This window comes from Sparus aurata, chromosome 4 (genome assembly GCF_900880675.1).
Source record: "Sparus aurata chromosome 4, fSpaAur1.1, whole genome shotgun sequence".
Classification (NCBI taxonomy): Eukaryota; Metazoa; Chordata; class Actinopteri; order Spariformes; family Sparidae; genus Sparus; species Sparus aurata.
This window is the reverse complement of record NC_044190.1, coordinates 22,186,208-22,330,386: the sequence shown is the minus strand read 5'-3', so window position 1 is coordinate 22,330,386 and position 144,179 is coordinate 22,186,208. Positions and strand designations below refer to the sequence as shown.

The window sequence follows — 144,179 nt, the reverse complement described above, 5'->3', positions numbered from 1 at the left end:
ATAGTAGTGTGGCAAAGCAGCAACCTCCAGGAACTGAGAGATGAAGCCCACGCAGAGGCACTGAAAGCTGCAGTTCCTAGAATGGCCACTTGAGGCTTGCTCCAAGTCAATACTTGTTAACCCCATGTTAAAAAATCTTGGACCTATGACTAGTGGACACAGCCCTCAAGGCCGAACCCTGTTTATTCCTATGAAAGCTGCTCAGTGGCACATGAAGCCAAAAACGGTAAACTTCTTTCACAATGTTAGCTTATGGGAAAAAGTGATTTCGGGGGCGCTTAAGTTACACCGGTCGGCCACTGTGAAAATTGACTTCTGATGGCTTGGCTAAAATGCTCAAAAAAACACTTTCAGTTGTCAGACAGTTTTGGTTCCCTATACTACCAGACTGGAGTGGAGGGACATACAGTAGTGTTTTGGATTAATAAGCGACCCTGCTAACCTTGCAGTAACGTATTCATGCTGTTTGGGGCAATTAAACCTGAGGTCAAATTCACAGTAACGTGAGGTGACATTTGCTTCTCTTTATGCGTGAAACAGAAGCTTGAGGCTAGCTCAGTAGCTTCTAGCTAGTTGTGCTAAAGTCACATCAGCGCCACCCACACTTCACCTCTTAGCCCACTTTAGACTAGCAAAAATAGACAGAAGTCAGGGACTGCTAAGATGTCGAAGGCCAGTACCACCTGCTTTGAGCTTCATTCTGGCTCATCAGAAATCTATGAGTGATGTCACGGTGGCTTTGTCCCTTACTTTTACACTAAAGGGTGTAGACCAGTTTTAACAACCTGATAAAGTAAAACTATCCAATGTCTCAAAAAAAAAAGTAGTAGCGAGTAGGCTACAGGATGGGAGGAAAAAAAAAATCAGAAAAAAAATTCCCCCGATGTCGAAATGCAAGTGGCTGGACTATTATAACACACAAACAAATCATCCTTCTGGCGACTTTTTTTTGTCAAAAGCGACTATCGACAAATCTAGGGACTTTTACTGGTGTTATTGGAGACTTTTGTGGTGTTTGGAGACTCTGACTTGAAAGCACGTATCACTCTGCAGTTACTGTGCTCAACAGGCGGTCAGTCTCTCAGTACCTCGTGCAGCAGTCCAGCCTGCAGTCGGAGCAGAGAGGAGACACACACCACTCCGCGTCCAGGTTGCAAATGAATCGCGGATGCGCATGGCCGCCGCCGTTCCTGCCCTTGCGTACAGAGTGGGGTGTAAATGTACATTACCAAATAATAGCCGGGTTTCAATTAACTGCAGGGTCTCCTTTAAACGCCGGGTGCAGGTGTATATTTTGATAAATAAGCGCGGGTTCCAAATAAATGCCAGGTCTAATTCATTTATTTATTTTTAAATCAAGGAAGAAGACGTGGCCACTGACACTGCACGTTTTTCTTCTTTGCCTTTTTCACGTGTTGTGCTTGCTTTCTGTCAGTCAGTATCACATTGATGATCGCCATGGCTCCGGTGCAGCAAAAAATAAAAAGTACGACTTGAAATTCAAACTTTCTGTCGTAAAATATGCAGAGGAAAACCCAAGAGAGTGAGAGACTGGCGAAAAAATCAAACTGAGCTACAGCGTCTGTTCGAGGAGGACAGCAACAGGGCCAGGCTGCCTGGTGGAGGGAGGAAGAAGGCTAGCGAGGAGCTTGAGATAAACATGCGGGGATGAGTTATGAGCAAACGGGCAAGCCACGAGAGAGTGTCCTGCAAAATGATCAGGTCGAAACAAATGCACGCCACCGTGAGTGACAGCAGAGATGAGGAGTTATCTGTGAGTGCTGGTTGGCGAAATCGTTTCCTCCACCGCAACAACTTCACTTGCAGAAAGATGCCAGAGAATTCATTGAGAAGCTGGCGAAGTTTGTGACATTTTCATCCCGGATTTTTGTGAGGAAGGAATTAAACGCCTGTCCCAAATTACCGCCTGGTCTGTTAAGTAACAAATAAACGCCTCGGCTATTATTTGGTATTTTACGGTATGATAACTCCCCTGGCCGGGGAGAGAGACATACATCACAGTGCTCAGCTGCAGACACAGCAGAGAGGTGACAAGACGAGACTCATCATGACTGACAGGTATCAAGGCCACTCAGCGTTACCTTACCGACCCGCCTCCAGCTATTTCATTCACCAAAACAGGGCCTGTGGCAATTCTGGACAGCTGTTTTTTTTTTTCTTTTTTTTCTTCTTCTTCCTTCATGGGCCCTTGACGGCGTCGGGGGGCAACTGCAATGAACCAGCTTTGGGGGGGCCCAGCTTGCAAAAGGTTGAGAACCCCTGATCTAAGTCAAATAATGTCTGTACTGAATTTTGTTGCAATCCATTCAGTAAATGTAGATATATTCCAGTCTGGAATAAAATGATGGAACAATCTGCTGACCAACAGATCGACATCACCATCCATAGACCAGTGGAGCTTGCATGCATAGCTAAATTTGTATTGTCTGCCCTCTAAATGGCACAATCAGGGTTCTTTCTTGTGGTAAAATCTGTTGCAGTGTTGACACACTGCTGTGCTGCTATGACACATTTGAGCAGTAAAAGCCCTGCCTCTCAGAACCTCACCTGACCTACCGCAAGTGCATTTAATGGTGCACTTGGTGAACCACATCCTAATGTCACTCTGCAGTGACCCTGACATGCATTGCATAACACAACTCTTTCTTGTTTCTCAAATCACCCTATTTCCTTTTTTGTCCTTGCAGAGTTAACCCACTCCCTAGTGAGAAGAAAACAAACGATTTTCTATTAGTTCTCAAGATTCAAATGGTGAGTGTGACTCACCGTGGTCTTATACAACACAAACCTTCATAGTTCTCTAAGCTCTTCTCTCCTATCCTCGCTCCTTCTGTCACTCCTCTCATTCTGTCTTTCTCTTTCCATTTTATTCACCATCGTGCAAAGTCTCAAGGGTAGACTGAATGTCCTCTTCCATTTGGCTGCTATTTTGGTCTCCATGTCAACAAGATATGAGTCACCACACCCTCCAAAAACGTGGACACAATCACTAAAACATGTTACTATTAATACAGCAATCAAGTAAATCGTGTCCTGCGCACGCGTTACCGTGCGTCAGTCAGGCTCGATTTGAACATCTGGCCTAATGATGTGAAGATGAATAAAAGTACATGAACATTTGAACAAAGCATCGCACTGTAAGCACTTTCTTGTAAAGGAGCTGTTTAAAGATTCTGACTCCTCTGAGCCTATTTTTACATGCTGCTGTTAAAGCACTTTTTGCAAACAAAATATAGGATCACAGACTCCGTGTGTGTGTGTGTGTGTGTGTGTACGTGTGTGAATTCCTGCCACCATAAATATATCGATTGCGCATGCATTACGTATACAGCATTTGCCTAAAAATATCTATCTATCTATCTATCTATCTATCTGTCTGTCTGTCTGTCTGTCTGTCTGTTTAAGATGATGCTGAATTTCTACTGGCAAGGAAGAGGTAATACAGTCCAGCCAAATCCAATTTAGTATAATTAAGAGCATTAAAATTTGTTTGAAGTGGCTAATTTGATATTATTCATCTGCTAATAAGGACCCTGTCACTGTATAATAATATTTCTGGGGACTGAAATGGAGTCTGGAATCACACTTGATTTGCAAATTGTTCTGACTATGCACAATGTGTCTGCTTGGCTTGGCCACTTAATGCGATTTAACTTTTATGATAAATACGTTACGTTAATGATGGCATGGTAGCTCAGCAGTTATCCCCGTGGTCCTGCAGAAGGAAGATGGTTCTGCAGGCTGGGTAGGGCCTTTCTGTGTGACTTTGTCATGTGTGGGTAACATATAGATAATGCCACATAACAACAGTATAGAGTAGATCTACTTTGAATAAGGTCAGGTCTTTGCTGATTTTACACCATGTTTTTGTATTTCAAGGCAGCGACTACAAAGTCATTAACTCTTCAATTCAAGATTCAAATTGAAGATTCAAGATTCAAAGGGTTTATTGTCATATGCACAGTAAAGAAACATGTTCTCAGTTATGCAATGAAATTCGTCCTTTGCTGTCAAGAGAATGCCAACAGTGAAATAAAGAAATATGTCATGTCATCATCTGTAACCGCTTTATCCCTTTTTCAAGGGGTTGCTGGGTTTGTTGCTGGAGCCAACCCCAGCTGTCTCCGGGCGAAGGCAGGGTACACCCTGGACAAGTCGCCAGCTCATCGCAGGGCCCTCAGGAGCAATTTGGGGTTCAGTATCTTGCTCAAGGACACTTCGACATGCAGCTCAGCTCAGCCCGGGGGAGCCACAATTTGAACCAGCGACCTTCCGATCACTAGCCGACCTGCTCAACCCACTGAGCTACAGCCGCCCAATAAAGAAATACAATATACAAAGTAAAGCACTTTTAAAGCACTATTACACATGGCACATGAGATAAATTAGAAAAGGCAGCAACAACAATAATAATAATAAAACAGTGCAAATCAGAAATTTGTGCAATTATGCATGTGCAAAAATGTAAACAGTCGGGACAGTTCTGAGGTAGATTAAACTCTTATCTCGTGTTTAGGAGTCTGATGGCAGTGGGAAAGAAAGGCTGATGAGGTCTCCTCTTCTTCCTCATGTCCACTATCATCTCCTTCATCCTGTTCGTGTTGAGGGTGAAGTTGTTGTCCTCACACCATGACACCAGACTGGCCACCTCCCTCCTGTAGGCCGCTTCGTCCCCGCCAGTGATGCATCCTATTACTGCGGTGTCGTCTGCAAACTAACTGTGATACATTGTCCCGACCTGTTTGATGAACAAACCAGAAGTGGTTGTGGAAAGACAAATCATGATCATGGCTTTGGTGAGTTTTACTGAACTTTGTCACGTGTTTTGAGTTAACGAGGCAGTTACATCTTAGTTTGGTTAGAGAGAAACTGGAATTCAGAAGGTGTATATTTTTATTTTTCTGTTTAGGAATGAAAATATTTGTAAAAATATTTTACTTTCATGACATTTTGTAAGTTTATTTTGTTTGCTTACTAGACTAAGTAGAATTGTGGGACAGGATGGGCTAAAGCTTGCTGTTTAGCATACTAACCTCACAGGACAACTTTGTAACACTGTACAAATTCACACCAGTAATGTGAGTTGAAATTTGCTTCTCTTTATGCATGAACCAGAAGCTTGATGCTTGAAGTGTTTGACTAAACATTAACACTGTTGTGTCTTCACAGTCAGTTGATAATGTTAGTTCATTTTTTTCATGTTTTAAATTAAAATTCTATCCATGTCCTACAAATTGCCCTTTTAAAGGAACAATTGTAATCTGAGGTTTTAAGTCAAGAAAAGCTTTAAGGTCACTGGCTCAACATCTATTTGAGCCATGAGCTAATTTGCTAATGGTACCTAGCAAGAGTCAGCAATTGCTGGCAAAAAGCAGCAGTTTTTGGAGCTACCTTTGAATCTGGGCCATCTTCTACCTTCTGAAGTCTGTGATGTCATTTTGAACTCAGTATTTATAAGAATCAGGGTCAAAAAGTAAAGCATTGCATTCTGAACTTCAGCCATCAGTCCTCAGTTTGGTTCAGGGAAAGTTTTGGACAAGTTTTGGAAAGTGAAACTTTTTTTGTTAGCCAATCATATACCTCTCTTGACTGTCCTCCCTCGTCTCCTGTCTGTCTCTAAAGTTATAAATGAATAACTGCAACTGGTGACAAGATGGGAGACAAGTCAGAGGCAGGGAAGCTACTTGCATTGTAAAATACCCCAATTATTTCACAATCAGTGGCATGTTTTTCATTCTGTAAATGAAACCAAATGCAAAAAAATTAATTAATTTTTTGTGTGTGGGAGCAGGACATCCACACAAGTGCTATGGATAGACAACCCTTGTGTATAACCATTGATACATTTGAAAACAACCATTATATTTGTCTATAGGTGATCTTCAATTTGTACTGTATTCAATTTGCAACACAGAAAATTAGGTTGATTTACTTTTCTTGACGTTTTATTATTTCTCTTCTACCAAATGAATAACATTACTGGAAACCATCACAGTAATAAAACAGACAGGAATACACACTTTAAATATAAACACTGCTGTCCACTGAGATAAAAACCAACAGTCTATAGGAGCCAAAGTTTATAGCCTTGGGTATAGCTGATAGTATTTCCAACCTACCACTCTTGTGCAAAACTAATTAATAATTTCTCAGCCAATGTCCTCCATGAGAGACATCAGAGGGTTGAATCACGTCACTGGATCTCTCTTGCGCACACATTTCTGCCAACACAGTTAAGCAAGGCTTTTCCAAAGACCTCTAGGCGTTTGTGTGTTTGATGAGATGCTGTTAATAAAGGAATCATGAAGCAAAGAAATGCAGAAGGACTGACAGGGAATAAATGTGCATGGGGCTTGTAAAATAAGGCATGAGAAGGCAACATTTAGTTGTTTTTTCAACAGTGTGGCATTTATTAGACATAGATGTATGCTTAATTAACGTAATAAGAGAGAGCATTACATGTCTCAGCTGATATTTCATCACTGCAGCTTTGACCCACAAGGACTGCTCCTCTGTTTTCTCTTTTCACAAGAGTGCTGGAAGTAGCCTCTCACAATTCATGATCTGCGTCATGCAACACAAATATATACGCCCACATTTACGCAGTGCCTTACTGTAAGCACGGTTATAAAGAGCCCTTTACGCTATATGTGTGTTATTTCTCTGCAGCAGTTTTGGATTTTGACAAAGGCAATGATAAACCTTAAAAACACACACATGAGCGAAGAGTTCAATTAATATTTAATAGAATATAGAATATTCCTTAGTTGCCACTATACACATGTACAACGAAATTGTAAATGGCTTTCTCCTCAGGTCCGTAAGAAAAGGGGAAGTATACCAAATAAGATACACTATATTGCCAAAAGTATACGCTCACCTGCCTTGACTAGCATATGAACTTAGGTGACATCCCATTCTTGATCCATAGGGTTTAATATGACGTCGGTCCACCCTTTGCAGCTATAACAGCCTCAACTCTTCTGGGAAGGCTTTTTCACAAGGTTTAGGAGTGTTTTTATGGGAATTTTTGACCATTCTTCTAGAAGAGCATTTGTGAGGTCACACACTGATGTTGGACGGGAAGGCCTGGCTCTCAGTCTCCGCTCTAATTCATCCCAAAGGTGTTCTATCGGGTTGAGGTCAGGACTCTGTACAGGCCAGTCAAGTTCATCCACACCAAACTCTCTCTCATCCATGTCTTTATGGACATTGCTTTGTGCATTGGTGCACAGTCATGTTGGAACAGGAAGGGGCCATCCCCAAACTTTTCCCACAAAGTTGGGAGCGTGGAATTGTCCAACATCTCTTGGTATGCTGAAGCATACAGAGTTCCTTTGACTGGAACTAAGGGGCCAAGTGCAGCTCCTGAAAAACAACCCCACACCATAATCCCCCCTCCACCAAACACTTGACACAGTGCAGTAAGACAAGTACCGTTCTCCTGCCACCGCCAGACCCAGGCTCATCCATCAGATTGCCAGATGGAGAGGCACGATTCATCACTCCAGAGAACACGTCTCTAGAATCCAGTGGTGGCGTGCTTTACACCACTGCATCCGACGCTTTGCATTGCACTTGCTGATATATGGCTTGGATGCAGCTGCTCGGCCATGAAACCCATTCCATTAAGCTCTCTACACACTGTACTTGAGCTAATCTGAAGGCCACGTGAAGTTTGGAGGTCTGTAGCGACTGACTCTGCAGAAAGTTGGCGACCTCTGCGAACTATGAGCCTCAGTATCCGCTGACCCTGCACCGTCATTTTACGTGGCCTACCACTTCGTGGCTGAATTGCTGTCGTTCCCAATAGCTTCCACTTTGTTATAATACCACTGACAGTTGACTGTGGAATATTTAGGAGCGAGAACATTTCACGACTGGACTTGTTGCAAAGGGGGCATCCTATCACAGTACCACGCTGAGTGAGAGTGACCCATTCTTTCACAAATGTTTGTAGAAACAGTCTGCATACCTAGGTGCTTGCTTTTATACACCTGTGGTCATGGAAATGATTGGAACACCTGATTTCAATAATTTGGATGGGTGAGTGAATATTTTTGGCAATATAGTGTATATAGTAAAACTATACGCATATATACAGTAAAAAAAAAAAAAGAAAAAGAAAAACAATATAAACATATTAGAGGAAGTAGCTTTTACCCTGTAATTGTGCACAATAGAGGTGGTACGGCTCAGGGGTAGAGCCAGCGTTTTGTTATCTGAACGTCGCTGGTTCGATTCCCCTGGTCTGCATGTCAAAGTTTCATTGGACAAGATAACCCATAAATGTAATGTAAATGGTGCAAGATAGTGCAACTATGTCAACCACTGCTGCAGTTTCTGTGGGTGGGATTGTTCATTATGTGGGGTAGATGGAGGTGACAGTTCTGGGGTAGAAGCTGTTTTTTAATCTGTTGGTGGTGGATTTGATTGTCCTGACCCTTCTGCCTGAAGGCAGCAGTTCGAGTAGGGAGTATCCAGTGTGTGTACAGTCCTTACAGATGCTGCTGGATTTTTTTTCTTCAGCCTGGAAGCATAAACAGTGTCCAGTGTAGGAAGCTCTGTCCCAATGATGCGCTGGGCTGCTTCACCCACAAGGTGCAGGTCTTTGCTTTCAGCAGCCATGCAGCTGGCATGCCACATCCTTGCGCAGTTGGTCAGGATGCTCTTGATTGTACTCCTGTAAAAGTTGACAGTTCTGTGAAAGCTGACCCGTTTCAGCTTCCTGAGGAAAAACAGTCTGTTGGGCCTTTTTGACAAGCTGTGATGTGTTAGAGCTCCATGTCAGCTGCCTTGACAGGGTGACTCCAAGGAACTTGAGGTCATCGACACATTACCCCTCATTACCATGTATGTGGAGGGGTGGTAGTCTCTACCTTTAGTTCTCCTGAAGTCAATAATCAGCTCCTTTGCCTTGGAGGTGTTAAGGACCAGGTTGTTGTCCTCAAACAACCTAGCAAGACAATTCACCTCAAGCCTGTATGCTGTCTCCTCATTGTCTATAATCAGGCCCACCACAGTTGTGTTGTCAACAAGTTTTATGATGGAGTTGGAGGTGTAGTTGGGGAAGTCAAGTGTGAAGAGTGTGAAGAGCATTGGTCTCAGTACACAGCCTTGTGGGGTGCCTGTGTTTAGGATGAGGATGGAGGAGGTGTTGTTTCCAATTATCACTCGCTGTAGACGATGTGAGAGAAAGTCCATTATCCATCAGTGGAGCTGAAGTCCACAATTAGAAACCTCACATAGCAGTTTGGTTTCTCCAGATGTGTCAGGGCGTTTTTGCAGAGCTGTGTTGATGGCGTCTTCAGTAGAGCGGTTTGCTTGGTAGACAAACTGGTGTGGGTCCAGGTCCTGTGGAATGATGCTCCTGATGTGTAAGAGCACCAGCTTCTCAAAAAACTCCATGACTACAGGTGTTAGAACCACTGGGCAGTAGTCATTCAAGCACTTTGTAAGTGATTTCTTAGGCACAGAAATAAAGATCGCATCACTGGTTTTTACAGATGATGTAGTCTTGTGATGATGTGGTCCTCTTCGTTGAAAGGAGCCAGTTGAGGTGGCTCGGGCATCTGATGAGGATGCCACCAGGACGCCTTCCCAGGGAGGTGTTCCTGGCACGCCCAACTGGGAGAAGACCTAGGGGTAGACCCAGGACCAGGTGGAGGGATTTATCTCCTCTCTGGCCTCGGAGCGCCTGGGGATTCCCCAGTCAGAGTTAGCCGATGTGGCCGGGGAAAGGGAAGTCTGGGGCTCGCTGCTGAAGCTGCTGCCCACGCAACCGGATTCTGGATAAGTGGTTGACAATGGATGGATGGATGGAGGAATGATGGTGGAAGATTTTAGGCATGATGAACACTGGCATTTTGTAGGAAGAGGTTGAATATTTTCGTAAACACTTACGCATGTCATCAGTACCTGGCCTGGTACACAGTCCGGGTCTGCTGCCTTATTCCCATTCTCCTTCTGAAACATTGCACTCACCTGGTGGTGTTGGAGAACCAGGTTAGACTCTCCAGCTGGTGGGCTGATGAGTGGGGCAGTCACCTCTCTCTGCATGCCGAAGTGAGCAAAGAATTGGTTGAGGACATGAGGCAGGTTGAAGTCTTCAGTGGGCCGCAAAGTATTCCCTCTGTAGTCCGTCAGTGCCTTGATACCATCACACACGCTACGGGGATTGTTGTCATTGGACCATTCTTCGATGTGCTGTTTGTATTTGAGCTTGGCATCCATAATGCCTCTTTTTAACTTTTTAACTGTACATCACTGTAGGCCTGTCTATCATGAGACCTGAATGCTGCATCTGTCTACTTGAACAGTGCCCTCACCATGCTGTTTATCCAGGGCTTCTGGTTGGGGAACACCTTAACTGGTTACAGTCTCTGTGAAGAAGTTTATGTACCCCAGCACAGATGCAGTGTGTTCCTCAAGGTTTACTCCCTGTGCAAACATTTCCCATTCTGTGCTCTCAAAACAGTCCTGCAGCTTTGAGGTGGTTTCCTCAGACCACACCTGTACTGTCTTTATAGCTGTTTTAATTCTACAGATCAGCTGGGGTGAGAGAGAGGAAAATATGGAGCTGCTTTGAATGCTCCTTGGATATCTGTGTAAACCTGGTCTAGGACATTGTTTCCTCTGGTGGGGAAAATTCACATTTTGCGGAATTTGAGCGCGATATATTTTAAATTTGCATGATTGAAGTCCCCTGCTATCATCTTCACGTCATCTGGATGAGCCGTCAGCTGCTTATTAATGATGTCATGTTGCATTTCCAGGACTAACGTGGCCTTAGCTTGTGGGGGGATGCATACTGACATGATAGTTATGATTGTAAATTCCCATCGGGAATCTGCATCTCACCATTAGCAGCTCCAGGTCCGGGCAGCAGAGTTTGTAAACAATGTCCGCGTGTGTGCACCAGCTGTAAACAGAGCAGCTGGCTACTACGATTGCCGCTTCCGGGACATTGTGATTCAGCCATGTCTCTGTGATGATGGTCACGCACTGTTGAGCAGTTCTCATTCTTAGCTCATCCACTGTTTGTGAGAGACCTGCAGTTTGTGAGGAACTGGCTGGAGGGAGCTCGTCTATGGGGGTTAGCCTTTAGTCGAGCACGAAAGCCGGCTCGCTTCCCCCTCTTCTGTTTCGTCTCCCTCTGCCACTGGCATCGTTTCGCAGGGCCGATGCTTCCTCCAGTGGTCACTGGGGTGCATAGGATCTCCGGCAGGATAGAGAAAGTGAAAGTCAAAATAAACTCCAGCGTGGTTATTGCCGATGAGAAGTAACTGTGCTCTGTCGAAATAAATCCGGTCTGCTTCGAGACCAAAAGAAATGATGAAAAGACAAACAAAAACTACGACGTAAAGAGAGAGCTGAGCCGCTCCGTCCGCACGTGCCACCATCCAAACTTAACAAGTTAATGCACAGAATGCATGAACATATTATTATACATTAATAAACACATTGTACACATACAGACACAAAGTTCATTTAGTCGGTTTGAATGTGCAATATGTAATTTCTGCCAATAGGAGTCTCTCTATCAAAACAAAATAAAAGTTCAACTATTCAACTCGATTTACCTGCTAGTTGTTTTGCTCATTTGGTGCAAAGCATATAGAGTTTTAATTTTTTGTTGCTAAGGGCAGCTGCCTCTGAGGCATTGAGAACAGTGAGAGTGAACCAAAACAGTGAAGTTGTCGGCCAGACAGCGAATCTCTCTCAAATATTGCACTGCCATATCTTTATAGTAGCCCAGAGTGAACAAAACAAATAGGAGAGCGGATTTACCGTTTCTCATGATTCTAGCAGCAAACATAGGGGTGGGGTGAGGCTGGGGGTAAGCAGATGTTTGCAATCTATAAGGTCACCTCTAGATGTCACTAAATACTACACACTGGACCTTTAGAGTAATTTAGAAATATTGATCATTGTGTCTTCAAATTGCGTATCGACATGTTTTTGCATGGAATAGTAATCAGTCAGGCCTGTGAGCAGCTAGTAAGTGGTCAAACATGAGCCCTCTTTATCTGGATTAATGTGAGGAGAAAAATACATTTCCTCAGCTGTTAAACTGAAACAGTGAACAGTGAATCTTACAGCAGATTGCTATACCAAAGAATGATCCCCAAATGAGCCACTGAGGAAGAGCTGATAATGATTATGTCTGCCTCAGTGCCAGAAACAAACCCCTAAGACATAATCTGTGGCTCCATTGTTCCTTGTTTCTGTTATATCCCCTGCAGCTCCAATCATTTAGGATTTTACAGCTGCTAATATTCGTTTTTTTTTGTTTTTAAGACTTTATCCAAATCAACTAGATTAAATTGAAAATGAAATTAGTTTAAATCTTAAATTACCACATGGCTGACATTACAAAGAACACATAGTGTAGATGAGGAAGATAAAAGTCTCAACACCCAGACAGCAGATGTAACAAGTTCCCTCGTCCCTAGAACAGGCATCAACAATAGACAGCTGGTGAGCTCGATCTGGCCTGCTAATATTTTTTTGCTACCCAAGCTTTACAGGGTTGTTTCAGGTCTTTGAAAAGTGGAAAATTACTGTTCACACTTACAGAAGCTCCAGTAAAAACATTTCTACAAATACAATCATAGCAGTCACTTAAAGGAAATTGAAAATATAATAAATTATAATTTCTTTTTATTTTATCAGATTTGATTTCAGTAAACTACAGTGTTTTCTTACCATTTACTGATTTCATGTATTCTTGAGGACATTGATCACTTGGTCACATCTAATGTATGCATTCTCTGAGCTTCATGTGGCAAATTCAAGTGCTCGCTTTCCAATATGACAATCTTATGTAATAAGTATGTGAATGTACAGGCTGAAAGCCAACCTGCCAAGACACCGCTACACCACTGGACATGTTTCTGAAACATGGAGAAGTTGAGTTAAGTTGATTCAACTGTTTTAGTGTAAAAGTGTCATCAGTGTGCCTTAAACGGCCGGAAAAGTTAGCTGGATCATAACTCATGCACTCCTATGCATTTTCAGATATATATTGGTGACTTTTTACCAACACTTGTATTATTGATTAGCCCACTCAGGTAACACTTCCACAGCCTTGAAAGTGCTGCCAGTGCATCAGTTATATGATGACAAGATCTAACATGGTAATTAGCATACTTTTCAAGCTTGTTTTTTTTTATGGCATGGAATGCAGATTGTGCCTCAGTAATGAAGGAAAAAAGTCTTTAAAAGAATCAGGTCCTAAAATGTTTTCTTATTCTTGTATGTCCAGCAGAAGTGCTTTGGATTAACTGTTGACAAAAGATTGCCTTCTGGCTGAGCCCTGAATCAAAACAGACATAAAGGACAAGACTGACGCATCTGTGATTTCATTTATTACTAAGGACATGTATTGTACGCTGGGAGGTCAACAGTGATTTATTTATCTACAGGCCAAGAAGAAGCTCCAACTTTGATGATGTTTGGAAACATTGGTTCTCTCAAAAAGCAGGGTAACGATGATATAATAAAGATATTCGATGTGTTGGGTGGCTTATGTAAATGAACTCTAAACTAAACGTACACAAGTGAGGTAAAGATGTTGCAGTTAGGAACAGAATGTGTTATCAATACTGAATCATGCAGAAAGCTCCCATATAGAGCACAGCCTTGTCTGAACTCATGGCTGTGAGTTCATGGCTGTGACTGAATTCTCTGCCTTCAAATGGCAACCAGTGCAGTGGATTTTTAAAAACCAAGGTGATCAAGTGAAGTCAAGTGAACCTGCATAAAATATGATAACCTTTTGCGGCAACGTATTCAGTTAATTGACACCACTTACCCAGCATAATACTGATACTTCCACATGAACAGGTCAGCTTGTAATGTAGGCCCTGCACACTGTATCTACATTAGTGTTTGTTCAGGCAGCAGTTTTTTATCCAAACCAAACCGAGTTTGAGAGACTAGTAACTGAGCACTGAACTCAACAAGCGTTTTTTTTTAACCATCCAAAACAACAAACTACAAATCGATGCAATGTAAGCTGAAGCACTGAGTTTGTGTTACCCTGTCATGTAGTTGTTGCCATGGTTACAGCTTGACTGTCTTCATTGATTACAGACACGTACAGTGTAGATGACTGTGAAAAAGCATCATTCTATGTAGAACACGGTTCTATGGTTCTGTACTCATACAGACCAGAAGTTAAATCCAGGCAGCAACTTCCGATGTGAACACGACCTGGACATTATTTCTGTCTGACCCAGCCTGGCCTACAGGGAGCTAATGGGTCCCAACCATTGACCGCACAAAATAGTGGACAGAGCCAACCATAACGTCAAGTGGTATTGGCTGTCGCTGTCTTGGCAGTGCCTGACTTTGCCAAACTCCTGGCAAATCAAAAATGGGCAGAGTATGAGCATGGGTGGAGCTGAAGCAAACCGAGTTAGTTAAGCAAGCCCACAAAGATGGAAGCTACCAAGCCAGTTAACACTAACAAGCCATCTGTGCTCACACATAAGGATTAGCAAATTTCTCCTGTAGCGCTGTCTGACTGTTAATGTTAACAGAGTTGCTCGTTAGTCCGAAACCCCAGCCCCTGTCCCTCCAAACTGGTTTTAGTCCAATGAACCAAACAGAAAGACATATTATTTGCAAAACTATTATTATTAACTAAAACCATTAGAGGAACTGTAGTTACATCTCTATGGGCTTCAATTTTAAGAGATTGCCGCTTCTGTCCAGGCACTCAGTTTCCCACCTGTGGTCAAATGACATGCAGGCCCGATTAGCATTGTACAACTCAATTGGTGTGAATGAAGAACCACAGCGACCTCTGAAAGCTCCAATTTTCATTTTTTTGTTTTTTGTTCCACTAAAATCCAATACAAAGAGGTGTGTCTCATTCTCTGACTATAGGGAATATTCCTCTGATGGTATCACTCTTGCAGAGAGGGTGAGGTGCTCAGGCATCATCAAGCAGCTTTGAGTCAAGCTGCTGCTTCTTCACATTGAGAAAAGCTACTTGAGGTGATTCTGGCATCTGATCAGAAAGCCTCCTGGACATTTCCCTGCATACAATTTGGAGGAATTCCTGAAAGGATTATATGTTCATCTGGCTTGGGAATGCCTCATGATTACCCAGAAAGAACTGGAAGACCTGACAGTGGAGACGGACGTCTGGACTACCTCATTTAGCCTGCAGCCTCAACAATCTCCAACAGCTCCAGAAACTAAGTGGATGGAAGTTCACCAGTAAAAGAACTTCTTGAGGCAGACTAATATTGAAAAAAACTAGAATTGTTTAGAATTGAAATCGGTATGTTTCTTATATGAATCCCGTTTTGCACATACCGACGTTACATATGGTCACTTTGTAAGGTTAGAATAACTCACTGTTGACTTTTGCTTTTCACTGGACACGGGCAGCTGTATCCTGGATGAAAGGCCTGTGCATGTCAAACTGTCCACCTCAACCTTCTCCAAATACAAACTTTTTTGCTCTTTTGTACTACTTCAGCTAATTTCATCTTCTGCTCCCATAATAATTCATTAAAACAGGATAGCTTGGAATTATTTTTCAAATATGTCCTAGAGGTGCTACCACCAGCATTTCATCTAGCCTACTCATGTGGTGAGGTTTTCCAAATGTGAACATTTCCTTAAACATTTTTCTTTCCTCCAAAAGAAGTAGCATTTTATTTCAAAGTGGAAAAAGATGACTTTTTAACTGTGTTACTGTTGGTGCCGTTGTCACAAACCCAGCCTGGCGACTGTCCAAAGAAAAAAAAAAGTGTAAGAATCCAAATTGGACCTTGGAACCCCAATCTCAGTGCTAAACACCTGGCTGTATTGATAAGTTGGCAGGTTTTGTTATTTACTGATTGAATACAAAAGGATGCCGGATTTGAACTGTCTCAAGGCTTGATGGTAAGGGGGAACACATCAGTGTGGGAACAGACTTTGACACAACACCAGCGTTCTTCATCAGGTGAATTTCTGTTGTTTACTACCTCAGTTTCTATCAATCTCCCTCTTTGTCTTCTTCACCTTTTCCATCAGTGTAGACTTTCCATATTTATCCCAGATTTTCCACTGTTACCTTGAGATGGCGACCGGGTAAAACAATGCCCCCTACAGTTTTGATTGCACTGTAATTCTTACATAACATAATTCTTTAATTTTTCCAGGATAGTTTGAGCACAGTCCCAGACTAAATAGCCAGTAATTGTTAAAAGTTCCCAAAAGACATATGCGGGTAGAAGTTAAGGTATTGTGTTGAAATATTACTTCGGTAAAAGTGAAAGCCACCCAAATGAATAGTACTTCAGTAAAAGTCTTAAAGTGGGCGATCTGATATTAAATGTACTGAACAATAAAAAGTACGAGTACAAAATAAGTTATACATTTACAGATACATTTGTATTTAGTGTATACTAGGGGTGGACCAGTTATCAGCTTGGCCATATGTTGAAGTCAATATTTAAAAAATGTGCTACTTTGGCTCTGATACAAGATGCGGTTATGCAACATGCAAAGTTATCAGTAACTAAATGATCAAATGAATGTAGTGGTGTAAAAGGGCAATATTTACCTCCAAGATGTAGTGGAGAGGAAGCGTAAAGTAGCACTAAATGGAGAGCTCAAGTGAAGTACAAACACCTTAAAATTGGATGGTGACAGTACTCGAGTAAATGTACTTAGATTCTATCAGTGCAAAAAGTATAGTAAAAGCGAGGTTATTTTTCTACAGCCATTACACTGTGTACAAGTATTTACTTTAGAATGTTAAGATAAACAAAATTTCTCTTCTGCCAGTTTAAGTTATTTATCTAAACTACAGTTATCATGTCATAAATGCTTGGCTGTGCTTGCTCCTGGTTGTGTGTTGACACACTGTGGAGATGAACCTTGACTACACAAGGTGAGATGAGCTGCCCAAACACACCTGTTCAGCCTTGTCTGCCACTCCTCTCAAGGACACATCTTTGTGGGTCTCCTCCTTCAACATATCAAGTATTTGAAAGCTATGCACTTGTGTTAGTACACTGCGCGCAAAGTATTTTAGCAAATCTCACAGTTTTACATATGTGGATGGGTTCTGTTGCAGTGATGTGTTTGTTTAAATGAGGGTTAGAAATGAAACTAACAGAATAATCAACTTCTCTCCATCGCCACCTCCTAATTGTCGGATATTTTGGAACTTCCTCTCACTCATGCACCTACAGAACCTTTTCTCTCACCCTTATTTCTTGGTACCTTCATTCAACACCTTAGCTCATGCGTCATCCACCTATTTCTTGGAAAGTCAGCTCACAGGCAGCCCATGTCACGATGACATTTCATCCACATCTTGAGGCATAATTAAAATTCACATATTTTCACACTGTTTTCACACCTTAATGTATCAGCAACATTTTATCAATGGACAATCTTCACTTGTGTGTGTGCCATTCAGCGTCAAGTTTCTTACTGATTGCAGCCAGATCTCATATGATTCACATCAATCGACAAACAGCTGCTACATTCAGGTGCCCGTGAACACTGTGGACAGCGTGGACACTGCAGACACCATAGACACTGTGGACCCTGTGGACCCTGTGGACCTACTTCAGGGATGAAGTATAGAAAAACCCAACCTGACTGCTTTAAAATGACTGAGAACCACCTTTGAGTCTGTGCTTATAACGAGAGAAAGAAATCTAACATCACCTATGGGGGTGGTGATAAGGTGGCCACTGAGAAGCATCAGGATGAAATGTGTGGGCTGAGTATGAAACAGACCTGCACTGTGAACACCAAAAAAAAGAGTCAAAGACTTCATTAAGACAAACAACTTTATGTTGTACTTACTTCCATAAGTTGATTATTGTTAGGAATCCCATTTGCTTCAAAGGAAAGACCAGAACAGATTCAATTTAACAGACCTTGAGAGTCAATAATGTTTCAGATTCAGTGGAAAGCATCCACCTCACACTTAAAGGAATAGTTCAACCTTATGGGAAATACTGTATGCTTCTGCACTGTCTTGCTAAGAGATGGATGAGAGGATGACAATGATGTTTGCATGCTAAAGACAAAGCTAAAGCCAGCAGCTTATTAGTTTCACTTAGACAGGGAACAAAGGGAAACAGCCAACACTGGTCAAAATAAACACTTCACAGCTTGTTTGTTTAATCAATACACACCTGGACAGGAAAAGATAAGTCACTACACCCGCCAAGAAATGATTGGAAATTGTAATGTTTGTGTATAGATTAAACAGATCAGATACAACTCGTTGGTGGTGAGGGGTTGGGGTAAGGAACTGGTCACAATTGAACCAATACTGGTACCCAGTGGTACCTTTTTTTGGTACTTTACTGTATCTGTAATAATAAAAATGCATCTCAGTTGTAAGAAATAAGAAAATAGAGCCCCATTTCTGTAAAGGAGCAAGCTGTTTCAACATTTGGGATTATATAACAAAATACACAAATAAATAAAATACAATAGAGGGCAACAATTCACCGTTGCAGTTTCTAGTCTGTCTGATCCAACAAAGAAGAAACACCAGCATTTTTGTTACGTTGTTATCACTACAGCAATTGTCACTATTTTCCCATAAATATTATGCGACTATGAATGACTGGATTCATACTAAAGTTTCAGACATACTAAATTATCTCACTAAGGAATTTTGGATGCAGCCAGAGGCTTCTTTGGCTTATGCTAGTAAAAATGCTAAGATGACATCGACGGTGAAAAAAGCCCAGTTATCTCCATTAACAGCTAAGTGATGAATTACATAAAGATGTCAGTGAAAGTGATGGTTCCTTGTTGTTCATGTAAGTCACCTGTAGCTGCTGTTTCATGGGACCTAGCTTTAAGGCTATTTAAAATGACACACTAGTTGGCTTTTAGATATATTTTATGTTTTCTCAGGTTAGACGTGTTGCCCTTTTCAGTTTTTATTTTGCATTAGAAATGTTGCAGCGAGTGTTGCCCTGACTCGCTGTGACTTGTTGCAGGGGTGACATCTCGCTGTCTCTCTTTCTTTCCATAGGGATAGTCTAAAGCAGGGGTACTCAAATACAAATCTTAAAGGGCTCCAAAGATTTTTTTCAATGACTCGAAGGCCCATGTATTGAGTTCGGTCAGGCCACATGCAATTATACTGTAATATTCATAACAAAATGTCCTTTTCGTTCAAAACAACAAGAAAAATACAAAATAAAATAAAATGTCATTTCCATTTTAACATAAACTAGACCTGCAAGCAGTTATGAACGGGGGCCAAGCCCCCCCCGCGCGACTCGGACCACGCGCACCGCAGAGCCCACCGAAGTTGGCCCCAAAGGATGCCGGGCTCGGGGCAAAAGTGAAGACACAGGCCAACGTCTGAGCCGTGGTATTCGCTATAATGGGAAGTGCGCTGGAAGTGCAAAAGGCTGAATGTGTGCCTATTTGGATGTATTTAATAAGCCACGCCCACACTGACCAGTCATGACCACCTTCAAGATATGGCCTCAGGATTGGCCCTACATCATACCGACCAAATTTCGTAAAAATCTGCGTGGCCGTTCAGGAGATATAAACTTCTTATCCTTTTAGCGCCCCCTAGTGGCCAAAATTCGCCAAATTCGGCTCATCCCTTCCCAGTCTCATGGCAACCAAGGATCTCAAATTTGGTGTTAATAGCATTTAGTTTGACCAAGATATCAAACAGTTTAGATTTTTATAGCTAGCTACAGAAATTTGTTCTTTAATAATTTGCGCATTTTGACCAAGCAAAATTCTTTTGACAGCTTTAGATTAGGTCCAGCTGAAGAGTGTACGTGCCAAGTTTCATGCAGATCGGACAAAATCCCAAGGAGGAGTTTAAAAAAACTAGGTTTTGTATATGTGGCGATTCAGTGAACAAAATGTGCAGCAGAAGTGGGCTTGTCCTATGTCAGAAAACCCAGCTCTATTTAGGGAACATATGGATATGAGGTTAGGGAATGTTTTATTTAAAATGTGGAAGTTACAGGCAAAAATGCGATTGCATCCATTTATAGTGCCACCTATATTCCAATTTGCACCAAATTTGGCGCAGAGCCTCTGGATGACTTCAGGAATAATTGACTTAAGTTTGATGTTGAAAGCTTGTAGTTTGACCGAAATATGAAACAATATGTGTTTTTTAGCTAGCAAAAAAGATAGTTTGGTTTTAACTAGCAGATTTTTTGGAGTGGCAAAATTCTTTTGATAACTTTTCATCAGACACATCTGGAGATTCTATGTGCAAAGTTTCAGGCAGATGGCGCTTAAATTGTAGGAGGAGTTCGAAAAAGTAGGTTTTGCATATGTGGCGCTTTAGCAAACGAAATGTGCAGCAGAAGGGGGCGTGTCCTATGTCAGAAAACCCAGCTCTATTCAGGGAACATATGGATATAAGGTTTGCAAATGTGTTATTCAAAATGTGGAAGTTACAGGCAAAAACGCGATGGCATCCATTATAGCGCCACCTAGTGGAGTACAAGTGCAATTTTTGGTATGGAAGAACTGTGTCCTATTCTATATGTACCATATACATTTCAAAGCTCTCAGCATAATTGTTTGGCTGAAATGAATGTTTGTTGTTTATCTTGTAATACGCCACGCCCACATTGACCAGTCATGACCACCTTGAAGATATGGCCTCAGGATTGGCCCTACATCATACCGACCAAATTTCATAAAAATCGGTGTAGCCGTTCAAGAGATACAAACTTCCCATATTTTGAGCGCCCCCTAGTGGCCAAACTTCGCCAAATTCGGCTTATCCTTTCCCAGTCTCATGGCAAGCAAGGATCTCAAATTTGGTGTCAATAGCATTTAGTTTGCCCGAGATATCAAACAGTTAACATTTTTATAGCTAGCTACAGAAATTTGTTCGTTAATAATTTGCGCATTTTTGGGCCGAGCAAAATTCTTTTGATAACTTTAGATCAAGTCCAGCTAAAGAGTGTACGTGGCAAGTTTCATGCAGATCGGACAAAATCCCAAGGAGGAGTTCGAAAAAGTAGGTTTTTCAGTTTTTGCGATTTTGCGAAAAAACTTTCTAACCTGAAGTGGGCGTGACCAATCGCAAAGTGATTCAGCTCCATTCAGGGAATCTGGGGATTTTTGAACGTGCAACATACGGTTTGGGAGTTATTGGCAAAAACGTGTTTTTCTAGGTTATAGCGCCCCCTGCAGGCGGATATATTTGGTTTTTTGTGTCTGAGATATTCGCAGGAGTCTGGACCAACCCTCCAAATTGCACCGCCCTCCCTTGCACGGTTTAGCCTGCAGCAGCACTTTTAGCCGGAGAAAAATAAAAATAAAAATTTTAAAGGAGTCATCACCTGGTTTTTTACATATCCAGTCCCTCTTGGATCGCTTTGGATCAATTCTTAAAACTTATTAGAAATTAAAAAAAAAAAAAAATCAAACATAGAGCTTGTTCTGACACTTTTTCATACCGCGACTTTCTCACGCGAGATTATGCGCGAGGTTTTGACCGGTCCGGATGTGCATTGTATTAATATGTAATGAGGCGCGCGTTGATTGGCCGCAGGAAGGACAGAGCCGGAATGGGGGGCAGGCTGCATGCACACACAGACTCCAAAACATAAACAGCCCCCTGTCATGGCGCACACACTAAATGATGAACCTTACGTAATTCAGGCATTTATTTACGAGCCAGAGTCGGGAAACCGAACGGGAGAGTGAAGAGGCAGAGACGGTGGAAGAGACACGTTTACAGCAGGATGTCTCTGAATGGTAAATTCTTTTTTTTTTCCGTCTTACTTTTCACACTCGTGTTTTACATGTAAGACCTGAGTTTTAATGCTGGCGGTGACGATGTATGGCGTGAAAATGACAGAGAAATAAGCAGATTCGGCGTGCTCACTCTGGCTGAGGAACGGCTGTGAGCTGATGCATATGCAAGTAGCCTCCTGTGGTAACGTCACCACAGGAGCAGAGTCAAAATCTCGTGCTTTAGGAACGCGCACTACTGTACGCTATTCCTGTTCGGAAAAAGAGCCAAAGCGAAAAAAATAAGTCACTTTCAAACTCCAGCTTTTCAGGCAAGTTTCAACAGAGGTCCAACTCCAATATGCATGATTTAACGAGAGAAATTGCGATTTCCGGGTGATGACTCCTTTAACGATTACAATAGGGTTCCTAGCACCGCTGGTCCTAGGAAACCTCGGGCCCCTCGGGCTTGGCCCCCTAATTAAAATACATAGTTGAATATTTCCTCTTTTTGTTTGCCTTCAAACATTGTGTCCATCACTTCAGTCAAGCATTATTTTATTATTTCTGCATCTGAGAACGGCTTCTTGTGCTTACCCAAAATCCACACCACTCTAAGTGAGCACTCTGTTGCTTTTTGTTGTTGTATCATAGATGTGACAAGAATCCTGCTTGCAGCTTGATATGACGATTTCAGTGCATTTATTTGTGTTGTGCTTACCTCTGAATTTTGAGGAAATGTCTCTTCAAAATTCCTATGCTTCGTCTCATAATGCCGTTTCAAATTGGAAATCTTCATCACAGCTTCTCCTGGCATATTGTAACGCCCGTTGTGGACTGTGGCGCGATGACTCTTGGGTATTCTGTTGATGTTGATGTAACATAAGATGATATGTAATATGGTTGTGGGTTAATTCACGTTGTTTGCTCTGTGGTTAAATAGTGTTGAGTTTTAACAAGGATGATAAAAATTTGGGCACCGTGGATGAAAGGGTATTTGCCGGGAGAGAGTCCCCGTCTGTAAAGGTATCAGTGTGTGTGGAGAAACATAAGTTTTTGACTAGAATTTGTTGAACATCAATGGACGATTTCATCATTACCGCTGCCGTTAGAGATACGTGGATCTTGTCCTGGTTGGAGGGAGAATGAATGCAAATTTAAAGTCCTTACTACTTTGAGTTGCCGGTTTTCACTGTCTCCTTTTTTTTAGCAGTTTATTTGGAGCACGCCATTTTCAATCTCTTACAACCGGCAAAATGTGAATACGCGAACTGCTCCGAAAACGAAAGTGAAAGTAAAAAATTGCGCTTGCAGCAGTGAGTGACCCAGCTTTCTGTGTATCGTTGGCATGGAGACAAGTCCCTCGTATACACTGCTGACCCAACCAAAACACATGGTGAAGGAATAACAGTTCGGGGGCCACAAACCGGAGGCTGGCGGGCCGGAGGCGCCTATTGAGGACCGCTGGTCTAAAGATGCGCTCTCAAGATTTTTTTTTTTTGATTTAATGTGAATTGGTACTCAGTAGTCATTCATTCACTTACACTTTAAAGCGCTGAGCTCAGCATCCAGACCTGGTTTGCAGAGTCTTTAATCTTCATACAGAGCCTAGCTAGATGTTTCCTGCCATTTCAGATCTTAATGCTGAGATATGCTCATCGCCTCCTTGCATAAACCCCAAACTCAACTATAATCTTGCCTTTTAAATCTTAGAAGCGCAAGCAAACAAAAAGGGAATCAGAAAAATATCTAACTATTACTTTAAACCAAAGCTTAGTGTTCCCACCAGGCCCTGAAATACCAGGATTAAATGTGCAGTTACGGACAAATAACCTTGAGCAATTACTCTGATACTTAGGTTTTGACTCGTCATGGCAGGAAGTGCTCAGGTGAAACTAATTTCTTAACAAAAGCTCAGTCACATTAAGAGTCCCCTTGACCATGAGCCAGCATGAGCAATACCAGGACATAATTTATGAGAGAGCAACAAAGTGCATTTACGGAGTAAGATATTGTGACTGAGTGAGTTTAGTACAGGACTGTCGCTCAAGAGACTGAGGTTTGTATCCAATTTGGAACATTATTGTAGTGTTCAGTTATTATGTTCCATTTATTTTCAGTTTTCGGTCACTGTGTGGTTAGGTTAGGGAACAAAAATACTGTGTTGGGTTTGGGAAAACATGGTTTGGGTTCAAATAGAACGTAACATAGGACAAGTTTGCATGAGCAGGGTTTTCCATTTCTTTTTCTTTTTCTTCGAGCCGCAAATATATGACACTACAAAAACATGATGGTCCAGGAGCAACATAGATTATGTTGTTCAAGAAACAACGCCAACAAAGCGATGTCAGTCGTGCATAGTATCAATGCTTCACAAATACAGACATCACTTTTTTTAAAAATCTTCATGTACGACATCATCATCATGTTTTTAAACCAAGTTTACATATAATTGGCTGATGAATTACACGAGTATATTCAAGTGTTCCAGTCAATCAGGGTTTTTTTCATTATTTGACAGGGACAATACATGTGGGCATTGCTACATCTAAATAATATGCAGTTGGAGTTCTAGCCATTGTTATATTGTGGTCGTCTTCAGTACAGCACTTAAGAGCAATGATGAAAATAACGATTAGGAACAGACTGAAGGGACAGAATGGAATATCTTTTAGATGAGACTGAAATATAGAAATAAACCCAAACAGCTTAAGGTTGTCCTCCAACATATTTGGTTTCTTTGGCTCAATAGTAGGCACAGGAATAGCTTCAGTGTTATAAATGAAAATACCACACTGTCTAAACTGCAGTGTGTCATACCCAAACAATGTCACTAGACGCCTCTGGCAGTGAAAACACAGTCAACTATTAAATGGGTCCATAATTAACATTAGATTTACTGTAATGTTTGAAAATAAAGACCTTGGGCAGTGGACTAAACACAGGCATGGAAAGCTCTCCTGTCAGAATGGTATTTGGTGGGATATGGAAGGAATGCTACAAGCCTGGCTCATCACTCAGGTTGATAGGAGGTATATATGTGTGTTATGAAACATGTCCGACAGCATTTACGTCCACGTTTTCCTAACCTAAGTGGAGCGCCTCGATAACGCTCAGCAAACATGAGGGCAGGTCCAACCCAGACACCTGATTAAGGACAGGCGTCCTGGGACTGGGACGTGATCTATGCATGGAACAAATCTGCCCATTTCAAAGGCTAGTAGTCATCCTGATGTCAAACATTCCAAACTAGACAATTAATACGGTGTTTCGAGAAGTCCCTCTGCATTCCAACAATTCCTAAGCTCTTCGGCAACATGAGAAAAAATGATTCTCTTTCCGAATTCAGTGTTATTAACAATGGTATCCCTCATTCCTTGTCTTCCTTTCTGCTTGTGTTTTCTCTCCATCCCTGCCTTCCTCCTCCCCTCAGTGTTATTCTCACCTCCAGCTCCCAAAACTGCAGCCTGGCTGACTCATCACTGGCCTTGCCATTAGGCTCCTGCCAACACTCACTGATTAAATCATAAAGGAAGAGAAAAATGAGAGTTATTGAACATACTGGGGCCCAATGTATGTGTCAGTGATAAATAATGAGTATACAGTAAACAGGGTGATAGATCCTGCACAGGCAGCAACAGTCAACGGTATATTTAAAGCATATTTGAAAAGTTAAATTCTCCCACGTCTGGCTCGTATATAACATGAATAATAGATGTATACAGAGTGGACAGCAGAGTACAAATGGTGAGCATGCGGACGTGAGTTTCAGCAATGTTATTTTAACAGTGACCATGGAGATTATGACTTCTACACTTAAAGCTGCAATCATTGATTTTTTGCCACTAGGGGGCAGACAAATTCCAAACAAGCTGATAGACACACAGCCCTGAAATATTACCACCTTACAGAGTACTGCAGGGATGTCGTATTGGGCTAACTAAGAAGATGCACAGAACAACATTATCATCTCATTGAGGTCAAGTCCTGGCAATAAGTTCTTAGTATGATCACAATATGTTTTCTGATTTGATACCAAATATCTCCTTGCTGTTTCCAAAAAAACAACAACAAAACAGTTCATTATAATCAATATTTTAAGGGTCCTTTTTAAAAGAAAAGTCTATTTATAAGTCACATTCCTAACATCTCAAATACAGATGCTTTTGGATTGTAAGTTTGGTCGGCCGCCATCCCCAAAGTGTCAGTTTTTGACCAGTTGGGAATGTCACTCAAAAAACAACTTGTCGGGGTGTTGTTAGCTCAGTTGGTAGAGCGAGTGTCCCATGTACAGAGACTTTGTCCTCGCTGCAGCAGCCCTGGGTTAGAGTCCCGGCCTGGGGCCCTTTGCTGCGTGTCACTCCCCCACTCTCTCATTCTGTTTCCTGTCATCTCTTAAGCTCTTCTATCAATAAGGCATATAAAAGCCAAAAAAATACTTAAAAAAAAATATATCAGCTTTTCTAACAAATAGAACTGTCAATGAAAAGACAATATGAAATCCTCATATTGATGAACCCCCAGATTCCACCTGGCACGTCTGCGCTGCAACATGGCCGTTCTAGACGACAGTCATGGTTCCACCAGGCGCACCACGGTGCAGTTCAGCAGCATCTCAGAGGCAGCTCTCCACTCTGCACTGCTGAGGAAACACGGCGAGTCTCTTTTTGATGCAAGTGGACAGAAGCAACATCAAGATCAGATCAGGCCAGACAGGAAGTCAGACACAGGAACAGCATAGAGCAAAATAAAACACTGTGTGCAGTCTCAGGATGTACAGGAAGGTGGAACAACACCATCTTGCACACACTATGTCACAGGGACATGCCCGGTGGAATAAAGTTGTGAGAGAATTATCACCCAACTCTGCAGCTTCCTTCAGTTTCTTTGTTTATCTGTCTCCTCCAAAATGTTACAGTTCTGGTTCCCGTTCACTTCTCTCAAAACATTGTCTTCAGGCTACTGTTTTCTGTGACAACGCACTAAAATATTACTATACATTAATTGTTCAGCGTCAAACAAGCAAGCAGAGACAGTTAGCAACTAGCTAATGAGCATTGTGGAGCACGTAGTGGCTAATGACTAAGATTTTATTCTCCAGGGCTGGTGATAACCAAAAACAGAGGAAAAAGATTGAACTTATCAGTTGGCTAGACACTCGACTCCAACTGAAACTTTTTAATCAAACTCTGAGAAATTGTATCTCAACTTTTGCACAAAATGCATGTCTGTGTTTAGTCTCAAGTCTTTAGTTGTCATGGTTAAACAAAGGGGACCCAAAATGCAGACACACAGACAGGCAGGTGGCTTAACAAGAGGCAAGCTTTGTTAACATCCAAGTCCAAGTGCAATAAATCCCAAAAATGTGGCAACAAAAGGCAGAAAAAAACAGGAGAAAACCAAGAAAAAAAGCAAACAAAGTACAATCCTAAACAGGAAAGTACAAACCAGAAATAACGAGAGGAATCAGGAACCAAAAGCTGTAAACACATGACAGGAAGGTGAGACAGGGAGACGGAACAGATGAACTGAAAAAGACAAAGTGGAAGACGAGGATTTAAACATACAGGGGCAATCAACCAACAGCACATAGGTGAGGAGTAAAAATGGCAGAAAAAACAGACAAAGGGAGGAAATGAAAAGCAAAACAGGACACATGACGTCAGAACTTCAAAATAAAACAGAAAATAACTGAACCACAAACTCAAACCGTGACATTAGTTTGAAGTAAAATGGTAAGCAGATTCCACAGCATTCATTCAGTCTCTCCAGAACATTTCAAAATAAAACTAAATAAATCACAAGACAAGTAATAATATTTGACATAAAGTTATTGCACATTGTGATACACTGTAATGTTAATAGAGGGTGTGTCTCATGTGAGGTTGTGCTTTTATTCTTGGTATGCCTCTGGTGTTGACGTCATTGTATCTTGGTTATTATATCAAACAAACCATAGATGTTTGAGGTCATATCTGGAACTTTGATTCTACCTCCTGCTTTAGAAACATCATCATTTTTCCCATTATATGATCTACTAAGCATATAGCTGCAGGGATTTTTTTTACATTTTCGGTACATTTCAGTAAATGTACCTCATTGTGACATCTGAATCCCTCAGTCGTATAAATAGACATTCAGAAACAGTTTACAATCAATTTGTCGACCCTCTCTACGTTTTGCATCGGCCTATCCATTTCATTACGAGGTGTGTGCTGTAAACTAATCCTGTCGTCCGACGATAGAGAATGAGTGCTGCTCCCTGTAATAAGGCAGGGGAGATGAGTCATCAGCAGAAGTGAGGCTTGGAAATAAGGAATGTGGAGACTGTGGCCTCTGGCTGAGATGAAAAACCTTTGGTTCTGAGGAACAGACACACTCCTGCACAACTAAGGTGACCCACAAAGATCGCTGGATCCCTTGTTGTATCAGTGAGACTCCACTCAGTTACCATAAATCAATACTGTTATAATTCTTCCCAGCTCCAGCAGAGTGATTCACTTTACTAATAAATAAAGCTGCCGACACTTCAGTTTTGACGCAGTCCTTTGAATTTTAACACATAATTGCTGAAATTCACAGTGCACTTGATGGACACTCATTCCCATAAATCCAGTGTTATCATATATTTTTGATTGTACACCCATATGTCCAGTATGCTGTGCTAACAACGAGCTTCCAGCAGGGTGATGCCGTATGTAGAGAGACAAAATGCAATATAGACACGACCGCAGCCAAGAGCATAGACAGGATGCTGAACATGCTGAATCCATGATAAGTGTAATCACCTTTAAAAAGAACACATTGTAATAGTACTGTTTAATTCTCCATTAACCGGGTTATGATTTCATTACATTAAACTGTCCTATTATGTCTTTGTTAAACATTTTCAACCATTTACAACAGTGTATTTGGAATTTGTATAAGGTGATTTCTGAAGAGTGTCCTTCTGACTGAAATAAATCCTGTCAGAAACACTCTTAATTTTGCCTCCCCTGAAAATTGCCACATGTAAAAACACTCCAAAAATGATTGGTGTTTGCCTTTTAAAAAACTTTTTTTAAATTCTAAAATGTAATAAAATGCAAATCAGGTGGGCAGATTCCTTTGACGACAGTGCTTCTGTTTGCCACTTGCTGAGCATGTGCATGGACAGTTAAGAAGGAGATTATGCAACAGGGTTGGTTTAAAAGGTTTTGGTGAATGTTTTCATTTTTTTCTGCTGGAAAGATTTGTCATCATTGCAACATATTTTTACCTGTTCAAAGCCTCTGTTCTCCATCATTAATCAAACCACAACATTTTTACAGCTAACACAACAGGACATCTGTGTCATGGTCCTCAAAACAGTATCATTTTAGTAAAGTTACTTGATTCTGGTGGCCACTGTGGACAAAAGCCAAACAAAGTCAATTTTCTTGACTCAAAGTTTGCAAGCAAGAACCTTAGACGGTAAGCTCACCCAAAATTTAAAATACAGTAATTATCTCCTCGACTTCATGCTGATGGAAAGTCAGGTGAAGTTTCATACTCCACAAAACATTTCTGGAGCTTCACAGCAAAACAGCATTGCGACATTCTCCTAAACAACTGAAAAAGACAGGGACTTAATAGAATAAAAATATAAATCATGAAAAGATGTAATTTAGTGCCTTTTTAAAACACTAATCTTCACTGTAGTTGCTAACATGAAGTCCGAAGAATCAAACTTCCGTTTTGGAGAATGCTGCAGCGTGGTTTTGCTGTGAAGAGAAAGGGCTGAGTTGATAATGACTGAATTTTTCATTTTATCCTCTAAGAGAACTTAACTTTGCCCTCAAGTGGGATTAATAGGTACAGTATGAACAATGTCATTAAAATCTAACACGAGGGGCTTATTTTATGCTCCATTGTTCATGTAATTCTTAGACCTTATTTCATCAGCTAAACCAGCTTTAGGAGTCATACTTGATGAAACACCATGTACTCTTGAAATTGGTGCACAAATTCAACTTTTATCCCGTCATCATTCTTCTCCTCATTTTGTCTTGTTGAAATTGATAAAATATTCAAGAAACCAATACGGCCTTTCTCTGTAATAAGCACATCAGAGAAAACTCGGGTAAATGGGTCTCTAAGGAGACAGATTTTTTTTTACATTTACATACACAAATATACCCCAGAATCTCACATAGCCTAGCTATTGTAAATGTCTTTGTACAACCTGTGAATGAGCGTCCCTGTCATCAATACTATACCTGAATAATTACATGGTCCTGTCCAGTTTCAGTGTTTCACCCACAATTCTCAAAAGTCTGCCCAAGTAAAGAGATTTCTGATGTGAGTGCAAGCTGCCAATATCCCATGTGATTAATACGGAAGAGAGAACATCATTGTGATAAGCCGTAGGTGTAGTTGCAGGCGAGAAGGCGAGCCAATGATGGCTGTTCGAGACAAGGTTTAGAAATTTGTAAGCGTGACTTTACCAGATATTTGGAAACCACAGGACCATTTCTACAGTGTCTTATCTTATGGCATCCAAAACATGCATTTTAAGCCAAAACAAGTGTTTTTTGTGTCTAAACCTAAACAGATCACAAGCACAGCGATGTTACAACATGCAATTGAAAATGTAAACAAAACATTTAAATAATTAATAAAGAAATGTAAGTTTATAATATCTGTGGCTTGCAGAAATTTAAACTGCCAACATTCACTCTGGCGACTGGTTCGCCTAATTTAATAGTTTAAGCCTAAATGATGATATCATTTATATTGGTTACAGCTTCACTGACGTCAAAGGAAAAGGACCTAATTGTTCACTTCAAGGATGTGAGCGTATTTAAGTAATCTATCAGCCTTAAATTGATTATTTGTTAGCTGTTTTTTTTTGTGTCAGGGGCCTCGCTAACTGTAGGTCAAGTTGCTCACTGCAAAAGAGAACATTCACGTTTACACCACCTGAAACAATTGATGATACATGAATGAGCAGAGACATACCAGTTCCCTGACAAAGTCACTCCACTGACTATCTCAATGGAGTGACGTAAGTCCTCGAGCAGCTCTGTGCTCTGTCACACAGCCACGGCGGCAAACACCGCAACCAGACCGGTGAATCTAAATAAAAGTATTCTGTTTCTTTTTGTACGTCGTGCTGGAAGAATTCATAGTATGTGCGGCATTTTTGACGAATGGACACGATTCAAGTTGTGCGTACGTCGTTTATGAGAAGAGGGTGAAATGATAAATGATGAGGAGCCGGGGGTTTGCCCTCCAACCTTCCAACATGATGCTTGACGATTAAGGTAATGTAATAAAGGTTTACTATGAGGATAGACGGGCTGGTGAGTCATAGGTCAGCAGTGGGTGTAAGGTGAGAACATCGGAAAGCCTGAAGCGTTTAGGGAGATAATGAGGCCTTGTGCATCTCCCAAGTGCCCAACATTAAGAGTTATTACTTCCTCTCCTGCTGTAGCTACAAGCACCTTGTTTCATCCACAGCCGCAGTGCTACGGCTCTAATTGCATACACATACGAACAAACATAGGAGCAAGCAGCGTCTCAAACTGCTTTTAGTACTCATTTCCTCTAATTTGAGAACAGGATGATAATCTGTACCGTTTCATTTAATTGCTCACATCTCAGATTTACCCCTCAGAGCTTTTCTAAATCCAGCTCGAAGCAAAGCTTATCCATGTATTTCACAAATGTTAAATTTTACATATTTTTCTCAAGGTTTAGGAGGCTGTCGGTCAGCCTGATAAATTTCTCTACCGCAACGGTTCAACATTTTTTTTCTGTGATGAAAAGAGATAAGTTTAGGAAAAACTTAAACCTTTAAACAGATGAGAGTCAAAACAACCTTCTATGTATTTGAAATCATTTCAACAGTGCAGGCAGGAGTTGTACAGCTTTGTAATTACTCTTGCAGTCATTTTTTCTGTGGCACACAGCCCCCATTTCTGAATTAAAATCATGATGTGAATGGGCTGCGAAATTGACAACTGACTTTACTAAGGTCTGTCCGATAGAAGTAAGGAGAGCACCTTGTTGCGGGTGACCAGACATCCCATACAATTTGGGACGCTCCTGATTTATGAGCAGTTGTCTTGACTCACGCAGCGGAGACGTGACTTGATGACACAGTAATAGTGGAAATGCTGTAAGTATGTTGAGTGATGCCAAATTGTCATGAATCCTAAAAAGGAAGAACCCTTTTGATCATGAAATGATCAATAGGTCTAAATAAATTAGTAAATTAGAATTTTTTTTACTGTTTGAATCCATGAAAATATTGTGATCAAATCACGTGTCGGCTACAATTCCTGCTTTTAGTGAAAGTGACTTGATTGATGATGAAATGGGTAATGGCTTACATTCTGTTCCATAAAGCACAGTCATCGTGTTTCTGCCTGTGGTCTACATTCAATTTCAGTTATCTTAATCCATTTATTTTGTATGCAAACATCCATTACAACACAAGTCGAAGTAAACTCTTGCACTGTGCCCTACATGTAACAGGAAAACGTATTCCCTCTATATCAAGTAGTGCCTGCCACAAAAATCCAATCTTGCTTTGCTTTAAGTGGACGCATTTATGTGAAATACATAAATAAAGGGTTTGCACCCCCATTTGGCTGGAATTTGAGAATGGTGCTGTGACTGTTTGTTCTGTTAATGTGATGTTTTTATTTGACATGTTTGTGTTTTATATTGTCATGAGTGAGACCAATTACAATTTTCCTGCTTAGTAGTGATGTGTTGGTAAACGAGTCAGTTCTATGAGCCTGCTCTGTAATTGATTGTCTGGGAGCTGTTTTAAAAAATAAATGAATACAAATAAAAGTATAATAATGATAATAATAATACCATACACCATCATAAAAAACAGAGATCAACGTAAATAAAATGTACATAACACATAGTAGTGTCTGATTTTTTTTTTTTAACCTGATTTAAAAGTTTTATACCAAACATGAATTATGTCGATAGGTCAAAATATTGCTAACTTTGGCTGAATTGTGAAAGCCAGAGGTGGCATCATATGAAGAGCCTTTTGGGAGCCAAAGGAGACGGTGCTTCAGGCTGAGCGGAGCCAAATGATCTGGCTCACTACAAAGATCCTAAAATCCCATCGCTTTTCCAACGGCTGGAAAATAAAGTTTCAATTAAACCTTATTTTATCAATTGTTTCAGCTCTATTCTACATCACTGTTCACATTTGCCAATTTAGTTTCTGCTGCTCCTACAGCATTTCATTAACCCCACCTTCATGTATTTGTTTAATCTTATTCAGAAAACTGTGCTTGGTCATTTGTTGTTACGCAGCAGTTTATAGTGTCGTTTAAAGCTGCTTCTCCTCTTTCTAATTACTTTTTTGCTGAATCTCTCTGATAAATATTTAGCAGCGTTTTCTACTTGTTTAACTTTGAATGGCAGATTCTGACTGTTACAGCAAGAAAAGAATATGTAAACATTACATTTGCAAGGTTAGGTCAATTGTGGCATTAAAGGAAGGTCGATACTTATCACAAATGTATTAATTATACATTTGACTGCTTGCATAGTTGCAGTCAGCTTGAATGGTTCACCATGAACACAAAGGTTCCCTGAATCAGCTTCACTATTTGTCATAAAAATGCAGTAGAAAAAATTAAGAACAGCCGACAAAAACATCACAGGAAATAAGTGCAGCATTAAATATGAAGGGGGGAAATGTTCCAGGTCTTACAGGATGTTTTGAACTTGTAGGACGAGCTTACAGTACCAGGAGGGATGTGCGTAAACCTGCCATTCATCCTGGCTTTCTTGTAAAACAAGCTTGCGGGAAAAGTTAACAAGACTTACTAAAACAAGTCAGGCTCACTGCTTTATTGTAGTCAGTTGGATATTTTATTGGAGATGCATCCTTTGGCCCAGCTGACGTGCAATATTTATGCAAGACTCATTCAGAAATGTTACTCACAACTAAAATATGTAAACTGCCATTTGCTTCGACTCTCGCTCCCACAGCGGTTCCTGACAACTTTCAATATTTACATTTTTCTGTGGCATCAAAATGCAGCAGACTTAACAAAAGAAGAATGAATATGGAGAAGAGATGTTGCTTTGGTCTTCAAAAGGAAACAGTTCCTCATCCTTAAAATATCTTAAGTGCTGTCACTTGGAGTCCCTCCATGGAATCTGAAGCATTTACAGGCTCTGGCTTGTAATCGTCAAAATGCTAAGTGTTGACGTCAGTGCTGCTACACAGGTTTAGAATACCTGCCGTGCCGTCACTATTTCTTTTTATTGTGTTTTGTGGAGTTATTGTATACGTTACTGTCGGGCTGCAATTTAGGATTATTTTCAGTATTAACTTATAAACTAATTTTCAGTTGTTCAGTTCTAAAATGTCAGAAAATGAAGAACATCCCAGAGCCATCTTATAATTACCACTCTGCTATTCTGAGTTTCCCTTTTTTTACAGAAATAATTCTCTTTTTTCTCTTTCCATATCCTTCTAGTTGTTTCTTCTTTCCCATGCTCCTGATAAATTAATAGTTGCCCTCAATAAAACTCAACACCACCAGATGTTTTATAACATTAAAAGCCTACCTTTAAAGGTAAGGGAACAGGACTTTAATTGTGAAAATTCTGGAGGAAGTGCTAGTATTTACTCATGATGTATTAACATTGGGGAAAAGACCAAGTAGAATGTCTGATATGACTATCGCTGTATTGATGGAATTAGTGGTATTAAAAAGGACATTATTCTAAATTCAACAGGAAGTTAAGAGTTTGTTTTGAATAGGTAAAAGGGTAATTATGCGCTCTGCTCTGTCTCTTAAAGGCTTGCGTCAGTCATTTTTCCATAGTGAAACTGTTCCTAATTCTGCATGACAAAAGCCTTGAAGTCTTTGCAGTCCTGCCACTCCATGTTAAATTAATCTATCACAGTTGTCGAGGAAAGAAGGCAAGAAGTGTGGTAAAGCTCAACTGACAAACAAGAAAAATCTTCCAGATTTTCTTGGCCCTGATAGTCTGTTGGACAAAAAGGGGATGAGGGAGGACAGAGAGCCACAATGAATTAACTTTTTGTTCAGACCACAAAAGAATTAGCTAGCTAAAGTGCTATTTTATAACTGTAAATTACGTGGGTGTCTGGGAATGGGTTGTGTCCATGTTGGTATGTGGTTGGTTTGTTAAACACACAGCCATCAGCGGAGCTAATACAAAGTACTTTGAACTTTCCCTTGTAAACACATCAATCTCTACGACTGTCGCGGGGCTCGGTAGTGGACTTTTGGAAGGACCGCCTGGTGGCAGCATGCCCCAGCACCAGACCAGACAGGAGGGCTAAGGGGTTGGTGTGTTTACTGAGGAAACTACAACTCAATAGCCCACCTTCTATGCCTGACTCAAGCTTTTTCAATCATAGCTATGCCAAAGGCGACCAGGAGTAGGACAGGCTGTGCAAGAGAAGCAGTTTGATCCGTTATAACGCATAATAGTGATGAACACATTTTACAGGTACAGGTAAAAGAACAGAGTTGTGTCAGTGTACTCAAACTTAAAGGAGGTCCAATCTATCGTGCTGCAGGATGAGCTCTCATTGGCAAGTTCATGAGAAGGATTACTAAGTATTTCATATTTCTTTTAAGGTAAGACCTACTTTTATAAGATAATTCATGTTCTTCACTTCTTTTCATCAAACAAAGGTGTATTGATAAATGTGGACAAAATAAAAATATAGCTATTATAAATAAGGGTCATTTAGAATAAATTATTTAAGAATTGTTGATGCTTTAAAACATACCAGAAAGATCATTTTGAACCTGGACATTTAGTGATTGTTTTAAATGCACTATTAATTTGCCACTAAATGACATTTGTAAATATCAGATTGTCAGATTTTATCCTCTGTAGGAAAACAAAATTTCATGTCAAAATGATGAATGAGTTACTAAGTGGACTTAAGTCTGCACATATGTGACATGAATCAAATGTGTCATTGATCCGAGGCATCTTTCAAATCAAGTCCAGTCACTTTTCCTGTATGCATGGTTTAATATTTTACACTATGTACCATATGTATAGACACACCCTAATATTGCTTTAATTAGTCAGTTCCTAATCATTGCTCCATCGTCATTCATCCAGTCATTGAAGACATTTGTTTTCGGCTGAGTGGTAATAAAAAGTCAGTCTGTTAATGTGCCCTCCTACCATTCTAGACTATGACTCATATCTAAGCCTCACTGCAGAGAGTTATATGTGATGTGAATACTTATCAAGGCAACAATCCTAAACTTGTTTCCACACGTCAGCCTGGTAGCAACATATCTGTCCTCTATGAGTAAATCAGTGGGACAGGAGCACATAAACGTTTGCCTCTTATATGTATATTAATAGTTTGCATGATGCTGCGTCACACCACAGCAGCAGAGAGGACGCAGGTTGAGGAAACGTATGTGTTTTCTTGAATCGCTCTGTGATTTTCCATCTTACTTTTGACAGTCCTGTGATTGTACATTAAGATAACTAGTTGCACTATAGGATCATTAACACAAAACACAATCTCTCACACTCATCCTATGTGTTACTTGTTTACAAAGCAACATTTTCATACTTTTGTGTTTTTAAAACCTGAAAGTTGCTCTGTTATTGAGTGGGTTCTAAGAGGGGAGGGGTGAACGCTAGCTGACCAACTGAAATAACTGTTGTTTGACGTCATGACTTTATTTTTAGAAGGTAATATATGGGTGTGGAAGTGCCTTTTCATGTTAGAATCAAAATACAAACAGATAACATACACACACTGATGCATCCATGTGCACATGGGCAGACAATCACGTGTGCGTGCGTGTGCGAGAGAGAGCGAGTGTGTGTGTGTGTGTGTGCGCTTTTCCTCCTAATACCAGGAAAATGTATATTCACACCTACTGATGAGCTATATTTGTTTCCACGTGTGCTGCAGTGACTCAGAGGGGTTACTATGTTCGTGTGCGTGAGCCGTATAGGAGCACATATAAGAGTTAAAATCCGGGCACATTTTGAGTTGCATCAGACGCTGAAAGACTTCTGTCTCTCACCTGTAATATCCTCACAGTGGGTGAGAGTATTAACTGGGATTATCCTGTTGACTGCTGGTTTGTCACTGACATCTAGATCTTCACCAGAGCTCACATGGACATGTGCAATCCAACATGGCAAGAAAAAAAAAAAAATTTAATGTCATACACATCGAATATTGATATGTTTAGCTTCTTTTGTTAAAAAGACAGAACTGCAAGATGGAGGTTTTATAAACGTTGAAGTGAAAATTGTCATTATTCCATTCTAAATGTATTTATTTTAGTTATGCATACGAGTATCAGTGTTAAGTACCAGTTTTGTAGCGAACATTAAATTTATTATGGTAAAGTCTTGGGGCCTTTCTCTGTGGTAATCATGTTTTTATTGCTCATTTAAGCTGTAAAATTATGTTAGAATTTTAGTAAGAAAATGTGTTATCAGAACACAAGAATGCACATTTAACAGAGATAACCTAAGATGGCAGTCGACAAATATCCTAAATAATACTTTTTTAGGCTGATAAAAATGAAAAGAAGTTATTTTTCTGGTTTGTGATTTCAACAGATTCAATATTGGGAAGAAAAAAAAACGTTTGACATACGCTCTGTTAACATATGCTTCAGATTTCAAAGCACCTTTAATAATTATGAATCTTCGGTCATTCTTGTGGTCTCTAGAAGTTGAATGCAAAACTAAAAATGTATTGAAACCAAGTAATTCAATTCTTAGCCCATATGTGACCCAACATACAGATTTGATTAAATGTTATTATTGTTATTTTATTTTAGAGGAAGTATTATATTGACAAGTTTTTGTGTTCTATGGAAGTCCAGGACTACCAATATCAAGGACATTTGAAATGAAATTTGTGTTTTGAATGATGTACAAATCACAAAATTAATAACTTGACATCCTTTAACATCATATCAGTTTTAAAATTATCTATAATGTATATTTATATCTTATCTAATCTGAAGCCAGTATCGAATTCATCATGGATTTTATAATCCTTTTTGATTACTCAAATCCAACATGTCATTATGTTTTAGTTAGGTCACAAAGTAATTTAAATTCAGACAATCAGCTGAGATCTGTAATCATGCTGTAGTCAGCTCTGGATTCTGGACAGTTTTAGATTTTGCTCTAAGTGCTAAAATTCACCAAGCTGCAACGCTAACAAATCTTTTTCACTCTCTTATTTTTCATAAGGCAAACGATAAACTTGGTGAAAATTCTCTGGTAAGTATTCTCTCCACATGCCTTGTCTGTCCTTGGGCCAAGATCCTTGTTAGAGAAGCAAACCCTGCTCTCTGACACACCACATCGCAGGTTGACTGTGAAGACGACAGAAGAGCGATGAGTCCTCTCTGGTCAAACAGCCTCACAGATCTTGTCATGTCAGTATGTCCATATTCAATTAGACACCTGCATGCAGAGAAAGTGTTTTCATTACACTGCAATTGATTATCTGGATGTAATTGAATGATAAAAAATAATACATTTTCTAGATTCTCAAAGAGACTTTACAAAGGAAACAACACAACAGAAAAAGAACAATAATCCATTAGTAAACATATCAGTCACATATTCCCAGGCGTGAGAGGACGCTGGCGTTGTCTGTTCGCCACTTCTCCATCTGAGACTGAAAATAAATCTGTTTGAATTCAATCATCAATTACTTTTGACCACATTCTTAAAATTGTGTATCTGGACATCCCACACAATATCAGTCATCAGTTTAACAATTTTTCTAAATGACTTGTATAATGTAATGTCTAATGTAAAAAATGCTCATCTCTCATGTTACATTAATAGTCGACTCATTGGTGAGACTAACTATCCCATTAGGGTTGTTTATTTTTCTGTTTTGTGTTAGGTCAGTGTGAATAAAAAATAAATAAGTAGCAATGATAAACTTGCACAATACTGATCTATAATGTTTATATTGACACAGCAGGACAAAAAGTTGGACATTTTTGCTAACTTAATCATTCCTTTTGGTGTAATTTTCACATTTTTCCTTGTACATTTCTTTATTTTGCCTGTGGTGATTCTTTATCTCTCTTTACATTAAACACTGCAAAAAAATGTATTAAAGCTGCACTATGTAGATTTGGGGAACACATCTGGAAAAAAAGACTGTCTTTGTTTTCATGTCTGAATAAACGGCTATGGAAAATAATTTGTCTGAGTTCATATTCTTACCTAACAGAGTCTGATAATTTTTTCTCCAAAACTACATAGTGCCCTTTTAATATCAAATAAACGTCAAGGCTTTATACCGCCGTTAAAACCATTCCATGCTTTGGAAAGGCAAAAACACAATTCTTCCACAGACATTTAAGGGTAGATTAATCTTGAAATAAAGCTTCAATGTTAAAAAAAAAAAACAAAAAGGGAAAAGATAAATATGAATCAACAAATGAATGAATGAATGAATGAATGGTGGTCTGTGTCTACACGTGCATCTGTGTAAAATTTCCACTGAAAATACCAGACAGCGTTTCAGTCAGTAGGGGGAGAAAACACTTCATCCCACTCTCTGTGTCAGAGCTCTCGGTCTTCTCTCTCTGCCTCCTGAGTTTCCCTCCCCCACTGTAGGCAACACCATGAGTCAGAGAATGGCACATTGACATGAGTGGCATGGCCAGCCTCACACAGAGTCAAAGATACAGCCTGGACTTCATTTTCACTGTCCACATTTTTGTGAATATATGTTCTTCCTGAGGAGCCTAAATCATCGATTGAACAAACTTTCCAAACACAACGTAAACTCAGCAACAGATTTAGTAGAGATGCAGGTACAACATGGAAGCTGCCACTGTCTTCAATCAGAGCCTTGGGGAGTTGGTCAAGGGCACACAATTGAAAGATTTGAAGGACAGGTGAGTGATGTTAGTGGTGATTCTTCCAGTCAGTTCTGAGAATCAAACCAGCATCCGTCTCAGTCACAGAGCTAACACATTAATCATTCAGTCTGCTTCCTGTCCGCCGTCTCTGTGCGTCTGTCAGGAATTAGGGAAGCCGCCAAAGTGCACACATTATTGATTAACGCTAACATTGTAACAGTAGGTAAACATCTCCTTTAATGAGTGGAATCACAGTGGACTTGTCAAATACATTTTCCAGTACAGAGATATTAATCGAAGGCAAGGCAAGTTGAAAAGTGTAAGTGAATTTAAATCAGTCACAGTATATGTGCCAAATGTCAATCAAAATACAAATGCCATCTCCTATAATTATATTTCTATACTTCTAATTTGAGACAGCAAACATATTTTGAGCAACTGGCTGAAACCTCTACCATAAATATATCAGAACAAGTTGCATGAATACTATTAAGGTGCATAATACCGGTATACTGTATATACACCGACACGCTTTTGCACAGTACCATTCCTGTACCAGTCACCATTTCTTTATTTCTCCTCTCTTATTTATTTTGTGCGTTCGTCACGTTTTTGCTGTACTCATTTCTAGCTGTATGTCTGTTTCTCTGTGTGAACAACGTAAAACTGAAGCCAAATTCCTTGTGCGTGTAAACACACTTGGCTAATGAAGCTTAATCTGATTCTAATCTGTGCAGATGTAAAATGACAATACAGAACATACCAGCGATGCAACATCCTCACAAAGTCTTTTGACTTCAAATAATGAGTTGTATGAATACAGTGTGAAGAGTTCGGTCAACTCATTAAAATGCGTTTCTAGACAAACATGATCAGCACATTAGCAGACTTCCCAGCATGCATTGTTCAAAGGTTTGAAAAGTAAAGCAACATTATGTCATTTTTTTAACGTTCACAGCTTCAGAATCATGTTGATGGTACAGTGTCAGTGTGTAAAATGGTGAATGGTGTCGCTGTCACTTGTCTCTGCACTATGTAACTTGTAACAGAGAGTGTTACATACATGTTTACTGCAACATACATGCAAGTTTTAAACACATAACACTGTCATGAAGGCACTGCGCCAGGATTTCAGTTTTCAACAGAAACAGTCTATTTGTCTTCAAGGCAACGTAAAGACAATCATTTTGGCAATAGAAATGAATAGTACATAATCTTGGCAGTCTGTAGTACAGTCCTTGCGTATTTGCAATGCTTGCAAGAAGACGATGGATGTGCTGAACAACGGCCAAAAGTAGCCAAAGTTCAACAGTAGTCAGAGGACTCAGATGGTACATATTTCAAATATAAACATCGTATTAATCACCTTATAGAGCTGGCATGCTGGTTATAGTTTCTTTGATGTGTACTGTTGTCTTTAACTCTGCAAGCATTTGTTGAAGTCTTGTTTTGTCCTGTTTGTTTTGACTCAGCTCAGAGGTGACACTGATATTGTTCTATCCTAAACATAGCTTACCACCAGATTCTGACTATAATAACAACATGCTCTTAACCCCAAGAAAGCACATCCCAGAGTGTCTCGGGAGTAACAGAGGGCAAAGGCCTGGATGCAGCAACTGGCAAAGACAGAGCGTAGGTCAGGTTAGGTCAGGGGCAGGCCGGCACTCAGGCCAAAGACGGTCAGAAAGGGGAAACTGAGGACACGCTCAGCAAGTTAATTTATCCATATTTGTTTTGCACTTTTTAGAAAAGTCAAACATGTATGAAATCTTGAATCCTTTATCCACTTTAATGAAGCTGGCCGGAGTTGAGCAGGAAAAGGTTGAAGACAAAGAAAATGTTTGTAGCATTTGAAGCATCTCAACTTACTTAAAGCTGTATCAAAGGAATAGTTTGTCAATTTGCTAAATTCATATATTTGCTTTCTTACCAAGAACTTGTAAGCTTAGCTTTCATGAAGACCAGAAAAAAAGCCTGGCTAACAATCCTCCGACTAGCATCTCCAAGGCTCTCTAACGAACACGTTGTACGCATGTATGTATGTATGTATATTTGATGAATTTGTACGAGAACCATAATGTTTTTTGTCAAAGGTCACTGCACAATGGGATCTGACCTGCTGCGACAACCGTAAACATGTCCGCGGTCTGACCCATGACTACTGAGAAGTCATTATGTCATGACTACATGAGTGCTCAATAATTATGTTATCATTTTTTATCTCAACTACACACCTGTGCAGGCTTTGGACTGTATTATGCACAGTTGTGATGCTATCACAGACAGCCAAATAAACACCTGGAAAAGTATCCAAACGCTTCCATACTACTTCACATTGCAATAGGTGTTCCACAAATATGTGCCAGGGGTGTAAAGCATGGATACCACCCCCCAATTTCAATCAACCTTGCTCAGGCTACAATCTAGAAATGTTCCCTTAATTTTGATCTCAACTACACACCATTACTACTACTGTAAAGTATTGTGACTGTGTCTTGCATGATTGTGACGCTAAAAAATCTGTCAACAGAAGAGGTGAAAACAATAACAGCCATGCCAGATTTGACAGGAATGATGGAAAGTGGGTTCCAGTGATTTGGAACTTAAAATAGGGCTAAGGTTTAAAGTGGAGGGCACCAGCCCCTTTTCTCAGTCCATACCTATCCACGAACTCGGCCTTCATTTTGATCTCACCAACACAGCTGTTGGTTTTGTGACTGCATCTTGAATAGTTGTGACGCCATTGTGCTGAAGAAAATCTTTCCACAACAGATGAAAATATAAACACCTGCTGATGTTCTCAAAACTGCTTCTGAGTTGGTTCCTGCTACAATCAGTGTCACCAGGACCAAGTTCTCTGAATAAAAACCAACTGGTGTTTGAGCTCCTCAATGTTTTCCCATGTCCATAGCTAGTTGCTAACGTCGCCTGTATGCCATTTAGCAAAGAACAGGTAGTGTACGGTGGGTGCAGAGGGTCTTCACTGAAAACAGCTGCCTCCCACAGCTGAACTCGTTGATTAGAGCAGAGAAAGTGAACAAAAACAGTGAGCTAAAAGATTGTTAAGTGCTCTGTAGAGCTTCAAAGGGGATCTATCTCTACAACCAAACCCTTTCATGTAAACCATTTGGTCCATTGTTACCATTATTTATTTATTATTACTCGCTCTTTAATGTACACATTTGTAAGCATCTTTTCTAATCATATGGTTACGCTAAAATGTTTCCTCATATTGTCTGATTCTTTTTATTATATATGACAGCTCGACAATATGAGTTTCTTTAAGAGTGACTCCAGAAAGTTGTCCTTAATGATTATGTTTGACTTCTTTTTGTTTAATGATAACCTGAACAAAAAAAATGCACTTTTTCTAAAACTTATCAATATAAATAATAAGTGAGCTAAAACACATTGCTGCTGTAAACCAGGTTTCATGTCAGTGAACCACATTCGCTCCAATCTGCCAATATAATTTGGGATAGTCTCAGAGAAGGTGCATACCAGTACATGAAATCCGAATGAGGAAGTTGCCATGCTGAAGCATGATAGATGGGATGAATACAACGCCCGGATGCATCCTGAAACCAATCAGAGCGCAAGGGCAGACACGTAGGGGAAAAAAAGTGAGTCATGGTTTCCTATGCCTGCCGTTGCCATATATTAGGGAGTGCATCCTAAATAACACATGGGCTATAAATAGAAAAAATGTGTAAATAGCATCAAACACAAACAAACACAGCCAACATAGACATGTTGTGCATTTTAATTGTCTCGCCGTTTGAAGTAACTCAAAGTGAATATGTGATTTGTCAATTGATTCTTTTTCTCCCAGGCTATGAATAAAATGCTTTAATTATTGATGTTCTGACGTCAGATGTCCGCTTGAATGTTGTATGTGGTGCAGACCTCTTTCTCCGGGCAAGCTACTTCCCCCACCCCGCTCTCAACCAAACAGCACCCCTCCATCACCACCAGCAGTGCCGCCACCACCCCTTCACCCAGCAGACACCCTCATGCTCCCCCCCCACCCAGCTGAACATGCTCTACCTGGCATGAACACGTTGCAGGCTGCCAGCAGACAGGCGACAACCCACTGGAAGGCATTTAATACACAGATTAAGTCTGTTTCTCTATATTTGCCCCACCTCCCCTCCATCTGCTGCAGTCCTCCCCACCAGAGCCTCGTCTGTGTCATGCCACCGGAGCACTGCTGCGGTGTAGTGCAACTGGTTTCTCTACTAAATTGCATCTCAGCAGCGGAGAGCCTGTGTGGAAACGTTGAGTACAGGGTTTTATAGTCAGAACATATTTTAAAGTTATTGTTTCTCGCTCTGTTTTTAACAGAAAATTGTGACAGTTGTTGATTTCACAGAGATTAAAACCTCTGGCCCATTTCAGAGTTTCTCTTCTAGCAAAGCAAGCAAAAGTGCTTGAACTTGTCAGAAAAAGAAGGGTTGCAGGATTGATGTTCTTTTCTGTTCGGCTCAATACTGTTCAAAGTTGAGGAAGCCATAAAGGGAAGAATATAGGCAAAATTACTCTTGAATTGAATAACATTTTGCAGATTGAAACCCAGCATACTTTAGATTTAGTTAGCTGATGAATTTCTGTCAAATCAACCTCATGTGCTTCTAATAGGGAGACCAATATCAAGAAAAAGGGTTTATTTCTGTACATTTTGACTGTATTGAACATTTATTTAAAAAAAAATACATATACATAAAAATACATATATACCTATATACATATATAGGATTAAGGTTGCAAGATGACAAATCCAAATCTCTAGTCTGACCAACAGCCCCAAATCTAAAGATTTTTTATTTTATGCAATATTCTATATGGTAAAGGCAGCCAATTAAAATCTGCTGGTAACAGAAAATAAATCACATTTATGGTTACCAAATTTATTTTCTGTCCTAATCTGTCCAACTAATCTATTAATTGACTTAACGTTTAAACTCTACTGGAACCAGCGACCTGTCTATGTTCAATATGTCTTATATACAGTGAAATACAAGAAAAGTAACAATTTGGACATGTCATGTCTTCTCTAATACAAATACTGTCATTAATGCTGAGTTCTGACAACTTAGACATCAGGTGTCGGTTCGGGAGTGACAACAGGATTTTTGTGTGGCGAATTGATTGTCTTTAGGCTATATTACCAACGCTGCACCTGAAAGACAAAACAGCTGGCATCCGACAATTACTTTGCCTTGCAAAACAAATTCCAAATGTGTCCCAAATGTTCACTAATACACCAAATCAATATGACATGACACTGACAACAACTGTCACTTTCAGGTAGACAACTGGCTGTTGATGGCGGTTGTTGTTAGAGGGCTGTATGGTCACACTGCAACGCTAACAGGCCATTGCAATCAAGGTACCTCTTCCCAAAACATTTTTGTCCAAATGTCTTTACAATGTCTTGTCCTTTGTCATATAATAATGGGTGATGACAAACATTAACAATCAACAGGTCCATTATTGTCACAATTATTGTCATGAGTTGTGAAAAGACGTTGTCTGTGTCTGAGATGTATACACTTTGAAATCATGATTTTTTTAGATAGAAGATAGAAGATAGTAACACAAGGGTTTTCTATCTGTAGGTTATTGTAAACAAACATTGTGATTGGTTCTATACAGCACAATTGTAAATATGACAAAAAATGAATGACGTTGTGGGGTGAGGGGTAACTGTGAAACCAGCCCCTTCTCATTATTTGTTAGGTTGTTCCAAACACAACATGGCCCATTTCATGAACACCACCACTTGTATATCCTTCGAAGTGACATCAGGCATATTGTGAAAGGTGGCAAAGGATGATTCGTCGAGAAGCAACGTGTAGTTTGTTGTATCTTTCAGCAAAAACGTATAATTATAACCGTATAATCTGACAGTGACCACCGTAAAAGACAAAAATACTGTGAAGTCTGAACCATGATTAAACTAATTTGGTGCTATCTCAAAAAACAAAGTATTTTTAATTGTACTCATTGCTGTTATTGTGATCATATACATTAAAAGAATACATAAATCGGACAAAAAACATAAATCTTATACTAAAATGCCTGTTGTCAGAGGGTTAAAAGCTTGTGTAACTGGTGTCTAGAGACGCTCGTGAATGTGATGATAAAAGTCTGTAACTCTCATGTTGAAGATCCATTTATCCTAATTTTATTTAAAATTAGGACCAATCAGAGCTGGCGGACTGTCAGCAGAGGCCCTGCGGTGGGTTAAGTTATGAAGCTTTACAGGGTGCTTTGTGTCCGTGTGGTTGCTCAAAAATATTGAAAGTGTTGTTCTGCTTGTGATGGGTGAATCATCGCAGCTCAGATCTGCCAGCCCCGATCCATCACAACAGTATATCCTGCATTAATGAGCTCCTTATCAGCATAAACCTACACTGCTGAGATACAGAGGCATTTGCTCTCTTAACCTGTACATGGTTAGGTCTGCAAGACATTAGAGGATGATGGTCGGTTGCGCTGTTCTTTGTCTAACTACCAGTATCGAGCAGAGGTGTGACTCACTGCGCTTGCACCGTCAAACTGTGCTACTGTTTGTACATTATCAATACAAAACTATCCAAAGGTATCCAAAAAAAAATCCTGTTTCACACAACACGCAATCACAAACCTCCAGACTTATCTTGTACATTACCCTTTTTTTCAGCACCCTATAAAATGAAAGCTCGTTTTCATTGTCATTAGACATATAGCATTTCATGCTTGATGAGTACCCACCCTAAATCGTGGAGAGAGACAAAGACAGACAGGCATAGCAAGTACTGGCGTATGCCATGGATGTGAAGAGATCCTCTTGAGGAGGCGGAGGAATGGAGGGAGGCAGAGGCACACTGAAGCAGATGCAGCGAAATGTGAGAGGGTGTCAGTGAGACTGGTGATGACGCGCTCATGGCTGCGGAGAGCTGGCGAGGCCGCGGCCCTGCCTCTGACTCACCTCATCCCCACGGGGCCTCCTGGTTGACGTCACTCAGCGTGCACTGTGGCATTTCTCTGCTTCAACTTCTTTGTGAGCAGCAGCCACACTAGAGCCTTTCCCACATCTGAGACACTCTGTGCATTTGTCTATGTGTAGAGTGTCTATCTATCTATCTATCTATCTATCTATCTATCTATCTATCTATCTATCTATCGTTCTTTATCTCGATCTATATTTCTGTCTCTTCCTACCTATCCATCTACCTCTCCCTCTGAGCTCCCTCCCAGAGATCTATCTGTTGTGCAGTTCTTTGTCTAAGTGCCAGTGTCAAGCGATGGTATGACTCATTGCGCTTCAACCAACAAACACTTAACATTATCAACACAATGTTTCCATGTTAATGCATCTCAAATTTCTTTAATGAGATGTTTTTTCAACATTTGTTTCCCTCTAACCAAAGCTTAGTGAGGTGGGGCAGGTGAAAATATAACCACCAACAACATCTATCAAGATTATTTCTCTTTACAGACCCTGGGAAATGATTTAAAAACAAAAATCTTTATCCAGAATGGTGTGATTAATGGAGTGCTCACTTCAGTAGAGCAGTACAAAGAAATACACCAAAAAAACAATACATACTTACATTTTTGTCACAACCTGAAATTGAGAAATTGGCAGAGCAAGAAAAAAAAAACACAGGGGTTTCGACATGAAGGGTGGCTGTAGCAAATGGCATATAGCTCTGCTCACACCTCTTGGTTGGATATGAAGTCTCATTGTCATTTAAATCACTAAAGTGGTCTTTATTTGTGATGGCTGTAGCAAGGCATAAACCCTGCAGTGAGAAAACATGGTCACAGGGGCAGCTCAAGTAACGGTTAACTTTTTATTGTGGGAGGGAACTGTCTGGAACTTTGTGTTATTCATTTAATGTTGCACAAATGAAATTACAGCTTGTATGAAAATGAATCACTACCAAAACAATGAAGCAGCAGTTAAGCAGCGATTCAGATACTGAAAATCAACTCTGCAAACTGATAGTTCACTGATCACCACATTTGATCGACCACTATGTTAAGTACTGTATTATGTGTTTAACGATGTGAAGGGCAAAGTCATCTGCATATGAACAAACACGTAGGAGGAGACAAACTAGAAATGCAGACAGCAGACCCGACTTTCCATCAGTATAAGGGTTAGCAGTAATAATTGATCATTTTTGGGTGATATATCCTCTAATATGTTAGTATCATCACGTTTTTACGTCCTTAAATACATTTACACTGTAAAAATGTGTAAAAAAGAGAAGAAGAAGAAGAAGAAGAGGAAGTAGAAGAAGAAAAGAAAGAAAGAAAGAAAGAAAGAAAGAAAGAAAGAAAACAATGTTTATACGTTGTGAGTGTGTTTCATATCAAAAGTAATGAGATATTTCGAATAGAAATTTGATAAATACTCTTTGTAAGATTTTAGTTTTCTGCAGTGTAGTTTGGAAAACAAAAAAAGGATCGCTGCATGTGAACGTGACTTACTGGTCAAATTTTGGACAACACAAAGTTCTTTGTGGCGCTTACAAGGCATATAAAACCCAGCAGCACTGAGCCAAGATCTCATTGATGTGTCTGGCATGTGACTGACATGAATACTGCAATGAGCTGCTCTCATCTGTTGCTGCCCGGAAGCTATAGCCCTGAACAACACTGACCAAGAGGCGAATGCATCGCTTCCCCCAGCTTTGCTGCTGAGGAGAGAGAGAGAGGGTGGGGGTGAGGGGGTTGGAGAGATAGCCAACACAACACTGGCCTCAGTGTAAAGCAGACATACACCCACAGGTCTATTCCTAGTGCCAAGCAACCATATAGAGGAATCCAAAAGTGCGTCACCTGTCAAGAATTAACCAGTACACCCTAACTGTCACATGGTCATCTGACACATCCTCTCACATGTACTCGTTGGTTCTTGTTGCTAAGCACAGACCTGGGGCTAGATTTACAAATGAAAACAAAACCAGGCACACACCCTTTCTCCCACATCAGCTGGTATTTATGAAAGAAGAATATGCGACATGAATGTCTTCAACTAATGCATACCTCCGACCACAGTTTTCTAGAGCCAGTTGCTGATGGTATAAGAAGAATATAAGGTTAGAGATGTTGCCTCAGAGGGAAACATTGTTGAGATCTTTGCCAGTTTCAGATTGTGTTATCTCTTCAGTCTACACAGTGTTGTCCAAAAATATCACTCAAATTATTTAATGTGATGAATTTGATCTCTTTCTACTTACATTTCAGCTGTTTTATCCTGAATTGTGAGAAAGTTTGCAAAGTCTGTTTCTACATGAGTTCTTTATCTTTTGGCACAACATGTATGATGCTGTAGATTCCACGTTAGCACGGTAGAATAAAGAGCAACAAAAGTCCACGTCAGAAGGTGGTGGGAGTCATTGGATGGGTCAAACACAGTACTTCCACCCAGGAGACCTGAGTTTGAGTCTTGGGTGTAACAAAAAGTAAAAAAAAAAAAAAAAGGTGGTTAAATTTGTGTATTCTAACCATGATCTTTAGACCATGATCTTTTCCTAAACCTGTTCCATGTTTTTGTAGATTAAACCCAACCAGACTGCAACACAAAGTGAGCTTTAATTATATGAAGCTGTAGTCCACATAACAAGAGCAAGTGCAAAACTAAACAAAGTACAAACCAGGATGACACAAGGAGCACAGGCAGCAATGCTGATAGAAAACCGGAGTGAAAAAGACAAAGACAGGAAGTGGAAAGTCTCACATGACATATGAGGACAGTACCTACAAGATAAAACAGGAAATGACTAGGCTGTAACCCAAAGCCGTGACAACTGTGCAAAATGTTTGTCAGCAAGCTTTATTTATTACAGACAAAAGAATCATGCATATGCACATCTTTCGAAATCGAATGAAAAGATTGCTTATGCGTATTCCTGTCTTCTTGCATACACACATTTGTAGTTGTGAATCTAAATGGAGGCTTACACATCTGCCCCCTTTGTCACCAATAGTAAATACACTCTAACCCATCTTCTCACACAGTACCTAAGTGTTGAGAGCTGCAGGAGGATTACGATGCCACAGGTCTCAGAGGACCCAACACAAATGTTGCAGGAACAGGATGTATTTACTCTAATGCAAGCAGAGGTGGGCAGCCAGCATCATAAATGCAGGATGGAATTTCATGTAAAGCGTAAATATAAGAGCACATTGTGCAAGTGATGTAGATGGTTTAATTCTGTTAACAGTGATATTAACACTTAAGCTCTCAAGTCTGATCGCCAACATCTGGTTTAATAATCATAATAATAACACATTTTATATGTATAGCGCTTTTCAAGAGACTCAAAGACACTTCACATGTGAACATAAAAGCAATACACCGGAAAAAAATATCATCAAAGCAACACACTACAAGCACATCTAAAAACATACATCACATAACATTAATCAGACATTAAATCTGAGTTGTGATTAAAGGTCCACAAAGCAAAATCCTTGACGATGGTGCGGTTTCAAAACAGAAGGACAAACTTTGACACTGCTGTTCACATGCAAACATTGTTGAATGCTCATCGCAAATCCAGACTGCACTCAGGTCCTGGATCATGCAATCCATTCATCATGAGAAGACCCAATAAACTAAAGTTCAAACAGCGATATGAGACCTGCAGAATGTTTGATTTGAAAGATGAGCAGAAGCATTTTCTACCTATGAGGAAATCAAGCCTCAGGCTGAATCAACTAAAAAATGCAGTGATGTAGTCCAGATGCGACTACATAAAAAAACGTACAAGAACAGGGTTGAATTTTTTGCCAAAATTTGTATACAAAATTTTAAGTTAAGCCCAGCTAACTTTATCATTGTTCTGGGTGATTCTCACATTCTCTGACTGTTAAAGTAAGTAGCCCACATGATGTTCTACAGGCATCCACTTGTGATTTACTCAGTAATTTGTCAATGAGTTGATATTGTTGTATTGATACCTTTTGGTTTATTTTTACTTTTACTGAATATAAAGCTAGGCTGCTGTTCTATGTTTTATTTATTCTAAAAGTCGGCTACTTATTACTTTTCACAAACAGGAGGAAGGCCTTTATTCTGCATTGCTTCTCTAACAAAAACAACAAATTTGAGACAGTACTTTTCACTGAACGCTAATCGTATAGTATAAATGCAATAACATAATATGATTGCAATGGAAATGCAAAGTTCACCACATGTGAAACATTAATGAATGCTTTCATGCTTTTGAAAGGTTTTTGATAGGCTAATGTTGTTATAAAGCTCAAATAAATTTGATGTCTGTTTAACTACTTTACAGGGGCTGATTGTTTGTTAACATGGTTTAGTTGAAACAATTTCAGTAGGTCAACAAAAAACATTTTAATTCCGTGCGATTTCTCCGCCACTGCTGAACATTTTTGCAATTATCCTGAACCGATGCCACTGTCTGCTGTTTGCTACATTTCGAATAATCTGAACTACCTGTTTCTAAGATTAACTGTATTTATGTGTACATTAACTTTCACGCTCAAATTGATAAATCTTCTTGAATATTTGAGCAGCTGCTGATGCTCATATGGCCTGAAACATGGAACAGAGCTAAATCCAGTACCACCACACATCATTTTTATAACATTACATTCCGTTTAGCTGCTCGGCCAGAAAATGACCAAAACACAGAATGGATCACAGCTTCTGACATACAGATTGAGCTATGACAAGGTCCTGTGTTTATATTGTCACAGCAAAATCCACAAGCCAACAGGGCTCCCACTGATAACCGTAACACAAGACTAGGAGGGTATCCATTAAAGACTGGAGTGAACGTCTCCTGTTCTATAGAGTAATTGACACTTGCACAAACTCTATCATTTTAACCCCAGGGTGACTGTTCAGCGTGTGACCTCAGTTTCATTGTCATTCTGCAGAGTGGTGCTTCTGTAAGAGCCAAATGGACGACTGCTAGGAATATTGAAGGCTTGTAACCAGACAGGCAATTTTCTCCACGGTGGGATAATGGCAGTAAGTGGGGGGGTGGGAAGATTTAGTCATGTACTGTACCCTTACTTGGAGGGTGGTGATTTTATTCTGCTGCCACCATCCAATATATCGCCTCATTGGTGTTGATTACAGGCAGCTCCTGGTTTTTTCTAGGTGTCGCCGCCTCACCTCCTACAACCTGATTTGAAGGTAGTTTTTTTTATCCCTCCAGTGTAATTTTATCTCTCCCCTATTTTTGTTATTTTACCACCATAGAGGAAACATGGAGGTTACTATTCAGGTAAAGCATTTGCAGAACTGCTTTAAAATTAAACACTTTTTGATGCAATGGATTGAACTGAAAGCAACAGATCATCAGCTTCCATTTATTTCACTGGAGCAGAAAGAACATTACATTTCAAGTCTTTACCCTGGTTGAAAGCTTTTCGGAGTCATCTATTAAAGTGTGTTTACAGGTATTGGGGAGTACTACTGCATATGTGAAAAATATAGAGTATAAAGTATTTAGTGGCTCCAAAAGAAGCTGCAAATAATCTGCTAAATTACCTCCCGTTAAGTCCCCCTGTGGCTAGATTGCATTTTGGGTAATGTAGGCACCAGATTTTTGGTCTGGCATTGCACTCTTATAACACTCATTATGGACACTTTAAAAACAAATGATCAAAATTGGTGGCAAAACGATTGATATCACTCTTTTTATTGCACATATTTATTATTTTTTCCTTCCTTTTCAAAACCTGGTCCCTACATTACCCACAAAGCAAGCTGGCCACTGAGTGATGTCCCTGAAGTCAATTTATATGATAAAATGCAGTTTCCTCTGGAGTCACAAAACATTATGCTGCAGCACTCCCCCAAACCTGTAAATACACTTTAATGTGTAAAATTAGTGGTTCAAAACAACGAACAATGATCAATGGAATGTGAGGAAATAACAGTGATGACTTTGTCTACGACATCTATGGATTGTATTACAGGGTTTTCTATTGAAGTTAGCATGCTAAACAGCTAAGCCTTGGCCAGTTTGTCCCTGGAGAGGTGAAAGAGCCAACGTAATATGCTCACCCCTATTTGTTTGGAGTACCACAGATGGCCAGTTCTTACACACTTCACCTTTAACGATTGGATAAAATCTGCGACGATCACCCTTCCTGAACATTATGCGTGACATGGCAATATGTAATGTTAGCGACATTTAAAATGTCTGAAGTGTAAATGTGGACCATATTTCAACCACAATTGAATATTTTTGAAAATCATATAAAAGGCTCAGCTGAGCTGAGACTTTGGTGGTAGAAGATGGTATTTTTTGTACATTTCCAGGACTCCCTCTTGTCCTGGAGGCTGGCTGTAGTTTGTTATCCTGCCAGATAGAAATAAACAGGTGCAAAAATCCAATTGGCTGTTATAGCAGGCAGGAAAGCCAGTGTGTTGTGTCTCCTTCAGCTCGAGACTCTCGAGTAAGTGAGCTGACATCAGGTCACCCTGTTCACCACCTGACACAGCAAGCGGTGCTGTGATGTTGGGTCAGACATAACGAAGAGGCTGCCATCAGCTTAAGCTCCAGGAGACGCTGAACACCTCCGGTTTATTTCTGGCAGCTAAAAGGTGATGAATTTGGGTTGACTCTAAAGAGGTAATTAATGTTTTCAATGTCATATTTTAATCATTTGAACTAAGTTTTCAAATGAAACTTCAGTTAAGAGTAGGAGGGAGGGATTAAAGATGTGTCTGTTTTCAGTCTGTTCTCCAACACTGTGAAACTCATACATTCTTCAGTCTGTCGGAGGGGGAGCCACAGGCTGACGCATGACTGTCTCCTCACACAGAGAGTTAATGGTCACAGCGCCTGGCTTGCTTCTCTCCACCAGAGATGAAGAAAAAACAAAACACTTCAGTCGGGGTAGATAAATATCCAGAGGTAGTGCATAGTCATTCATTGTTTGTGGGGGGGGGGGGGGGGAGACGATTGAGTTATTGCTTAATGCTTTAGCCTACAGTAGATTTCTCTTCTCCTTTCAGCTGTCACATTTTTTGCCTTGTCGTTTCTTCTGCATCAGGTTTTTTGTTGTTAGTTTAACATGCCACTGCTCTTAAAGAATGCAGAATTTACCTTCACACATGAATTGTTTTTGAAAACCCAGCATTTACAAAGTGTTCTGAAACTACAGAGCATCGAATCAACAATCAAATGAAACTACACGCATTTTTAGACCAACCAACATTTTTTTCAATATCTATTCATTAGAATCAAGATGATTTATCAATGTAATTGTTCAGTCCATCAAATGTCAAGCTAGAATTACCTGCTTGTGTTACAGCCTCCATGCACCAGTCAAAGTGCTGTTCCTGACCTATGGCATTGAAAAATGGGCAGAACACACACAAATTATCATATGAATTGATGAGTAATGACGGAAAATTGTTTTTTAGAGGTCACAGTGACCTTAACCTTTGACCTACAAAATATAATTATAATATAATCAGTTAATCCTTGGGTCCAAGTGGATGTAGGTGCCAAATTTGAAGAAATTCCCACGAGACATCCTGTTCAGAAGATGTGATGGAAAGATGCACAACCCGAAACCATAATACCTCTGGCCACAGCTATCACTGGCACGGATGCAAGAAAACAAGGGGAAAAAAAGACTAATCTAAGCTGATCAGGGACCACAATGAGGTCTAGAAATTCAGGAGATATTCAGTTTACAGTGATTTACGTGTATGGACACATTCACACAAGACAATCCGTTGTTGTTATTGTATTTTTTTACTTGTTACATTAGGTTACTAGTTACCACAGATTGCATGCTGCACCAGAGCCAAAGTAGTTCATTTATTTAATCAGAAATCCCTAATTCAATCACTAAAAACACTATAAAACACTGATTCTGATCATTAAAAAAAAAGTGAATATTGGATCAGATAATCAATAACCTACCAACCAAAGAAAGTATAAGATAGTATACAGTATATACATACATTTACATGTACTTTTACTTCTGATAATGGAGGACATTTGTTGCTGGAAAATAACTTTAGATACTGAAGTACTCCTTCGACATACCACATTTGTGTTTCTGTATTTGCACAACATTTACTGCCAAGCTGTTTTCATTGTGTGCTGTACACTCTTTTAGTATCCCTGCAAGTCAAGGCCTTGCTTTATAACAGCCTACACTGCCCACATACAGCAGGAAAAAAGTAGCGATGCACAACAGACCAACATCCCTCATGTGACCTCTTACATAAAGATCGCTAATGAGGGCAAGATATTAAAACCTCATTAATTACTTCTAATGATGACTTCTGAGGAGGCTCGAGTTTAATTTTCTCCGCCAAGTTTTACGGTTTGCAAGAGCAGTGCTGATGTTTTCACATGTCTTTAATGAGATGAACAGCCTGGAAATCCTTAAATAGTTGACTATGTTTTGTTCAACCCAGGTTAAAAAGAATACATTAGATGGAGGACAAGGGAAGAGAGGTCTGAGGGGCATAGTCCTTTTTTATTTTATTTTTATTAAAGCTATTAAGAGCATCATCCTGGTTCAATCTGATCTATATTTTTTCTGGCTGTTAAAACAAAATAAGTCCCATATCCAATGACCAGAAGTGAGGTTATGAAAAGGTATTTAGTTGGACATTATTCATATTTAAGTTGTGACCAGAAAAAATGTTTGATATGCTGGCTAGATTACTTGCCTTGTTAGTTGACTATGAAATTTGTGTACTGATTATTTTTTGTTTAAGTTTTTCAGCACTACTACAACCTAATTTTATCTGTTAGTGATCTCATAATTCTTCTCATCTGGTGTTGTCTACTTTAAGTTGTTCACAACAAGATTTGCCGTTAAAATCAAAAACCGTCCAACAAGTCTTTATCTGTCTTTCTTGTTGTGTTTTGTTTTCTGTTAGCGAGCAGCCAGAAAGACTCTCATAGACTGATAAAAGAGACTACACATTCCAGATATTTATATAAATCAAAGTATTTTTGTCTTTGGGAGTTTGGGAGATATTCTGTTTCCCTGAGATAAAGATTAATCAGCTAATTTTCTTTATTTGCCATAAAATTATGAAAAATGGCTGTTAAATTCTCCTAAAGCCTGGTTAATGTCTTCACGTCGCTCGACACGAGGGAAGTCTTGGTCATCTGGCCTGAAAAATGACTCAAGTTATTAATCGACTGTCAAATGAGTTGCTGAACATTGAATTGTTTCAGCTCTGTCAACACACTGCTGACTAATTAACATCAGATGTGTCCAACCAGTCGGAGCCAGATGCAAAAGATCATCACAAAAGCACACCGACGCAAAACACACCAAAATCAGTATGATTCAACGTCAGCACCTTATTTTCATCAGTATTTTTGCTGACCTTGTATGAAATTACTCAGCTTGACCTGCATGTTGAATTTCCCTGTTATTCTCCTCACATCTGGCTCAAGGCCACACTTCTGTTGACCACTAATTTAACGTACAATATTCTTGGTTCAATCGTGTGTTGTCTCTTCCGAGACTGTCATTTAATGGAGAGAGGATGGTGTCAACACCGCTGATGCACCTTTACGGGTTTTTCATTATTGCACAGCTTTTAAATGTGTGCAGTGTTTGATGCCAGCCAATATTATGACAATTAAAATAAGACTATAATTGGTCTCTTAATGAAGGAAATTCATTCCTTACAGCAGCTCAAGAGTCATGAGCAGGCGGAAAAGTGGTTGAATGATGGATAAAAAAAAAATTAAACGTGACAAAGCACGACCAAAATAGGATGACGGAAAAATAATTCAGGTAATAATAGTAAGACTGTATACACCGTATTCAGCTTTCACACACATATATGACCAACAACGCCAATCAAGAAAAAAAATACTGTAGTTGTAACACACACATGTTGTGTATTAATATACCGGAAATGTATAAGAGTAAAATTATAAATTGTATTATAATTATATATGGATTGCCCATGATACAAACTTGAATAGTACAGGACAGTTGCACAGTGTAAATCTCATGTACAGATTATAAAGCTCAATATATATAATGTGATTGAAAATGATGTATAAATATATAATAATATACGTGCATGAGTTTTATGACACAGTGTCAATATAAATGTGTAATGTGCACGCTTAAAATAAAAGCACAAATGCACACTGTCAGAGCAATCCATTACAAGTAAAGATCTTGCATTGAAAAAGCAAACAAGTGAGTTTTAGCTAAACTTACTTTACAAAAACAATCATTGTGCACAAAGTCAGTATGATGCTATATTATGTATTTACTGTTAGATCATTATTCATTATTCTTCATCCATAACAAACCATCATATCGTGCACATATTGTATAAATCCAAGATATGTATAATCTTACTTTGTAAAGTAACTAAAGCTTGCAAATGTAGTCAAGTAAAAATTTTAAAATGTCTCCTTCTGAAATGTTGTTAATTAAACGTTGGTTAAGAGAGACTTTTAGCCCCTTTTGGAAAACTAGCTGAAATTTTGTCAGGTTAATTGTTTTTTACTTCTGGAGAATAAGTCTGTCATTTGCAAAATACCTTATAATTCATCTACATTACAAACCTATCTGTCAACGTCATGTAACTGTCAACTGTACTTAACACTGCAACTCGTTGGTATTTTCTTGACTGACATTTTACAAATATAACAGCTTTAACTGCAACAGTCACATCTGTCATAAAAAAGCAGAAAGACGTATGCAAGTCACAGGTTGGCCACCCCTCGTTATACACATTCATAAAGCAATTAGTAAAAATGTGAGTGATTGCGTTTTTAACTCCCTGCGAACTGAGCATACACCAGCGAACTGGATTCAATGACAAGACACTGTTGTTACGAATTAAAACAAGGGAAGCTGATATTGAAATGGAAGCCTGACTTCTGTATTTTTTCCCGTGTCAAGTGAAGATGTTCATCCTGTGCCTGCAGCTTCGTTAGCAGCACGTTAGATGCTGCCTGCGGTTTCAGAGACATGATTCAACTCCAGTAGCTGTTAGAAACGTACCTGGTAGTCTATGGATTGATCCAAGCCTACAATAATAGCATTGTCTAACATTATATTTACTGTTATCTGAGTTCACTGTTTCCATGGTGATTGAGAAATTGCCGTCAGATAATGTCAGATAACAATAATTTCAAATCACCGATGTTCCTGTCTTATCATCTTCTATTGCGCTGAGCAACAAACATCACTTGTGTTTTATGTATTGAGAATTTTAGACCCAAGTGAACCTCAGGGAGACAACTTTGAACACTACATTTACATGCCATCGCCCACTCTGACACTGGTTACACCGTTAAAAAAAACATCCTCGTCTGCACGGTGGCTGAGAAAAGACTGTTACCACATTCAATATGATCCTTTGACCTGATACCTGAGACACTATTTTAAGGTAAAAAAATAAAAATATCTCAGTCACATATTTCATATTTATCCATATAGCGCCAAAACATCCATCCACCAAGTTACATAATTAGAAAACACTGCAAAAGTAGAAATACTGGAATAAAAAATGTCCTGCGTTCCAAATGTATTTGTTTATTTCAGTTTTTCTACATTATGTATACATAATTTAGAAAATGTATTTAAAGGTCTGAAGTAGAAATGCTCACTTTGTACAACTTTAATCCGCAAAGTAAATAGCAAGTAGACTAATTGTAGAGGAAAAGCTACACTTTATTATAACATCATTAAAAAATGTTAGTTATTGTATTATATTTCTCCTCTATTCCTCCTCCTGCTCATGCAGTAAACAAAGGAGGACATTCTCTGGTATCCCTGCCCACTTTGTCCAATCAGGACAGAGAACTTCCTAAAGAGAGTGTCATGTGTGCTCATGAACATGCACAGAGCAGGGTCCTCCTGTTATGGGACCTAGACTGGCATTGGCGAAAACGGGAAAGATACCAATTTCAGTGCTCCTGGTGACAGCATATACTACCAAACAGGCCAAACGATGAAAAACACATGAAGAAAAGAAAGTGGCATAAAGAGCTGCCTCGAAAAAAAAAAAGAGGAGTTGTGCAAGTGTGGTGACAGAGAGGAGGGAGGGGAATGCTAACTGCAAAATGGAACAGGAACTTAACTAAAATGACGACAAAGCTTACATCAGGTGTGATCCACTGGCCCAAGTAGAAATGAGGAAGTAAGATCACTTCTTTCTAACTCCACCACCCCAACTGATGCTGCCTTAAGCGACTTCACTTGAGTAAATGTAATATAGTGAGTATTACACTTCTGTTATCAGTAGATGCTGAATAGTGGTCAAGAGATTGTAACAAAACACACACAGTATACATTAACATGATGTTACATCCTGTGTGACGGGGTAAAATGGTGCCAGTACAAAAGCCAAATTAAAAATGTCAAGAATAAAAAAAAAGGAATATCTTCACTTCAAAAAGTTAGGCATCTCTTTGTGTTTATTCTTCTCTATTTATATGAAAATTGTCACGCATCAGTGGTGAAATGAAGTCGTGAGTAACATTTTCTTACCCATGCTCACCTTCTGATGTCAACAGTGTGATTCAGTAAAGATCATGTGGCAATAAAATAGAAACGCAGTAAAATGTCATGGCATACTCCATCAACAGGGACAGTGATTTGCATCAACTCACATCCACTGATGTCAACAGGGAGAGACATTCAATCTCACGATATGGCATCATTTCATATTAGATTAAAACAGCACATAATTTTAGACACAGTTAAATGTTACTTGCGCCATTTAGTTTCCAAGGTAACAAGAAGGGTATATTTAGAGAGCACTAAACTGAGACAGAAGAAGAAAAGTGTTAATAATCTTGATGGAGCAATTACAATTAATCAAAGTCAAATAGTAAAGATGAAAACACCTCATCTGCTTACAGCTGAAGGTGAGAGGATGCTCAAGAACAACCACCCAGCTCATTCAGCACCACTCCTGACACTTGCGTCACTCAGTATTTAGCGCCATCGCTGATTCACTTGGTACAGTAGAGGTTTCACTTCAGCTAGTCATCGAGGGACCTTCAGGGGAAATACAGACGTCAATGGGAAAAGGTGTTTCATTGTTAAACATGTTCAGCCATTGAGCCGCGATAACCTCTGCATGATGTTGAACACTTAACGTTGTCGCTTAAAACAGTATTATAAGGGATCATTACAGGACAGCAAACATGAAGTGTTTGTAACATAAAGCTGGGGTGAGCTTAGATGAATGCACCAAATTGTGAGGCACTTTACAGTCATTTCAAAGACACTTTAAAAGACAAAAAGGCAGTCAACACAAAAGTCAGTTTTAAAATTTTGGTATAAAAAGCTTTCAATACAATTATTTTGTATGCTACCCCTCAAACTTAATTAGATTCATACAATTCTGTGTTTTCACAGTTGTTGCTCTTACTTAAAAGATGTAATGTAGTGCGTAATGTACGTAAATACAATCCCAGGATTGTAACAGTTTGTCAGACGTAATGTAGGTGCTAACTACAAACAAAACTTATTACGTCAAAACAGTGTTATGTGTTGCTTATGTGTTACTTTTATGTTGAAGTAAACATGTATGCAACGCTGTGATCTACCCTCTCACTGAAGTTAGTGGAGTGGCGGAGACAGAGACACCATTCAATCCATTACAAGTCACTGTACCATCAAAAAAGCTGTTATTGTTAGCTGTGAAGTTTTTTAATAATGTTGCCTTAACTTTCTTAGGTTTTAATTGTAAAAAGTTTCTGTGGTTATAAACAAAAAACCTCCTATGTTTACGAAAAAAGAGTATATAGATGTTTTCTCAACGTCTGAGCACTGCACGTAATTTAGCAGAGCGTCCTCGAGGATTCTCTTTTACATCGCCTTTTTCAGGGGTGATCACTTTTCTTCGCAGCGGGAGCCAATACCCACTTCCACCGTCTTTTTTTTCCTTCCTGGTGGCGTGATTCCTTGAGCTGAAGTGATCTAGATTAGACAAGTCGTCCCCCTGGAGGAAATGTTTGACCAGTCTGTCTTCTAGTGAATGGAAGGTGATAACGCAGAGACGTCCTCCAGGTCTCAGTGCTGCCTGGGCAGCACGCAGGCCTGCAATTAGTTCGTTCAGCTCGTCATTCACGAAGACACGCAGAGCTTGGAAAGTCTTTGTAGCGACATGTGCCGGCCGGTTGAGTCGGTCTTTCCTTGCGTAGATGACAGCAGCAGGAAACGATCCTAGAGCAAAAGAAATGGTCTGAGAGAGTGGAACTGAAGTATAATGCACAAGAACATTTTTTTTTTTTTTTTTCTTTACTGAGACAACACAAAGATGGATAGAGAATAATATAAAAAAGTTTTGTGAAAAATTGTTGGATAAGTAGAGGCTAAAAACAAGATTTACACCTTCAAAAGGGGGGAATTAATGAAGGAGTGTGGGCACCTTTAAGGTTGACTAGTCATTTGACAGGAAGTTAATCGCTATTTTGCGAACCAGTTCATTATTTAATGTTTTCAAATGTCAAAACAGTTTATAGTTACAGCTTTTAAGTAAGCAAGTAGTGGTGCTCATACTTTTTAATGTCAGGAACCCCTAAAATGACACATTTAGACCACAGCTGTATTTCTGTACATCATGAAGTGATGAACTAGTTTGTGTTAGAGATTATGTTAAATCAATGTTGTTAATGAATTAATAAACCATGACGACATACATTTCTTTTCAAAGGGCAAGGTAATATACAGTGCAACACTGGGGAGGCTTTCAATTCAGCTCAAGGAAGCACGTCACCAGGAAGGACTAAATTAAAGGGCAACTCCACCAACTTCACATATTAAAGTGTGTTTACAGTACTTAGGGAGTACTCCTTCTTATGTGAAAATTCAGTTTAAAGCCTGTTGTGGCTCCAGAGGAAGCTGCATGTCATCTAATTAACTGCCTCCAGTGACTGTGGCTAAGTTGCATTGTGGGCAATGTAGACACCAGGTTTAAAGGAAGAAGAATGCGTTGTTCTGCTGTATTGGTTTGGATCATTTGTATCTAAACTGTCATTCCCAACATTGTTAAGCCGTAATGCTAGACCAGTGGACTGCTTTTAAAACATAGCGCCTACATTACCCATAATGCAACTTAGCCAGTGAGAGACATCAATTCAGGAAATGTACCAGATTCCATGCAGCTTCCCCTGAAGCTACAAAAGGCTTTAAACTAGTTTTTCATGTATGCAGTAGTACCCTGCGAATACATTTTAATGTGTAAAATTGGCAGAGTTACCTTTTAAGTTAAAAGAAAACAAGCACAAAAAACATGCAAGTCACTGAGAACTTTAGCAGGACTGAGTGGCAGGTCCATCAGAGGATCTGTGCGGGCTGGGTGGAGATGGCTAATGTGTAAATGACTCTCAGCATCTTTCAGTTCACTTCAGCTTAAAGTAAATCTTACTGAGGTTATTTAAGTTATTGGTTATTTAAGTTTCTCTTCTCTGCCACAACATTCCTCTTAAACACTCCTGAACATTTTGTTCCTCCTTTTTTAAAGGTGGAGAATTCTACATGCAAAGAACGTTCCATGTGCCCAGAAAATCACAGTTATTGTGCACCTGCTTGATAGATAACATGCAGGGTGCAGAATGTATTTGGCCTCAGGTACAAAAAGGTCAATAAATGAAAAGTATATAAAGTATATCAAAGTGTAAATTTGTGGCACATTACAGCTAAATATTAAATGTATATATATGATGAGTTTGTAAGATCCACCTGATTACCACCACACAGAGGGCTAAAGAACAATTAGAGAGTTATATAGACCTAAAGAGAAACTGCAATAAATAGAGTGAGTGATGTGGCATTTCTCTCCTCCTGCACTAAACAGCCCAAGGTGTGACTCACACTGCAATCAATACAATGCCTGCACAGCAAGGACCAGCCCTGGTCTGGCCTCACCAAGCCATATGCTCTCTCTCTAATTCATCTTTCAAAGGTCCTGCAGACAGATCCATGGAGAGAAGAAGAGATTAAGATGTGCACATACGGAGAAAATCAGGTAGTTAAGAAGGAACCACAACATAGGGAATGTATGACACGGAACGTGTGGAGCTAACAACACAAAACACTCGCTGTGCTCTCAATCGTAGACTGCCATATTTGATGTTTGATACGTGGATCAACAAAGGCCAGAGCACAGCTACATTTCACAGCATCAGTGTTTAATGCTTTGGTGTGACCAGCCAAACGCAGAGGTTTGTTGAGAACAACAGAATACATGGAACAGGACAACATGGACACAACTTTGTTTGAGGTAACACAACAGATGTGATCATAAGAGCCAGAAATCAACAGAAACGTGTGACTGTTGAGGATGATGTGGCAGAGACACAAATCAGAAATTGTTTTGGCTCAGTGCTTTGTCAAACAAGAAAGCTGCACAGTTGGTGCTGGAGCCTTGGTGATACAGTATGCATGTGGTGAGCAAAGTGGTAGCATGCCAGTTAGCTGCCAGCGAGCAAGCTAGTTAGTTTAGTTGTTAAGCATGCAATAATTAGAGTTTATTCAAAATAAGTATTTATACCATAAATTCCTGTGTCATGACTGACTGCAGACCACGCATCTTTGTTGAAGCACTTTATACCCTTGCAGGGAAGATTTATAGAATACCGGATGTTGCGGGAAAGCTAATATGAAAGCTCCCTCCATTTTGGACTTTCTGGCTTTTAGTGCCCTTGAAGGTCAGCACTGTCACTGCCAGGATAGTTTGGAGTTGGTCAACAATGCAAGGTCCAGTGTCAAAAGTCACCAAAGCTTTTATCTGCTCCAGCTCCAACTGAGTGTATTCTGTATTCTGGTGTTTGGCTGTTTTACGCAGGTGCGATATGGCCATAAGTCCATGTACGAAAGACACACAGTTCAGAATGGAATATGTGCACTACACATCCTCTATCTGTGGATACCGATAAATTGAAGACTTATTGGTATACTGTGCACATAGTTCAACATCAAACATGTAAGCCAGGAACCTTTACAAAATAAAGTGTTGCTACACCTCAGTCAACAGGGTGGTTTTGTTAAAATCTAAAAAAAGAAAATGTCTGAATGCATTTTAAATTGGTAGTGATAGCATTTATCCTAAGGTTGAAGTAATTAAGTTCATCACCACACAGGTTTTTTTTGCCACGTGTTGCGCTGGGTGGAAATGAATGTTCAAGCTTGTTGGCATCCCTAAATCAATGCATATTCTTCCCTCTGGCTAATCAAAACACACAAATACACACACTCACACACTAACAGAGTTCAAAAAAAAAAAAAGGTGATTATGAATGGTGGTGTAATGTTACTAATGCTGACGGGTTTCCTCACTTGAATCCTGCTCCAAGTGTTCAGCAAACAAACTTGGACGTCGGGTTGATTTGGCGAAGCTGCTACTTTCATTTCAATGACGATTAACACCACAAATAGTTCTGCTGCCTTTGCATCTGTGTGATTGTGGTTGAGTTTCCGTGGCTGCCTGTGCCATGTAAATGTGTTTTTTATGTTACATCTTCATATCACTTCCGTCAGAAACATGCTCATAACTTTTCTGTCACATTTCTAAAGCATTGCCATGGCCTTTAAAAATCTCAGACCACGTTTATAAATGTGATAAACACCCATCCACCACCCTAACCTTCACACCCTTTCCTCTAACAATACAACATGAACGTCACACTGCCTCCCATGCTGGCAAGAAAGATCGGCACTGGAACATATCGCGTCAGAATCGTCGAATATCAACAGGCCTCTTGGGCTACTGCGATGATGTTTACAAGATACTGGATCATGAATAAAGCTGTGTATATGCATGGTTCTGTGTGCTTCACTGCTCACTAGAACTGTCAATGAAAAGAGGTAGTGCAATTTACATTTGCGCTGTGTCAGTTTTTCAAGTGATTTTGTTTATAGCACTCAAATCAGCTGACATAAACACAATCAGTGAAGGTGCCCAACAACATAAACAAATGATTTTTATTATTTGATTCTGACTTTACCCTCATTTCCCATCATCCATGTGTAGGGCCCTATGATTTCCACGATCACGGAATCGCGGACGGAATCGCGGAATTGGCCGATTAAAACGGAATCTATTGATAAACACGGAATATCGCAGAATTTGACATAATTTCACTGAAATGCTGTTTTCACGTGGAAGAGGAACGTATGTCTGAGGAAAACTGCACGGAGGGAAGCAAATCTGGGTGGCACAGCAAGTCCCCACCCCCCATCCCCCGTCAAAACAATGTAGGCATACGAATCGCCTGTACACGGCTCCGTCTTCGTCGGCGAAAAAACTGAGAGACTCGACAATAACCTCTCGGAACTGTTGTTTTGCAAAGAAGCAGACCTGAGAAATCAAAATTAAAGTTGTAATGCGTGAGAGTTAGCCACCTGCCCGATTCATATTATCGGCATATCACCAGAGTGACTGTTAACTGCTGCTAACAGTAGCTGCTGTTAGCTAGCTAGCCCCGTTAGCCACAGCCCTATTAGCTGACTGCCTGGGCTGGGAGCTCAGAGGACAGGGGGAGGGTTGGTGTTTTCACTGCTAGCTGGTTAGTATGTTATTGACATAACGTCACGAGTGTAATTTCTCATTTTGTTGGTCATCTTTGCTAAATGTTTTTAATATTTACAACTTAAATTTTTAGAACAATTTTGGTATGCAAACATTTACTGGATCTGCCTGAGAGCTGACCATGTTTTTATTCAATGAAACCCAAATTTAACCCATAAAAACACAAAATATACTACTGTATGAAGACATGATGAAATCAGATGTTTTTGATGCACTTTAGTGTTCTCTACGGTACAGTATTGAGGGAATGTGTGTCACCTCAATAAATTTAAGGTAATTTCTATTTATAAGAAACACTTAAACAGAGAAACATAAGAAACATTTATTAAAGAAAAACTGTTTTAGTAGTAAAATAAGAGTAAAAGGTAAAAAAAAACAAAAAAAAACAAAAACTGGATTTCCCAAATTTAAATGGAAAAAACAGAATTCCCAAAAATTAAAACAGAAAAAACGGAATTTGGGAAAAAATAAAGCAGAAATTGGGAAAAAATAAAACGGAATTCATAGGGCCCTACATGTGTATGCCTGATGTGAAGTGTGCATGAGTTTTTACCAGTGTATGTGTGTGAAAAGGTGTACCTAAAACCTAATGGTTTTCGAATTGTTTATATTTGGCCTCAGGTCTGTGTAGAACTCTAAAGCCCTGCTCATTCACACAGACTAAATGCAGTACTGTTATAAATATGCATAATTCAATTGAAATACTGACTAAAATAAAAAAGGTTACCCTGTGGATGCTGATGCACATCATTTTAAGTCATAACAAGTCACTTCATTTGCTCAATATGTCTCATTTTCATCTAGGAAATTCAACATTTTGGAAAACTACCCACTGCTGTGTAATGTGTCACATATCCCGCATAGAAGCGTGACTAAAAGACATCTCTTATATGATGCCTAAACACCACCCGGTCTCTAAACTCACACACACAAGCCCTCTTCATGTCCCTTATAACTGTAAATTTTCTTCCTGTCAGCATCACTGTCACAGTTGGTCATACAGTCCCGCTGGAACTTTCTTAAATCAAGACCTCACTGATTTTTTTCTGAATAAACATCGGCGGTGACTCGCTTTGCTCTTCAAAAAAGATTAAACAGCTGCTCTTACTCACAACTCTTCTCCCAGGGTGACACTGACGCACATACTGCTCTGTGCAATAACTACTGAAATGACACCTCACTTGTTCAGCAGCTCAAATCTGGAGGCATACGGCTAAAATAAATAAATAAATAAAAACCATCAGTGAAGACAAACAATGTAATCCTGGCTTTATGCATGAGTGTGTCTTGTGTGTGTGTGAGCATATGTGGGTGTTTGCATTTGTGTCAGGTGTGTGTGCATATTTGTGGGCAAAGAAACGGGGGAAATGAAGGCTACTGTATTGTTTTCAAGGCATTAGCCACATTCTGTTCCAGCCACCTTGAGCTGCGTCTGTGCCTCAACTAAAGGAAGATGCAGAAGAAAGGCACCCAAAACAGAGACAGCCGAGAGGATGATGACTGAGGTCACAGTCGACGTAATTTTCTGAGACAAATACGTCCCACCAGGAGACAGCCTTAATAACTCCACTCGTGTTTTATTTTCCCTTACAGCCTCCAGAATGCTGCAGGGAATTAATCAGGATAGTGTTGAGCTACCTGCCACCACGCTGGCCAGCTGCTGTGTCCGAGTGATGGGGCTGACACGGCGTGCCTCCACAATGGCTGAAGCTATTTTCCTGGCTTGTCTCTCTTCCCCATATGCAAGGAGGATGGATGCAAGAGCCTGTTGATCTAAGGTATTCACAACGTCAGCAGCGCAGGGCATGTCGGGGTACCTACGCACAAAGAGAAGCCCAATTAAGCTGCTTGACGTCACGTCCTTGCTGACAGTGGCGAATCCTGACAACTCTGAGATACAGCTGAAAACCCTTATGGCTGACAGCTATGAAGAGAATGATTGTAAGGGGTTGAGACGACATATGCAGCTTAAACAATAGCTTCTAATGGGGTTATCTTAGCAGGCTGATTTACACATTTTTTGCTTCAAATTGAAGCGGGATCATATACATTTCTGAACACATTCAAAAAGCATTTACACCACATATACATCCACATATGAAGTATATACAAATAAATATAAACATGTATATACACATATATACTGCACATTTATAAACGATATACTGTGTGTGTATGTATATATGTATATATACATAAATACATAAATACATACATACATAAATACATACATACATACATATATGTGTATGTAATATATATATATATATATATATATATATATATATATATATATATATATATACATATATACATATATATATATATATATATATACATATATATATATATATATATATAATATACATATATACATATATATATATATATATATATAGATATATATATATATATATATATATATATATATATATATATATATATATATATATATATATACATATATACTATATACATATATATATATATATATATATATATATATATATATATATATATATATATAGATATATATATATATATACATACATATATATACATATATACACATATCTACATATAGATATATATACACATATACATATAGTATATATCATATAGTGTATAAAAATATACATTGACATGTATATACACAAACACGTTTGTACTGCACATTGTTTAAGTACTATTATACGTGGTAATGGTAAATGGTCTGCATTTTTATAGCGCTTTTCCAGTCTAACGACAGCTCAAAGCGCTGTACAATACATGCCACATTCACCCATTCACACACACATTCATACACTGATGACGGAGGCGGTCATGCCATGCAAGGCGCAAACTGCTCATCAGGAGCAATTTGGGGTTTAGTATCTTGCTCAAGGACACTTCGTCATGCAACTAGGGGGAGCCGGGATTCGAACTGGTGACCTACCGATCACTAGACGACCCACTGAGCCACAGCCGCCCTTACATCTATCTATCTATCTATCTATCTATCTATCTATCTATCTATCTATCTATCTATCTTTTAGTGAGACTCTTTTTGGTTATCAATAAACAACTAACAAAGAAATCTCCTAAGCAGGACATTTTGTTGTTGTTATCAGCAACTATATCCTGAAAAAAACTTCCATCTCTTGGACACTTCAGGAATGTTCTTAAAAAACACCTATCACCAGCCGCTTCAATTGATCTGTATGGTTCATCACTATCTCTTCAAAGTTTGTTATTACATTAAATTTTCCCAAAAATTTTGAAAGCGCAGTTTATTATTGTGAATTCAACAATTTCTGATGTCTCCCTGAGAGTTTTTGTAGTGATCTAACATCACTCTTCTCCTTTTCTACTTTGCTACGTAGAAAGGAAATTTCTATTGCATTACCACAAAAACTAATTCTGTTTGTTTTATGAAGTTTGTCACTTTTAAATTTTACCAGCAAATTTAGGAAAAAAAATCATTAAAATAAAGACTATGAGGCTGACATTTTTATACAGTGAGAACTAAGGCAATTTTAAGACACCAGTGATTCTGATTATCCAGCAACTCCCAGTCTAGTCTGGTCTAGTGTTCATTTACAGTGGGTCGAGTTATTCAAACTAACATCCATCATCCGTCCTGAACAAGCTTTATGATGAAAATCTCTTACCTCTCTCCGTCCATTCTCATATCCAAGGGCCCATCCTTGCTGAGGGAGAAGCCTCTCCCCGCCTGATCCATCTGCATGGAGGAGCAGCCAGCATCCAACAGGACAGCATCAATGCTGCCTGGCTTAATATTTACGTTAGACATCAGGGCTTCAAGCTCGCTGAACCTGCTGAGCAATGGTTTCACACGGCCACTGAAGAAAAGATAGAGGGAGAGGAAATGAATAGCACACTTGGACATTTGTCTGTGAACGCATTTGGTACAAAATACTGGCCTCATATGGAAGGAATTAGAAAATAAATGCTAAATTATTTGCATCTAGTGCTTTTAAAAGTACTGTAGTTTCATTTCAGTTTCATTACCATGCAGCTAAATAACAACATTCCTTTCAGGAGTTAAGAGGATCATGGGAACTAAAAATGGTGAGAAAATAGGAGACAAATATATCGCCAAGGGGAAATCCTCATTGGATAGCTGACTGAAGTCTGTTCATTCAAGTTTATTCAGTTTATTTTTGGAGAAAACGTATATTGATCAAATAAACCATAAGATTAGACTGGAATATTGATTCGTATTATAAAACAAGAAACAGCATATACAGTTCACTCTGAACTTGCTGATTTTATTCGATCAATTTCATATCCATTAGCCCAAATCTGTCCCATCTATTGCTTTCTTCATCATTGAATTTGAGTGCATTAAACTAAGCTAGAAGTGTGTGTGTACAATTAGTCTGCTTGAGAATTCAAAGAAAGTAAATGTCTTCTGCATCTTATCATTGTATAGATTAATATTTATGTTTTTATTCATCTCACTGCTATCAGTCATTATATTGACTTTATTATAAAAATGAATCCTATATCCACTACCATTTTATTTATCTATAATTGTCCTTTATGTAACAAAAAACAGATGTCATGTCTAAATTTAACTTAGGCTTGGTGATATGGCCAAAAAATACTATTGGGATAATTTTAGGCTATATCGCATGAATAAACACAATATGTATCTTCAAAAGCACGATATAAATTCTAGCACTGGTTGTCAAAATTAAATATTATACTATTTTTGACCAAATACCTCAATATCAAGAATGCATCAGTATAGTAGGGACTTGGTACTTTCACAAAATATTAGCACAATACGATTTTTGATAAAATCACCAGTAATGTGAATATAACGACTAAGTGGTTAAAGTGAAACTCTCGGCAAAATGCAACCTAGGCTTTTTTTGTGAATGTATATGAGTCAAACCTTCGTGTAAAAGCATAATTACAACGAAAGAGGCACTTTTAAGATTTACCGTAGTTTCGTTTTCGGGTCAAGCTCATTTTCTCAGTACAAGGGGCGCTTTTACGATAGCTATTTTTAAAACACTAAGAAGGCTCGACACAACATAAAACTTTGCTCGTAGTATCACCAGGGTCTCTACACATGAACACGAGCATTGAGAACATTGTTTGTGTACACAGAGTTTATTAAAAAGAGAGTTTTTGGACAACTCACGTTAGCAGATGTTTCCGCCATCGTCCTGCCAGTGAGAAGTGTTGATCTCCGAATGTGACGTAACATGGAGGACAGTTAAGGTGGAACGCTCCGAAAGCTTAGTTCCATATAAATGCATGGATAATTCATTGTTTTGTCGAAAAACAATATTGACCTTGAAGTTGAAAAAGGAGCCTCATATAAGAAACAATACCAAAATAAAAAGCCGGAAAAGTCACGTGAGATATCGCGTGGTTAGTTGCGGAACAAGCTACTGCTAAGGTGAGTTGTTATAAAAACTTTCTTTTTAGTAAACTCTGTGTACACAAACAATGTTCTCAATGCTCGTGTTCATGTGTAGAGACCCTGGTGATACTACGAGCAAAGTTTAATGTTGTGTCGAGCCTTCTTAGTGTTTTAAAAATAGCGATTTTGATGCTATCGTAAAAGTTCCCCTTGCACTGAGAAAATGAGCTTGACCCGAAAACGAAACTACGGTAAATCTTAAAAGTGCCTCTTTCATCGTAATTATGCTTTGACACTAATGCTTGACTTATCTACATTCACAAAAAAAGCCTAGGTTGCATTTTAGCAAGAGTTTCACTTTAAAGGCAAGTATTAGTACAAGTAGAACAGTCTGAAATGACATTACTTTATGGTAACACAGCCTTTAAAAATGGAAAGAGTACATTTTTGCCACGTCTCTCTATAACAATATCAAGTTCAAGATAATATACAGTCTCACGATAACGATATGATGTCGATACATTGCCTGTGTATAATGCAGTTTTTTGTCCATATCTTCCAGTTTCTAAAAATGAAATGAATGCCTGAATTTGGTTTTCATCTCAAGAATCGGAGTTGTTAGGTTTACCCAGCTTGCTGCTTTCTGTGTGTTTCTACTGTCAGTTACACCTGGGAGCTCCCCAGTACAACCACGGTCTGACCTGCTGGCCACAGAAGGCTACACTGGAACAGTTTGAGGGTTAGCAGCTGTGCTCAAGGGCACCTCAATCCTGTGCCACGACTCAGGCATGACGGTGCAGAAAGCGTTGCTATTTACTTCATCTAACCGCAATGGAAATGGTAAGTGAAGTCCCCCCTTCAACTTGTGGAAGATATCAATATTGTTTTTCTATAGATCGTGTTATGCCATACAGACATTGTAGAAGAAAAACAACCACACTCAGCATCAGGCAAATCAAGATTATTTTAAGCAGACATGTTCATGGGGAGACTATGTGAGATATACAAATCAATGGAGACCCACAATAGCTTGGGTAACATTCCAGTCAACCTTTCAAACCAGAGTCAGGTATTTCCAGAGAAGCAGACTAACCGTCCTAGCTGGCCTACTGAGATCCTTCCTTGTCACCTAGCGGGACCATGTGTACTCAGTCACTTCCTTGTGCACAAGTGGTGAGATCCTCCAGCCACACTCATGCATTTTTCATGTGACCTTTTAACATTGTGTGAGCAAAGATGATGGCAGAAGAGAACAACAGGAGTAACCATCTATACATTAGGAGGAAAAAGGTCTACTCTAGCCTTCACCACCCATCTGGTTTACATTGAGGTTTTTAGTTAAAGCCCCTGTACGGAGTTTTTAACTGGATATAGAAAAGTCTCTGGTTTCTGCTGATGTGTCTCTGTTACCTACAACAGCAAATGAGCCCATCAGCGTGAAGATACGCTTTTTCTAAGTAGTCTAATTCTATACCTCTGAAAGGCATTGGTCGGGTCGGACCACTGACGAAACGATTTACGGCAGTCAGACCGGAACTGACGACATTCAGGATACGGCATAGCTGTTTTGTTGCTACGCTAGCCAGTGCTAACCGAGCTAAAACTTTTGTCATGGCTGATAATGAGACAAAGAAAAGAAAAAGAATTAGAACCGAAGACCAACGAAAGGCAGAGAGGGAATCCGATCGAGCTAGGGCTAAAACACGGATAAACATTGGCGATTCCTTCCAGAGATGGAGAGAGTTGCGGGGCTTGAAGGGAGGGTCGGATCCATAATTCGCCCGATTCCTCCTAGACAGGTTTGTAAATTTTATTTCATTTATGAAATGTAATGCGGGACGTAGTTTACAGCAATACATGAATTCATGTTGTTACAACAAAGCTGGCTAACATTACCACTAGATTAGCTCTAGATACTACACTCGTGAAAACGACAACAAACGTCTTAGATCACGCATCCATTTCAGCTGTGTGTATCAGCCCAGCCGACCTGCAACGATGCATCGGTAATATCCTCTGTCATTATAAATGATTCAGTTTCTTACTTAGAACAAAACATCCATCACAATCACTGTGACTTTGCTGTAACGCTAGCTCTGTAGCACCGTGGGTAATATATATAGCTGGGAAATTGCAGTGCAACAGCAGCATTACTTTGTTTCACCGGCGGCATATTATATTAAGTAGAAATACAAATAGACACATTACCTCGTCCATATGCACGCTGCAGATAGCTGCTAAAAAAAAAAAAAAGTTTTCAAAGCAAGTCCCGTCGTCTTTCCGACGTTTCCAAAACAAATCTACACGCGCCGGCCAGACAAACGTCTTCACGACAGTGGGCGCTAGAGCTCATGGGAAATGCAGTCTTCATTCCGGCAAAACACTACCGCTTTCGTCCAGCGGGGCCGCCAAAATCAACACTAAATGAAAAGTCTGTACAGGGGCTTTAAGTTAGTGATTTTTACACAAAAGAGATCACAAACATCGGATTGTCTTTTCTTACAACTCACTTTGTACATCACAGACCGACTGCAAAAGCTAAGCTGCTGAAGTTCAACAATCCCTATCCAGCACTCAATGTGTAGTCAGTATGAGGGTGAACATGCATTTTAAATCGGTTCTAAAAGTTATGTGGAACCCATCAGAGAGGGAAGTCCTACTCTGGTTGTCGTGACCCCTGGTGAAGGATATGTGACTGCCCACATGACTCTGGGACATCTTAAACATTTTCTGGTTCCACATGTATTATTAGCCGTTTTTAGATAGGGCAGCAAGCCGCCAATTTGCCCGTCCTTTTGGCGGCCAGGTCCGTGGTTTTAGACAGAGGCCAGCAAATTGGGGGTCTGTTTTGGTCCGCCGATTTGCCGCCTCGGAGGGTACACTTATTTCAGCCTCGCCTGCTATCTAAATCCGAGGTGTCAATGTGCCGGCCTCTGTGTGAGGTGGGCGGAGGTATCGATGACCTGCACTGTTGTGCGACCCACAGCCGGGGAGTTTTAAAACCAAGAAACAGCTGATCACAGCAGTCAGTCCATCACTTCATCCGCAGACATGAAGATGTGCAACTGGACAGCTGCTGAGATCCAGGAGATGCTATCGTCTCCTGGGTCTCTGTAGCTGTCTTGGTTATGTCCGCTTGTTGTTGTAGCGGTAAGCTAGGAACGGTCACTACTTTCAAATTAAAAGCCCACGCTAAGAACCCAGTTCTAAACTCCAATGGGGTGCAACGTAAAGCTCTTATTTTGAAGACAAATTCGTTGTCACTGTTCAGAGCCCGTGCTTCACGTCACGTCACATGTTTACACCTACCCCAGTGGCGCTTTTGGAAAAGGAGGAATATTACGCCTCCATTTTAGAAAGACAGGGTGGCACGTTTTTAAGCCTCACACAACTAATGTCGCTTTTCCAATCACATGTGCTGGCTCTGCTTGACTCGGCATGTCAGCCAAGCAATGGATGTGCTTTTTCCAGTGCGACATTGAAGATGGTCAAATGAGCGGCTGTAAACACTCATCCACCCCATCAAAGAAAAGCCGCTAAAAAAGCTCAACTAATTCAGGAAAAACAAACAAATAGCACTATAAGCATGACAATCAAAAGTTGTGGCCATACTGTCTTTTTGCTAAGGGAAGGTTCCTTACTGAGTGAATGACCCAGAAGTATCTAAGTGGCAGCCATGAATCATCTTAATGCTATGGAAAGGTGCTTCAATGTTTCCTTTGTATCTCCTTTAGCATATAGGGTACGCTTGACAATCGTTCAAGAATGGAAAGACGACAATGCTGTCCCATAATTCCTTGCAGCTTCAGGGTAAGTGATTCTCTCAGCACTGCAGTTGTCTTTTCCTAAGTCCTTATGAATTACTTTTTACATCTTTCCTTGCATTATTCCCCAGCAGCCAACGACTATTGTGCTCTCTTGGCTCTAACAACTACCTGACAACAGACAACTCGTTAAACATTTTAACCAACCAGAAGCCGAAGTAGACTGCCATTATTCTTACGTTGCCTACACAGAAAACATTGTATTGTTCGGTATTGTACCAATGGCTCTAACAGCTTTGGTAAACAACGGCACCTGGATCTGTTTTAACCCCTGTGTTAACGATAGCTAGCACTGGCTAGCTGTGATCAAATTATCTCCTTCCTGTGAAAAATAAAGCGAGTCTCTGCACTTACATGTTCACAGTGCACTTTCAAATGCTTCAGTTAATCGGATTTTTCTTCCATCTAGGAATGGAACTAGGAATCTGTGCACATAGATTGAGTCACTGCTGTCAACACATGTACCTCCATCTGGCAAAGGCTTGCTGTTTTTAGTGTATGCCGTCCATGTGTAAGCTAGACCACAACAGCCACATTGACTCCCATTGACTCTCTCTTTCTACTTATCACAAAGGGTTGTTTTTTAGGCGCACTGGTGCACCTCCATACACATTTAAGATAGAGTATCTGTAATACTACAGTAGTTGCAAAATGCAAGTGAAATTACTGCATACAGAAGTTATGCAAATGTGTGAATTATCATTAGTGTCCAAGTGGCTACTGCTGTTTTGTTCCTGTATAGCTTTATTATGCTAGTTTATTTATTGTAAAGCACCAAAAATGTACTTTAAATACTTCTTGAAGGGAAAAAAGCTTGATACAAGATAATGAGGGCATGGCAATAGGAGTGCTTGGTATCAATCGATTTAAAAATAACAGAGAAGGTATCCAGACCCTTCTCTTCGATACATAATATTTTACTACATTTCAAACATTTCCTCTTTATGTACACAACAATGACTCCACGTTTCTCAAGATTAACTAGGGGCATTCAGGGAAAGAACACAAATTGGCAGGTCCTCTATTTCAAAACCCACTGAAGACAAAATGGCAAGGGAGCATCTCACCCACGCTGCCAGGGGCCTCCTTTGCTTTGCTGTTGTTATTCACTATCCTGCACAGCAATTGATTTGTTAAAAAATCTATAGTAAAGGCTTTGTTGTTCTCTCTCATCACCTGCGCAATCCCTTCCTGCCACTGCCTCCTCGGTAGCACTCAACCCACCATCTCCAATTTCTATTTTTTATTTATTTTTTTTCGTTATGCAAAGTAGCAGCACAGACCGACTTGTTAGTGAGATTCTAAAACTTTTCTAGTTAATTGGTTTAAGAACATTTTAGCCGTTCAGGATTCGAGTGGAGGTTGCCGGGTGTGAAAAGTGAAGCAAATGCGGAAGTGCCTCAAACCGGCATTTTTTTATGATGGCCAGCAGGAGGCAACTCCACTGGTTTAAAAAGTAAGTTCAATTGTATAGAAATCTATGAGAAATGACCCTAGTTCTGAAACGGTCAAATCAAGTGAATCTGACCGTTGCTGATGATGATTTTGTTGTTCCCTCAGAGCTAGTTGCTAATTAGTCTGCAGTTTGAGTTTGCAAAGGTACTATTATTAGAGCTTTCAACAGCTCCGTCCTACTGCTGGAACAAACTGCAAACATGCCGCTTATTAAACAAAAACAAGTCGCTAAAGAGGCTCTACAATGCTTCAGAGTTGACGCTGAAATATGCTTCTCCGGGCTACACATGGGCAAAAGTGGACATAGATGATTCAGAGACATTTGTTGCTGTTTCGTTTATACTTGCACATGATAAGATTTCATTTTTTCCCCTTTTGAACCCATCACCTACAGGCATCACTAATTAGGGAGCTTGATACACAGATTCAAATTTCCTTTTCGAGTCTATCCATAACCTTTACAGATTTATCTAACCGTAAATTACACTTTCATTTCTTACATTTCGAAGACTGTAACATGCTAGGTCAGTTAGCATAACTACAGGACTACAGGGTATGTTTTATATTTCAATTTAGTATAGGAAGAGCCTGAACATAGCAGCCCAATTTTCATTTTATCAACTACGAATCATTTTTGGATCAAGAATGATTGGGGTATTTTTTTTTGTTTGTTTGACATGACATAACAGAAAAACATTTATAATTAGAAATATTACACAATAGTAAGTATATAACATATTGACATCAGATTTTCAGTGATGCCAAAAAGATGCCAATGCATCCCCAATTAAATGCTTGGGGCAAGTAAGTCGGGATATTTAAATGAATAATCAACATTCTCATAATTCTATTCAATACTTTTTACAATACAAAGTGCAGTTAGCTAACAGCTAACAATCGTTTGTGAATGTTTGGCTCATTTGTCAGTGGCTGAAAGTGTCATAAGACATAGAGATGGAGTGATGGAACAGACCTCCACTGACTGGTGGGCCATGCCTGCTGGAGAAACCACAAGCTTTCCACAAGATAGGACTGCAAAAAAACTAAATTCCTTGGGTTCTTATTCTTTGGGCATAGAGGGAATGTGAGGTCTATGCAGAGTACATTATCTGCATAACTGAAGGCATGAAACATTTTTGTGGTGCTGTAAACGCCAGTCAGCATAGTAACAGGCAAATAGGGTTCAGAGCAGTGAGGAGGGAAGAGTTTATCTTTGGAGAGAGTGAGAACCCATGGCTTTATTTGGGGGAGTTCATATTTTGCTTCATTACGTCGCACTCTACATAATGAAGCAGTGTTCCCAACCCTGTCGAGTCAATGTGTATAAATGAAAAAAAAAGTGATACATCTGATATCTACTAATCTGACACATAAGAGATATCTGTCTGTTTAGTGTACATATATCTAATATCTTTGTATAATTAACTGTATACACAAATAAAGTATTTTTAAGTCTTGTAATAGCTAGCTATTATACAATATTGACATTTCTATCATGCTAATAAAAGACCTGTAATGACCTGCATTTATGCTTTACCAAATTACTTTTTAATTACTTAATTAAAATTCTGAAGTCTGTGCGTCCGCCCACACGCAGGTGATTCCACTACACACTGCGACTTCTTCTACATGTTTTTGTAAGCCACTGAAGGATTTAAAAATATGCAAAACAGTTGCATAACATTTCTAAATTATTAACTTCTTTATGTGGCTTAGACACAGAGTTGGAGATATAAATGCCTTACGTAAGGTCTTATATTATTAAAGAGGACAAGTTTCAGTGGTGTATGTGCTGAGGTCCAAGTGTGGGCTCATAATTGCTTAAGAGATCTGAGCTATTTATAGTCCTAGCACCCCACAACATTGACATCATGCAATTTTTTTTTATCCTGGCATCTCAATGGATCAAACTTACACTGAATATGATTTTATCTGAGATACTACAAAGCTTTGCAGACTGAATCATAGGATATGTGACGAGCCAGTGACATTTACCATTAAAATCGAGTGCTGATAATACTAGTGTGAGTGAACAGTAAAGCAGAGCACTAGCCTTCATTTCCCATTGGGCTGTACCATCTTTTTAAGTGATGACACCAAGTACCAGATAAAATGGTATGTCATGAGTCTAAAGGTCCCATATTATAAAAAACACGTTTACTCTGGTCTCTAGATATATAAGCTGGTCCTCCCTGAGCGTACCAACTCCCAGAATGAGGAAAGCAAATGATTCCTGCATCGTCTCTATAGTCCACCCACTGGTTAAACGGCGCTCCAACAGGCTGTTCAGATACAGCTCCTTTCGTTACGTAACGAACAGAGTCATTTTCATAGGCCGGCCTCCTCTGCACGATGATAGGAGATATCCGAGAGGGGGGCGTTCATCCCCGAGGTGAAGTTCAGTGTGTCCAGCGGTAAGACAGAAGTGTTTCGCAATGTCGTCACTCAGAGTTAGACAAGCAAATTGCTCTGTTGTTTGTTGTAAAAATCAACATCAGTGCCTATATTTTGTACCAGCTACAGAAGAACAGAAGAGACAGTGGTTGCGTTTCATTTTAAATGACAACGTGCCGGCTGCAGTTCGTGTTAGCTTGTATGTGTGTGCTAATCACTTCACGTCGGACGGCTTCAGTAAAGAGGGTCAGTACAAAGCTGGCCACTAACCATTCTGAAATGTCCTGCTGCAGCCGCAGAGTCTGTACTTCTCCTTCTGGGTCCGATTCTGGGTCAAACTGGTATGGTTGAACGATAGCATCTCGGCGAGCCATAGCGATACATCCACCGTAAACATTAGCGCATGCTACCGCTAGCGTAAGCGGCATCGTCTCCCTGAGAGGGGTCGGTAGCAGGCAAGGCAGGTGTTGACAGACGGAGCTCATTAGCATTTAAAGTTGCAGGCACAGAAACAGCCTGCTCTCAGTAAAGCTCACTTGAGCCACTTTTAGACAGCTGAAATTCAGGACCACGGATGGGTTAGGGGCAATACATTTCGAATACAGGGTTGTTGGACCTCTAACAGCTGTGTGAAATTGATGACCTTTAAATAAAATTCAACTGATATTACTTAGCCACATTAGCAAGGGTGACAGTTTGTCGGTTGTTGGCTCACCATTGTCCAGACCCTTTAACTATTTAACATTAAACAATTTTGATTATTACTATTCAAAATGACCATGAAATGTAGTCGAGATTTTTAAGTTCCCACCAGGATCAACTGCAATAACTTTGGCGAGCCCTTAGCTCATAGGACACCATCACCAGGTGAAATCTTTATTTTATCACCCAATATTAGCAAAACTACTGACACTCGCATCAGCATCATCCTCACTACGCATAATTCATACAAGTTTGACAGTTGTGCAGTCCATGTTGATTTGTCCTAAACACTGAAGGGTTATTTCTTTTCAGTCTCTCACTTTGTTTCTCTCCTATCTGGACATTTATGGGGAGGATTCATAAAACCTTTCACTACTGCTTTTTTTTTCATCTCAAGTTGAAACATTTTCACCTTGTGGAGACAGTTCTTTGTGTCAAGTTATACTGCCTTGTGGAAATTTTCTGTCTATTCGTGTCTTCCAATTCCATTTTCTCTGCAATCATGCCAGCTCTAAAATTTATCTTGCACTTAACTGTCTTGTCTTATTTGAAACATGTTCTGTTTTTTGAATGTGCACATTTGAGCGATTCATGAAGCATACTTTCCACATTTTTTTTTTATCAAACAACTTCTCTTATGTGCTCTAGTTTAACATCTATATCACAGGCAAAAAATGATGTTATCTGTTTTCATCGCTACAAGGAGACTCCAGAAATGTATCAACAATTGTTAAATATCCTGCAAAAAGTTTTTCAGCTGGGCAGAACAAGGGTGCACACAATTTCCCACAACTCATTTGAACCCGCTAAAGCACTCAACAGATACTACAAGGTCTGAAATATGCAAAATTTGCTGCTTTGAGGCTTTGTTTAATTCCTATCACTCACGTTATGTGGCCTGCTTAGCTCAGGGATAATTTTTCCACACCGACTGTCATTGCGGACACACACCGCTATGTTCAGAATTTAGTTGGCGCGATGGCAGAGAATGTCCAAAGTTTGGGATCATTTCACACTTGAGAAAGAAGGTAACAAAGTGCAATGTGTCTACTGCAAAGCAGAACTGGCGCACCACAACAGCACGTCAACCAAGTGTCGCCGTCACAGGCTAACGTAAACATTGATGCTAGCTAATTTAACATAGCCTACCACCGCTAGTGAGAAGGTATGATATATGATGCTGTAGTCTGATGTCGGTATGACTAGATATCATATTAAGATGTGGACACTAATTCATGTTACATTGCAAGAGAGTAATAGCCTACACCAAATAACTCCTTTCCACACACACACTCATCTCGTCTCTCTCACTCTCCCTCACGCACGTGTGCACACATAAACAAACACACACCCTTACTCCCGGTGTTAGGAATAGTTGGAAAAAGTACCTGTATTTTTTTTTCCGGAATAGAAGCCAATTGCTTGGTCTATTTAACAGGCCTGTCATTTTCGTTATGCATAATTTGGTATTGTTGTTTAATAATGCAAAAATATTTTTTATTTGATTACTCAATAAATGGGTAGAATACTCGATTCTAAAAATATTCGATAGCTGAAGCCCTACATTAATGATCCACTTGATATTAATTTTACTGGATTAAAGAAACAAAATGTATACTTCTCAAAAATACAAATCATATACATTTTATTAGAATATCTACATTATCAACAATCCTTATCTATCAAACCAGTTGTGAAATGTATATGCATTATAGGGTATAAGTAAAAAAAACATCGTCATTACATTAGACAACGAAATGTTCCTGGAGCTTTCAGATTTCTAGTTGGTGACCTTGTATTGAAATGTATTTTTGTGCCATCAAAGTCAACAATGAATCTTCAATGATAATTAAGACATTTTTCAGTTTGCATGAAACACAACATTTTGTCTACATCCAAGTATTTCCTGACAAACCTTCCCCTCACCAAAAATATTTCCTTGCACTCACTTGTTCTTGTGAGAGAAGAGAACACTCAGTAAGGACATCAGGAACCTCACAGCAGCCTCAGTCTGAGCGCATGCTCGTTCAACACGATGCTGCCTCTTCACAAATCAAGCCTGAAATATTCCCTTGTGTTGACCTGCTCAGTTCCTTTACCTGCGTCACTGAAGCCTGAGACAAGATGCTGATTGATTGCTTTCAGCAGGGGAGCAGTGATGAAAATATCTACAGTCCAGCGAAGAAAAAAAAGAAAAAGGCTACAAACACAGATCCAACAAACAGGTTTGTCTTTAGAAATGTGTTTTATTCAAAATTTCAATTTGTGCTACCCCAGGTGACCTAAGGACGGTTATAAAAAACAATTCACAATTAAAGCGACAGCAAAATTGTGAACTTGCTCAATGTCTGTTATTAACTTGTTGGTGGTTTTGCCATCGTCTCTTGGAAAAGACTGTTAAATGCTCCCCTGCTGTTATTTATTATCATCTTGTTTCCTGGTTCAAAACCTTGTTTGAAAATGCTGCTTAACAGATAAGGAAAGTTTCCAAATATGGAAATCTACACTTCCCTTGATGTTTGTGATGGGTGATTGATTGATTGACTGATTGACTGATTGAGGTTATTAATCGACTAGATAGGACTGAGTGAAGAGCAGAATTGTATGTTTTACTGCACAATGCAAAGATGTTACACTTTGCTTGCTTGTGTCTCCATTAAAAAAACAAGAAGATTACACCAACTGTGTCGCTCATCTCATTTGGCAAGACACTACATTGGCCAGTCACATACATCCAAGCGCACATTCCTGGTGGATTATTTCTTACCCTTTTTACACTGGACAAAACCCAATTACAATGTAATTTTACCATTAATATTACTATTGTCATAAATAAAGCTAACAATGTATTTTTCCACTGCAATACCTTTCTAGGGTTTTAAAATCCTGACTATGAGAATTATAACATATGGTTCAGCAGTGATTTGCCATCTGATTAGCCGTTAAATAGATAATCTGTTAGTACAAGTGGAACTGGATCATATTTAAAATCCCATCAGTACTTTAAACAACAAGCCCGCACCAACGCAGCCCCTCGCATTTTAACATAGGGCTGTTTTTGGTCTGAATCCCTGCTAAGAATGCCCTGGTCTCCTTCCTACGTAGCGGGCTCCTAGCTACATCTATAGCATCGACTAGCGCCAAAAAAACAGTGCTATTGATGAGACCATAGGAGCTGTTCAAAGTAGACTCGCAGACGCAACTTTTAAATTGGTGAATTAATGTCTGAAAATTACACTGATGGGACGGCTACTACATGACTTGCTAATGATTGGTTAGGACAAAACTAAACACCAAAAAAAACCCTCTTTCGCAGGATAATGTGGACACAATGCCAGGCTGGATGAAATGAGAGGTTATTCAGAATGCCATCTTAGATTCTCAGCCAAGGGCCCAAATCATTTACTGAACAAGGACTGCACTTAATTTCGTTGGATTGTTCGTTGTATCTTTTCGTTGTATCTGTAACAATGACAATAAAGATATTCTATAACATTTTCATTACATCCTCACTATGTGGACTGAGCATATAGAGTCTATATACACACACATGTAAATCTGACTTTGCTTCTCAAAAAAATCGTGGTTTCTTTTCAGATTTATAACATGTATAACATCAGCTTCGAAGGCGAAGGGAAGTCATAGCAACAAGAATGGTGAAAAGCAGAGAATAGTGAGGCTCCACATGTGGAAGACAAATCCAATTGAAGAGATAGATGAATGTCTTTGAGGGAACAGAGAGTAACTTTCATAAGCCTGATGCTTTTTAATAAAACGTTCGGGGGTGAAATGACTCTTTGTGTCCTGTGGAATTGGGTTCAGATTCACACCAACACTCAACAGTTTGCATCGAGGTTATACTTTCCTCAAGACATGGGAGCACAGAGGAGAAAGAAAATCCTCTCATGCACTGCGTAGGCTGCCAGGGTCTTTTACTCAGGCTTCCAATAATATTGGTTAATTGCTAGATTTCTCTAGCTTCTCTCAACTTGCATCACGAGTAGGCGTGGAAGAGTTTACAGCAGGGGTATATTGCAGCTGACAGAATACAGTGTTCTCATTCTCTCTCTCTCTTAATTGTCATTCCCTGCTCACAGGCACATTGCTCTGGCAGATTCCCTTGAGAGAGGTTTCCCCAGAATCTACGTAAAAGGATTCCTTCCCACGCCATGGTCTTAGGAACATCTCATTTTCATCCACCCGCGCCTTGCTGATGCACACACACCCTCCCTCTCACCCTGGCATTGTGTCCTCGTGTCTCCCTGTTCTCTCACTCTCATGTTTTCTTTTCCTTTTTTTTCTCTCCCGCTCGACGTCTTAACTTCTCCAGGCTCCTCTTTACTCACACCCCCCCACTCATTTCTTATAGATCCTCCGTGGGAGGCAGCATCTCCCTCACACTGCAGGCGTGGGCCCTTACTCTGACAAATGACATGCCGGGCCCACCAGCTTTGCGTGGGGGGAGAAAAGCTTTAAGTTAAGAAGGAGAAATGGATTTGATTGGATGGTAGAACTCAGGGGCTGTTTGTTGGCGAGCAGTATTTGATCGGGGCTCCGGCAAGAAGTGAGAAATACAAGGAGAACTGCAATACTATATCACACCTACGGTATGTTTTAAGAAATAATGACCACAAACCAAACATTGCTCAAAATGGTCCAGCTGTCAGCTGAGACCATAAAAATGTATGGCCAAAACATGATATAGTATAAACATTTGTCTAGACAGCTTATAACATAAGCTTTAACTTGTTGATATCTTTCAATAAATCACTTACAAGTGTTCCTTGGCTAGCTGCTCGGCAAGAGAAATGGCTGTAGGATCTCGGTCTAGGGCCAGCACTGTGACTTCAGGAACCATATTCAGTATGGCTTTGGTATGACCACCACCTCCAAATGTCATGTCCAGGACCACCTACATGTGAGAAAGCAAGAAGACAACACATTCTTCTCACACCACAAGTCCTTATACACTGTTAATCATCATTGTCATCATCATCTTTTACTTACAATGTTAATTTTTCAGTGTTTTAAGTGTTTTAAAGGGGCTCTGTGGAACGTCTGTGTTGTGCTGGAGGCCGGTCGTTAGTTTATATTAGCAAACTCCATTTCTCAACTAACGATAGCTACTGTTGCTCTCTGTTAGCAGAGCGTCAGTAGCTCTGATCCACAGTCCAGCAGCATTGCACAACCTAAACAAATCGTCCACAGGCTTGTATAGGCAATTGAGAGAAACGCTGAAGGTCTAATTTTTCACATCAATTTACGATTGCACACATATGGCAAATTTAAAAAAAGGAGTTAATACATGAAAATTACTGCAAATTGTTAAGTAGAGCCCCTTTGAGAGACAATGGTGCACTTAAAGGTGTCATATAAACCTGATGTTTCTCAGTCTGTCCTATCTCTTAATTACAAGTACTGTATTAAAGCTGAAATTAATTCAGAATTTACTTCCTCAATATAAGTAGACTGAACTGATTAAAGGGTGTTCTTTGCACTTCAATAATGGAAGATTGATGCTTAGAATCCAATTACCGTATAAATCTTGCATGATTGCACCTTCCCCCCCCCCCCATCGTAAATATTTTTTGCCTTGCATTTTGCTTTCAGACTACTACTGTGAAGTTCATGCCTGGACTGATGAGGAAATGAATTATCAGCTCACACTGCAGTCTTTACTTTTAAATAAGCTTACATTAGGTGCCACCTTGTAATATCCATAATTAATTTCATAGTTAACAAAGGTTATAAACATCAGTAGCAGCTGTATCACAGTCATATAAGTAATGTTTATAGATCAACTACGCAGTATTTAATTATATAAGTAAATATTGATTGCGCAATGTACACAATGGCTATAGAATAATATAACCATGAGCACTTAGATTGGTTCCTTGTAAACCTTTCTATCACTGTATTATGTTGGTATGCAAACAAACACCGTTCCGTTCCGTTCCGTTTTCTTTTCCGCTTATCCGTGAGGGTTGCGGGATGTTGCCGCTTTTCCCCCCTAAGGGGTTGCGGGGCTTACTGGGGCCAAATCCAGTTTCATTCTATGGGCGTAGGCCAGGGTTCACCCTGAATGAGTCGCCAGCTCATCGCAGGACCCTTACTGATGGCAGTGGCTGCCTTCACACAAGGTGCCAACTGCACATCAGGAGCAACTTTGGGGTCCAGTATCTTGCTCAAGGATACTTCGACATGTAGCTCAGTCCCGCCCTGGGGAGCCGGGATTCGAACCAGTAATCTTCTGATCACCAGTCAATCAGCTCTCCCCACTGAGCTACAGCCGCCCCTGCAAACAAACACCATTTTGTTAAAATGTATTAATATTCATTAAAGTTGAATTAACTATAAATTGACAATTTATTAATGATGTTTCCCATGTGTTACCAGATCCTGCATGAGAAGCAAAGAGGAAGGTTGAAAATCCTCCTTTCGTGATATTTTGTTCCTCCCATTGCATTTACTACAATGTGACACATAAAAAATATATTGTAGGAAGAGTTCAAGTGAAAAAAAAGGGACACAAGAAAGACATGGTAGCACCAGCATCAGTTAAATTATTCAGAAAAGGATCTATAATGTCTTGCATGTGCTAGCCACTGTTCTCTGTTTCTGTTTTATGTTCAAGTCCCACAGCAGTGTGTCTGTTGACCAACTAAACCATTATATAGCCGCCTGTCACCATAACCCCATAATGAAGAAATCTTTGGTCTTAAGTTTGACGCCTCGACGTATTATCACCTGACTCCCTTTCCTCTACAGAACATTTTGGTTCCTTCTGCTCATTCTTTTGATTTCACGGCCCAAACAGAATTTTGATTCACTCCGATGGCTCTCAGTTTAATTTCCATCAGCAAGAGGACAAAGCTCTGATAAACTGCAGCATTTGAGCAAGGATATTTTTAAGTGGAGGTGCACATGCTGTACTCATGTCATACTGGAAGTAATCACAATTATGATATTCCAATGTTTATATAGCATTCGTTTCGACTCCCAGATCAGAAATATGACTGAGAACCTCCGATATATTTGACGTGGAACTTGCTTTTACGGAATCGCCTGAAAATTAAACATATATATCGGCCTCCCATCAGCCAAAGACATTCTTTCAATGTGACCGAAAAGTTAATGGATATGAGGTTATTGCTGTTATGCACTGTTTTTTAATTATCATATGACAAACTGCAGTGTTTCCTCTACATTCATTTAGGAGTGGCGGCCCACCACTCCTAAATCCTAGCCGCCGCTCCTTCAAATTTCTTTCCTTTTTTTTTCTTTTAATTGTCGCAAATACACCACCGCCGAAAATAGGGCAATGACTCACCGGAGAAAAGGTAGACTTATTAGCTTAAGAAAACTTATAATAGATTTTATAAGTTCAATAGACATTCTCAAAATATTGATGGTCAGCTAAGGTTACGTAACATATCGGTAGCTTAATTAATTGGGCCCGGTGCCAACTCAACTCAGTGTCGCTAACGTGAGTAAACTAATTGATAGCATTAAGCGAATATATACACGCCATGATGTAACTGCTGAATGCATTTTCAGATAAGCTTGTTCAAATATTTCTTAAAGAAGAGAAAGACACCTGATGAAGATGACGCTAGTCAGGTATCATTAGCCTTTTACTGACTCAAATGATGATAGTTAGGTAAAAAATTGTGTTCACACTTGTAATCAGATGTGATGTGAGTGTTAATTCTCTAACGTTAATGTTTTATGTAATCGTATTAGACAAGTAACATTAGACAGGGAGGAGCAGTGGAACAAAGTGAAGGAGAGCAGAGTACAGCAGGGGGAGAGCCGAGTGAAGGAGCAGGAGAGAGAGATGAGAGTAGAGGAGAAAAACCTAGAGGGAAGCACAGGCTATCAGGCTGGGACCCTAAATTAAATAAAATTTAAATTAAATATATATTTTTTTATTTTATTGTTGTATTTTTTGTTATTATTGTTATTGTTGTTATTTAATTTTTACGTTCAGCCTTTAAAAAGTCATTTTCCATGCCAGCCATTCAATAAAAAGGGGGATTATGCTGGGCATAAAATTAAAATCTGCAGTCAAGTGTCATTTGTTTATACCGCCATATATATATATATATATATATATATATATATATATATATATATATATATATATATATATATATATATATATATATATATATATATATATATATATATATATATATATATATATATATGTATGTATCTCACATATGACAAGAATGTGGCATGAACGCTGGCAACCCCATCACTAGGAGAAACCACTTGGCCCACAGTCACCCGTTAACGAGAACTCTTGTTGATCCTAAACACTGCAGGGATGAGTTTTTCTGTCTCATCCAGTCCTGGCTCAGACCAACTGACCAAAAAATGTGCTGCTCTGATTAATCGATGGTGGAGATTTATCTTTCTTAAAACGGAGAATATGCAGTATCATTGGCCAATGCAATTACAACGCACTGAACCTGTCACAGATGTCACAACCAGTCATGATTTTCTGTGAAGGGAGGTTCAGCCTGTTTACATTATCGTACTATATATGGAACAAAGATGAAGAATTTGTTTTTTTTCATGTCGGTTTTGGTGGCACATGATGCTATGTTTGGTAACAGTGATGAAGAGACTGCCTGGCGCACGCCACCAAAACATTGCTGTAGTTTTTTGGTGCTATGAAAAAGCCAACGAGGCTGCCAAATGGCCAACCACAGTTCGAGTCACATTACTGGATATTTTTAAGGACATCTGAGTACATTTAAGGACATTTTTTTGGTGTCCAAAACCACTATTTTTTCACGGGAAGTCGGACCATCTCCCTCTGTGATCGTGGGGACCAAAGCAGGTATTTTCAGCTAAAAAACAATTTTCCTAACCCTGACCAATTTGTTTTTCTTCGGAAACCTAACCACAGCGTAAGCACAGTGCTTTCACAAGCGAGAAATACAAAAGGTTGTTACATAAAGAAGTTCAGTTTGGTTTTTAGGTCTGTGGTTTTGAAGAAACGTACCTATCTAACATGTATTCTGGCGTTTGGGTTGTTAATCTTGTTCAAGGTAACGGTGCGTTTCATTTGGTTGCCTGTTGCTTTAACCTCAGAGCTGGAGAGCTAGAGAGTAAAGAAGGAAGTCTGATAATAAGACTCAACATAAGCAGAATTAAACTTTGTCTGACACCAAAAGACAGCGACTCTGATGATCCCACACTTCTTACATTTGTTTTGTTTTGTTTGAGAAACCTGAGTGTCAGAAAATTACATTCTGTGTGTTTAAAATGATTATTTCTCTTGAGAGAAATGCAAACTATGAATATTTTTCAAAAATATTTTGAAACTGTTTGATGTTAACTCTACTTACTGTGTGTATTTCAAATAAAACACAAAAACTGATATAACAACCCTTTGGATACCACAGAAATAATTTGGTTAATCTATTTTTAAAACATTTGTATAAATAAAACTAGATGCTCTTGTAACTGAATGAATGAATGAATTAATTAATTAATCAAAATATTAATAAATGCTACTTCAGAATATAGTTTTCCTTTGTATGTCACTGTTATAGCAACTTACAAGCATTTTTAGCTGTTTAACCCTGTTTATTAACAATATCCTGAGGGGGAGTAAGTGGGAAAATATTTTATCAAGGAAACGTCCAATACCTGCCAACCATCCTGCATCTCGGCTGTTAGTCAGTAAGCTGTTCTCATGGATTAACACTTGGAAAGCAGAAAACATCTCCTGCCCAGTCATATTTCCTTCTATACTTCCTGACTGAAAATCACAGCCCTGCACTGACTGTACAGGCTGAGATTGTTGGAATAACTGGCTTTACTTTTTCTTTTTTTTTATTCTTGCTCTGTGATTTATTCTAATGTCAGCAAATGGTGGCGAACAGATGTAAAATGACACAAAAGGAAATGCCAGCTATTCCCCGCAAAAACATTAAACATGTCGATCGATAGTGACGTTGAAGGTGGGGTGTGTGCGTGCATGTGTGAGGGAAGAAGTGATCAATGGCGGTTCCCTCTCCTTTCCAGCGCACAGCAGCAGATGGGGAGGGGGTGTGGGCTAGTGGGATGAGTCACACGCATAATGAACTTGCCTGTTGTGCTATTCAATACAAAAAAGGAAAACGAAAACAGAAACACAAAAAGCAAAGTAGGCTGGCTTATACAAAACTGTCGACACAAGCGACCAGGAGATGAACTAGTCCTCTGCTGGAGTGTGCAGCACTTGTCACAACAATCTTTTGTCACATCTTCAGGAGGCTGTAGCCAAAAGAAAAAAAAGGCAAAGCCTATTTATGTGACTGGTGCAAATGATAGAAAAGACTGCCAACTGATGCTCAATATTCTTGGAGGTGGCTGTTTGGAAATATAAATACTGTATGTTTATTCACGTTTGTATCACTGCTGCACTGAGCACAGGCACGATCTATCTTTATGAGGTTGAATACAAGTTCTCACCCTCACTCACACAGGAAATAAACTGAAAATTAAGTGTGTGCAACCAAAAATTGAGAAATGAATGTTTGCAAGGTCATTTATAAGGTAAATTGAAAATCTTGTCCCCCTCACCCTGAGGGAAAACAAGCTTCTTCAAAAGCCCTGAATGCTGCTGTGAAAATCTTTGTCCAAAAAGCCTGCTGCTCCTGCCACCAGATGGACAAAACAACTTCTTGAAAAGATTTGGTGATAATGGGTTTGGCATTTGCAATGATGACTGACACCGAACTTGGGGAGTGAGTCATTCGCATTGATATTTCATACGGAGGGGTGTCAGCGAGGCTCTCACCTAGACGGGGCCTTCCCCGAGAAAGCAGCAGACTGGAAGGAAGCCAGAACACAACGCAGGTCATCTCGGGCTCTAATCGCAGAGATGATACTTAAAAATAAAAGTAATTACTGGAGTTGACGCTTTGTGCTCTGTTCAGGGTGTGTAATATCTGCCTTTCCCAGCAGAGGGAATAGGAGAGTTAGGAGTAGTCCGAGTGGTGCAGTCCAACAGTGAAGCTGCAAGGTGCTATAATGCAGGACACTTCAGCAGTCACCCCACAGCATTTTCAATGAGAGCTTTTCAACCCAAAAGGAAAGAGTAAACACAACATAGGACCTAATTTGGCGTGTCAAATCAAAAACACGAGTAAGAGCATCTGTTTTGAGAGATTTTATGAGCACGTCTGATGTGGGGAAAAAGTATGATTTTTGCATTAATGACAATTTGTGCACACAGCCCCGACAAGAGTAAATAATCTCCTGGCCATATGGAAAAAAGGGGCCTCATCTCAAGTCTTCTTATGGTTGAATTCATTAGGAAAAGGGGAACAGGAACCTGAGAGAAGGCTGAGTACTCACCTAAATCCTACTTGTGACTCCCCAGCCCAGGTCAGTTACAGTGGGGGATCTAAAATGTCATTGAGGGGAGTTTTTACAGATCTTGTTACACTAACACACAGACCATTAGGGAGACAGATACACAGGTACAGGATCGCTTTTCTTGTCGCGTCCGTTGCCATGGCAAGAGTGGAGGTAACCGGTTTGCATTTCTTTCTCTGTCACACAAAGTTCACGGCGAGATACAAGTGTGCACATATTTTAGCCGTGTCTGCAGCATGAGAGCAGGGTATGAATGGATGAAGGTTGTGATTATGGGTATTACAATGGTCTTCTTGACAGCAGGGAAGAGTGAAGAGACTATATAATGTGCTGTGGACGTAAATCTCACACTTAAAACTGCTGCTATGCTCCATCACCGAGATTATCTTTTAGTCAAATTACTTTTTAACAGCACGGTTACGCATAAAACACCTTCTTAGAGGGTTGTCCAATTTTCCACAGCTTCCCTCCACATGTTGAACTCTACTTTAAAAAGGGTGCAAATAAGTTTTCCCTCTCTCTGCTTTATTTAAACTGATGTAATAGGCATGTACATTCATCTTGCAGGTAGGAAGCAGAGGTGGGGGTGGGGTGCACAAAGCAGATGGCCAGTGAGAGCAGACAAACTCTAAAGGCATGAAAAGCTTCCCGCAATTACTCTGTCAAGAGATTGTCAGAGACGTCTGAGATGCATGCGGCCTTTTGCCTGAGCTTCCTAAACCCAACATAGTACCTGTGTGTCTAAGAGTAAGTAAGAGAGAGTGAGGGAGCGAGTGAACAAGTGATACAGGAGCACAAAAATGTTGACAAAACTCTTTGCCAGAGGGCTCCTTGCAAATGCCTCCCTGTATGTTGAGATAATCTCTCTTTTGTCGAAGGAATGCTGCAGAGTTACAAATACTTTCATTCCTCATCCATTCAGCGCTGTTTGCACTCCTTTGGCACATGTTTAAATAAAAGGCACTTGAGGAGGTATTCGAGCTAGTTAGGACAAGACACATCTACAAGCAACATTCGCCTCAAACACACCCATCAGAGGTTTGTAGGTCATTTCTAAACCAATAAGTGAGAATCAACAAACTCCAGAGAAAGTGACCCAGCTGTTACGGAGGTTTATTTTTTTCATCTGGGAGACAGAACTGCACATTTAGAAGACAAGGTTCTCTAATGGCTACATGCTTTACTCCCGTGAGGTCACTTGGTACAAAGAGATCACACAACAGCTGTGTTTATGTTTCATTTTTGAATATTTTAGATAAATATCCCAGTGATAAGATGTAAGGAAGGATTTACTGTCAACAGGCACCTCAGTCCTAATGTTGCAACAACACTTTGGTCCACTATCATAAAAATTAATTAACAGATTATCGCCATGAAATTCAGTGCCGATATTCACAGTACCCCCAAAGTAAACTATAATTTGGTAAATGTTATCACACTAATTGGCGGTGACATATGACTAAATGTGTGCTGGTGCTGAGAAAATATTAAAGGAGTTACAAAAATGAAAAAAAGGGTAAATATGATAGTAAAATACAAGTAGGATTTAAAGATAACTTCATCCAAGACAGAAAATTCAGTTACTTATACGTTAGGTATAGGGGAGTGCGTAAGGCTAGGCGCCGTTCCGATACCACGTCATTTAGAAACAGGACCCTACTACTTGCCAGTTAGCTCCGTTAGGTGTGCTGAACTTGAGACACCCAAAATCAATTCAAGCACAAAATTTATCAAAATTGGTATCGTTCAAGGAAAAACTTTTAATATTGGGTGAAGTTTTGTCATCCACAAAACAATTTGGGAGCGTCACAGCAAAGCAGCATTACAGCATTCTCCTAAACAGCTGAAATAGATTGGCATGTGTTTTAAAACCAAAACAATTTGAACCCCTGAGGTCCCAAATTGCTTTGAAAAGATTCTATTTACACCCTTTTTAAGGCCTATCTTCACTGTAGCCGCTAAGCTAGAAGCGGGTGCACAAGCTGGACCATACATCAAAACCGTGAATAGCGTCTTTTTTAGATAAATCTGAGATCTTGGTGCCTACAGAGATTTGGATTGCAGTCCTGTCTACTTCAGTTGTTGAGGAAAATGCTGCAACCCTGTTCTGCTGTGAAGCTCCAGAAAATGTTTTGTGCACTTCAAAACTTCACCTGACTTTTCCATGGCTGAATTTTATTTTTGGGTGAACACATCCTGCAACGTTAGTATCTATGTATTTGAATATACATTTCAAATATGTATTTGAATATACATTGAGTATTTAGGTCATAGCTTAATATTTAAGATTTTGTCACACATGTTTCACCTGACACTCTACAGACATGGATTGTCCTTAAGGCCCTTAAGAAAATATCTGCTGCTGATTGAATTTTTTTATTTATTCTACTTTTCTCTTCTTTGTTATTGTCTCACTGTAGCTGTTTATCAGTGCCTGTCACTTCACTGTTTATGTTCACTTTCCTTTTAAACAAGCAGACTTGGTCACACACTGTTTGTTTTGCTGGAAATGCTCCCCCATCTGCTGACATGTACACACAGACATAAAAAGGCTGACAAAGGTTAACACTCGCGGATATCAAACCAAATCTAATAAAGGCACGATGCTACATACAGGGCCTCTATATGAATCCTACTCTCATGTTCACACACATTTCTGAGGGATTCACACTTAACTACACTTGCAGCTAATGATTCATTCAACGATTCACGCTCCCTAGAAGATACCAGACCCAAAGGGATGTCTTTTGTCCTGCCAATTAAAAAAAATTATTCAGCTTTGGAATTAAATGCCACAGTTGAAAGCAACAAAAACCAAATCCCATTTGAGACCACCGTGATTATTCAATTATCAAAGCTCTCATGATTTGATTTTTTGGATTAGTCAGCAAGAATCTTGGCCCGATCAATCACAAAACACTGCTGACATGATTATGTAAAGGAAGCAACGGCAAGCTACTAGTCAAGCATCTTCCCCCGAAGAAGATGTGACTGGGAATAGAGAGCGGCAGAAAAGCCAAAGACTAACAGACTGATAGTAAATGTGTATTGTATACTGTGCAGCCATATCCACGGAGACACATTGTACACGCTGACATAAAAAAAGGGACTGCTGAGCTTTCAGCATCAGCCATGGAAAGTAAGGACCACTGGATGATTACCAATGTTAAAGTTTTTATGTATTTAACCTCTGAGAAACATATCCAAGCAGGCATTCGTGGGTCTACCATTTAGCCAGTGTGTTGCCTTTTTTTCAGAGACATCCCTTTTTTGGATTGGCTGCAACAGGACATAGGCTACTAGTCCACCGATGTGTGTGTTCCCAGTGTAGCACAAGGCTGAGGACATACTGGAAAACTATTCAAACAATTTCAGGAAGCTGGATAGTCTGTTTGTCACAGAGTCTCCCAACACCATATATAGCAAATCTCAGGCCCAATCTGGGCTGTTATGAAACACGTAGACATGGTTAAGTGTCTTTAAGTTCTTCATGAGGTCACCTTGCTTTAGGCTCAGGAGAGATTTATATATGGGTTCATAAAGCCACGTTTATCAGGCAGCTTTTTAACTGTATTTGAGGATAAAAAAAAAAAATCAAATAGGTGACATTCCCTCAAGTAAAATATTGTTTAGGTCAACATAAGCTGCGCAAAGTACCTCTGTGACATTAAATGCATCAAAAATCACTTAAAACTGCTTTATTAGAGTTGGGCTACATGGAGATTGTTTAATAGAACTAGATAGTAAACCCAAAGATGGTGCCTATTCAGCCCAATAAGAGCTCTCCTCACGAATATGCCAAAATGGTGGATTTTAAAATTGCCTGTCTCTGCTCAAGGAAAGTTTCATGAATACAAAACTAAAATTCATTATAGTTAGAGTAATAATTGACCTTTTTTGCATTTAAAGGCGTCCTGTCAACAGTTCTTACAGATGTCTCTTTTATGATGGTGGTCTATGGGGAAAAAGGCTTTTTAGGCCACAGTGGATTTTCTGGAACTTCTGCCATATTCAAGTGACCACTGGGCAAAATTAGAAGCAAGGCTGAGCGGCATCCTTGTATCCTTGTAAATAATACAGTTGTGTCATATTTACTAGAAAAAGCACAAATAAACAGTACAATTGTAAACATTTGCATCATACACATATGAATGTCCTGATATGCTGTAAGAAATATGGAGGTAACTAATGGAGACATCTCCACCACAGAGTCTGTTATTTTCTACCTCAAGACAAGTGTATTATATATGAACCAAAACATTTGTATTTCTAAACTTTAGAAAACAGCTTAAGTAGCTGTTGTTTAAAGGCAAACCCACAGCTCTCCAAGCTAATCCTCAGCCTGGAATAGCCCATCAATACGATAGCATATAGCCTCCAAAAATGAAAAGTCTATATGTAAAGATACTTCAACGAGACACTTGACTAGGTCAATGCCCGTCAGACAGTCCTGTAATGTACATTCATGGGCCAGTCCCTCCGGCTTGACTTTAACAAACACAAACAAACCATCTCTCTATAATATGTCCTCGATCATGAATGTTCCACCTGAGCATAAATGCATTCTGATTGTTGTTGTTGTTGTGGATATCATTTGACAAAATAGCATGAAAGATATATTTCAACAGTATTAAAGCAAAGCTAACTCTCACAAGGAGAAGGCTGCACAACGTGAGCAGTTTAGAAATTATGAGACCTGCCCACTCCTGCACATAGCTACTTTTGAATAAACCTTTATAAAAAAAAAAAAAAGAGCTACTTTATGTGTATATGTGTCATTCAGATACTTTGCTCTCTTGTCCTTTTATTTTTCTCTAGTTAACTTGACTATTTGTGTCCTGCTCCTGGAAGACAAACAGACCGTGGTCAACGGAGAATTTCACTAATCTAAAAAAAAATATTTCAATCAGCTGTGGTAAAGGTTTAAGACTGTCAATACATGTCCCTGTTTGCAGGTTGATAATTTTTTGCATTTTGTACATAAGTTTGCCATGGTCGCTGTCCATGGTGCTGATCCTGGGACAGCCAGGGACGTTGGTGCTGTCAGAGGACTTTTCCTTGAGTTAAGATAAACTGATGACACATTTTTTGTGGATTTCACTAGAGGAAATACAGTACATCCTACATCCTATCATGTTGTGGGTGGACTGAACCATAAATGCATACACAAAATGACAACTCAAATGATTCTGCAATGCTGCTCATACTACTGCTAATTCTTTTTTCTGCTATGAATACAGTCAGTCAGTGGCCACTTTATTAGGTTCACCTAAACATATTTAGGTGGGCAGTATATACAACACTTTAACACCACAATTATCATGGATTTGGTTATATATCTCATTGTAAGGGTTGCATTAAAACTATTGCTTTAACTCGATGGTCTCATATTATGTGTCTTGAGTGTCAGTATAACCCTGTTGCATCGAGGAGGACATGAAAATATACCGTGCCAAGTTATCCGGGCACAATCTCAGAGGTTACCAGTGGCACTCAAAACACTAGTCCCTGCCTACTAGCACCTTCCTTTTAATGATCTGCCGCTAAATTTTAAGCTGATCTTGCATCAAAGATTGAGCTGCAGTAGCAGAGCTAACGATAGCAGAAGAAAATCAATGCTATTCAGTGACAACGATGTCGCTCACACTGGATTACTTTGTGCAGTCATCTTTTTGGGAACTAAACTTAAAGGAGAACTTCGGTCGATTTAAACATGCAGCTTCATTGCTCAAGCTATCATTGACTTGCCAGTACCGAAGACGCGAACAAATTTGGTCCAGCCATTACAGAGCTCCGTGAACGGAGATGTAGCATTGAACGCTAACAGCATGGGGTCAGAACTTTACACTGTGTTTTAAGCGTCTTAACATGCTCCACATCTCACACCAAAAGTTATGCAACATCAGCAGACCCTTACAACACAGCACTGTAGCGTGTATGACTCAAAATGAATAAAAAAGTAGTTAAAACAGTGTGTTTGTGCAAGCAGCTACTTACCTGTTTGTTGACATCCGTGTGTTCCGGTAGCTAGACCAAACTAGTCAATCCGTCGAGCGTGCACTTACTCCCTCACTGGCGGCGACGGAAACGTAATCCAGCATTTTCGTGTTTATGTTCATAATGTACATATCCATGTTACAGCCTGTCATGAGCCATGAGCCTTACAATAGCCTGTTAAGCCTGTTAAGTGCACACTCGATGGATATGCTAGTTTGGTCTAGCTACCGGAAGACGCGGATGTCAACAAACAGGTAAGTAGCTCCTTGCACAAACACACTGTTTTAACTACTTTTTTATTCATTTTGAGTCATACACGCTACAGTGCTGTGTTGTAAGGGTCTGCTGATGTTGCATAACTTTTGGTGTGAGATGTGGAGCATGTTAAGACGCTTAAAACACAGTGTAAAGTTCTGACCCCATGCTGTTAGCGTTCAATGCTACATCTCCGTTCACGGAGCTCTGTAATGGCTGGACCAACTTTGTTCGCGTCTTCGGTACTGGCAAGTCAATGATAGCTTGAGCAATGAAGCTGCATGTTTAAATCGACCGAAGTTCTCCTTTAATGGATTGCTGGTTTTAAAGTAAATCATTTTTGAAAGCTTCACTGTATGGCTGTAGATACATTGTGACGCTTCTGGTTATATTGTGCAGTAATCTCCCCTCACTCTAGTCACCTCAAGTCAAACATCCTCAACCCACTCACATTTTCTCTTTTTTCTCACCACCACGTTCAGATAATTCATACCAGCTCTGCCTTTGTTCTATGGTTACATTTGTTATACTTTTCAATAAAAAACTGAGTGGAAAGAGGAAAACCCCAGTCCCTGTCCTCCTCTACATAAAGCTCATAAAGCCCATGTCAAGCATCCGCCCACTTCGAGGAGTCCTGAGACTGGCTCTTACACCACAGTGGTGCTGAGGAGATCCCTGGAGAAACAGGGGTAGCAGGCACTTGTATCTTCTCTGAAACTATGAGCCAATAACTCAATATTTACTGTACGTGGGCAACCCAGGGCAACGATTAGTCTTTCCGTTTTATAGCCTGCTTGCTTTCTGAAAAAGTAATCTGTAAGTAATTACGTTTTAAAAATGATGAATTAATCCAGCTTTCATCTCAGAGAACTATTTATGCATTAGACTTATTTTCTTTCAAAATTAAAACAATCCTCATAAAGGAACTACATTAAAATCTAGTCTGGGGGATTGGAAAATGTGCCACTTTGTGTTTCAGTTGATATTGGGGCCACTGAATGGCCAAAACATCCGGGATGCAGAGGATTATCACCTGCACTACAAGGTAATCACATTATCAGGCAGCAATCTGTGTGTCAAACTAATGTGAATGGAGATTGCATTTACCTGGCATGTACTAAACCTCTGCAAATGAAGTGATTTACAGAGGACAGTAAAGCATTGTGGGGATCTGATTTGGAGGCATGAATGACAGCTGCGAAAGAACTGATTGGACACTGAAAGAAATGGAAAGGGAGGGACCTCTACTTGTGTGCATGAGTCATCACTCTCCACCCCCACCCCCCCAGCCAAACTGTCTGTTTTTGTCTTGCAGGTTGGAGATTTACTGAGCTACATTTTCTCTGCTGGAAAGATTCATTGTGGCATAAAACTGAATTCAGACACAGACTTAACAAGCAAATTATTGTGAGTAGCATCATGAGTCAAATCTGAAAGTGCAGTACAATGAAGGTCCAGTGGATTGTGAAAGAGATTTCAGTAAGTTCAAGATATCCTGAATATAAATGGATGTATTTAATTGTAAGACTGTCAATGTTTAGGGGGGCGCGGGGGCTGCTGTGTCTGCTATAACGTAGTTCCACTTTCAACATGTTCCTATACCAGCCTGTCTGTCTTGAATGATAATGCTTTCATACCTAAACCTAAACATTTTACTTAAAAAATAATTACTTCTACCTAATCCTCCAAACAGATTCTTCGATATACTCAGCCTGGTGGCTCCAGGATTCACAGCCTTTCATCAGCACAGACAACAGCGTCACTTCTGCGTTGCTGTGGGAGACAGTCATTCATGATAATCAAGTTAATGTTTCACAGTCTAGCAGGTTAGTATGGGGTTGATAAAATATTGGCATTTAACATTATGGTAAATAAACTTGGATATTATTATTGTATTCTATTATTTATAAGCCAAAGATAAGCTTAGGCAAAGTAACTGCATATTATTCCACTTAAAATAGTTTTTTGCTTATTGTTACTTATGATGTTTGACCTTCACTATGCTGAATGATGTATGTACAGTTTGACACGATACAGCTGTTTTCCCATTCATCTGCTGCAGGCGGAAACCTTAACATGTGATTTAAGCATGATTTTATGACATCATGGCTAGTTCGGGAGCTAGACGTGGTCTAGTGGTAAACTTACAGAAGTGTGATGCAGAGTGCAGGGATAGAGCTCATTTTAAGGATTTTTGCCAAAATAATTTAATGTATTTCTTTTTTTTTCTTAAAAACATGCCTGGAGAAATCACAAATATAAACTAGTATGGCACTTATACATACATCTGCCATGGCCCAAATAAATCAAGCCAAATCCAATATCAGTATCAATATTCAAATCTGCTAGAACACAATTTTTGGTTGTGCTCAATCATAGATATCAGCCATCTTAAAATGCCATTTTTTTCAGAAAGATCCATGTATTATTCCCTTAGAAACTTGTGAAAATGTCATGTTCAGGAACAATTTTTTAAAATTGAAACAATCTGCGTCTGTATGAAATATTCAGTGTACAAGCGTTAATACATGCAAAATAATGAGATGCATGTTATATTATCGATGTGTTGGGAAGAATTCCACAAAATGAGCATGAGTGTGAGAATTCGCTGGTCTCCTGCCCTTATAATGAAGGTGTGGTCAAGTTTAAGCAACAAAACTTATTGGTTATATTTAGAGGCAGCTCACGGTCATGACAAATAAATGATGGGAAAGGTATGGTTAAGTTCAGACAAGTACAACTTCAAGAATAATGTATGGTAAGGATCACACTCATAGTTGCAAAGCCTGGTCTCAACTGTTGAAGAAAATGCTGCATATTGCCACACCTCTCTATGACTGTACGTCACACTACCTTTAGCTTCGGCACTTAATGTAAACTCTTGCCGTTTTTAGCAGTTTTAACTATCTTTGCGTTTTCTCCCATATGCTGGGAGGATTAGGTAGATGTAATTCTTTTTTTGTTTTTAATCGGGTTGTCTGACCTCATATGCAGTCATTCTGACAGGCTTACAAATGTATAGCTGTTAAAACACGAAATATAGACTATGAACTTCCAAAAGATTGGAAATGGCAAGAACTGTGACAGAAATGCCAAAAGGCTATGTCTTTGTTTTAACCGGAAACAAGAAATAAGGTCAAAAATGACGCAGTGAATCTATTCAAAATGATTACGTGCTTCATTGCTCTTCTTCACTGCTCTCAAAGATTTATCTTAAGTGTGACACTACTGTCAATACAGTGTGCCAAGGAAACAATGCAAACTATATAAAGCCTGAGAGAAAACAGAAAAGAAACTGAATAGAGGGGGTGGAATCATCTAACTATATTCACAAAATGTAAAGAAGCATCAGGAATGATGGCTTTCTCTCCTGAAGGTGAATTTCATGGTACTAAAGGAAGACAAAAGAAGAACAGGGCCAAGTCCATTAGGGAGCAGAAAGAGAAGTCAAGCTAAATGAAGGCTTCCTGGTGGAAGGCATGGTAATAGGGAAAAGACATCTAGAGGCATGTAAGAAGACGCTTCCAGTAGACTGAAGACTGGGTTGACAATACATATGAAAAGAAAGGAAGTAGGGAACCGGGTGGGGGCAGTGGAGGTGGCTTGGGGGAGGGTGGGCATGGAAAGAAGTGTCATAGTGCAGCGCTATGTACTGATGAAGTTGCCTTGGGTTGTTCCATGACTAGTATTACCATCAGTACGCCGATGTTTGTAGCTACAGGACCTGTTAAAAAGAGGTGAGGTTGCTGTAGAGGCCAAAGAGTGCATCGCATTCAGCGTAGTTAAAACTACAAAAGAGACCAGCCATAATGTAGGATTATATATAGTCTTATGTTCTTTTTCATTCTTGTCAGTGTCAGTGGGTCGCCATTCTTAGCCTGGCATTAACACACAGCACCTTGATAGAAGCATGCAGGAGGCAGGATTTGACTCAAAAGGTGCAATACTGCACCTGCTTTATAATTTGGTTGCAAATGACAAATGACTGACAATTTTGGCATTGGTCTAAACAGCCAGAAGTTCTCACATCGCTCATCCCTCCAATTCGCTGACATTTCTCTTTCTTCGTCACTGTTGTGTAGAAGAACTATTCTTCCTCAGCCCTAGATACATGTATACTCCCAGTTACGTGCCAGTTGCGTCACGCCCACTGCGTGCTCTATTCACCAATGTGGCTCACCCAGATTTTGGACTGGGGAGCTGGCAGGGTAAAATATTCCAGACATTTATGTTAACACACAGAGCTCCTCCGGGCTAAACTTTTGATACATCCAGAGTTATAGTGTGATACTGTGATGTGTGAAGGGGTTGTATTTGATCAGTTTTGCCTAGCCTGAAAGTTCAAGTTTTTCTCAAGCCTACAACCAATCATACCAGCAAAACATGTGACGTGACTTTCAAACCTTACCATTACCAGATGGTAATGCTCCTCTGTCAGTCATCCAATCAAACATGCCCCATATTAGATGAATGGTAGCGATTGGCCAGATATGGATCAGATCAGATGGAAATCTGTTTGAATTGGAGGGAGGCCCGACACAGCTCCCTGAGCAAATGAGCTCCTGTTCACAGGCTAGGCCATATGTAGTAGTTTAATAATTAGACAGTAAGTTTTCTAATCTTGATACATTTGGATATGGTGTTCATGCATTGTTTTGCCCTGAAAAAAAGTAGTCAGTGATGTATACATCCCACCAACTTCCCTTTCAGTCAACAAGGAATCTGTTGTTGCGAGGAGCAGTGAACAGTCTCAGGGAAAGCTCCAACAATTCAGAGATCTACAAGAAGGTTATCATGTATTAACACTGATGAAGACTGTCTCAGGGTTCACATGGTCATATTGTCTGTCACTAAGCTTAAGGGGCTGGCACAGATCTGTAGTTTGTTAAGGCTAGAATGACCAAAAGTCAGACTTTGAGCTGTCATATGGACTTAACACCATCAGCCACCTCCAGGCTTTCAATCTCTGACATCAGTGTTTTTAGCCTTTGGGTGAAAGTGGTCAGTCTCAGGAGCCATAGGCTAACTGGAGGGTGCATGAGTTTGTGTAATAGGTGAAGGTGAGCCGATGCACATTTGGCCTCTGAAGAAAAAGGTTAAAAAGTTCAGTTGTATGTTTTAGTAGCAGCTACCCAAAAAACATTAAAGCCCTCACTAGATCCAGTGTTTTGGTTTCATCTACAGTAGAAACATGGCGGTGGAACATGGCGGACTCTGCAGAAGAGGACCCGCTCCCTCTGTAGACATAAGGCCTCATTCTATGGTTTACAGAAACACAATGATTCCTAGTTTCAGGAGATTATATGCTAGCGAAAAAATTATTATGACAATTGTATTAATTTCTTTGCCTCCTCTAAATTCTACACACTGAACCTTTAAGAGGGGTGTGCTGACAAGAGGATCGCAAGCCTCATGGGACCTATTATGACAATTGGAGCGATGGTTTCTTAGAGGCTTTCTTCGTAAATGCTTGAAATGTGAGAAAACTGTGAACCAAGCAAGTATTTAAGGGATACATTTTAAGCAAGGTGTCTGTAATATAGTTTCTAGAAAGTCAGCAGGCGCGAGCTGGGACACTCTGGTTAGACTGTTGAGGTGGACACGGTGTAGGAACAGTGAAAAGGAAGCAAGGGAAATTCTGTTACTGCTTAGGTCAGTAGTGTCATGTAGTGTTGAGCGGACATGCTCTTTCCTGCCAAATTAGTCAGGAAACAGAGTAGGCAAGGAGTGGGAGCACTCCAGCTGAGAACAACAGCACTTCATCTGGATGCTGCTGGGAATATAGATAATGTTGGTTACACAGATAAGGTCACTGCACCTGATTTTTATCAAAAAAGGTGCAGCAGCGATTTAATAAAGATTATTTGGATGCAAGAACACCTGCTGAGGAATATCAGGAAGGGAATTTATATATATATATATATATATATATATATATATATATATATATATATATATATATATATATATATATATATATGAATATATATATATATATATATATGAATATATGAATATATATATATATATATATATATATATATATATATATATATATATGAATATATGAATATATATATATATATATATATATATGAATATATATATATATATATACACACACACATACATATATATATATATACATACATATATATATATATATATACACATACATACATATATATATATACATACATATATATATATATATATATACACATACATACACATATATATATATATATACATATATATATATACATATATCAGGGTTCTCCCCAGACGGTGGAACAGCGGCGCTGCGCCGCTCTACCGCTCGGTCAGCGCCGCTATACTCCGCGCGTGACAGTGTCGAGCGTCCGTCCGTCCGTCCGCCGTCCCCCGGTTGACGGCTAGGAGCTCCCGGCTGACGGCGATGAGCGTCCGTCCGTCCCCCGGCTGACGGAGTTGATGACCGGCTGTCCGTACGTCCGTGTCTCCCCCCCCAGAAGATGATATATATATATATATATATATATATATATATATATATATATATATATATATATATATATATATATATATATATATATATATATATATATATATATATATATCATCTTCTGCTTGTTGCTTTTCCTTAGTAGTGGTTTTCCTTATAGTATTTGAACATAGAGGCATAAAAACATGAAACACATTTAGAGTTATTTCACGCTTTTTTGTTTACTACATAATTCCATATGTGTTCATTCATAGTTTTGATGCCTTCAGTGAGAATCTACAATGTAAATAGTCATGAAAATAAAGTAAAAGCATTAAATGAGAAGGTGTGTCCAAAGTTTTGACTGTATTGGCCACAAAACTGAGGACAAGAAAGGTTTGGATTGTGCCAGGGATGTATGATAATATTGGCATCAGTTGAAAAAGGCTGTAAAATGAAATACCAGCACGAGAATTCCACAACAGTAGAGACTTGATTTTTTCTGCTTTAGGTGGGAAAAAATATGCATATAACACAGTTGACCAAACTGATTTGGAAAATACTGACATGTTGGATATTGCCACAGATTCAGAAATGACAGTTCCCTACATTTGACATCTGGAAAATCAAACTACAATAATCTTGTCCTTCATTTCGATGATGAGGTAAAGAATGACTAACTCTACACCTCCTCAGATGACATTGCATTGCATGTGCCAAAAATTAAGCCAAGGGCCCATTTTGCCACGTATCCAACATGCAAGCTGTAATTTACAGCGTGAGATCATTTCCTCTCACTAATCATGACCAGTTTCAGTCATGAAAACAAATCCCATACTTGCAGCTCATAAGTGATGGGGCCCTGCAGGAATCGCAAATGTATCTGCAATTTGAGAGCAACGATCATTTCTGAAACGAGAGGCTGCCAACGTCTGCGATCTGTGTGTAAGCAGTGCTCACAAATCGCTTTTGTGCAATGGGATGCACCTTTGATGACATTACACAGAAAGCGTGTGCTGGCTAGTGTTTGCGGATCAGGACACTTTCATCTACATCACCGCTTACATGTGCATCACCACACATCTCTAGTGTTTACAAAATCTCTGCTAGTAGAGTTCATAAGTGACTAGACTTCACAGTAGACAGCAGTGGTACAGAAAAATGAGATCACTTTTCAAAGACAATTTCATGCATGAAAGGAAGCATGTATAACATGACAAACCATTTACTGCAGCAAGGCATAAACATGCACCATCACATCTCAGTGGTACTGAGAATGCCTCAGAATCAGTTAATTCTAGGGCACTGAACTGAGTTCAAAAATAGGTGTACAATATTTAATGTATGCAGAGAAATATGATATTTTTTTTCTCCTTTCTTGGTGTTTTACAAAAAAGAAATCCAAAATATCTAAGCCTCAATAAAAAAGTCCCTCTTTCTGCTAGTTTAAATCAGCTAAAAATGAAGGTATTAGAGTGCCAAGGGACCATTTGTTAAAAACAATAATCACTGTAGACTACTTTGTGATGGGATCACACCAGACACAATGCCAGTCAACAGGTTTACATGCCGACCCATGACTACTCAGTACTCATGGGTTGGTCCACACCCATCTTCGATCTCAGGCTTCGTTTTGATCTCAGCTACATACCTGTAAAGTTTCGTGTACATATCTTGCATGGTTTTGACGCTATTGTGCTCACAAACATCTGTTCTGAGACCGACAGACAGACAGATATATATAAACACCTGTCAAAGTACGCAAAATTACTTCTGTGGTAGTTTCCTCTACAGTGTCTCCAGGAACACATTTTGCCATGAGACACAAACACAGACTCACAAGGTGATAGCAAACTAGCCGACGCTGTAGCAGCAAGTAAAAAATCCCAATCTTTCAATTTAAAACATACCCAAAACCCCTAACACTGATAAATAGTAACTGGACCTTATTATAAATGTTTTGTCATCTTATTATCTGAACATATTTATAAAGGAAGACCACTGAGATAATGCAGTTGGACCTCACACAGACACCAATTGAAGATGTGTTGCAGGAATGAGTCATCTAAATCCAGCTGTCCACAGGGCATGTAGCTGATTAGCATACCCACACTCACACACCAGGAACAAATGTAAATATTGCAATAAAACCTGCTGTAATAGTATCAATTCAGCATCGAGGATGGGCTCCAGTTTATTTTTACCAAGCTTAGCAATATTGGATCCATGTGAGTATAGAGTTATGCAATTTAAATAATTGTTATTAAAGCAATATGCAAATATAACACTGAGTAATTGATGTCGTAGCAGGACACTCTGCTCCAGTTTACCCCTGTGCCATGCACCGTTATTTGATGTTGTGAGCATTCATCAGTTGTAAAGAGATTTCTCTCTCTTTCTCTCTCTCTCACACACACACACACACACACACACACACACAGTCAATGTTGTTATAGCAAATTGAATCACACATTAATAAAGTGCAACATTTAGAGAAGTATTTACTTTTAGGGGAGCATTTAAGCTTTATTGAACAATCTGTACTGTAAGCTGTACGATATACAGCTTTGTAAGCCATGTAACAAAACAGCAAAGGTGGACAAATACAGTTTGGAGGGTAGGAGGGAGGTTTACTTGAGCTTAGCTATGATAGACACCATCTGTTCAGGTAGGTGCTGGGAAGCTTGTTTTATTTGTTTGAGTTATTGTTCAAGTGAACCAGAAGCTGAAGAATGTGTAAGACGAAAGAGCTAAAACAACTGGAACAGGACAGGGTGGTGAAGCACCCTCAAACGGGTTGTCTGCTCAGCAAGGCTGAACGCTTTGGTGCTCTGTAGACTGAGGCACCCCATTTGGCTAATGAAGTCCCAGACTGTCTTCACACCACACCCCCACCCACCACTCCACTATGAAATGTTCTACTCATGAAAGTAATGAGGCAGGGAGGGAGAAAGACTCTTCTGGCCACTGATAACCTCAGACTAAACTTGCAACCTTACGAGACAAGGGCCTAATATCTGGCCGTCAATCAGCCCCAGCATCCCTGGCTGGAGTGTTTAATTACAAGGATCAATTATTTACCAGCCTCCTCTTTCACTACTCAGTGCTCCCAAAAAAGGAGTGTAAAGAAAAAAAAAAGAGAAAAGAGAAAACATGACAGACCCAGACGCGGTTGTGGTGGCAAATTTCATACAGAGAACACTATACGCTGCTTGTTCCAATTATTCCATTTATTCTGAGTACTATAAGATAGAAGAGTTTCTCTGGGCTGTTACACTTTATAACGGATGACTACAAATTTCAAGATGTGTTGTAAAAAAATGCCATTTTAGTTGTGAATCTCACAACTTCTACAGTTCAAAATTCAACAAATACACAACTGGTTACAGTTGAGACTGATACTGAAAATAAAAGATTGCGCTAAACTGTTGAGATGTTCACAAAAGGCATAAGCTTATATACAAACTGAAACCAGGAATTGTCTGTCTTAGGAGACACTGACAGAGAAACTGTCAAATTCTTTCATAAAGAATTTTTAAAAAATAATAATAAAAAGAAATTATAAAGTGCCTGTCCTAACAGTGTTAAAAAGTCATTTACAAAAAGCAAAGACTCATAATCAACTGCTAAAACTCCCTTGGACTTCATCTTTACTTCTAAAGACATTTCTTGACTTCAGCTGCATAGCCTAAACAGCACTTGGAAGGCTTTTAACTAATTTGCAGAGACAAGATCATATTACCCCTTTGCTTGTATTCACAACAGCACTTCACCTGGCTGATGCTGGAGATATAAGTTAGGAAACACATATAAAAGTCACAGAAAGTGACATTTTACCTGAAATAATGTATATTTCAAATGCTACAGTCCATGTGCAAACAAAGATATATCACACAAATATAAATTTCCTGTATATGCTGCCTGTCAGGTTTACAACAGAGGCTTTATAGATTGTATATTAAGTTTCTAAATAGCCTTGCACAAAAGTGCAAAGTACACCCTGTACTGCAGACTGAGAGAGTCATTTCTCACCTCAGATGGCCCAAAATTCAGCTGTGGGACTTTAAACTAATTTAAAGAGACAAGATCATATCAGCCCTATCTATGCCCCTCTTTACAAGCTGGTACACTCTGTACCTGGTAAAAAAAAAAAAATTAAACATTGATGCATTTTTCCTCCCTGACAACCTCCATAAGCCATAAATTCCACAAAACCACATTAATTGTAAAAATGTGGAAATGACAGATACAACAGACAACAGACAAAGGACTTGACTACTTTTTCATGTCACACAACTGTGCACTGCTTTTTCTTCCCGCCTTCAGTCTTGCATATAAAAATGCAAGAAAAAAACCAAAACACAGAGATGCAGCAGCTGGCGGAGTGTTTTGTGGTCATCTATCCATAGAACAGAGTGCCTCTTCATGTGTCCGAATTACAGCCAGCCAAATAACCCAAATAACAGGGGAAGTGAAAAATGCAGCACTCGACAGTGTCTGCTGTGGTTCAGGGCCTTAACAAGTTATGACACCTGTGATTTGTGGTTTGCGTGTTTGGCTTTATTTTTGTGCTAGATTTCCATTGTCATCATGAGTCTAGCCTGGTTTGTGCTATTTATGGTGTGCAGGCTCCACATCAGCGACCACCTGCTCTCTACACTAGCTGCCATTAATGCGTCTGTTTCTTTCACAATGACCATAGGATTTAAAATTCAAGTGCTAAGTTTGTCTATGAACAGTTTGCTTTAATGAGTTTCTTTGTTGTTATTGTAGTTGCCTTGGGATTTGGTTAATAAAGAGGTACCAGCATTTAAGAGGTCCTGTTATATACATAGTTGACCCTAATTACAATACACATACCAATTATTTCATCTTAAACTAAGTTAACATAAAGCAACCAAATAAGAATTATTCAGCCTTCCTGCAACATCATTAAATGTATGCCAAAGAATATAATTGTTTAACTTCACTTGTTAATCCTAAAACTACATCAGTCATTCAACATCAATACTCACATGTTAGGGTGAGAAATAATTAATCTGCTGTCACATCAGCAGATAACAAGGAAATGCCTTAAGGTGTTGTCAGAGATAATAAGATTAAAAAAATTATTATTAATTATTTGCCTAATCCTGCTCAAAAAATGTGATGATTGTTGGAAGACTGATACTGATCCAAAAAAAGTAGGTTTAACACTTATGGCCTCATTAAATCCACAAGGGGGAGTGTGTTGAGACTGAAATGTAAGAGTAGGCAGCGCGGTTTCTCCTTCTACAGCAGCACAGGGTTTTTCCCCTGGACTCTCAGCTGATGGCTCATTAATCTGTTCTGGAGGAGGTCCCCTACGCAAGCAGCTTGCACCAGTGGAGGACTCCTCATGCTTCACCCATCTCAGCAAAATTCTTATACTTAACCAAGAGTACTACTGAGTTGAAGAGTTGACAAGGCGGGTGCATGACACCATTACAACAAAGAATTTTTTAAACATGCATTTCGTGTTGTTGCTTTACATGATTGATAACAATGCATAAAAACTGGGTTAAACCATATTCATCCACTTTGTCTTTCTCCACTTTTCCTGCAAGTGGAGAAAGTACTCGATTTTCTCTTTATTTCCAGTACTAGTCCCAACTACTTACACCAAGCCAATTTATAGCAGCTCTGTGAGGTTGTATATAGCAAAGCAGTGCTTTGAGCCTAAAGCTGATGTCAGCATGCTAACATCCTTAAAAATGCAATACAAACATGCTGATGTATAGCATATGTGTCATTTACCATGTACATTATCTTAGCGTGTTAGCAAAGTACACAAAGTGCAGCGGATGGGAATGTACTGTAGATTTGCAACCATTACTTTAACACACAATATGTACGGAAGTTCTGGCTCTATGGGGCTTCTCTATCAAATAAATCCAAAGATGATTGCTGATTATTGTGTGGGGAGGGCTAAGCAGAGTCAGGGGACATAGCCACTGCTCAGCTGATCATAGCTGGCCAGTTCTGGAGGAGAGGAGAGAGTGCGTTTACCAACAGGGGAAAGCTGTCAGGTTTGTATGTATTGTGCTAGAGGGGAAATTCACTTCACTTCACTTTATGAATGTAATGATACAGAGAGTGGGGTACAAGAAGAAAGAGAACCGGAATCTTGGGTGAGTGCTGAGTTTAGTGACTGTCCTGGATGCAAACACAAAAACACCCTCTGCATGTCCTTGCTTTCGCCTGATGTAAAGTAAAGTAATCTAATTGTTTGTGGCATATAAACACACCTACAACTAAAGTTAACACAAATTACCCTGTTGTCAAACTGACTTTGGTGGTGGTAAATACTCCATTAAACAACTACCAATGCAGATGGTAATATATCTGAAGCGACTCAGCGCAAATGTTCACGGACGAGGTAATGTTTTAGTTTTATTCACATTACATTTAGTCACATTTGTGGACTTCCTTCCTCACTCTTTCCTGGAAGTTACAGCAACATGTACCCTTACCTTGAGTACCTCCAGTTAACATGTATTTTTCCGTGTTGGAAACAATTCCCAACTCATCAAAACATATTCAAAAGTCTAGTTGTTCTAGAGCCGTGTAGCTAGTGTGGCTGAAAATCACTTCCCATTTTATGTTTTAAGTCCTGTTCCAGTGTGCTGCTTCATACAGACACACATCAAACCAGTGAGGAAAAGTGCTGTTAAAGTTGTTGCATGAGACCTTGAAGTCAATTATCGTTGAGCTACATGCCTCTTTGTTAAGTGAATATATGCTTTCAGCAAAGAAATATGACACACCATCCATCCAGATCCAACAAGCATGATGGCTATTTGTAAGACTGAGAAAATATAGTTTAGGCTATCAGTGCAAATTAGCTACCTGCATACGCATTTACAGCCAGACGTCCTGTGTGGGAGGCAGCAGGGCACTGAAAGGCTCCATTTACACACTTTGGTTTAACTGCAGTATTCGCTCTGACACCCATCATCGCCTAAGTACTCCATTCATACACACGCCGCTTCAGCTGACAAGAGCAATCACATATTGGTGATTATTTTACAATAGCCATTGAAATCATTAATCCCACGGCCCTCAGTGTTTTCAGTTAACATTTGTCTGATATTAGGGTAGGGTTTTTTTTTCCTCACAGCAATTGGTCTGTCAATGACACCATCACTTAACTACCACAAATGTGACTGCTTAAATGGCAGCTCTGTCAGAGAGTCATGTCAGAAATCAGATTTGTGATTGCCTGACTGAGACTGACAGGGCATGTGGCCGTGTCTACAGTGTTATAATTCAGCTATGTGGACGTGTTATATGTGTCAGCACCCTCATCAGGTTGCTGTGGTTATAGAACCAGTGAAACTGCAACATCACATATGTGTCATCACATAAATAAATCAACTAACACTCAAGCAACATTTAAATCTTGACTTCTGAATGTTACCATTCAATATTTCCAGAGAATGTCACACTAAGTGAGGTCTACAGCCTGTACTGTACAAAAAAACAAAATCTATCAAACTGTTCTTTAATAGCATCTGATTGGCAAGCTGTCTTGGGACAGTTGGCAAATGGGCGGGCAGCGGAGGAGTTTAGAGGTGCTAAAGTTCAGACAGGAGCGACGCAGCACCCTGTGTCCTGCCAACAGCCTTACAGTGGCGCAATTCTTGACTAAGTTGTTGACCCATGGCCCCCACCTGCCATGACCATGCATTATATGGGGGGGGCATCACTTCCCCTCCTATGCTTGCCTGCCACACCAGAAGGCTTTTGACTCATGCCCATCTGTCCTGGTAGTACATACATTAAGTGAAAGCCAAGCTGCTGGCACCCTGTCTAATTCATGTGTGCTTTTACAACAACAAGTCATTAAAATAGTGGGTGAACTGCTTTTTTTTTTTTAAATCAAGAAAACAAAATCTCTGTGAAGACAACAATTGTTATTAAAGAGGTCATTTCTAATAGTTGGCTTCGGTTTGCAAAGAGATATAACTGAGGTGTTGTGATTAGTGTGATGTTTATTATCTAATTCAAAACCAACCAACGTATTCTTTTACAGCCCTGCAATAAATCGTATCTGTGTGACACTTATAATATATATGGTTATTAATGCTATCAAGGAGATGTTGAATAAACTCTGTTGTAGTTTAAGAGACTGTCGTTACTGGTGGTGTCGAAGTGAAATGTAGGACACTGACAGGTGTTTCAAATGTTCTGACACACATCAGAGGAACAGTCTGAGTTTGCATGCCTATGCCATTACCACAGCAACCAAGGCAGACCGGATAACAATGCCTGAAAATACAAATACAACCTAATCACTTGCTAATATCAGTGAGGGCAGTCAGTCCTAGGGATTCAAATTAGGCTAACATCAGATTTGCCAACAGGCTGAAGACATTCAAGGAGCCCTTTAATGTGGAAATATACCAGTTGATGACTAGGCTTTTGTTGAGATACTTTCACATGGCACTTATCTGGCCTAAATTAATCTTTGACACATTAAAAAGAACATTCAAACAGACAAACATTTACTTTCTAACTAGCCTGCCAAAAAACATACAAACCTACCTGACCTGGTTGGATGTCTAAGTAATGAAGCACCTCTTTGAGCATGACAGGAGTGTGAGGAGGCTTTTCCGTTGACACAGAAGACTGTTCTTCAGATTTGTCCACGGGTCCAGGACCAGAAGATGCATGAACGGTAGAAGAGTGCTGGCTTAAATTCCATGACCTCCATGCTCTCCACACAGCCAGATTTGTTTTCCGTAATATTGGGCTGCAGCGCACAGACATGTGGAAAATCATGGTTTTTATGATGATCTACGGAGAAAATAAGAGTGTAAATAAGTTATGTGGTCTTATAAGCAGAATTAAAGTGTTTAAACCAATAAGGTGGAACAGGTTTTGTAATACTAGTGAATATGTTGAAGGTTTAAGTTATATGGTAATGGAGTTATGGACTTAAAGTGACAGGTGACTGCTGACTTTAAGCTTACTGACAGTAAGTTTTTGTAGTTACTATGCTATCATCTTAAAGTTCTCTATCTAGTTTATATATATCAAGTTGTTACCTACAGTAATGCTATGTAACTACTATGTAGAGGGCAAGTACTTAATTTAAAACAACACTATTAGACCTAAAACATAAGCACGTATGGACAAAACTTTATGACGCAGACTTATCATGTAGTTTTGATATTTCAGGAAGAGATTTTTCTTTTTCTTTTTTCAGTGACATGAGCAGCTCTCCAACTATGGGTGTCTAAGCAAAACAGCAGAAATCACCTTCCAGCAGCACACAAGTGTGGCTGATACACTGCAACACCACCAAGGAGAGTAAGGACATATCTGGCTGCTTGATTCAACATTTTGGCAGTCTACGTGAACAACAATGCCCGCAGCAGGCACCAAAGTAAGCCAGATGGTTTAAAGGTACTCAGGTGTTTCCTGGCAACAAGATGTATAGAAAATTAGAGCTCCATTAGTGATGAATGATTCCAATACAACAAAATATGTGAAGAAGATGAAAAATCTCAACAAGTGTGTGTATGGCAAGTGTTGGCAATAAAAATATTGAGTGACAAGCCACGATTGCTGTCAGATTGTGGACTATATCTGCTGTATCTTGCAGGAATCTAAGTCAACTACTCATACACACTATGATAACATTCCTATTCATAGATATAATACATTACATTCATCCAGTAAAGTAAGCTATCCTTTGGCGATAAGAGCCAAATGAATGATGGTATGTTTGGAGCAAACTGTGCATTTATTATCACTTGTGAATTATTTTGTGCCAAATTTTGATGAAAGGTGATATCTCTGGTTCTGCAATACCGGTTTTGATTATCAATATTCAAACTGTCAATAATAATTCTAACAGTGGTACGGCACTATAGGAGCACAATGCTAAACCAAGTCCCCGGGAAGAGTGCCAGGCTTTGAAGCCAGACTGTGTAATTGCGTCACAGGATGCATTGGGCCTCAAAAGGCTTTTTACCGTGAGCTAACATTGTGAGAGAAGCGTCTCTACAACACTGGATCAGTTTTTTGAACCCTTGCAAAATGACTCATTTCATTTCACTGTCAGAATTTGAGCCATTCAGTCCAATACAATTTGGAAAGACTAGAAGAGCCACACAAATAAACTATTTTATCCCCATTCAAGTTAGATGGCACTATACTGGAAGTTAGTCGGTTTGGTCTGTGGAAGTCTCTGGTTTGCACGACTTTGGGCCCCACAACACAGAAGATCTGGGTATTTTTATCACCTGGAAGTCAAGCCGTTTTGGCTTCATACACCACTGGGCCGCTTTCATATTAATGGACAGGGCTCAGTCTCCAAGGTTGTGTCCAGGTTTTAATGTAACGCTTTTGTGCTACACCAGTGGACTACTTTTCAAAATCTGATGCCAACATTACCCACAAGGCCACTTCGCCACTAAGTGACATCACTGGAGACAGTTCAATAGTTTGCATTCAGCCTTTTCCAAAGCCGCAAAAAGGTTTATACAACGTTTTTACACATATGCAGCAGTACTCCTCTGACCTGTAAACTCACTCTGTGTAAAACGTAGTGTTTGCCCTTCAAGCTTTGCGAGTGGGTGCAGGTCAGAGTACTGTTACCTTTACAGCACTGTTGTTTTAGCTGTCAGCAAGGCGATTTCATTTAACCAAGCATGGGTAACCCTAGGATTGTTGTTATTTTAAGCAGCCTACCACACAAACGCACAGTTTTGGGGTTAAGCAGGATAGCTAACTACCTTGCTAACGTGGAGAAAATGTGCTATAGTGTTTTTAACACGTGCTCATGCACATACACACTTGTAATCGATGTGTTTAGCTTAAATATAGTACATAGTGGGGACTGTAAGAGGTCTTATGAAAGGTTTAGCACACAGTCCTTGCTCTCTATCACGTGTATGTGGTAGCTGTCGGTGTTGGATCAGCTGAAGACAGGGCGATGCGACTGATATTGTTGCTATGCCACCATGTTGGGTGGCCACGCGCAGGGATAGGCAAAACAATGCATAATAATACACAAATTGTCAACAAATACAGGACCGCAACAGTACACTCACATGTATTTACAACATGTGTAAGCAAGGTAAAGCGTAAAGTACAACCTTGTCTACAGCCCAGGAAGTTAACTGTAGCTTACCGTAGTAGCAGAGAGTAGCCCCGCCTCCAGCAGCGGCATGTCCGTTACGTCACTCCGTTCCGCCCAACTACCAACGACTCGCGTCCAATCTGCTGCGACGGAGGAAGAGGGCTTGTTTTTGAAAATATTGGCGCTTGTCGTGCTAGCTATGGCCACCTGAGCGTCGCTGGGGAATTTATCTGTTCTACCACGAACTCCTTGTGTCAATTCTGAAAAACGTTACCGCGGTAATGAGGTGAAAGATAGCCGTTTCCGACAAAAGGTAAGACGTGAGCTCAAACAAGTACATTCTACGTGACGAGAAGAACAATGCTAACGTGTTTGTCGTTGGAAGTTGTGCGAGAGCTAGCTAGCTAGCCTAGCCAACTGTGCAAAGTTAACGTTGCAGTCACGCCTTTAACAAACGTCATATTACATTGCATGCGGTAAGTCAGATATCTATGCTATCGTGTAAGACGACAGTAAGATAACATTATAGACACTGTCGCGTGTTTTATATAGTGGCTTGAGACTAGTTACTATGCATTAATAGTTGGACAAGATCTGGATACATCATGCCTTTATACAGCCTCATTGTGGCAACGGACTGTAGGCCGTTAACTTAGATTTTAACAATAGGAACTACGACCTAGTTCCTATAATGTAACTGCAATGTATTCCCTTTTTAATGTGTAACAATAGAGCACTGGAATCGATGTTGTCCTCTGCAATGGTAGGCATGACAGTGTGCATGTAGATTCATAACACATACACATTCATGCACACCCAGGTATAGGAAACACCTGTATGATCTTGTGTATACTTGCCAGTTTATAATGTCCACCTGACGAAAACCAATGCTTTTTACGCCAAACTTATTCAATGAATGAGAATGGACAAAACATTTTAGATATTAAATTAGCTGGGCGGAATGGCCTTAAAATTATATTACAATATTTGTAAGCCATATGGTGATGTACGATATTTATGTTGAAATTTTGAAATCTTCTCAAAAACACTTATAAATGGTTACAGAATTCAGAATCAAATGTCACAATATGTCTGACCAAGTACATTGACAGCTATATTGCAACAATATTGTTGGGATGACTATTGGTACTTTCAAAAAATATTAACACAATGAGTTTTTTTTATTAAAATCATCATTTATGGGAATGCTGAAGGAATCAGTTGATTACTTAGGCCAGACAGGTGAATTTTATATAGTCTACTAACTAACCTGAAATTGCTTCAGATCTGTAGAGCATTTGACACAAAGTAAAATTGCATCACGTCCTATCGTCTGTCCATTTTTGTCCTGTTTCTTTCTGTTATTGGCGTGATTGAATACACATATCATCAAGAATTATACTGATGTTTGCACTTTCCAGTATGGAACATTTTGTTCACCTGTTTTTTTCCCTCTTGGTTTTGCAGCAAAACTTAAGTCACTGCAGTCGGACCACAATGGCGAATGATGTGTGCAGTCATGTAAAGGTGGTCGTTCGGGTGAGGCCAACCAGTGACAACGAGAAACGTGAAAACTGTCGTAATGTGGTCCAGGTTGTTGATAACCACATGCTTATATTCGACCCCAAGGAACAGGACATATCATGTTTTGGGTCACAAAGAGTTCGAAACAGAAACAGAGATGTCAACAAGAGGGCTAACAAAGACCTTAAGTTTGTTTTTGACCAAGTTTTCAGCGAGAGCTCTACTCAAGTGGACATCTTTGAGAACACCACTAAAGGAGTGTTGGACGGTGTGATGAATGGATTTAACTGCACAGGTAACAAATAAATACACACATGCTCTATTACAGCATTCAGTAAAACCCTATCTGACTCCTTTAATATTCGCTACCTAAATTATATTTATAGTAATTTTTTACAACCGTAGCAGCTCTGCCTGACTGTTGGTCAAAGCTAACTTTAGTATTCCGCCAGTTAAACTATGTCAGTTCACAGCATATAAGCAACCCCTGCATGTACTCAATGTTGCAGCTCTTAAAAACAGCTATATTACAATGCTTAAAACATCTCATCAGAAGCACTTATAAATGCTGGAACTAGGCAACAGAATCGTAAACCACAATGAGATTTTTGAGAAAATCCTTATTAATATCTAAGATGGTAAAGGCAAGTATTATGACAAGTAGAACAGTTGAGATAATGACATCACTGTACTGTAATGTGGCCACTACAACCAGAAAAAAAAAATGACACCCATTTTATATATAATATCTAAATTCTAAAGACCATATAAAGTCTCATATCATGATAATGATATAGTAACAGTATATTACCTTGCCCTATCATTGATGCAGTCATAACACAGCCACAATAAACAGAAGCAGCCAGTGAGAGAGCCTAGGTGAACTAGTTTCATTGTGCTGCTAGTTATCTTTCTATCAAATGTGCCAAAGCCAGCCACAGCTGATGATGCAGACTCTGGCTATGGTTAGTACCGGGTGTGGTCCAATACATAATACTGCATCATAACACAGCTCAGCCTTCCTCTACAGATCAAACGGAAACTTCTTCTAAGATAGCGCAAAACTAATCACAAGGTAACACAATTCCCACCATGCCCCCTTGCAGTCTCCACAGTAAAGTGACCTAATCTGTTGTTGCAGTAAATATGGATTTTTGATTGCCTCTCTCTAACTCCAGCATGACCAAATACTGAAGTTCAAACGCAGTGCCACAAGAGCACCACTTCAGAGCTGTGTTTTTTAATTTTTTTCCCCCCTCAGCATGGCCCGCTGACTCATGCTGCTGTATCATTAATTGAAACTGCTGGCTGCTGTTAATTTACTTTGTCTGCTCCAGGGTTCACTTGCTGGTCACAAGCTCACAACACGTTGCAGTTGCAGTGTTTTAAATCAGCACAATTGGGAAATTTTGAAAGTTAGTGCACATGCCACAGATGGGCACAAAAACAGATTTGGCTATAGAGAGTCATCAGTGGTCCACTTAAGATACTCGGATCAGCTATGAATCTCAATACACCTGAAACATTTTACTGTATGGTGATTTTGGAGAATGTAGTTTGTGGTGCTGTTGAACTGTATGGCATTATCAGAGAGCCATCATTTGTGCATATTGGGTGGACATAACATAAAAGAAACACCTTTTAGTGGCTTGCTACACAATCAACACCATGAACAGCAGTGTCCAAAATGAGCAGACAGTTTACATCACCTCTCAAAAAAAAAATGTTTTCTCTCATTAAAATGGAATTTACTGCAGGCCTTGGTAGGTGTACCAAAGTAGCTAGCTACTGAATATATACTTGACGTGGGAATACTAATGTTTACCACCAAGCTTGTCTTGGTTGAATGGTACTATGTAACTCAAAACGTTAAAATTGCATGTTGTTCAAAGGTGTGGGATTAAAGCTACTTTAGGGCCACTTTCAATTCTATGCTGATTAGAACATCTCACTTTTATTAGTTACAGGCTGGACACACTGGCTGCGTGACCAGCACATGTGCATGGTGGAACGTCTTGCATTTAATTTTGGCATCCATGTTAATAAGTTAGGGCAGCAACACTGCTGGCATGACTAGCACGTCTCACAAGCATTTCAAGCAAGGCTGCGATGTCCTCAGAGATTTTGAGTCTGGCCTATTTTTACCATGACACATGCATTTTTTGACAAAAACCACCTTGAAAACAACCTGTGAATGGTTATATTGACATACCAGCATTTTTTTCCTGTGTGCTTTCTTTTTCTTTTTCTACATCACACCCCCAATTGTCAAAGGCAAACTCCATGTAAAAAGATGAGGCTAGCATGAGCCGCGCCACAGCAGCTCAGCAGTGCAGTCGCCACACACTACTTGTGCTACCTTGCTCACTTAACAAAGGCATTTCGCTCTAAGCACGGCTTTTCTCAGCCACATTTTGAAGTACAGTATATTCGCAGTCTAAGTTTTTGACATTGCAATTTGTAGTTGTGCTCTAGCCAAATTAGTTAATGATATTGCTGTTGTGTTGTGAAGCATTGGTATATTTACATGTCTTACTCTATAGTAATTTGTCTTTAATTGCAATTCAATTTCAGTGTTTGCATACGGTGCTACTGGAGCAGGCAAGACACACACCATGTTAGGCTCACAAGATGACCCTGGGGTCATGTACCGCACCATGAAAGAACTGTTCAAACGCATGGATGATGCCAAGGAAGAGAAAGAGTTTGCTGTGGCATTCTCATATCTTGAGGTGAATATGTGAATTTTCTATTGTTTTTATTTTTGTCTTGTTCTTTTTGTTCTCTGTATTAGGGCAGAACTCGTTATTTTTGTGAAGTGATTCAGACTATGACTGAAGGGTTTCAATTGTAATATTCATTGATAATTAAACCACACTTTGTAGCAGTTACACACTGCATTAATGACCAAGTTTAAAGGGTATATTTTTTCTCATGTTTTTCTATTTCCTTTTGTAATCGCACTTTTAACATTTTAGTATGAACTCTTATACCCGTAAGAGTCTTAACCAGTTTCAGTCTCAGTTTTGAAGGATTTGCCCTTTGTGATATTTGGGGGGGGGGGGGTTTGTTTTGTTTTTGCAGGTTTACAATGAACAGATCAGAGACTTGCTGGCCAATGCAGGCCCTCTCGCAGTCAGAGAGGACAGTTCCAAAGGAGTAGTTGTTCAGGGACTCTCACTGCATCAGGTTAGTACCAACATGTGTCATACACACATAACACCATAAAGCATATGAAAGGTGAATTTGGATGTCATTTTTCTAATTGTCAGTATAATTTAGATGTCTCTCAGTAGCTTTTGCAGGACATAATGTGATGTTTTAAATTAGGAAAGCATATTTCCCAAGTCTTTAAAACTTTAGATGTTCTGCAAGAAACAGGCTGCCTGCAAGCTCTGATAATTAGAAATGCAGTTGCTGCATTAAGACATTATCAAAAAAATGGTGTGGATGAGAGCGACAGCTTGGGTAGTTGATGAAAACTGATAACAGCAGTCCCCCCTAACTTTGTGAAGTGTATACAAATGTTCAAGTAAACTGTTTTCTCTAGTGGCTTCCTCTCTCAATAAATAAAGGTCCTGAGGAAGAACAGAATTGAGACTTTTTTTACTGTGATGTCAGTTACATAGAGTAAGTGTAGTCTGTGAGACAGTATGTTGGGTGTTTCCTGCATAATTAAGAACATGTTCAAATTTACACTGTCCAAATATTGTTCTATATTACTGGGTTAGATAAAGTACTCAAATGATTTAATGTTGACCCCCCCTTACTGTTTTGTTGCTGTGCTGTGTAAATCCCACTGTGGGGGTTCCAAACCAGGCCTTTTACTAGGTCACACACCATCTCTTTTTTTTTTTCCTGTATAGCCTAAATCTGCAGAGCACATTCTAGAGGCTTTGGATTCTGGCAATCGCAACAGGACACAGCACCCCACCGATATGAATGCCACCTCTTCCCGGTCCCATGCTGTATTTCAGGTATTTCCATCTGGTCTAAAAAAACAACAGAAACTGAAATATACAAACTTAAAAGTAAACTGCTCCCACTCCTCAAACTCAAGTAGGCTGTCACAAATATCTTCAGTTTATAAGAGATTACATTTACTTCTTGATAGTCTTGAATTTACTTTTTTCTATCCTTTTCTCCAGATATATTTGAGACAACAGGACAAAACTGCCAGTCTCAATCCTAATGTCTGCATTGCCAAAATGAGCCTGATTGATCTTGCAGGCTCAGAAAGAGCCAGCGCCACCAACGCCAAAGGGGCACGTTTGCGGGAAGGTGCTAACATCAATCGTTCACTCCTTGCCCTGGGAAATGTTATCAACGCTCTTGCTGACCCAAAGGTGAGCTTCTTTTACCTTACATATTCTGTAGCATTGCAGAAGTAATGTAATGGCCACATGAACAAGAACTTTTCATTTTAATTAGCTAAATCACAGTCAAAGCAGATAAAGATGACTTTGAGAGAAACTTAGCAGTGTTCTAAACAGAGCAGATTTCTGGTCCATTGCTTAAACACGCTGGCACACTTGCCCCCTAATGCAAAATAAGGGAAATTAAATCAGCCACATAGGCCCCAGGATGAAATTAATTGGAGTAATATAAATTGATACTGGAATAAATGTGTTCATAGCCAAGTCATTTTGGCATTAGGTCCACTAAATACCCCTGTAATGTAAAATGTTAAGGGATATCACATATGTCAGGACCAACAGGTTTAAATGATGCTCACATTTCCTTTGATTGTTGTGCCACATTACCAGGGTCCCCACTTGTTCCAAGAAAACCTTGAAGTTTCTTAGACCCTGGGAAACCTTTAAACATTTGCACTGTTTTTGAATAATAAAGAAATCTTGGAAAAAGAAAAAACTTTGATATGTGGTCTCCCCTTAAATATTTAACAGCGTTTCACATTTTCTATTGCTGTGAGCAAACTGTCAGATGTCTCAGTGACAGCTGGAAGTTGAACTTAGTGATCTGCTCACCAAAAGAGTTAACATTCAAACTGTGTTGTGTGCTTGGTGTTGTGACACTCCGAATTTTGAATGCACAGAAGAAAGACACCTCCTGGTTAGTGAAGACAGCTGCTCACAGCAGCATCTGTCAGACCAGAAACTGTACAAAGAGTTTGGTTAGCTTGGTAACAGATGAAATGCTACTTTGTGATTCATAGCTTAATAAAAGTTAGAATTATGTTTTATTTATAAACTTTTGCAATGATAACACAGTGATTTTCAAATAACACAAAGTCAAGGAAGATTCAAAATTTACGATTAAAACCTGACCAATACTCGCCCCTATTTTTGGGGCCAATACTGCTATTTGGACATTAAATCATGGTGACCAGGTAATATTTTTGATATTAATACATCTTCTTGCTTCTTTTGAATTCTTTTTTTTTGTTGTTGTTGTCTCTATGGTGTAGCAAAAAAAAAAAACCTCAGAACTCAGTTCTTCTTCTTCTCCTCACTCCTGGTGTTGCAAAATGGTAGATAGATTAACCTTGAATCTTGAAGATATGTAAAGAGGGCAGGATATTTAACAGTTTAAACAATTCATTTTATTGTCTAAAATGACAAGTGCACTGACACAGTAAACATGGTGGAAATTGATAAGTATAGATTATCCTGAGCATCGTTTTTCTGCATTGTAATCTGTATATCATCAAACAATGGGCAACATACATATATGCCAATACTGATTAACTACATCATCCACTACAAATGCTTATAGACAGTCTGACAAAGAATGTTTATTTCAGTGTACAGTGTCATTGCCATTATCACAGTCCAAAAACTTTGAAAAAGAATTGCATGTTGATGTGTGCACCGATGAAGTGCATTTCAGAAAGTGTCAGAGTTTTGCACACACCAAGAGCTGCTGGCAAATTAAATGTCTTGTAGTAAGCATCGTTTTCTGCATCAGCAAGTCATCGATGCATATGGAAATTCATGTGGTTATAAGTATATGAGGTAGCACTGGCCTCCATATGGAAAAGAGAGACTGGGAAGTGGAGAGTCAACTGAGTATTTGGGTATTATTTCATTCCAGTTGCATACATTAACCTGTCAAGCAGTCTTCTCATTTTACACACCAGCCTCAAGGGACAAGGCACAAGCAAGCCACATGCATTTAGGAAGTGCTGTGCAAATGTACCACAGCCATGTTGAAATGTGATCCTTCTTCAACAGGTTACTTCATTCTTGAGTTCAAACTTCATTCTTTAATGGACACTGTCAAGTTAGTATTGTACCCATCGTTCTTTAGTGTTGCAGCCATTGACTCATAGTTTTAATGTCCTTAACGTACAACGCCCACAGCTAATCCCCACTCCTTCCCCACCCGATCCCCATGGTTATTGGTGCTCCAGTGTTACTGTTTGCCGACGTGGAATTCATGTTGTGACCATTATTTACAGGAAGAATGTCCCCACTTGTGTTTGGGCTGATGTGCCATTCGTTTGAGTGGGAAGAATGTTTGCCACTTCTGTTTGGGCTGTTCAGTATGTCATCTCCATGCTATGCAGCACAGAGGTTTTTGTGCAAGTTGTTTGCCTTAGGCGATGTAGATACATATTACGATGCATCCTTTTGGACGACCATAACGGAGTGTTTCCCACCCACAAAAAGGGCTTTTTGGAAATGTTGTCCGAAGTTGATACATTGAAAGTGCCAATTTTGCTTATTGATGCGGTTTGTGGAGAGACAAAACTGAGCTTTTTGGAAAATGTTCAAGTGTGGTTGTCAGTATTTTCTGACATGGTCATACTCCTTGCAGCAGTGCTCTCTGATAGCTTAGTTTGTGCTCCATGCTCCAGCACTGGGGTTATTGTTTACGATTCGCATTTCAGTGCTTAAATCCCTGTTTTATTCTCAAGCTGTTCTCTGATAACAGAAACAAAAAGACATGTCAATTCATTGGATATTGTATTTTGTATTGTGTGATCTGCTATATTAATAACAATAATGAAAGTAATCCACAGAACAAAGCTCCACGGTCTCAGCATAGCCAGTTATCAGCCCCTTCTGTCTCTGTAGTACCGTGAGTTTTTTCTGATTATTGTTAGATTGATGGTAATGTAAATTATTCTGGACATCTGTTCATTTTTGATGTCCAATGTGTGTTATCAAAGGGTGCAGACTAAAATGCCTCTGAATGCTATTGTATGGAACTACAACCAATCAAAGAAACAAAACCTGTGACATAGGCCTGAGCAACATAAAGAAGAGAGAGTAATTAACAGTTTTGTTTGCCATCTGACAGATTTTCAACAAGAACATATCTAACTAACTTACCGGTTGTATTGAGATGTGACAGTGGACGGCAAGCTTTTTTTTAAAAAAAAAGTCTGCTCTTATAAAAATTTGATTTTCTCTCCCCGGAGCTGACATGAATATAGCAAAGGTCTTTAAATCCAGATGTAGACTGAGATTATTAGATAGATAGATTCCAGGGTGAACTGCAAGCACAGCTGGAAAACCCCAAAAGAGATCATTTAACCGCCTTTTTTTTCTTACTTTACTTTAATGTGACTTTTTGCAATCCAAATGCCCACGAGATTGTGACTCACCTTAGCAGCTGTAGTTTATCTAATGCCATTATTACTGACTGAGCTGTGTTCACAGACCAGCTGCAGAAATACTGCAGTGTTGTGGCTGGTTGCTCCTCGTTTTAACCCTAAAATGAACGCTCCTTACTGAACCGTGTTCCCTTTGAGGATTATTGTTCCCCACCAAAATGTGATCAAAGCTTGTCCAGATGGAAAATGCATATCAGGGCAGCACCTCACATTTATTCTCTTGCATAAAACAGCAATAGCACACTTTTTATTTTTGATTTGTGTCATGTTTGACAGAAGTGGATTACATTCTTGTACCTTTCAAACTTTCATTCGATGTAATTTCTCAATAACCCCATCGGAACCCTAACAGTTTTCACATTTGTGACTTGCTTTGTGTACACTTTAAATGATACCAAACATCCTGGTTGGTCTGATTTGTTGGGATAATGTTACATTTTCTCTTTTGTTTCAGAGTAAGAAGACTCATATACCATACAGGGACAGCAAGCTGACACGGCTACTTAAAGACTCCCTGGGAGGCAATTGCAGGACAGTTATGATTGCCAATGTTAGCCCCTCATCCAAGTCATATGATGACACCCACAACACACTTAAGTATGCCAACAGGGCCAAGGAAATCAAGTCCTCGGTTAGTATTTATTCATGTTCTTCAGAACTTTTAATTCTAATACAATTCTTGGACTGTAAATGTATGGATTTCTTTTAAATTGTCAATTTTTTTTCTCTATGCTTACCTACCAGCTGAAGAGTAACGTTGTAAGCCTCGACAGTCACATTGGCCAATACGCAGTTATATGTGAGAAGCAACGGCAAGAGGTAATATGAAACAGCCAACAACACAGTACTTGATTTTAAAATGAAAGAAAAATCCACAAAACCTGATCAACCTGGTCACCATGATCAGTGGTTCATTTTGAACCGTTATATACATTTTCTGTTGGATCTTACAGATTCTACAGTTGAAGAAGAAACTAAAAGAATATGAGGAGAAGAACATGGTGCCTGGCGCTTCTAACATGATCTCTTCCGAGAAACAAGCAGAGTTCAAAAGGTAAGCATGTACATGAGTTTGATTCAGAGTGTCACGTGAGACATACTGTGTTGTTGTAAACATTGTAATTGGAATACAGGCACTGATTGCACTGCATTTGTCAACATGTTGTGCAGTTGTGTTACATTCATGGGACCTGTGGTTTGACAAATGCCTCTGATTGCTTTATATCCATCATGATTTATAATGAAGTAGATCAGGAAGTGTAGAAGCTGTAATTAGGCAAAGTGGTTGAAGAATGTGCCGAGTGGAGTCTGTGGTGTTGATTCTCAGTGGGATCAGTAGAACTACCATCACATTAAGTGAACAATTGTGTAGTTTTATGTAGTAGTTGTATAGTGACCTATTGTTGAATTACTGAGTCGGTGCTCATGACAACACCTAAGTTTTCCATTTATCAATCTCTATCCTCATCTCACTCATGAACAAGAGCCAAAGATATTTGACTTCCTTTAGTTGCAGTCTTCCAGCAATCTGTTGCTGAAGAGGTGGAGACCATCCAGTGCTAGTGAATAGGGATGTCACTTTCTGTTATTTTCGCTTTAGATGGAGCAACATACATTAACTAACCAGTTAATTATTAAGAAAATTAAGTGCATAATTACATGAACTACAAGAAGCTTCACAGTGAGGTTGTCTGACATGTACCAGACAGAGGGGCTCTGAGTGAGGAGCACACTAGTATGGCATGGGTGGACTTTCCCCACTTGGACTGCATCTTCGAGTCAGTAGTGAAGAAATTAGAAGTAGCTGTTCAGCAGTAGGTTGTCAGAGCTAAAGTAAGCTTGGCTATCCTGGCTAACTTCTCTTTTAGCTAATCCATCTTTTCAAAGTGACTTTTCATGGCCTATATGCTGTCTATATTTTTTCCCTGGGGGGATAATGTTTGAATAGCCTGTCCTCAACCTTTACTTATTTTGCTGAAATAGAGGCAAAGCAGATTTCCCCCCCCCCCCCCCCCCCCCCCCACATACACACACACACACACACACACACAAAAGCAGCTCTACTTGCTTTGATCAGCACCACACAGTGTCAGAGTGGATATCATTAGTTCAAAATGGTAGCTGCTGATTATTTGTTTGTGCTGCCACACAGACAGACTCACAACACAAAGCATTAGTGGTATTCTTGACAGCCGACCTGCCCAGAGTGTACTCGAAACAAAGTGTCAGCATTGATGATCTATTGTTGCTAAATTGCTGATGAAAGCCTTGATCCATTCCTATACCTCATGTGGATCTGCTTACATTACACCTAGTTTACCTATTTTTAAATGTATTGTTTATTTATTTTTTTACGTTTTACACAACTTGTTTGTGTCACTGCCATGAAATGGGCTCTTGCGCTGCCTGGAAAGCTGTTGCTTCCTGAAAAATCTGTGAATCCTCAGCAGTGACCTCATGCTGAACAAAACAAAAATGTCCTATCAATATTATATATGTTTTGTTTTTGTTTTTTGCAGCATCCTTTTCTTACTTTCCAATTGATAGTCAATTAGTTTTTTTATTAACCGTCTTATGCCCACTGTAAAAGAAATGCATATCACATGAAGAAACTTTAATACAGTATTAGAATTAGAATTTCAGCACTGTAGCACACTAATATTTTCATACTCTTAGACCTGTTTTGATGTTTTTACACATTCACTCCTGACCTGTACTGTTGTTAGTGAACCTGCAGGGAGCAGACAGGTACTAAAATATTGATAAACAGTGTGTCAGTAATTAATTAAACTTTCAGACAAATTCAAGGTAAAGAAATCTTGATTCTGTATAACTCCTGTTTGTGATTGTGTAAATTACTGTCATGTGTACACATACATTTGATTTGTCTTTAATTGAAACAGGATGATACATTAAATTAAACATTTCGTAGGGTTGAGTGCAGACAGTTTTTAATCTCGCTACCCAATTAGGGACTTTTTATTTCTTGGATTAAAAACCAGATGTGCTTTGAAGCCCAGGGCTCAAGACTGAAACCCGCTGGCATTGGAAATGTTGCATATTCTTTTTCCGTTGGCCACAAATGTACACTAGGTACCTTTTGTGTATAATGGTAAAGCAGTGTTTAAAAGACTTGCTATAATCAACATGAGCTTAACGATCTTATTTTATCGAAATGTGGAGTTTTCATTTTTTTAAGCACAGCTGTGTCGTGCCTTCATTTTGATTTAAATGATATACACTCATTTCTTTCCTTTACATGAATCAGATCAGCCTCATCCTATCTAATCGTCTTTAAGGCACACAGTGGCATCTGTCGGGGTATTTGGGTTGGGGGCGGGGGACACGGAAAAGCTGAATGAGTCTCACTCCCACACATTTCATTCACTGGCATCAGAATTCACAACTCGCACAGTGAGAGGCTCTGAATAGAGGCTGCACGCTTCTCACACTATTAAAAATTCAGCAGTCTAGCAAGGCCACGACGTCTCCTACGTCACTGGAGTTGCATTGAAGAGTGCAGTCACATTTCAGCGACAGCTCTCCAGTCTTATTTACCTGCATGCATCTCCTGTCTCTCCTGCTTTAACTCAACTAGACAGCCACTTGCATCCAAACTGGATATCACCTCAACTCCATGCCAGGAATACATGTATACATCATATTGCTAAGAATATCTTCCTGACTCAGTCTGAACAGCATTGGCATCTTGTGGAAGATTAAGATTATATTTCAAGGTTAACACATGACTTAATAATTGGCTCAGGCCTTAACACATCCATAATTGATAGTAGTAAATAATTTTTAATAAAATATTTGATTTATTTAATTGGTATACATTATCATTAACAGCTGTAAAATTCTGGTTGAAATGTCTTTTTAAAGCTATTAAATAACTCAAGACATTTTGGGATGTGTTAAATGCATTAACAAAAGGCTTGTCAGAGGTCTTGGCACAACAATTGATATAAACTTGCTTGTTATCGTTAATTTATGTCAAGAAAACAAACACCAACTTTCAGTATAATACAAAACTACTACAACATTAAAAATGGCCATGTTGAATGAAGGCCTCTCTGACAGTAGCAGCAAAAAAGTATTACAGCTTCAAGACCCAATATATTGCAAAGCTATTGTAATTAATCGGATTAGACGAAACGTGTAGATATTTGTCTAATTTGAGATGCAAATTAATTATACGTAAAGTTTGACGTTAATTCATGTATGCCGAGTTCAGATTCCTCATGCAGCCCTTTCAAAGCAAAGTTTACAACATGTGAACATTACTCTTCTCTCTCCCTCTAGGGTGTCAGAAGCTCTGCAGCAAATCTTCTCGGGCCGGGCCCAAATCAGGGGAGAGCAGCTGGATCTGGAGAGACAACTGAAGGAGAATGAGCTGCGCCAGCGCTACAGCGAGGAGGACAACCTGCAGGTCCAATACTTCTGTGCCAAAGAAAAGACTGAGAAGGTAGCTGGTGCTTACGCTGCTATCCACAGATTCCATCATCCCTGCAGAAAAACAGCTGCTGAGTCATCATTTCACTTCTCTGTTCTCTATAGTTGTCTTAACTCTCATTTACGCCACTACAGGACAGAGTCACTGCTCCCCAGTTCCTGGCTCTTCTCTGCCATTTGTGTCCCAGCATTAGGCCCAGCTGTAAATGCCACTTAAAGTATAACAGGTTAAATTCTCAAGAATGTATGGTACCAAACTTGGCAGAATGGTCCCCTGTCATCCAAAACAAATTAAACAGTGGGAACAGTTTTTATGACAGTGGCACTGAAGCTTCTGCCTCCATTTTAAAACTTAAATTTATAAATATCCTCTGTCTTAAAATAAATTACTTATTACAGATTTACCTCTCCCACAGTAAATTATAAACAACTAAAGCCACATACACAGTTAATATTGTACAATACTAATATTAGCACAAACAATTGATGATTCATGATGTCCCTTAACTGACATGTTGTTGTTGTTGATTTCAATAGGCCACTTGTAAGCACGAACGGAAGATTGCCAGCTTGCGCACACAGCAGCAACACATTTGCAAACGTTTGAAGGAGGCAGAAACACGGTTTCTGGACAATGATGGCTGGCTACATCGTGTTGAGAATGAGATTAAACTGCTGAAGTCAAATGATCAGACCTCTGAGGTAAATAAAGTGTATTTATTGACCCTGTGTTCACTGGTGCTGAAAAACAGCAAAATCAAATGTTTGTTGGTCGCATGGTTTCTGTACATTTTAATTTAATAATTTAAATTTTTTTCCTCTTATTTAGAAAAAAAAAGCTTAAGTTTTTTATTCTTTATACAAACTTTCTTTTTCTATTATAAGAACTGCAAGAACAAGTTGAGTTGAATTCTGTTGTACTTAATGACTGTACCCAGTAGAAACTGTCAGTATGCTTCTATAGATTTCAATAACACTTATCATTGTTGATTGAGTACATAAATGGACCGCAGGTAAGCATTGAGAAAAGCTTCATACTTGGGCATGAAGAAATTGTTTGAGTTAATGCAAGATAACAAATGAGCATGCTAAGATATATAGAAAAACTTAACAATGTGGGTTACATCCTTCAAAACTCATTGCTTGGTGTTTTTTGTTTGTTTATTTTGGAAGGTAGGCTGTGTCTCTACTGGTGTCGTGACTGTCTTTGTTTTCTTCCCATCTGTTCTCCCAGTAATTAGAACCGTGCTCATTTTATTTCTCCAGCTCACTAGTGGATCACTGAAGAGAATAAATCAATACCCTTTACTCATCCCTCACACAGCAGCCAGTTACCTAAAACCATGCCCATGTTATTTTTTTCTTCTTTATCCTTTCTTCCAGGAACTGACCCAGAACTATGACGCACCCACCGGTCAAATGTTCTCTCTGCTGTTGTTTCGTATTTTCTTTACGTCAGAGTCCTTTTTCTTTTTTTTCAGCTCCCCTCCCTTACCCTGAGCAGACAGCTTTTCTGATGAAACATGGATGAAAACAGAACTTTGCATCTTATCTCTAGTATTCTGACCCCCAACCACCTCTTGTTTCCTCACCAGAGTGCTATTTCAACATGCTGTTATTTAAGAATAGCTGTTTCCTCATCATCTCTATTCCCTGACCTCACTTCTCCCCTTGTTTAGGTGTTAGGGAGGGACCTGCGTTGCCACAGATTGGAGCTGCAGGTAAAAGATCTCGAACAACACATCAGGCAGATGGTCAAGCTCACTGCACTGCAGGATCAGGAGAACAAGCGCATGCAGAAGTAGGTCAACAATACATAGAACCAATTCTTATTCAATTAACTATTACTCAGTGCAGCCTGCACCTGCACTTCACTCGACTGATTTTCCCTGAAAAAATGTTTCAATGTTATTTTTCCATTGCATTTCAGAATGGTAAACATCTTGTTGCCAGCTTATAGTCGGAATTACTCGGCGTTGCATGGAGCTGGGCTGGTCACAGAAGCAGAAAGGATGGAGAACCATGAACTTGAGCACCTTGTGTTGAGAGAGAGAGGCGTGGTCTGGGCAGACCAGGAAGGGGCGGGACAGCAGATGAAAGGTGACGGGATGGGAGAGGAATCACAGGAGATGAATGAGGCAGGAAGCATAGGACTCCGCAGCGAGTTGGCACCTGTCCTGTCTTTCTCACATCTGTTATACCACCAGAGTAGCCCCTGCAGTAAGTCATCATACTCTCCTGTTGTTGTTTATTTAACATAGATTCAGACCGTTTGTGTGTGTTAAATTACAAAACTTGTGAACGCTGGGAAAATTTGGCAGGGCAAATTAAGTATTTACATTCTTCTTCTGTGAATATTTTTTAAAATTGAAAGGCTAAAACTATATTTATTGACTTATAATATATTTATTGTTTTTTATTTTTTATTTTTTTTAAAGAGAGATTTGTGGGAAATACTCACAATCAAGAATCTAGAACTAGCAAATGTTGGGGATTTTTAGATTAAGCTGTTGGTTTATTTTTTTTTAACCAAGGTAGCAAAGCTAGCAGCACAGCTAATCGAGCTTAGATGCTAAGAGCAGCTACATTCAGCAGTAGTTAGCTGTTACTTTAGCAGCAAAGGAGATGCTTTATGTCCATCAGGAACTCACCATGGCACTGTAACGGGCTCCCCTCATTTTTGGAGGCTGCATGTGGCCACGGTCCGTAGGTGTTCATTGAGAGGCTGCGGCTAGCAAAAGTTAGCAGTTACAGGAGCAACAAGTAAAGCTGTCTATCCTGAGCTAAAGCAGAGCTGCCAGAGGGCAGCAAACCGACACCCAGAAAATATTTGCTCCATAAAACATGATCCAGTTTCATCTTAATCAGTGAATAAAGTTCTAAAGTTATGTTCAGGGCTTAAAGTATTCCGGCACCGTCCCGGATTTCCAGCGTGCGGCGTTTGGCTGCGGGGGAAAAAAATTCCTATATTGAAAAAAAAAGTCTTGATATCATTTGAGAGTTCATAAGTGCGTCTGCCCATGATATGATGGGAACACAACTCTCCCTCTCTCAAACTAACATTATTAGCCAATCAGAAGTAAAATGGGACAGGTCTTGGAAATATGTGCTTCAACCGAGTCTCATGCTGAATTGATACCCGTGCAGAGACGTCACATAGGAGATTAGGATGGAGAGTAAATTCATGAAGCCTGGGAAAGATGCCCTCTTAATTGATATCGGATTAACAAATAAATGGCGCTGGGCGTGGATAGAAGAAATGGGGAAAGACGGTAAGCCTTTTGGTAGCTTGTGCAAGAAGTTAAGAGCAGCAGGCGCTTGCTCCTGCACTTTGTGCTCGAGAAAGCTTATCTATGCAACTAGCGGTAAAAAAGTGCTGCCACGTTACAAATCCGACCCCACTCATAGAGCAGCTGTTTGCACTCTCCAACACACAGCATGATTACCGGGAGCAACAACCAAAGCTGACGTACCGGCATCAATGGCTGACTGTGTGTGTGAAAATACGACTTGAAAATACACACGTGCGCGTTCATCACATAACAAAATTGCTCTGACAAAACGGTAAACTGTCACAAACGATAACAAAATTGTAGAAGTCGCACTTTGGTGCACCTGCTACCACCAGGATACAGAGAATGAAGTTGGTTACTTCACTGAGAAGTTGGAGGTGTGCAGCATGTTGCCTGTCGAGGCTGACAAACACATTGCATTTCCTGTGACTTGTTGAGGTAATAAGTCAACTTGTGTCTCACAAGTTTGATTTTTTTATGTGAAGCTGCAGAAGTAGGAAATGCTCACTTGGATTATCTTTAAGCATTTTTCCGCCAGTTCATAATTCTGCCAGTACAAGGGTTTACGTAATTGAGCCAGTCACCAATCAATAGAAAGTGATTTAAAAGTGAATAAAATAAAATTAAAATCTTAAAGATTGTTACTTTAAAGTGCAACTGAGATGATACAGAGGAGCTTCTAAATACATTTTGAAAGATCAGGCAGAGAGAACCCAATAAGACACATGCATTTGTCATCTTGTGTTGGTGGGGAAAAATATGGAGAAGGTGACATTTTATGGGGTGGCATATCGTCCCAATAATTGAATACAAGTGATTTTTCCCCTCAATTAGCTGTATCAAGTGCATGCGACAATCTCACCCCTCCCCCTTCCCCCTTCCAGAGTGTATGAGCAAGAGTCTTCACAGTGAATGAATCTACTATATGTCAAACTGGTTAGGGAAAAATGCCACTCAGCCATTCATCCTTCTTACATGCAGAATCTTATCTGATAGCTAGCTGAGGTTTTCATCTTGAAAAAATGTCTTTAAATTGAACAGTGCCTGCAGACGTGTAGTGCAACATGGCAGAGATTAGCAATCACTAATCTGACAGTCAAACAGCAAACACCAAGTTCACAGCGCTTGGACTTTACTGGGCAGCCCTCTAAGATAGATATACCCACAAAAAAACTATGCACCTTTTTAATCGCAGAAATACTTTGTTAGTTTGATCATCAGAATCAGCTTTATAGGCCAAGTATGTGTACACAAACAATGGTTATGTATCAATGTACAGCAAATTGATTTTTAAACATTAAATCTAAAAAGGAAGTTAAGCTGATTATTTAATGAACAGCCTGGGTCAATACATTAATTGAATGCAAGTATTTTTGTGCTTAGCAACAGACACAGCTATTAAATACCTACAACAAAATGATCAAAGGACCAGAATGAGGATGTTAAAGGGCCACATTTGGCCCACAGGCTGCCAGATGAGTAGGTCTGGTTTAGATGAAAATTATAGCTAGCATGTCCATTTCACAGCATATTGTTTTGATCAGGATGTGTTAAATCCCAGTGGGGTTGCACATAGAAGCTACATGGTGTGTTACATACATGAACAGTATCCCCTTACATACATGCTGCTTTTGTTTGAAGACTGTAATTATATAAATCTAGTGTCACGTCCCAGTAAATGTTTTGTACTAGGTTCAATCGTTCTACAGTGTAATGCTAAAATGTGAACTTAAATAACAAGTATACACATGTGAGACCTGGCTGTATGATGAATGTCACAAGTGTTAAACCTATAGGTCAGGTGTCCAGTAAGGAAGTTCAATAAGGTCTTGTGTATTTGGCGTTAGTCAAGCTCTAGTGTGTATTGTGGCACCCATGAGATTGCCTAGCTCATTTTTAGCTGTCATCTCTGCATGACCTAGCAGCACCAGGCCCTCATGACATAGAAGCCTCGGCAGACAGTGGAGCATGAACCAAAGCTGGCCAACAATACTCAATTATAATGATGGTGTCTTATCATTTGCAAGATAGTTAACAAGTGCACCTGTCCCTCTGATCCACTACTGGCTCATTTTAAATTATATTAAATTCATTGTCAGTTATATAAAGAATATGACAACCCCTGAATACAGATATTTGTGGCAGCCTCTTATGAGTTATTTTTCTAAGGTTTAAAAGGTCCTAAGAGAAGACCCAAACCACTCTAGGTTTTCTTGGTCACCAAGCAAGTCGTTATGACTAAAATGTTCCATTGCCAGTTCACATCTCTGCCATGTTGCACTGTGCATCATGCTCAAGCTTTTGCGCAAGATTTTATTCTATTTTTAATAGCAAGACTGACTTTTTCTTCAGAAAAGATAGAGCCACAGTTAGTTGGTTGAATGTCTTTAAAGTCTGCACAATGACTTTTTACTGTTTTTAAAATCCACAAAGAAAAAATGACAGAATGCGAGCTGGCAGACAACATTTACTGCTTAAGTTTTTAAATGAAAAAAAACAACACAAGGGTGACAGAAGCGTTTCAAGTGCTCTGTGTAGTTTTGAAAATGACGCTCTGTTGACGCTGACTGTCTCTCTTTTTTTTTTCAGGTGCAGCAGGGAGAACGAAAAGAACATCATTGTGCAACACTGTTCTATCACCAAAAGGTAAATCAGCTCTCTTTTCTCCCCCATCTTGATAACACACTTTAGTCATTTATCTAAATACCCTGCATGCCTGTTAATCCCCCTCCCCCTCTATGATCCACTCATTTGTTTCTCCATGCAACCTTTCACCCAGTCCATCAGACTTGCCCAAACACACTCTACAACATGATGATATCTTTCATTAAAGTTAAACACACAGATCAAAGATGTGCCAATACAATTGTATTGGTTTAGTGTAAGCCGAAATTTTCACTTTGCCATGTTGCTTTTTTATTTGTTGACCATGTTTTTAGCGGTTTAACTGAGACGAATTGTTCAGAGTAGTAAAATACACACATAAAGTCAGACATGTAATATAATTTGATTTATAGTTGTGCCGCAGACATTCTGTGCTGGCCAAACATTGAATAATGAAATGATCTGGAAACTCACAACCAGTTTTATAGAGGGAAAACTAAGCAGAGAACCTTTGGGGAAATGTAACAAAGAAACTTTTGTGAAATATTGCGGTTCAAATTGACTGTAATGATATTTACTGCAGGTGGTCTACATTTTATTGAAACACATTGTGGGAAATTTGAACTTTTGAAGAAAATACTCCTGCCAGATGACCCGAGATCCTTGAATGGAAATGAAACATTAAAGCACCAGGGAGTTTGTCACCACTGCTATTAAATTTCCCTGAGACTTATATATATATATATATATATATATATATATATATATATATATATATATACTTACTTATTATAATAAGAGAACTTCTTTCATTTAGTTTTGAAGGTTTTTCTCAATGGTCTGTCCATCCAACCCTTCTTTATACATCAAGCCAGTTATTTATTGTTATGTCCTCATCATTTTATTTTTCTTTGCCAATGCATCTGCTGTCAACTTTGTCAATATATGCACTTTCTCTAATTGTATTATTACGGTGCGCTGTTAATCCCTGATATCAAAGCCTTTGGAAATTTGGATTGAAATGATGAAATGTTTACTGAGTGGGAATTTAAAGTTGAGTGCCTCAATTAGAAAACCTATTGGTAGATCGAAAAAACGTTCATTTAGCTGTTTTGAGCATTTCTTAAGATAGCTTAGGTGTGAAAGAACACATTTTGATTCACATTTCTTATATAGTGTTTTTCGACGGCATACAAATGTTAAATACATTTTTATATATTCTAAAAATAAACTAATAAGTCAGTTACATGTAATGAATAGCTTAACTTTATCTATGGCTAGCAACCTGCTTTATCAATCCCTTGCTGAGTACGTCAGGGACACGTAATGTCTGGAGAGGACGAGGTTGTAGTGGAGGCGGAGAGGGTAAAGCTCCAGCTGCAAGACGTAGTTGTTTTGCAAAACCTGAAGCTTTCTGGGTGAAATTATTGAACCAGTCTAGGGGGGAATGAGTGCTGCATATGAGGGAGTTTATGTGGGTGAATCCAACTCAGCAGGGTGAAGGATTGAAACAGTTGTGAAATAACAGAAAGACACATTGTCATTTTCCACATTGTCAGTGGATGTGCACCCAGGGTCAGCTCAAAGGAGCATGATGGCAAAGAGCAGAGAAAGAGAAAGAAAATGGAGGTGACATGTAGTCAGCTATCTAATACAGGCTGCATAGACACGATGAGTTGGCTCAAACTCAATGGGGCTTATTGAAATGCATGTCCAAGCTTTGCCACGCCCGCTATAAACCAAATAACAGGAAAGTTTATAAATACATAAAGGATAATATTTAAAATTTGGACTGAAACAAATTTCAAATACTTTTTAGATGCTAACTGTACATACTACACAATTAAAAGGCTGTTTTGGATTGTGTTCTTAATATATCAAGAGCATACAAATAATAATGTAATCTGCATCCTTCCTTAAAGCTAAAAGTCTACATGATGTTGAAGATTACAATGCACCTTCCATACTCGTGGGAAGAACAGTAGATACATGCACAGTATTGTGGCTTAATGTGCCTGACACAAGAAGATGTCTGTCCACATTTCATAAATGATTTCTAAATAAAAGATAGATTGATTGCTTGTAGCAACACTTTATGAAGTAAATTATTGTCCAGGCATGCATCCCATTTTAACAGAACATACATGCAGTCGGATCAGTGTCATTTATTCAGCCTTTAAATAAATCTTTACATCACAATTTCACATTATTGGGATCATGTAACCACAGTTTCATTTCTGTAATAAAATCATAACTGTGCATCCTTCTCAATTATGCATTCACTGACTCACACTCGCATCCTTGAAAAGCACTCTGTCCATTTTAAATTCAGTCTAGAGCTACCACTCACACATGCATTTAGTGTATATATGGACAGAGACACATATATTTATGCAATGGGTACACCTTATACATGTTGTGCTGCTGTTCTAGCTGATGGTGATTCTAAAAAAGATAGCTGAAATAACAAATGTGTTTTAATAAATAAAGCTTTTATTTAGCATTCAGACAAACTGCTCTGATCTAATCCTGATGCTGTTTGTCAGTCCCTTACTGCTTCCTCAGCTGTTAATGGTAGTCACTGCAGCATGTTATGAGAAATAGCTCCACCCTGCAGCTTGCAAAGCCAATCAAATTTCACCCGTTTTAGAGAGGGCTGGGGTTTCAAAAGAGCATTAACTCTTTGTGGACTGCTTAATAATAGCGAGTAACACAAAAATGATCACTGTGAAGGAATATTTCTGCATTCCACAATCTAGTGTTGATTAAAATATTTCCCCTCAGTCATTTATTGATAGCTTCACAATTTTTTCTCTCTGCTACCTCCCGCCTGCCTCTTTTATCTTGTTCTTTTTATATTCCCATTCGATTTCCTTCCTCTCACTTCTTTTATCTATTTTTTCCTCCCTAGATTTTGCTGTCCTTTTTGCTTCAAGTGTCTTAGGCTGGCTTTTTCTTCCATTCTGCCTTTCTTTCCCTCCTACCCTTAAATGTTTTTCTCTGTCTGTCTAGCATCTAACCCTCCCAATCCCTCTTGAGCTTCATTCATGAAAATGCAGATCCACAGCAGGGCAGGAAAAAACGTCAACAGACGTAAACTCCCCCGCTCCACCAACCAGAAAAGGCGCACTATAAAAAACAGGCAGCAGCAACCAGGCGACCCTAATTCAGTGCAGCCTCCACCAGAAATAGCAACTCATGCATGTATTAATCCCCTACAAGCCAAAAATATGTGATTGAAGGAACTCTGCTGCCATTTATTGCTATGGACAACTCCTCTGCCACAGAAAAGGGCTATTTATCATCGTCTCCACACTCTTGTGTGCTGTCTGGAGTCTGACTCACATTTGCTAAATATTGCATTTTGATATTTGGGGGTAATGTATAAATCAGTCATTCACCTTTGCATTTAGTGTTCTCACTTCCTTTATGTGCTGGCATTTTTCCTTTTTTAGCCCCCTGCTTCACCCCCACCAATCCTCTGCAGGAAATGCCATGAGTATAATAGTGTTCATAATGAGATGTAGACACCATGATTAACCTCACTCTGCTACCGGAACAGGGCTTTTTTTTTCTTTCTTTCTTCTTTCAATAAAGCTAGACAATGTGGCCATAAAAACCCTGCATAAAATGTATCTCATAAATCGGTATTTAAATAAGTCAGGGTATACATACTTTATTCATCTTGTTTTAATGTTTAAAATGACAGATGCTGAAGAAAACAAAGGGTTCATTATGACTTTGGCGAAACATGTCAAACTTAAGTTTTGTTTTTTTTTAAATATTTTTTTGGCTTTATTGATAGGTCAGCTGAAGATATGACAGGAAACAGGGAGAGAGACAGGGGGAGTGACACGCAGCAAAGGGACCCGGGCCGGGAGCAACTGAGCTCCGTTTAGCTCAACCAACTGAGCTAAACGGCGCCCCATGTCAAACTTAAGTTTTAACAAAAACACAACCATGGTGGAAATGCTATTTACTATCTGCTATCGTTAGCTTCTAGTCGGTACTCAGCTACAGCCTAGCTACTGAAAAGGGCCTGGAAAATGACATCCCCATGATGACTTTTTTTCTTTTTTTTTTTTTTTTATCACTCGCAGATGATCTCTGCCTGCCTTCCGACATGTCTCCTCCATAAGTACAATAGCGTAACTTTGGCCTAATGTCCGCCACAATTGAAGCATGGAAGCAGCGTTGCAGCATAATTTTGCGATGCATTTTTTTATTTATTATTTTTTTTTTTTTCTACAAGTAATGCCTACAGCAGCAGCACCTACATTTTCTGCTTTCAGAAGCGAGTTCACAGAGTTCAGAGTCGTGTGTTTGAGCACCATGTTTTCCTCAGTCTAAAAAAAATAACTTCCAAGGCTGTTAGCAGGTGAAATCCTTGGATTCTTGTCTATTTATAAAACGCAGTCCTTTTTAGGATGATAATGCATGTCTCAGCTCCTACCAGCATTTTAAAGTTTAGATGTGAGAGTGGGGCACTATGATGTTTAATTGCCTTGTGCCATGCATAATATCTTCAACACTACTGATCACACTTTGATGTAACTTACGGGAACGATCCATCTCATTTCTCTGTTGTGACATTTTTTAAATTGCACTGTTTAGCCTAAGGCAGGCACTTCAGCGCTTATTACTGATTACTGATTGAGTATGGGGGACTATCATTTGGGGAGGGCTGTGTTTACTGTTGCCCTGCTTACTTTTTAAAGTGGTTTGATTTTCTTTCACTTTCACAGCCCTTAGTTGTAAACAATGTATTAATTTCAAAGAAAGCCTTTTACAGATTCTGCATTTGCTAAGAAGGTTCACATTTTTATAACATAACTTGTTCTTAATTATATTTCAAGGCCCAGAGGTAAGGTGGGCCATAGGCTTGCATAAAGTCTAACAACAGAGAAGCTTGGTTGACAAAACGGCCAGCAAGCATGTTGATTGTTAAAGGTACATTCAAATGTGCTTGCAGTGTCCGTTTGAACGGAAATCTTGTCACTTGCAGAGATATTTACTCTGCTGGCAAACATTGTAGGCACAAAGTAGAATGCTGTCATTCCTTATTTGATATGGTATAAATGAAAAAGAACACATGGTCATTCCCCTTTTTTGTTTGACGTAGAGCTCTTGGGCCAATTTGACTCGTCGCTATAGTTCTTATATTTAGTTTTTCATAAGGTTAAAAAAAAAAATTGATCAGTTATATTCACAGTTTCTGAAACCTGATTTGTAGATGAAAAGTGTGTCTGGTCACCTTTTACCATTGAGTTCAGCCCACTTCAAACCAGCAAGAATAGCTCAAATAAAGAAGCCAAAAGTGGGCAAATGTCTTTTCTTTGGAGTTGCTTTGTATGTGTCATTTCGATCAACTTTGTTAATTATGTTTTGTTTGTTTTGTTTTTTAAGATAAAGGAAATCATACAGATTTGAAACAGGAACCACTCCCCAGAATGCCTATCAGGAGAAATCTGTCTGCATCCCTGCCACCACAAAGCCCCCGGACCATCACCAAGACCCAAATGTTTGAGGAGGGCATGTTCCCCCTCCAGTGCACACCAGAAGCTCAAAAAACTGTTCAAGCCTCGTCACTGGGCTCCTCTACCACCATGGATCCCAACATGACCTTTGAAGTTGTGGACAACGATGATCAAACTGCAAATAATGCAACCATAATAATAAGTGACAAGAGTTCCTGTCAAGCGTCAAAGTCCGGGGACTTCTCAGGTCCCAGCCAGCTGCACCATTTTCCCAAGGCTAATCAGGGGGACCAGATTCCTACTAAAAGGTGAGAAAACATGTCTTAAGCTTTCCTTTTGATATGAGGATTCAGCTTTAGTTGGTCAGCTTTCTGTCCATCCGCTGTACACACACCATGTTTTTAGCTAGATAACAATAAAAGGCCTTTTTCAGCCTGGCCAGTGATCTAGATTACAGTTCTCTTGACTCTATGCATACATTATATTGGTTCTGTTGGCAGTCCATATGGTGCAGCTTTTTAAAACGTTGAAGGAGTCGTAAACAAATGCATCAGTACACCTACATACTGCCTACAGAGCTCCTGTGGTCACTCCAGATATTCACTAGTTCAGTAAAGTACACTACACAATAGTGACACGTAAGCATGAAATTTTGTAAGAAAGATTATAGGAAATACTCCTCTTCATGGGAAATGTTTTGGGATACACATGATACTGCTGTCACAGCAGAAACCAAAACTGATAACATTATAATCTAATTGTAGACATACATTTTTATAAACAAAGTTCAGTAAGGAAAAACTGCATGAGCTGCCACAATGTATCTGAGCCATTTGTCACACTTTCCCGCTTCCCGTTCTCCAAACAGTTTATCTCAACATGCACTTATCGGAAGTGGAGAGTTGGCCGAGGAATGTTTTTGGCTGGCCTTAGTGTTAAAGAACAGCTATTATCGCTTAGCAATATTAGCATCATTACAGTTGACATTTGACACATGGAGTAGCAAGTTGGCAGCAAGAAATTCACAATTTCTACTGAGCATATGCCGTTAAACATTAGAGTAAATTCTGAGACTGTTTTCTGAGCTGCTATCTGAGCTCACATGCATTTTATATTTCTCAGTTTTTCACATGTCTTATGTATCATGTAAGATTTGATCGAATATTGTTCATGTCTTGACAAGCTAGTAGGGCTGGACGATATGACCTAAAAATAGTATTGCAATATTTTTGGTTAAATTGTGATACTAAATGTATATCTTGATATTTTTAATATCACAGTATTTGTGACCAGATACCTCTATTGTTTTTTTAACAGTGAGGTATGGATATCTATGGATGATATTGGTACTTTGACAAAATATGAACACAATAAGATTAGTTATAGATGATCATTAATAATGTTAAAATGCAGTGGGTAAAGGTAAGCAAGCAGAACAATCTGCTCGCCTTTGAGACCAGGAAAGCTGCATTCACAAAATCATTTAAAAAAACAGTAAAATCACTTTAATATTTTATTTGATAAACTGATCCAACATTCTGTATGTCGCACCTGTCAAGAACATGTAATGAGAGTTAAAAATCTGAATATACTCCTTCACCCTGAATATTTTAATAGAAATTCTGAATGTCATTAACTCACCTAATTGATGTGTGAACATCAGGGACATACTTGCTTGTTTTTCTTGATATTTCTGAGGAAAAATTGGTTCAAAGGGACAAGCACTCCTTGTGTCACCCATGTTAATCTTGGTAAAATGCCCAACGCTCTAACACCAGCACCATGATTTAGTGTTGGTTCAGTATTCAACCCAGACCGTTCTTGTACAACACATTTTAAATTAAACATTGCTCCCCGAAAGCATAAATTATAAAATTTTTAAGCAAGCCTCAGTGCAGTACACAAAAATTTTAAGAATTGCATAATGAAAATATTTTATTCATTAAATTCATCTATTGCATTATTTAAAAATTGGTTCAGAGGGAACTAGTGAAGAAATATCTCAAACCAGTTCCATAAAATCTTTAAAAACTGTCTTAAAACACATCCTGAACACTTTTTAAGGCATTATGTGTAAAAGACAGTCTGAATGGTGACTAAACCGTTCAAAAATGGTAAATCCCCCAAACCTTATTCAAAACAACGACAGAGACTAGAGTGTAAGAAGTGAACACTTTTTCACCAGCAGCAGGTTTCCAGACTGTAACATTGGGCCAGGAAGCTTCAGTCAGCTGAGATGAGCAGTGTCATGGTGTCTTTAGCTAGAAAACCAAACAGGAAGCATTTCCATCAAGCTGCAGTGTGTGTAAGTGAATGATGCTGCCAACAGAGGAGCCTTCACAGTGACACGTTGAGTCTAATCATTTTAATTTTGCATACATTTTCTCCGAGCCAAACTCAAAATCTAAATTCATCGCCTCAGTCAATAAAATCATGACACAAATAAATCAAATTACTTGAAAAATCTCTGCTAACCCCCAAACATAGTGTGTCATAGGGAGTTGTTTTTCATGATATACTGAAGATCAAAGTAATCCCGACTTTATTTGAGCACTTAGCACCTTGTCAATTCTCAAAGGAAAACTTGCATTTAGATAGCAGGAAACACATTGCACATTTAGTAAATATTTCTCTGTGAAAGTACATTGTAGGTAGAGGCTCAATGACTTCAAGAAACTTTAATTAGTTTTACTCTTCCAACAGTAGGAAATCAAGTCCTGGAACTGTGAGGTGGTTGAGTGGCAGTTCCCTGGACAGGGTTCATGTAAAGTCTAGCACACAGGGACTCCAGAGGAAGGAAAAAGTGACTCCAAGTGAGTTTAAGTGTTGTGTTTGGAATTAGAAACAGAAACACAATATGAGAAATCTCAAGGTCTAGCTAAAATATTAATTTTACTCATTTATATACCTGAAGGCGCCATGGTAAAATAGTTTTACCAAAGTCAAAGTTATCAGAGACACGACAAAGTTTGCATAACCAAATTTCTGAATGCAGGTGCATCAAAATGTAGCATAGAATAACAAATCTTCAGAATTGACATGAGTTTTATTTTATTTTTTAAATTTTGAATACAAAGGAAAGTGTTTATTTACACATGAAGACCAAACAGCGAGATGTCATGGTGATGTGAAACTTTTTTCTGTAGACAACAGATCCCGTCTCTACAAGAAGCGAGACGAGCCAACCCGACCTACATGGATATGACGTCTGCTGCACAAGGAAAGCGTAAATTAAACCGGTAAGGTGCCACTGGATTTGAACTTACACATGCAAATTATTTTTATCCCATTCTAGCGGTGGATTCAACAATCTCCTCTGACACATTTATGATTATTTGGGTCTGGACTAAAACTATGCAGAACTGTCAAACAAAATAACATTAATGGCCGTTTCTGAAGGGAATCATGTTGTAGATGATGAGGTACTTTTGATTATTTCTCTCTAATTTCCTCCTTCTGTTCTATCCACTGTAGCAGCATCCGAGAAGAGTTAACACAGGGTTTCTCTGCACCTAAGCGTATAAAGAAAGACCCCACGGTGTCACGGAAACCACTCAGAGTGCAACGTTTCGCTGGCAAGTGTCAACACAAGAAAACACACATATACTTTCATAACAATTGAAAAACAGTACTTTAACTTTATATTCTGCTCATTCTTGATACAATTCCTTGTCTGGTGTCTGTTCTCAGGTTCAGAGGAGAACAAGGCACGAAGAGTTGTGAGAAGCATTTCAGAAGGAAATCTCAGCCTTCTTGAGCCTCAAAAATCCAAGTCAATTTTCTATAAAACATCCCAACAGTTCAAGCGAGTGACTAAACGGATGTAAAGCCACATCGTGTTTAGACAATTTTGCCTGTATGGACATTTTCACTATCCACCGTTTTCCGTCCATATTTTTCTTTTCCTAGATACTGTCTAAGGCCTCAGAAGATGTGGCCATTGGGTCGTTTTTTTCCAACACAATTGCTGATGTAATAAGATGAAGTGCAGTGAAGTTGCATTGTTTTGTTATGCTCTTTGATTTAGCCTTACCCTGCAGTGAAACTACTTGATTGTATATAAGTGTTATATAGTTATTGGACATCTGTTTAGACTTTTCTTTTGATCGTTTAAGGAATTTTGTCGTGTCTTTTCTGCTTTTTGTCATTTTTAAGCCAACTGTGTACACACTAATAGCAAGAAATAAAGCAACATGTCCGGTGGATTTTCCATGTTTGTCGCATGTTACGTACTATCCTTTTACTATCCTCAGCCTGGTAGGTGACATTTGACAGGGCAGCTAATATCAGATGCAGACTATACATGACCTCAGATGGAGTTGTAGAAAAAAAAACTGAAGCTCTTTACTGAGCTGTGTGGGTTTTTATGTTTTATTCCCTTTTTGTCTTGTACATATAATAACAACATGGGTTTATCGATATTTCATAATAAAAGTGCTCGTAACAGGATCTATGGCTGTTCTTTGATGAATAAATCCCTTTCTGAGATGCAATATGTGTTTTTTGTGCTATTGATGTTGAGTCTGAATGTGGTCTTCAATGAAGTGTGGGTTACAAGATGTTCCAACAATAAATAAGTGACGTTAGACGGGCTCAGCGAAGGTGAAAAATAAAATGGCAAGAAAAATTGAACTGACCTGGGAGTGACTCGTAGCATAACTCACAAAGATAACTTTCTCCTTGTCTTCGCAACCGTTTCATACCTTTTAGGAAGATGGGTGAACCTCAAGTGCAGTGATTGATAGGATGCTTTTTGTCTCTGCCTATGCCTCATGGGGATTCTGGATGACAAATGTATTTTGCCATTCAACAGAACACAAGACTCCACATCCAGTCTTGACAGTGGTGTTTCCACTAACTCAATCAATGCTGTCTGAAACTTCAGTTAAACTTTGAAAAAAAGCCAAGCACAGATATAGATACAGGGTTCGTACGGGTGCTTGAAATCCTTGAAAGTGCTTGAATTTCAATGTTGTGTTTTCAAGGTCTGAAAAGTGCTTGGATTTTGGTTTAAGTGCTTGAAAGTGCTTGACATTATAACTCTGTGTCTTTCACAAAATTGGGGTCAGACCGGATAATTAATTTCTGAAGTTTTTGCTATTATGAA

The 144,179-nt window shown here is 39.4% G+C and overlaps 2 protein-coding genes across 6 annotated transcripts; one reads left to right on the top strand and one right to left on the bottom strand.

Annotated features, from left to right (window-relative positions):
• Positions 1-54,360: 54,360 nt before the first annotated feature.
• Positions 54,361-114,274, bottom strand: mettl15 (methyltransferase 15, mitochondrial 12S rRNA N4-cytidine). 2 transcript variants are annotated; one of them, XM_030414305.1, is made up of 6 exons: positions 114,189-114,274; positions 111,593-111,844; positions 83,706-83,842; positions 68,826-69,017; positions 66,814-66,992; positions 54,361-60,809 (listed from the first exon to the last, which is right to left on the bottom strand). In XM_030414305.1, exons 1-6 carry the CDS (start codon positions 114,225-114,227, stop codon positions 60,400-60,402), a joined length of 1,209 nt encoding a protein of 402 aa, XP_030270165.1. In that variant the 5' UTR covers positions 114,228-114,274; the 3' UTR covers positions 54,361-60,399. The 2 variants fall into 2 exon arrangements, with proteins under 2 accessions (XP_030270165.1, XP_030270166.1); XM_030414306.1 differs by lacking the exon at positions 114,189-114,274 and adding an exon at positions 114,154-114,184 and having other exon boundaries at positions 60,400-60,809.
• A 20-nt stretch (positions 114,275-114,294) lies between these two features.
• Positions 114,295-143,565, top strand: kif18a (kinesin family member 18A). Of its 4 annotated transcripts, none has more exons than XM_030414302.1 (18): positions 114,295-114,450; positions 115,605-115,956; positions 118,236-118,393; positions 118,746-118,850; positions 119,528-119,638; positions 119,810-120,007; positions 123,698-123,874; positions 123,988-124,062; positions 124,197-124,297; positions 127,549-127,711; positions 128,236-128,400; positions 129,378-129,499; positions 129,629-129,918; positions 133,581-133,637; positions 139,002-139,380; positions 141,776-141,885; positions 142,219-142,311; positions 142,547-142,650. In XM_030414302.1, exons 2-17 carry the CDS (start codon positions 115,635-115,637, stop codon positions 142,275-142,277), a joined length of 2,592 nt encoding a protein of 863 aa, XP_030270162.1. In that variant the 5' UTR covers positions 114,295-114,450; positions 115,605-115,634; the 3' UTR covers positions 142,278-142,311; positions 142,547-142,650. The 4 variants fall into 4 exon arrangements, with proteins under 4 accessions (XP_030270162.1, XP_030270163.1, XP_030270161.1 ...); XM_030414303.1 differs by having other exon boundaries at positions 142,550-142,648; XM_030414301.1 differs by lacking the exon at positions 141,776-141,885 and adding an exon at positions 142,763-143,565 and having other exon boundaries at positions 114,296-114,450; positions 142,550-142,647.
• The last annotated feature ends 614 nt before the right edge of the window (positions 143,566-144,179 follow it).

Coding starts and splice junctions, on each gene's coding strand:
- mettl15 (XM_030414305.1), bottom strand. CDS start 114,227: ATGCCGCTGCTGGAGGCGGGGCTACTCTCTGCTACTACG. Junction 83,843..111,592: donor TAGACATCCAACCAGGTCAG/GTAGGTTTGTAT, acceptor TCTCACATGTAG/GTGGTCCTGGACATGACATT. Junction 66,993..68,825: donor ATGAGAATGGACGGAGAGAG/GTAAGAGATTTT, acceptor CTTTGTGCGTAG/GTACCCCGACATGCCCTGCG.
- kif18a (XM_030414300.1), top strand. CDS start 115,635: ATGGCGAATGATGTGTGCAGTCATGTAAAGGTGGTCGTTCGGGTGAGG. Junction 118,851..119,527: donor AGGGACTCTCACTGCATCAG/GTTAGTACCAAC, acceptor TTTCCTGTATAG/CCTAAATCTGCAGAGCACAT. Junction 120,008..123,697: donor ACGCTCTTGCTGACCCAAAG/GTGAGCTTCTTT, acceptor CTTTTGTTTCAG/AGTAAGAAGACTCATATACC.